At 47.5% G+C, this 143,052-nt stretch overlaps 1 protein-coding gene across 3 annotated transcripts; it reads left to right on the top strand.

The window, feature by feature from the left end:
- The first annotated feature begins 50,328 nt into the window (after positions 1 to 50,328).
- On the top strand, positions 50,329 to 124,218 carry LOC111154600 (zinc finger and BTB domain containing 40). Of its 3 annotated transcripts, none has more exons than XM_022514283.1 (19): positions 50,329 to 50,475; positions 72,345 to 72,433; positions 86,291 to 87,047; positions 87,869 to 88,002; positions 96,153 to 96,345; positions 96,980 to 97,122; positions 101,018 to 101,210; positions 102,972 to 103,108; positions 103,941 to 104,142; positions 104,498 to 104,631; positions 106,239 to 106,407; positions 106,723 to 107,190; positions 107,964 to 108,170; positions 111,907 to 112,071; positions 114,655 to 114,869; positions 116,029 to 116,191; positions 116,895 to 116,981; positions 118,356 to 118,537; positions 120,267 to 124,218. In XM_022514283.1, exons 3-19 carry the CDS (start codon positions 86,351 to 86,353, stop codon positions 120,459 to 120,461), a joined length of 3,684 nt encoding a protein of 1,227 aa, XP_022369991.1. In that variant the 5' UTR covers positions 50,329 to 50,475; positions 72,345 to 72,433; positions 86,291 to 86,350; the 3' UTR covers positions 120,462 to 124,218. The 3 variants fall into 3 exon arrangements, with proteins under 3 accessions (XP_022369991.1, XP_022369990.1, XP_022369992.1); XM_022514282.1 differs by having other exon boundaries at positions 118,356 to 118,582; XM_022514284.1 differs by lacking the exons at positions 114,655 to 114,869; positions 116,029 to 116,191 and having other exon boundaries at positions 118,356 to 118,582.
- Positions 124,219 to 143,052: the final 18,834 nt, after the last annotated feature.

Raw genomic sequence — 143,052 nt, 5'->3', positions numbered from 1 at the left:
TTAAAAGTAAATTATTTTTCAGTGCGGTTGATTAAAAAAAAAAAACTTGAAAAACACCAGCTTTATATTTCAAAAAGGCAACCTCATTTCGTGTCTAAAATTGGCATCCTTTCGTCTGACTCTCCATTCAAACTTTCCGCTGTCCTTGATGTAAAGTTTAAAATCTGCGCCACTCTCTCTCTCCCCCTTTATCCACCAACTCAAATTATTCTCAGACACTCTGCTCAAACCTAACGCTGGCCCTTGCTGATCCCCAAGACTGGGCTAGGTCTCCATGCCCTGTGTCCCCACAGCAGCCTTCCCCTCTCCTTCGCACACTTGTGATCATTTAATTATTGGTTTGTTTTCCATGTTTCTCACTCGAGTGTACATTTGGTGTCCCCGGGTCCCGGGGCAGTGTCCAGCATAGAGTAGGTCCTCAATAAACGTTTGCTGGGGGACTCTGTAGGCTCTTGGTGAATGTCTGCTGAGTGAGTGAACAGAAGAGTAATGAGCAGTGTGGTGGGTCTGGGGTGCTGTGGGCACAGAAGGGAAGCTGTTGGACAAACACTGGGCAGACATCTAGGGCATAGCAATGGGAACCAGGCTGGACCCTGAAGGACGGAGGGAACGTAGGAAAGAGAAGGGGGTGAAGAGCTTCTGTCTTGGGAGGCCCGCACCAGCAAAGACTGGGATGGACACGTCACAGCATGCCAGGGGCTCAAGACAAGACTGGCTGCTCGAACCCAGGCTCAGACACGGCTCATGAGTCTTTCCTGGGGGTGGGTCACACGTCCAGGACGACGGTCTCCGCACCGCATTTCACCACTCCACGCATTAGTCTCTGCCTTGGAAGGATCGATTCTGTATCGACAGTTTCTGTCTGCGCCCAAATAGGCAGAAAAAACAACCCCACCAGAGGGACCTGACGGCAGCTGGATTTATGACCGCGCCTCCGAGAACAGAGGCGGCCAAAGTGCACCAGCTCTGCCTGGCTTCCAGCGCCCCTGCCAGAAGAGCAGGGCTGGGTCCAGAAGGACAGGATCTGTCCAGTAAACCTGCATTTACTGACGTCTATACCCTGCCAGCCTCTGAGGCTACAGAGAATAGTAAAACGTCATCTCTGCCATCTTGCCGACCTTAGACCAGCTGACAAGCATGACTCAATACCTTCCATGTGCATTCAATAATGTTTGTTGAGTTTTCGTTATTTAGCAAACACTTACATAGTGCTTACTGAGTGCCAGGAAATGTTCTAAGTATTTTACAAAGATCAACTCAGCGAATTCTCATCTCTTCTGATTCCCATTCTGGTGATGAGAAGACTGAGGCAGAGCCACACAGCAGCTTCCAGAGGTCCCAGAGCTCTGGAGTTGGGGCTCACACGCCCCACGCCATGCTGCCCAATCTTTGTCGCTCTGGAGCCTCATTCATTCATTCGACAGATACTTAATGAGCTCCTACTGTGCGTCAGACCCCAGGTAAGACGTTAGGGATACAGACAGTAGCGCCTTCTGCTGACATTTAGGGAGCACCTGCTGTATGCCTCAAGGACAGGACCGAGTCTCACTCCCCTCTGCACCAGGCAGAGGGTTTGAGACATAGTCGGGGGCTTGATCATGTTTGTCGAGCGACTCAAAGTGCTGGAAAGAGTGCTGAGCTTGGAGCCTGAGAACTTGGATCCCTCCTGCCGAGAAGGAAAATGTTTTGACAAGCTCATCCATATTCAGGTATGTTATATATCCCCAGGGGCTTATATCGAAAGAATGGAACTGAGATAAGGCAAGAATATCCTCCAAAAGAATGAAGTATTAATGGTGGAATTTCAGGCATCCACAAAGGAGATAATTGGGCGGGTGGGTGGCCCCCATCACACCAGGTCATTGATCGCCTCCTCTAAAGGTCTGGGAATGGGACAAACATCATCCGCTGGAAGGTGCCAAGCGCTCCATGTGGGGCTGTGAGTCACTGGCTGGTCACACTGGAACCTGGCAGGGAGGGGAGAGCACATCCACCCTGCAGACAGCTCTGTCCTCAGGGACAAGGCAGGGTCTGCGGGAGCAGAGCAGGGGCCTGGCCCTCCAAACCATCAGAAGAGGAGGTTGCCAGCAGCCCCAGTCCTGCGCCTGGGCTGGAACTGGCATAGCTTCTCGGAGCCAGGGGAGGGGCTCATGGAGGACCTGTGACAGGGGCTGGAGTCTGCTTTCCCTGAAACACCCCCGGGGGCCACTCCAGCCCCACTGGCAGCCAGCCGGGGTAGGAGCTTCCCACGTTGAGTTGGCTCAGCTCGGGCTGGGCAGAGCCCGCTAGATGGGCCTCTTGTCCTTAAGAAAGCCACACCCACTGATCGAGAGAGGTGCCCAGTTATCCCCGACCCATGGCGTCTCCTCTGACTTAATTCCAGCCCCCATCTCTATGAGGGGGGCTGTTCCTCTCCCCTTTCACAGAGGGAGCAGTGAGACCCAGAGAAGCCAAGGCAGTTGCCCAGGGCAGCTCAGGAGCAGTTAGGCTGCTTCCAAACCTGCTGCTTCTGAGTCTGGAGCCGGGAATAGAACCACAGTGCCACGCTACCACCTGCTGGGGATGGAGGCTGGCCCTCCCCTCCTTGCTGCCCATCGGTGCCCTGGGCACCTGACTCTGGCATTCGCAGCGGCATCCACACTGATCCAGGGTGCAGCCATCATCTCTGACACGAAAATCTGCTAAAAGCCATTCTTGGATCAGAACGTTTAAGTGCAGCCCATAACAGACGTCAGTGAACGGGTACCCCCGATGTGCTCGGGGTCCATCCTGCCTTCTCCCCAGCTTCACCCAGCTTCCGTCTACCCTGACCTGCCTTCTTACTCCCCAGCAAGCCGGCCTCACCTTCCCTGAGCTAGGACAGGTGGTACTTGTGGCGCAGACGTCTGCCGTTGGTGGTTCTGATACTTAGAGTTGAGTGTTGTCCCTTCTTGAAATATCCAGCACATTGTTTTCCCTGCATGCACCTGGTGATAGCATCAGGAGCAACCTCGGGGACAGCTTCTGCTCCCCAAGGTCAAGCGGGTCCTAGACAGTGGCCACGAGGGAGCCCCTGAGAGGCTGTGGAGACCAACTCTCTCATGAACAGATGAGGAGACGAAGCCCAGAGAGGGTCAGAGATTCGCCCTTAGTCACACAGCGACATCTACCTAGAATCCAGCTCTGTCCAACCCGCAGCCTGGTGGCCATATCTTAAAGTCAAGTTCCCAGAAGTACCAAGAGACCTCTGACGACCTTCAGCACGGATGCCCATCCCTAGGATGCCGTTCCCATGCCTGGGGTGAGGGTAGCTCCTGACAGCTGCTCCTCCTGTCCTGTCCTGTCCATGGCTGTTCCTGTTCCTGGAAGCCTGCCCCCTCCCCCACTCCTCTCCTAGCCCTGTAACCAAAGCAAACACTTCCCCATACTTCATTTCATCACCAGACAATAGAAGCAGACCTCTTCCCCCTTAATGGGAGGGTTAATTTATTCTCTATCATGCAGCCCAGCCACATGGGGGTGGTACCGCCGAGCTGAGGAAGCGCGGAAGGCCAGACGGGCAGCGGCGCTCCCGAGAGTCCAAGGTGTCCCGGCCTTCACGGGGCGGGCCGTACTCCGTCTGCCAAGCGGGCAGGAGAGAAGCAGCTCAAACCACTTCCCCTGCTGGGCCAAAGCCAGCCGGGCCCCTGTCCTGACAGCCCTCTGGCTGGGAGGCTCGGCTTCTCTGTGGGGCTGGGGTGGAGGGCCTGTCCCAAGGCACCAAATTAAGACTGATAAAAAGTTCAAGGTCAGGAAAAAAAAAAAAAAACTAACTAAAAACCTAGAGCACGCCTGGCTGGGCCAGCTGATCCGCATCCAGCTGTGCAGGGGTTGGTTGTCCGTCTTGGGGTTCCATCGTACATGGGCATGTCACAGAAGCATGGATCCCAGCAGAGAACGCTCTTGGCTCCGAGAGCCCCCTTTTCAATTTGCCATTTCAATTGTTCTTCGTCTCACCCTGTCCAGCCTGCAATCCAACAGCACCACACCCCGGCCCCGGCTCTACCTTTAAAATACTGACCACTCCTCCCCATTGATACCATCACCTCCTCGGTCTGAGCCACCATCACCTCCCACCTGCATTATGACCACAGCCCCTTCCCAGCCTCTCCACTTTCACTGTTGCTTCCAGTGGTCTACCTTCCATATAACAGCCAGAAGGGTCCCTTAAGACAGACATCAGATTTCTTTCCTACCCTACTTAAACCCTTCAGTGAAGTACAAGTTCAGGTCCTCAGTGTGGCTTACAAGGTCTTACTCAATCTGGCCACTGCCTGTCACTCGAACCTCATCTCCTATGGGTCTCCCCCTTGCTCATGTCACACCAGCCCCTTTGCCACTCTTCACTCCTGCCCAACACACTCCTGCCTCAGGGTCTTTGCACTTGCTAAGCCCTCAGATATTCCCAGGGCTCATTTACTCTCTTAATTTAAAATATTCCCTCCTCTGAAAGCCCATCTCTGATTCTTTTACCTGAGATAACACTCCTCACCCTGTCATTCTCTGTCCCTATACTTTTATTTCAAGCACTAATCACTTTCTAACATTGCATTTTATCATTTATGTGATGGTGCCCCTCACAGAATGTCAGTTCTATGAGCGCAGAGACTCTCTCTGTTCTTTTTATATTTTTATTTTTTAAAGATTTTATTCATTTATTTGACAGAGAAAGATATAACGAGAAAGGGAACACAAGCAGGGGGAGTGGGAGAGGAAGAAGCAGGCTTCCTGCTGAGCAGCCAGCCTGATGCGGGGCTCAGTCCTGGGACGCTGGGATCATGACCTGAGCCGAAGGCAGACACTTAACGACTGAGCCACCCAGGAGCCCCTCTCTCTGTTCTTTTTCATCTCTGCATCCTCAGTGCCTAGAACAGCACCTAGTGCAGAACAGAGGCTCAGTAAATATTTGTCAAATGAGCCAGTGTTCTGTTTTGCATAGGGCTGTATTTGCACACGCAGCAACACCGCCCACCTAGATGATATTCTTAAGGAGGGGAGGCATTCTATACCCCAAAAGCGATTTCCAAAGTGGCATCCAAACTGTCTTGAAGAATAGTTTTTGTTGGCATAACAGGGGAGGCAAGTAACAGTATCCTTGCTTCAATTCTGCCCTCCCACTCCCCTAACAGACATTATTTATGGATCGTGGTTCACCAGGCTTTTCCCAAATGCAGGTTTGGAATCTTGGACAGGTGGTGTTATGGACTGCAAGTCTGCGTCCCACCCAAGTTCATATGTTGAAATCCTAACCCGAGTGGGATGATATTGAGAGGTGGGGCGTATGGAAGGCAATTAAGTTTAGATGAGGTCCTGAGAGTAGAGCCCTGTCGATGGGATTAGTGCCCTTTTAGAGGAGAAAGAGATTAGAACTGTCTCTGTCCAGCAAGTGGGGACCCAGCCAGGAGGCAGCTGTCTGCAAACCAGGAAGAGGGTCCTTACCAGACCCTGGATCTGTTGGCACCTTGATCGTGGACTTCCCAGCCTCCAGAACAGTAAGAAATCAATGTTGTTTAAGGTACCCAGTCTATGGCAATTTGTTAGAGCAGCCCGGGCTGACCAAGACCAGTGAGACACTGCTGGGGTCGCCTCATCACAGAAAGCACCCTGACCTTGAAAGTCTGGATGTTTTCTTTGACGCGACTCACAGCTAGGGGAGACCACAAATGTGGCCGAGGATAGAATGCCCAGAGGGGCCAGACTACCCATTTGAAATTGACATAATGAAAGTCAAGCAAGGTCAATGTTGTCCTTCCGTTAGTTCCCAAACATCAAGCATTGCAATGTCTCCTAAGGGGATCATGTAGAACATAGATATTTATGTGTCGAACTGTTTATCATGACCTTTTTTGTCTTAGTGAAAAATTGGAAGCAACTCCATTTCCAACAAGAGGGGGGATTGGATGAGTCAAATCTCATGGATCTACATGAAGGACTACTAGACAGCAGGGCTCTCAGCCTTGACACCTTCAGCTCTTAGGGCGAGAGAATTCTTTATCGTGGAGGCTGGCCTGTGCATTATCTGCGTGTGTGTTAGCCACCACTAGCAATGCCACCTCTCCCGCCAGCTACGGGAGTCTTGAGACATTGCCAAATGCCTTGTAGGGGGCAAAACTACCCTCAGCTGAGAACCACTGCTGTACAGTCAAGAAAAACAACGCTTCTTGATACCATGGGAAATGCTCATGTTATGAGGCTGGCTTAAGAAGAAAAAGACGTTATTTATGTTTTCAGCTATATTCATACATAAAATAGAAAGCAGTTCGGAAGGAAACCTACCAAGTTGCTAGCAATAATCTCTGAATCATAAAAGCTTTTCTTTAACTCTTTAAACATTCATTCATTCAGTTAATACTTCTCGAGTGCCTACCATACACCATATATTATTTGAGGCTCTGGGAGCAGGCTGTGTATGAGAGAGACACAGGCATGTGTATACAGTGAGCTCTGCCTTCACGAAGGTGAAGTTCTAAGGGGGGTCTGACATCCAACCCAGAACCTATAAAGAATGATAGTCCAAGATAGTGGAGGGAGTGGTGAGATCCGATAAGAACAAGAGAGAACTGGCCTGGTGCTGTTGTGTTCAATGAATAGTTTTTGAATGAATGAAGAACACTTAGAGGATTTTAAGAAGGGGAGATAAATTATCCGATTTCCATTTAAAAATTAAATAAGTTAGTTTCAAAAGGTTAACACCTGTTTGCTCTTAGGAAAATTCAAACAGCCTCAAGGAAAAGCTATACGGAAAAAATAAAGATCCCGTTGAGGGCAGCAGCAGAGAACAGACCCCGCAAACGTGTTCGTGGCCGTCTTTTCAAGCATCCTTTTCGTTCCCTCTCTCTCTATTCCTGTCTATCTCTGCCTCACTTTATAAATATATAAAAGCCTTTTTATGCAAGTGGATTCAAACCATTCATGCTGATTTGTAACCTGCTCTTTTCCTGCCCTTTGTAATTTTATGCTCATTGTAAACTTTCCACAGTGGGCATATATTACTTTTATAATCCGGAACATAAAAAAAGCAAAAGACCACAAAAAATAAAGTAAAGCCACAAACACAGGATGAGGGATTGCTGGCTGAGCAATACAGCTGTGAAGAAAGGCTCTGGGGTTTCACTGACCACAAACTCAGCATGAGTTGACGGCATCATGTGGTTTCTAATTTCAGCTCAGTCCATTTTATCAGACAATCCCCCAGCTCCTAGTATGGGAAAAGCCAAGGGCAGTAGGAACAGGCTTCTTTGGGCTCAGCTCAGGGTAACTCAGTTCCGCTCAATCCCCTGCCTTATGGGTTTTGAAACATCTACTATGTGTGAAATCGGGATGTTAATAACAGCTCCTGTTTACTGAGCACTGACTCTGTGCCAGACGTCGTCCTAAGACCTTTCCACATATTAACGCACTTAATCCTCTCAATAGCCCCATGACATGGGCCTGATTCTTGTTTTCATGTTATAGATGAAGAAACTGAAGCCCAAAGAGGTTACCTAAAACTTGCCTGAAGTCACGCAGCTCAGTAAAGTATCATGAGAAACACCAAGAGGACTATGTCATGGGTCTGCCTTCAAGGAGCTGATGGTCAAAAAGACAACTACAATACCCTCACGTTAATTCATTAGGCAAACATTCAAAGCCCCAGGGGTCCCACAAACCTAGTCTCTCTCTTGAATACCCACCAAGGGTATTCATTATTCAATAATCCAACAGTTTTACTGAGCACCAACTATGTCCCAGGCACAGCGCTAGGCACTAAGGAAAGAGGAGTGAACAAGACAAAACCCCCACAGTTCAGCTTACAACTGAGTGGGAGAGAGAGACAAATGAGTAAGGACCTGGTCTAATTTAATTCTGTAAGGAAGCAAGTCTGATGAACAAAAAGAAGGCTAGGGCAGGGGCTGGAACCGACAGATGTGGGAGTCTGAGCAGAAAGCCAATGTAGGTCATTTAGAGAAGATCGTCAGGGACAGCCTCTTAGATAAGGTAGCTTTGGAAAAGTGATCCGAGCAAAGAGAGGTAGCAGACTTGTGAACCTGTGGTCCAGCGCTTTCGGGGCATGAAGAGTGGCATGTGCAAAGGCCCTGTGGCATGAACAAACTTAGAAAGGCCAAGAACACCAAGGAGGCTGATGTGTCTGGATCAGAGCAAGTGAGACAGAATTATAGGAAACTGAGAGGCAGTCAGGAGTCAACAACACACAAGTGGAGTTTGGCTGCCAGGTAGGACGGTATTACATCCAGGCCAGGAAGCCCCTGAGAGTTTCTAGCAGGGAAGCACCAAGATCTGATGTCCACTTTTGAAAGGTCACTGGACCAGAGGGCAGCGAAGAGGGGAAGCAAGGCTAGTTCAGCAACAGGGACATAAACGGATGGGATAGACTAGGGTACCTATGGGAGTCAAGATTCCTCATTAAATTAGCACTGAGTGCACCAGTGGCTAGATTGAATGCAGGAGGTGAGGGAAATGGAGGAGGCAGGATGACTGTAGGAGTCTGGGCTGAAGCAACCAGGGTTGTCTCTGACCTGGGAGCAGGAGACAGAAGGGAGAGTGGGTAATGGGACCTCCATCTGGTTGTAGATGTGGTGGGCCTCCTCCAAATGGGAAACTGGATAGAAGAGTCTGGAGATCAAGGGAAAGGCCTGGCCTGGAGCTAGAAGTCAGGGTGTAGAGATTCCATCTACACTGTCAGACTGGATGAGCCTACCCAGGGAGGGGACAGAGAGCCCCGGGCTTCTTCAACATGTACACATTTGGAAGAACAGATAATCCCAGAAAGGAGCCTAAGAAAGAGGGTTGAGGGAAGAAGGAGGAAAACCAAGAAAGTGTGGTGTCCTGGGAGCCAAGTGCTTAAGGCAAGAGACAGAGATTAGCATCCAGAAACCCAGACTTCTTGATTCCCAGCTCCAGCCACGCACTCACCCACAGCCCAGTGACTTCTCGGCCCACACAGGTGTCTGGCAGAGGATTCCAGAAAACCCCAGCTAGTATGCTGGCATGGCCCTCCAGACCCCAGCAACACTGAACATCCTCCCCAGAACAGCAGACGCACGCAGGGTGCGATTTCCCAGAGACCAGGAGCTCCCTCCTCCCGGTGGCTGTGAGGGTCACAGAGCCTGGGAGGAACCATCGTCAACTCAAACACAAGGTAATGTGTCTTCCATAACAAGTTCTAATCATGGTCATCAGAAACTAACTCATCCTCCAATGCCATCCCCTTCTTTCCATTCCTCCCGGAGGTGACTCACCATCCCCAGAGTTCCCCTACCCCTCTAAGTTAGCCATCTCTTTCAGGGGTCTCTTTGGGCATGCAACTTGGAAGGATAGTAGCAAAAGTGGAGAAGATGATGTTGCTGATGATGATGAAGCCTGACGCCCCCCACCCCCCGTTTCTCAACGCTGACCCAGTGTGACTTCTCATCTTCTGTCCCTGAAGCCACCGAGGGATGTGCTCTCCAAGTGACAGAGCTGTCCCTGGCACCAGCAGGACACGTGCCTACTGTTCATTAGCTAATTCCCACATGCCAGTGTGGGACAGATACCCTCTGCTCACTCCTTCCTTCTGGTCTAACATCAATGGTAGGGGACAAACATTTAACCTTGGCAGGCTGAGTTTTTAAGTAAAAGAATTAATCTTGGATTCGAATTCAAAACTCATGGGGCAGGGGGCTGAGAGACTCCAGAAAAAACTGTTAAACATTGTATCAGCCTAAGTGCCCAGAGAAATGCAAGTGTGGGGTATATTGTGTGTCGGACAGGGAAGCAGGGAAATGCACAGCCCCGCTTCCCTGGGGGTCCTGCCCAGAGGAAGGGACCCCTGGGTCTGTAGCGAGTGAGAAGCACGGGCACCAGAGATGCCAGTGACTTGAGTGGGTCCCATGGGGGATTGTGGCGGTCTTTGCATTTTTGTGGCATGAGGTGGAAATTTGAAACAATAAAGAAAGGGGAGGGAAGAGACAGAAAGGACAAAGAAAGAAAAAGCAAGGAAACAATAAAATGTTACCATCTTGCAGGCGCCAGCCCGGGCGATGAAACCGCTAATGAGCCCAAGGTTCTGCAGAGCCCAGCGTCTAATTCAAACCAGACAGATAACCGCCCCAGACGCCCCTGTCCAAGTGCTGAGATTGTGCCCTCGAAGCAAGGCTGGGTGGGTGTCCCCGCCCCCAACCATGCTGCCCATCCATCCAGCAGCCCAGCTGTGGCCGGTCAGGGTGGAGGAGAGGGGACGAAATGTAGCTGGAAACAAGGTGAGAATACACCCACCTGTCAGGAGCTGTCCTGTTGTCTCCTTGACAAGAAGCATTCTGGAACATAACCCAAGGCCAGCTCTTCCCGCTCCCCTTTTCAATCAGCATTTCATGTTGGGAATGTACATCTTGCTAAACTTCTAGAGAGACTTTCCCCCTGATTGTCTACCTTTGAGTATTGTAATAATTTTTATGTTACTGCGCTTCTTCTCCTCCTCCTTCTCTTTCTTCTTCTCCTTCTTCCTCTTCCTCTTCTTCCTCTTCTCCTTCTTCTGCTTCAAGAGGGGAAGGACAGCAGAGGAGAAAGAATCTTAAGCAGGCTCCATGCTGGGCTTGGAGCCCAATGCAGGGCTCAGTTTCATGACCCTGAGATCATGACCTGAGCTGAAATCAAGAGTTGGACAATTAACCGGCTGAGCCACCCAGGCGCCCTTACCTCAGTTTTTCTAAAAGCACTTGCTTATTTGAATAAGCAACTATACTGGTATCTTGATGGCTATACTGGGAGTTTACTCTTTTCCAAGACTTGTGACTACCTTTTAGGTGTCTTAGAAGCACAGTAGTGCAGTGATGCTGGAGTAGGGCTACCTGGGTTTGAGTCACAGCATCACCGGTACTAGCCATGTGATCTTGGGCAAAGAATTAACCTCTCTGTGCCTCAGTTTCCCATCTTTAAAATGGAGATAGGGAGAGTCTCTACCTCCCAGAGTGGTTGTCCAAACCTTAAATGAGAGCATTCAATGAAATGGTATACATGTAAAACACTTGTCACCAAGTACATATTGAGTGAACTGAGCTGTTTTGTCTACTCTGACACATTTTATTTGTTTAAGATTCAGTATTGACTGAGCATTTCCTGGAGCCAGATGCTGGTCTGGGAAATAGGGAGACAATAGTGAACATAACAAACAGGCCCCTGCCTTCACTGTGCTCCCTGTGCAGTAGGAAAGATGGACCAGCAAAGAAATGATTACAACACAGTGTATTAGGGGGGACAGGGCAGAGGGCTATGGCAGAACACAACAAAGGCTCCCAGCCAGCCAAGCAATCAGAGAGGGCTTCCTGGAGGAGGTGACATTCCAGTTAAGACTTAAAGGACATGCAGGCATCAGACAGCATAGAGGGGCTGGGCATCCTGGGTGGTGGGAATAGGGTGTGCAAAGGCTCAGAAGCATACCACACTGGGATGCTCTCGGAAAACAGCAAACAGCAATGGAAAGTCCAGTAGGTGGACCAGGGAGCTGACCAGGTCATGGAAGGAGGCAGGAGCCAGACCCCAAGGGGCCTCCTAAGCCTCAAATGCTGGTCTAAGGAGCTTAAACACTTTTCTGAGGTTGGTTTGAACCTTATTTTTGAGCTCCTCCTTCCTCATCTATAAAACTGGGGGGTCTCACAAGCATTTGGGTGACATGACGCAAGCACTGTGCCTTGCACAGGCCTGCCATGTAACCCCAGCATGACCATCCTAGTCTATCAGAATTATCAGGAGGCAAGTGAGATAACGTAGGCAAGATCTCAGCACTGCGTAAGAGAGCATGGTGGGGAGGAGTCCGAGCTCACAGCCAGGCTGCTTGGGCTCCCATCCTGGACCCTCCACCTAAGAGGGGGCGAGTTACCTCACCTCTCCGAGCCTTGCCTGCCTGGTGTGTTACACTGGGGCATTTACCCCCTCGTGATGTGCGGATAAAGAATGCGGCAGGGCCTGAAGTGTTTCTGGCAGATAACAAGGGCTTGATGAAATTAACAAGCTGGCAATTACAAGCCTTAACTCATCACCACCAGTATCTCCGCATCTTCCCCCCGTTACACACCACCTCTTCAACTTCCGATTGCACACAAGACCCTTTGAACCAATAGCTATTAGCCACCAGGTATTTTGTTTTGTTTTGTTTTGTTTTAAGATGGTGGGAATAACTCCAACTCTAATTTCACTGCTTTTCCAATTTGGTGAGCCTCACAAACCCCTTAGGTCTTTGCAAAGTTGGCAGGTAACTGAGTACTAGTAATTGGTAGGTAGCTACAGGTTCCCTACTAAATGCTGAGCCCTAGACCTTCACATAAATGGTCCATGTTATTAACAAGGAGCACCCGCCTGGTGCCATACTTTTAACAAAGGACTTTCATATCCCACACACTTTGAGGTAGGGCAGCGTCCCCACTTTGCTTTAAGGAGACGGAGATTCAGAGAGATCCCTTGGTAACCAGCACTTGGAACCCAAGCCTGTGCCCTGAGTCAGGCTATGATCTCTCCTTGGACAGGAGTGGGTGGGGTCTTAACCTCCTTTACCAGCCTCCCTATCTCCCTGTCCATTATGAAGCTTATCCAAGGCCCAGAATGGAGGAGACCTGTCCAAATCACACCGAAGAAAACAGCTGTCCAGAAGTGTAGCCAGAGCCTTCTGGCTCTGAAGGAGAAGGGCAGAGAACAGATGGGGGAATGGAGGGTAAGGTGAGGTCTCGAAGCTGGGAGGCTAGGGGAAGAGGGAGGCTGGGGAGAGGAAGGAGGCTGGAACTGAAAGGATAGAGGCTGGGGGAAAGGAGGGAGGCTGGAGAGGGGGGAGGGGTGGGAGGAAGAGAGAAGCTAGGAGGAGGAGGAATCTTTCCCCTCTGCCTAAGGCAACGCTCCTATTCACTGATGTGTCTCCAGCACCTAGAAGAAGGCCTGGCACATGGACGGTATTTAATAAATATTTGTTTCAGACCCTGAGGCAAAGGAAAGCCATCTGTTGACCTTTCTGCCCTCGAGCGGAGCAGACCACTGGCTGGCCTTGGGGCTCAGGCACGCTGGGGCTGAGGTTAGAGCTGGGAGCGGATTCAGGCCTGGTTAGGGTTGAGTGTTTGGACGGAGCTGCAATGCATCTGAGGTTAGCCCCAGAGTTGGCTGAACTTGAGCTGAGCTTGAGATAGAGTTGACGTCAGGTTGAACTGTGGACAGGGCTGGGGTGAGGGCAGCCACAGCGGTGCTCAGCGCTGGGTCCCTGATGAGGACAGTGCAGGGTTTTGAAGTGGGTGCTTATGTCCAGTCTGAATTCAGGATGGTCTGGGAATGGCCCTGGGATTTGGGCTAAAGCCAGTTTTGAGGGGCCTAGGAACAGGATCCTTCCCTCCACGGTGTTGGCCCCATGCCTCTCCCCACCAAGCCTGTCCCATGGGTCCTTCCTGGAGTCCTACCTGCAGGCCACTAGGGCCCAAGCAAACACCATGTCTTGACCTATGGCCTCTGATACAGACACAGACATACCCCAGTAGTGTCAGTCTGGGTCCCAGCCCCACGAGGACAGAACATCCTTATAGCGCCGCCGGACTGGCCCGAGGCAATGGGGCCCAGGACATGTGCTGCTTTTTCACAAATGAAATACACCAAGAGAACCTTTTTTAAGGCAACAGGAAATACATACCAGTGTGTGGCTTCCTTGGCCCCTGATTTATGGGGGACCTGGGCTGTGGGGCAGGGTTCCTAGCAGGGGATGGCTCCAACCCTGAAGCTCATGTGTTAATGGCTTGAGTCCAGTTTCTATGCCTTGGGGCTGGGCAGGGCTGTGCTGATGGGTCCGAGAGCAGCTCAGAACTCTGCCAGCTGGGAAGAGGGAGACCCGCCATCCAAGTCTCAGCTCCTACCTCCGCATATTAGCACAGGCTTTGCAGTCAAGCAAACCTCAGTTTCAGTCTCAGCTCTGGGACCTCTAAATCAGCTACCTCATCTCCCTGAGCCTCAGTTTTCATATCTCTAAAATAGGGGTAATGTCTCCCTCATCGAGCTGTTCAGAGGATATGCCCAGCTGTGTCTGGTCTATGACAAAGGTTTGCTGTCCCTTCTTTCTTACAGAGGTTGGGAGGTTAGGCTCGAGACTCGGACAGACCTGGGTTTAAATCTTGGCTTTGCCACTCATTATCTGGGGCCCCCGAGCCCTTTACCTTTCTGAGCCTCAGTTTCCTCCTCTGTAAAATGGGCAAAATAATAGCATCTATCTCATAGGGATATATTGGTCAGAGCAAATGGTTGCATGCAACAGAACCCAGCTCTGTCTCTCATGAGTGCACAGGCGAATTTACTGGAAGCATAGACCTCCAGCCGACAAACACCACACACAGAAAGTGGGTAGGAAGCAAGGAATGGTGAGGGGCAGGGCAATAGAGACCAGAGCAAGTGGGAGCAGCCCAGATGCAGGCCACTGTAGCTACGGGGATGACCAGGACTAGTGGTCCCTGGGCCATCCCCTGACTTGCTCAATGTTCATAGCCTAACCTGCATTATACGTCAATGCCCCATTTCTCTGGTTTCCATAGAGGACCCAGGAATTATCTGGGTGCTCATGAGAGGGGGATTTGGAGGTAACCACAAAGGATCATAATAGGCAGGGGTTTGTGACAATGAAATAAACACACGTGGTACCCCCGTTTCCAGCATCAAGTAATGCTCCTTGAACAGCGGCCATCAGCTGTCACTGCAGCCTTTCCCAGCACAGCCGCTGCCTCCAGAGACTCCTGTATTTAAGTGGCAAGTGTGGACAGAGCGGGGAGTTCGGCTCATGTCGACTCCTCAGGCAACTTGATGTGAAGGAAAGAGCACTTGACCAGGAGTCCCACTCGGTTTCTCGTCATCCCTCTGCCTCTAATCAGCAGTGCAGTCTTGACAGGCCCCTCGCCCTCCCTGAGCTCCCAGTTTCTCGGGAAACTGGGAAACACAGCATAACTGCCCCCTGCCCTAGTGGCTGGGGCACTGGAAGTCAGGGGGAGCATGTGTGATAGCCCATGGGAATTTTGTTTCATGTTTTCAAATAACTTTTACATATTTTTAAGTTAATAAATTAACTCATATACTATTAATTCCCCCCTGTTAGAGCATATGCTGCTTGGCATGTTATTATATTCATAAGATTGTACAGCCATCACTACTAATTCCAGAAAATGTCATCACCCCCAAAGAAACTTTATACTCTAACAGCACCTGGTGACCACTGCTCTACTTTCTGTCTCTATGGATTGGCCTCTTCTGGACAGTTCCTGAAAATGGAATCATGTAATACGTGGTCTGTTGCGTTTGGCTTCTTTCACTCAGCATGGGTTCAAGTTCATCTGTATAGTATCATGTGTCAGTACTTGGTTCCTTTTCATGGCAGAATACTATTCATTGAATGGATATACCACATTCTGTTTACCCATTCATGTAGGGTATTCTTTTTCACACTGGCCCGCCAATGGGGACTTAGGTGTTCCAGGTGGGGTGGGGGTGGGGAGATCAACACAGAATGAGAAGAAGGGGCCACCTCCACATGGGGAGGTGTGTGCAGCCTGAGGAGCTCAGTCTCTGGCCTTATCTGTTCTTAAAGTGCCTCAAGGCATTCCAAAAATTCCCTGGAGTCCAAGCTTGGAGAATTATCGCTACCTAGAATCTGGGCTTGCTATCACACTTGCCTCAAGCTCCAGGTTGTTGTGAACACCAGCAAGGATTTCCTGGGGAAGGGGAGATAGGTGACACAGGGCCAAACCAGGCACATGGAAAGTGCTTAGCAAATACCTGGATGGATAAATGGATTAATAGAGATATATGGATGGGTGGTTGGATAGATGGGTGGTTGGATGGATGGGTGGGTGGATGGATGGGTGGGTGGATGGATGGATGGATAGATGGTTGGGTGGATGGATGGATGAATGGATGGGTGGATGGATGGATGAATGGATGGGTGGATGGATGGATGGATGGATGGATGGATGGATTGGTGGATGGAGCTGGCTCTACATCTTGCTAACACCTATTTTATGCAGAGGAGAGAAACTTTCTACCTAGAAAGAAATCCTAGCCCAAGGCATTCTTGAACCAAAGGACCTATCATTTATGTACTAACTCTTATTCAGGAGTAGGAAGGATTGAATCTCAAGCCTTTGGAATTTCAAATTAAAATTATTTAGGGGAGCCTGCGTGGTTCAGTCAGTTGAACATCTGACTCTTGATCTTAGTTTGGGTCTTGATCTCAGGGTCATGGGTTCAGGCCCCATGCTGGGCTCAATGCTGGACATGAAGCCTATCTAAAAATAATTTAAAAAAAAAGAATTAATTTAATTAAAAAGAATTAAAGACACTACAAAAATAATAATCACTGGGGCGCCTGGGTGGCTCAGTGGGTTAAAACCTCTGCCTTCGGCTCAGGTCATGATCCCAGGGTCCTCGGATCGAACCCCACATCAGGCTCTCTGCCCGGCGGGGAGCCTGCTTCCTCCTCTCTCTCTGCCTGCTTCTCTGTCTACTTGTGATCTCTGTCTGTCAAATAAATAAATAAAATCTTTAAAAAAAAAAGATCTAACTGTGCTCTGCTTGGTACATAGTAGGTTCTTCATATATCGTGAGTGAATGAATGATGTAAACAATGGAACAAACCTATTTCCCAACCATTTTATAAATTAGGAAAGTGACACTCATTTATGAATGAGGAAAGTAGCATCTAAGGTCACCTGGAGACCAGAGGCAGAGTGTTGTATGGAATCTAGGCCAACTGGAAGCCCACCATTCTTTCCCCCCAAACCAGGCAGTTTTGTGGTTCCTGATCTCAGTGGGGACACGTACAAAGAGAGGAGTCATTTCCAGACCTTGAGTTTTGCGTTCTCCTACCTGCAACAAGGAGATCACTGAGCTGACTACATTTCTGTTTGATGTTTGCTTGAGCGTAGAGAGAGAGAGAGTGTGTGCGTGTGTGTGTGTGCGTGTGTGTGTGTGTGTGCACATGCACATGTACACTCAAAAACGGAAAGGAAAATACATCTTGTCGGCAGCTTCCACCTTTCCATGGCCCAGCTGTGGCATGTCAGGTGTATGGGACACTTGAGATAAGCTGGTTTTGACACACTGCAGATGCCTCCCTACCTCCCAGGGAGGTTGTGACAGCCACAAGTGACAGCTACAATGCCATTCAACATCTGGGTAGCCGGTTCTATGAGCTAACGACTGCCTGGCACGTGGTAAGTTCTCAGTGGATGGTGGCAGCTTTCATTAAATAATCACAGTCCCTCTGGCCCACACAGTCTTATCAGGCTTCATGCTTCTCAGTGCCACTGGACGGGGGATCAGGAGGTCTGGTTCTAATTCCAGCTCTGGCACACACTTCTTGCGGGACCATGGATCTCTAACCTTCCTGGACCCCCAGTCTTCTCATCTGCAGAATGGAAATAACCATATCCTTCTCACAGGGCTGCTGGGAAGACAATAAGAGAGGCGGGTTATGAGGTTTCTTTGCAGGCTAGGCAAGGGGCAGCAGACTACCATAGGCCGAATCTGGCCCACTACTTGTTTTTGTAAATAAAGTTTTATTGGAACACGGTCACGATCATTCACATGTAAATTGGCTGGGGCTCCTTTTACACTACAACCACGGAGTTGAATAGTTGCCAAGGAGACTGTAAGACCTGCAAGGTCTCAAATATTTATTATCTATTCATTGGCAGATAAAGTTGGCAGACTCCTGCTATTGGGCAATTATTTCCAGGTCTTAGCAGCACAGACCTCCTCTCCTCCCTGGTTGCTTGTTGAAAGTACCACTCCCAGGCTCACCCCGAGGTTCTAATTCAGTAGATCTGGGGTGAGGCTTGGGAATCTCCTTTTTGACAGGTGTTCCTGGTGGTTCTGATAAAGAGAGGTCTCTAACCCAGATCTTGAAACACACCAAATGATAGACAGCCTGGACCAAAACCCCTCCCCCACTCAACTCTCATCTCTCTGAGTCTTGGCATCTCATCTAAAAAGTGAGGACAACAACGCCTGTCCCTTAGGGCTGCTGGGGACATTAAGTGAGAATCTCTATAAAGTGCTCAGGAAGGCCTGGGGACTCAGTACTCGACAGCTCTCTTAAGGGACATGCATTCCCCGGTAAGCCCTGGGCAGGCCGCATCTCCCAGTTCTCTCCAAACCATCCCAGCTGCCCCTTCAGCCTCACGGCAGCTGGCAGGTCTTGCTGCCCCAGCATGTGGTTGGAGGCAGCATCAGGGGGCTGGTCCGTTAGAACCTGGAGTCCTCAGCCTGTTTCTGACACCAAAACTGCCACCAGCTCTGTGTTGACACATTTACTCTCATAACATTTGCTTTCCGTGGCCATTATTTGTCCAGGGGCTGACGTCAGATGAAGACAATCCACTCCCCACTAGAGCTTTCAAAGAGCAAGTTCAGCATGTCCCCGTCCCTGTCCACTGCCCTATCCCCTTTCCTTGTCTGTGTTTCCTAAACTGACCACATTCTGGACGACAAGTGACTTGGCAAAATGTGTGGGTGTAAGACCAGGAGAATAGGCAGCTTCTGGTTCCAGCCTGTCAATGACCTTGGGACTACCTTGGGCAGGTCTGGACATCTCCCTGGGCCTCAGCTGCCTCATCTCAGCCATCTCAGCCAGCACCACGATTCCATGACTCTAGGACTCCAAGAACTCCCCAGCTTGGAGGATTCCAGAGTTCACCTTGCTGTCACTCCCCATCTTCACCCCTCCACCCTTCTCAAGTACAGGAAAGGTAAGGATACAGAGATCAGAAATTATGCAAAGCTAAGCCAGACTTTCATTTATGTACAACTGTGCAAATAGCACAATCTTTCTCTCCTTAAGCTAGAAAATAAGAGCCAAGAAGAACTATAAGCCCTTTGATGGGACCATCTTCTGGAGGTGTGTCCCTCTGCCACCATAATTACCGTGCAAGCCTGGCCCATTGTGGGGGAAATACTCTGTCTCCCAGGAAGGACCAAGAATCCTGCCCAAGTCCGGGGGAAGACAAGAAGGCTATCTGAATTCAGAGTCTCCTACCCTATTGAAAGGTACTACCATTATCAAGGACATTGGTTTACGGGCAGGACATCGGGAGGGCACCCACACCTCCAAAGGACTAAATAAAGGGCATTCATCTGAAACCTCAGCCTGAGAGACTTTGGTGAGTTGTACCAAATTCCCATCTGCCTTGGCACAAGGTGGTGTGGGGTCGTGTCATGGTTGAAGGGAGGTCTGTGGTGTTAGACCGACTAAGGCCGCCCGGTGGCTGGGTGACCCTGGGCAAGCCAGGTCACCTTTCTGGGCCTTGGTGTTGCCAACTGTGAAATGGGCATGATAGTAATTTGCACCTCATGGGGCCATCGTGAGAATTTAAGGTGATCTAAGGAAAGTTACCAGGTGTTATTCTCCTCCCCAGCAGTGGTTATGGAATGACTCTTTGAGGGTAATACTGCAACAAGAAATACTTAGTTTGGCAGAGACAACATCCAAGTCCTTGCAAGCACTCCCAGGTGATCTGCCCTGGATAGCATTTCTCGCGACAAGCCCATAGACATCACTGTCCCTATTTTACAGCTGCTGAAACAGGCTCAGGAAGGTGAAGCAATTTGCCCACAGCTTACCATGCGTGAGTCAAAGGCCGACTGAAGCCCAGGGCTTCGTCCCCTGGTCAAAGCTCATTGATCTTCCTTCCACAGGGTCACGTCCTACTGGCCCCGCATGGCCTGCGTGCACCCAGCTGTGTCCGGAGGCCCCCCAGGTGCCCGCCCCAAGCCTCCCAAATTCTTTCCTGGCACAAGGGGACAGTCAGGGCCAGGGGAGGGAAGTTCACAGGGAACTGTGGGGACACAGCGCCCTCCAGTGGCTGCTTGCTGCAATGAGGGACACTGGAGTCGGGAAACCTCAATTTCCCAAGGGCGGCAACCTAAAAGAGAGAGGCACAAACCAGATGCACATTCCAGCTCCTACCCTCCAGTCCACTAAGATCCAGGGTCACTGGCTCCTTTACACCCCAAATAGTGCCTCTGTCCAAGGCTCTTAGAATCACACCATTTTAATCTGGAAAGAAACTGCAACACCTCCTAAGCAAACAGTCTCTTTGCTCAAAGATTATGGAACCCAGGGTGGAGACAGCATATCCAAGGTCACATAGGGAGTCAGGCAGAGTAGAGTAAAGTAAAGTAGAGTCTCTATCAGAGCCCGAATTGCTTGCCTTCCCCTCCAGCTCCAGCAGGAAGCTCAGGGAGGCTGGATCCAATACTGCTGCCCCTGTCCCTTCCCCAGCTTTCCCTCTGTCCCCTCCCCCTCACTGACTGCCAGACACGCCAGGTAGAGTGGGACAGGCTAAGGAGTAAGAGTGACACTCAAACTGTTGATGGCTGTGTGACCTTGCAGGTTACATAACCTCTCTGTGCCCCAGTTTCCTCCTCTTCGAAATGAGAAAAATAATAATACCCATGTCACAGGATTGTTGTGAGGACCAAAGAAGCTACAAAGTAAGGAAGGTCGGGAGATAACAACCAGCCCCCAGACATGGTAACCCTTGCTACAGTGATTATTATTTTTTTTTAAAGATTATTTATTTATTTATTTGACAGAGATCACAAGTAGGTAGAGAGGCAGGCAGAGAGAGAGAGAGAGGAGGAAGCAGGCTCCCTGCTGAGCAGAGAGCCCGATGCAGGGCTCGATCCCAGGACCCTGGGATCACGACCTGAGCTGAAGGCAGAGGCTTTAACCCACTGAGCCACCCAGGCGCCCCAGTGATTATTATTTTTGTAGTGTCTTTAATTCACTGGTTCACAAGCCCATTCAAGCACACTCCCCTCCCCTTCTCACACGCCATTTCCTCTCACCAAACCCCAAAGTGGCAAATGAATCCCTAGCCCCTACATGTGTCCCATGTCTATACTGTCAGAGGACAGGGACTGGAGGGTCAACACCATAGGCAGAGCCTCCTTGTGGTTCAGCAGGGCCTCTCTGGCCCAGGGTGCACTTGGCAAAGTTTGAGTCTTAGAGAACAGCCGAAACCCAAGAGGGCTTCTCTGGGATCAAGAGAAGAACAGGACGAAAGATGCCGTTAATACCTTCCTAGGCTTCTGGAATGATCCTGAGGGATGATCCTGAGGGTCCAGCTCTAACAACTGGACATCACTAGGCTCAGGTCTCATGATGGAAACTTTGAAAATCTCTCCATGATTTCTTCTTTCCCACCAGGTTTGGAGCCAGGCAGATGGCCCCGCCACTCCTGAGCTGTGTGACCCCTGGTAAAGATCGGATGTGTCTGAACCTTAGTTTCCTCGTCTGTGAAGTAGGGATGATGATGGGCTTGTTCAGAGCTGTTTCCTGGGTTTGCAATGACGTGCACAAAGCAGTGCCTGGAATGTGGCATTTGGGGCTGATTATTCATCAGCAACTCAAAATAAATTCACCATCCTTCTCCCCAGATTCTGCTCTTTCTCCTGGATTCCCTGTCCCAGTAGATGGCAGCATCTGCCCAGCCATCCATGAAAGAGCGGGCCCTTGTTCTCCCTCCGGTGTCACCTCAGGAAGTGAGGCGGTCCATCCCATCACTCCTGCTCCTCCCCACCCTCCTTCACCCCTGCTCTCGGTCCAGGACTGAGTTACGGCAAATCTATAGCAGTTTCCTCCTTCCGCCGTCCACATGGCTGCTGTGGGGGTCACACCACCCTCTCAACATTCACACACCTCCCTCCAAAACCACCCACTCCGCTGTAGTGTGGAGTCCAAACCGCTCAGCCGAACCAGGACAGCTGAGGCCCTCTGGGCTCTAGGCCCCATCTCCATCCACCTCCCCCGCATCGTCTAGTCCCACCCCTGCATTCTGGCTCTGACCTGTTCCTGTGCTCTGGTCCCCTGACAACACCCTGCTACCTCGTGCCTCCAAGCTTCTGCCCTGTGGCCACAGGCACCCAGAGCATCTCCCTCTGAGACCACATTTGTGAGCCCACTGGCTGCCCTGCCACCACCACCACACCTCCGTCTTCCCTTATGGAGCTGAGCACCCCTTCTCTGGGGCCCCTGGTCTCTCTCAGACCACCGTGGGGGCCCTCCTCGCCTGCAATTAGCACACATACCTGGCCAATGGGTCCCAGAAGACCTGAGACAGCCGCAGGTGAGACCAAGACCTCTGGGATCGTGTCACTGGCTTGGGTTCAAGTCCTGGGTTTTTGCAATGATTTGCTGAGAGGACATGTATAAAGCCCTCTACCACTGTACCTGTGGCCTAACAGGTGCTCAATAAATGGAAATCATTCTTTTTAGTATGATTCCCCCACAAGATGATAAATTCCCGGAGGGCAAGAGTCAGACCTTATTCATTTCTGCATCCCCGGCAGCTAGTATGGGATCTGACCCACAGGAGAAGTTGAATAGATGGAGGAGAGGGTGTGACTCGGAGGAAGAAGAAAAATGTCAGAGCGGCAGTTTGGCGATGAGGCAGGGACAGAAACACGCGGAGCGCTTTACAAAGCGGTGTCGCTTAATCTTCACTCCATCACGGAGATAAAATCTATTTCCATCCCCATTTCAAGGCAGAGAAACTGGTTCAGGGAGGTGAAGGCACCTGCCAGAGCCCCAGAGTGAGGATGTGGGCGGCAGAGCAGATCATCAAAGTCACTTCTCTCTCCGGTTACAAAACACACGCCGATTCTGTTTTTGTGCACTGCTTCCTTAAGGGGGGTAGTTGGCATCCTAGCCAGCATCTGAAGGAAATAATCATTAGCATTTATTGAGAGTTTGCTAAAATTGCCGGATGTTCCCTACTTATGTCATTTAATCCCCACAAGAAACAAGGTTTCGCTCATCCCCATTATACAGATGAGGAAATCAAGGCATAGGGAGTGGGTGACTTGCTGACAGGCGCTCTTTGCTACCATGTAAGCCCTTCTGCCTCCCAGATGCTGGCGGTGCCTAATGCAGCAGAGAAGGCAGAAGCTGTCGGGGTACATCCCGGGTCTGAAAGTCAGAGACAAACAGAGGTGAGGAGGCAGAGGTGTCTGCAGACGTTCAGGGCTTAGTATCAGGGTGTCCAGGAAATGTCACTGTTGTTACCACTACTGATAACATACTCGATGATTATAGATGTTATACAAGACTATACTATTAAATCACTTACATTGTCAGGGCAATTGACAATTTTCAGAGCACTTTTGCATGCACCACTAATTCTTCCTCATCAAAGTCCTTCGAGAGGTGTGAGACAGGGTTTTTTTATCATAAACTTAAAAAGCAAATAGCTTAGAGGAGCTATGTGAGCCCTTCCAAGGCCCTAAAGCTAGCACGTGTTTCTCCCAGCGTCCCAATCTGGGCTTTTCCAACTCCTGATCTGTGCTTTCAGGCACCTGCAGTCTCTCCAAGGACCTGGACAGTAGAGGGCGGGTGGCGGTCAGCAGGTTAGTGTGAGCGTTGATGGAGAGAGACAGCAGAGATAGAGAAGAGAGGAAGCGGGGTCATTAGGAACTAAGAAGGGAGACTCTGCGGGGACAGGGAACAACTCTGATGGGACAGAGACAACCCAGGCCTCTCCAGGCATCTCCCTGGGACCCAGCCTCTGCTCAGAGCCACATGCCAGGCTGGTCACCCAGATGCTGGCACAAGATGGCGCCCTTGGCTGGAGAACCGGCAGGGGAGGCTGAGCCTGTCAGAGCTGCTGGGGAGGTGGTGCTGGTTTCCACCTTCCCTCTGGTGACAAGGGGCATCTCAGCATCTCCCCTTGTCTCAGAAGAACCCTTTCAGGCCTCCTCTACTGAAATCCTACACCTGGACTCAAATCCACAGCCCGCGGAGCCACATGGTTAACCGAGGGTTCACAGTTTTTACCAGGCAGGTGCATCCGAACATGGGTGAATGCAGATTTTAACCATAGTCCAGGCCTCCAAAGTATGTCCCCGGGAAATGCAAAGTTGGGGGTGCTTACGCAGAGATCTTTCTAAAGTTGGCTGAGTCCTTCTGATGGGACAGGCACTCTGCTAATTGCTTCCTCTGCATGTAAGGCTGTCAGATAAAATACAGGACACCCAGTTAACTTTGAATTTCAGACACACAGGGAATAATTTTTTTAGTATAAGTATGTCCCAGATATCACGTGGGACATACTTATACTAAAAAAAATTATTCCTTGCTTATCTGGAATTCAAAGTTAACTGAGCGTGTGGTATTTCTACTTGCTAAATCTGGCAACCTTCCCTGTACTGTATCATCCTTACAGTCACAGAGGATTTTGAAACTCATCTGCATCTTAACAGGCATCATAAGTGAGGTTCCAAGAGGTGAAGGAACTTGCCGATGTTCAGATGTTCACAGCAGGTGGGCAGCGGGGGCTGCCTTACTCCTGAATCCAACACCCTCACCAGCCTCCTCCCTACCCAGCATGAGGGACTTAGAAAAGAGGCTGAATACCTCTGTTTTCTCAGGGAAGAGCCAGTTAAAACTGGACTGAAGCCATCTCATGTAAATACCCTCTATGTGAGAGTCATAGAGGTCCCACCAAAAATTAGGAACGGTCGGGCACCTGGGTAGCTCAGTGGGTTAAGCCGCTGCCTTCCACTCAGGTCATGATCTCAGGGTCCTGGGATCAAGTCCTGCATCGGGCTCTCCGCTCAGCGGGGAGCCTGCTTCCCTCTCTCTCTCTGCCTGCCTCTCTGTCTACTTGTGATCTCTCTCTCTGTCAAATAAATAAATAAATCTTTAAAAAAAAAATAGGAATGGTCTTACCAATCATCCAGCCGGGAGGCAGCTCAGCTTTGGGGTTCAGAGGTGGGCTCTGGAAACAGGTTGTTGGTTAAAAGCCCCAGTTCCATTTGTCACTAGCTGTGAGACTGGGCAGATTTTGTGTAACCTTCTTGTGCCTCAGTTTCCCCATTGAGACTATGAGGAAAATGCAACCCATGTTGCAGGGTTATTGTAAAGATTAAATGAGGTCATACATGCCCGGTACTCAGAACAGCACCTGGCACTTGTAAGGACCCCAAATTATATATATTAGCATCATATATGCAGCCAGACCCCTACTTCACGAAGGCAATACCGAAGCCCAGAGGGGAAACTGCCTGGCTCGAGGCCGCATAGTACATGAGTGACTGAGTAGAGTCTCAATCCCAAGTCTCTGAGGTGAAGTTTGGGATGTCAGCTTGAAAAGAAAAAGAGAAAGGAATCAGTGTCCGTGGCAGGTCCGGTCCCTACTTCTACCACGTCAGTTGGTGCAAAGAAATACTACTGCTTCCGAGGTCATTTATAGAATTGAGATCTTCTGGTTCCTTTTCTGCAGCACGATACTGTAAATTTCTTTCTTCTTTCCCTCCACAAACATCTCCTGGGGACCTGTCTCATGCCAGGCACTGTATTAGGCACATGGGATGAAAAAGCCAGTAGGTATCAAGAGACAACGGTATGATTGGCACGAGGAGTGGAGAGACGGGAGCCCTAGAGGGACACCTGGCAAGGTGGTGGGAGTGACAGAGTAGTGATAGTTGATCTGAGCTCTTTGGGACGAGGGTGGTTGACCAGGTTAAGAAGGGGCAGAAAAGGTCTTCCAGGCTGAAGGAACAGTGTGTGTCAAACCCTAGAGGCCAAACAAGAAAATAGACCATCTAACACAGGGCTCATGACGAAGAAATGAGGGTTATATCTGGGTGAACCAAATGCTCCCCCCGACACCCCCAACCTGTGCAGGGTAGCCAGCTCCCTCCAGTGGGATGGCTGCCCCCTGGTCAAGAAGTAGCCAAACCAAAGAGGTGCTTGTGTCATAAAGAAACCGCGGCTCGCAGAAACTGCTAAGCAGCACCCCCATCAGTGGCATTTATGAAGAGACTGTCTTGGGTTTGGCCTTCGTCCTGCTGTGAATATGAATTCATCCACCACTGGGTAACTGAACCTGGAATGGAGGCCAGGTGTTACTGCACCCCAAGGATCCCCAGTGTAAAGGCTGGGGTGTCCGCTGAAGGCAGACTTCGGCAAATCTCCATCTGTTTAATCTCAGCGCCCTCAAGGCAGAAGATGAATTCTAATTACTACCAGGCCAGCAAGGCGGGCAGCCATGCACTCTGGAGTCAGGGTGGCTCCAGGCCTGGATTGGACAGTGTCCTCCAACTGGCTTTGTGCTCGCTTGGATCTTCCTCTGAAGGTCATTACCACCAAGGTCATTGGCAGCACTGCATCTCTGGGAGGCCAGAGGTATTTGCTAGCTATTGGATGATATTTCTTCCAGGGTCCTAAGGGAGCCTCGGTTGTGTGAACGCCAGGAAGTCTGAAATGCCTGCATTGCTGAAACTGTTGACATCATCTATGCCCAGCTGCTCCCTCCGCGGCAGGTGCTCTCCCCTCTTCTCCTGGGATTTATTCCCCACCCCCACCCCCACTCCCTAGAAGAAGATGGAAGCAGATTTAAAGGGGGCACGAGTTGTTGAGTCAGTGAATTCTGGAATCATGGGAGCCTCCCCAACATCATTCTCATGGGCTTGAGGTCTCACTTCTGGCTGCAGGCAGGTTATAGCCCCAAGCTATAAATGGCACCACAACCAGCCAGCTGGAAAAGCCTAAGCTATGGAGACCATCTTTGCCTCCTGTCCATCCTTCAATGCCCCTGGGCTCAAGTCCTAGAGCTTTTCCCCTCCCAAGCCCCTCTGTCCACTCTCTCCACCCCCCCCACCCTGGTCGAAACCATGTCATCTCAATTTTGGACACTGTGTTAGCGTACCTAACAGCCGGTCCAACAGCCTATAATCTTATCCTATGTGCTCTGTTTGCAGTTCTACAACTAGAGTGATATTTCTAAAGTTAGAATATGATCTTCCTGGGGCACCTGGGTGGCTCAGTGGGTTAAAGCCTCTGCCTTCGGCTCAGGTCATGATCCCAGGGTCCTGGGATCGAGCCCCACATCGGGCTCTCTGCTTAGCAGGGAGCCTGCTTCCTCCTCTCTCCCTCTCTGCCTGCCTCTCTGCCTACTTGTGATCTCTGTCAAATAAATAAATAAAATCTTAAAAAAAAAAAAAGAATATGATCTTCCTGCCCCAAACCCTCCTGTTCATTCATGCATTTAATCAGTGAGTCATTCACTTTATACCATTAGTAAAACAAAGCCCCTGCCCTCATAGTGTTTACCTTCTCATGCATGTGCATCAGGCAATATACAACACAGGGGTACCTGGCTGGCTCAGTTGGTTGAACATCCAGCTCTTGATTTTGGCTCAGGTCATGATCTCAGGATCCTGGGATCGAGCTCCACGTGGGGCTCCAAACTCGGCATGGACTCTACTTGTCCATCTCTCCCTGCTCCCACTCACTCTCTCTCTCTCTCTCCCTCTCAAATAAATAAATGAATAAAATCTTTTTATTTTTTTTTTAAAGATTTTATTTATTTATTTGTCAGAGAGAGAGAGAGAGAGCACAAGCAGATAGAGTGGCAGGCAGAGGCAGAGGGAGAAGCAGGCTCCCTGCTGAGCAAGGAGCCCGATGTGGGACTCGATCCCAGGACGCCGGGATCATGACCTGAGCCGAAGGCAGCAGCTTAACCCACTGAGCCACCCAGGCGTCCCGAATAAAATCTTTTTAAATAAAAACATTGGAAAAAAAAAAAAAGAAACCTACATCTCAACATGTGATAGGAACAACAATAAAGTGGAGGAGATAGAGAATGACGGAGAGGATGGCCATTTTCTAAGTGTGGTAGGGGAAGGGCTCTCAGAGGACCATGTGAGTGGATACCTGAATGTAGTAGAGACCTGGCAGGGCAAAGCTCTGGAATCCTGGAGAACGTGGAAAACACTTGCTCTACAGTACATCAAAACTTGTTATAAAGCTCTAGAAACGGAGAGAGTGAAGTGTGGGCACAAAGACAGACAAAGAGAAATCTAGGATAGACTAGAGAAGCCAGAAACACGCCCTCACGTGTCTGGAGATTAGATTCTTGGGGAAAATTGAATATCTCTATAGAACCTCCCCCCCCAAAAAAATCCAAGTGGGTTGTAGAGCTTAATGTGACAGACAAAATAATAAAACTTCCAGAAGACAGTATAGGAATATTTATTCTCATGACTTAATGGTAGGAAAAAATCAAATTGCGTCCCCTCTGCTTGGGGACATTCTATCACTCTCTGAGGCCGGGTTTCCTCTTTAAGGGGAGGGGGGCAATATTACCACCCCGGTTCTTGTGAAGCTTAAAAAAATAGCAAATACTGTGCTTAAGACAGAACTTGAGGCAGAGCTGGAGAACATTACCTCGCTCGCTTCCTGTTACTCTTACTCCACCTTTCATAGCCGCGCCCTCTCTACAAAGGCTTCCCCTATGGAGGGAAATCAGGTGGTGGAATTTCATTACCAGAGCCTTCCAACCGCCATATACCCTCTTTTGCTAAAAAAAAAAAAAAAAAAAATGCATACATACACCAGAGACCCTGGTTCAGATCAGAGGTGATCTGTAGCTTTCCATGTGATTCCAAGGTGAGGTGTCCAGACCAAATTTTGAAAAACACTGTCCTGGAGCTGGAGGGGGCATCGACACCCAGGCAGAGATCAAACTGGATAGCCCAGGAGGAACGAGGTCTCTGTGAGATGCATTCTAAGCAAAGCCTAGGTAAAAAGCGCAACAATTTGAGTGCAAAATATCATAGTTAGTGAAACACAATATCTTGTAGGAGACAGTATGAAGTTTTCTGAGTATATAAAACTTAGCAAAAGAGCATAGGCTGGTGACTCGTAGAAAAAGCTAGGTATTTAGAAAAACATGTATTAGTTGTACATCCCTGAGCGACCGACTTAACTACTCTGTTCCTCTGTTTTTTCATCTGTGAAATGGACATCCTACTATTAATACCTGTTCATCAGGTCGTTGTAAGGACAAAATGAGTTAAGGTGTATAAAGTGCTTTAGCGTGGCTCCTGGTACGTGTCAGCTATGGCTGGGATCACCAGCAGCACCTTTTAATGGGACTCATGGACCCCTTTCGGATGGATGAAAAACATGTACATGTACACACACAAATCAGCACACAACTTCGGAGGTTCACAGATTCCCTGAAACCCCTCCCTAGTGTGGGGGAGGGGCACATGGGCAGAGCTCAGAAGCCTCCAGCTCCAGATTCAACTAGAGAAGCTCTATGTTCACCTGTGTTATGTACCCACACGTCGTAATTCTATGTGTGACTTCATTTGAAGAAGAGTTCTTTTTCAAATACGAAAAATATGAATATGAAAAATGAAAAATGTTTGTCTTTCCTTTCTCGCTTTGTAGATGAGGACACGGCAGGTCAGAAGGGGGGAAAATACACAGCCCAAGGTCACATAGTAAATTAGAGACAGGCAGGACTAGGGTCTGAATCTCTTGTCTCCCAGGTTCACCACCCCACCCTCAGAGGGAAATATAAAAAGGAAATTGGTAGAGACCTCAATGGGTGCAAATGGTCCCATTGGAGTGGGCAGAGCTCAGTGGATGAGAACATAGCTCTGGCAGACAGGTCTGGGTATAAATCCTGAATTAGCCACTCACTCAAGTTTCTTAACCTCTCCGACCATCAATTTCCTTGTCTCTAAAATGATGTAAAAAAGGCTAAGGTGTATCAAAAGTCCTTTCTTGTGAAAGGGCAGTGTTGAGGGTCGAATGGAAGAGGGGTCTGTGATATAAACAGTTTGGCATCGCTTTCAAATATGCCTTAAAGCCCTCGTGACCCTGCATGTCTGTGTTCCTTCTGGATAAAAGCCTTGAGTGATAAGATAGTTGCTAAACAAATCTGTGAAGTTGAAGGCAAAGGTGTGCTTGATGGGAAAAGAGCATTGGGAGCCCCTGGGGAACAGGTGGGGGGAAGAGCGGGGAGGTTCTGCAGGGGCTCTGCACCTGTTCCACGTAGTTGTGCCCTGGATGCCACTCTCTGCAAGCCTCCATCTGGCTTTGACAAGATAATTCTGTTGTTTTATTTATTCCTCGTAAACCGCATGCTTCCGGGAAAGAAATTTTGAAACACTCTAATAATATCGACTTCGTAGGATCGTGGAGGGTGTAGAGAATTCATTCTGTGCTTAGCATGGAGTAAACTTTTAATATGCGTCTACCAATTTTAGAAAGGTGAGGTCGCTGTCATTGTGAAAGCAGAAAGAAGAATTTGGAGGCTTGGTCTGTTGTCATTTGCTTCAGAACCTCCGGCACTGAGCATAGAACCTGGCGCACAGTGGGAGCTCAATAAACCTCGGTGAATAAAGACAGAGCGGAAAGATGAACAGCGAAAGGGAGACATGCTTTTTGGGTTAATTATAAGAAATGCACTGAGACAAACAGCGTCACGGGGAAGGTTTTGGTTTTTTGTTAATAAAGATTTTATTTATTTATTTGACAGAGAGAGAGAGACATCACAAGTAGGCAGAGAGGCAGGCAGAGAGAGGGGGGGAAGCAGGCTCCCCGCCAAGCAGAGAGCCTGATGTGGGGCTCGATCCCAGGACCCTGGGATCATGACCCGAGGTAAAGGCAGAGGCTTTAACCCACTGAGCCACCCAGACGCCCCAACGGGGAAGTTTTGACAAAAACTTCAGAAAATTCCTCGTTCATGCAGTCCATGCACATTGAGCATGTTCTCTGTTCCAAGCACTTTCCCCAATATGGGGGCAGAGCAATTGAATGACAGAGACAAGGTGTCCTATCTCCTGGGGTTCATGTTCTTGGGGGTGGGGGTGGGGACAGATAATAAATGAATGAACCTTGAATAACCTATGAATAAACAAGATGATAAAATAAGTCATGAAGAAAAATAAAGAAGAATCAAAAACTAAGGCATAAGGGAAATGCTGTTATAAACAGTAAAAGCCTCTTGGAGAAAATGACATTTGACCAGACCTATGCGTGAAGCAGGCGGATATCTGAGGGGAGAGATGGCCACCCTTGGAAACAGTTGAAAAGAGAGCAAATGCATTTCACCCAGTACTTAGGCCTCCTTTTCAATTGACTGAAACAAAATAGACTCTTTGTAGTGCCTCGCCTGAAAGTTGAACAGAAATATACTCAGCATGAAAGGCAAACCTTTAGTTAATCTGTTTTTGTTGTTATTGAAATCTTAAGTACCTCCTTTATCGCAGATGGCTCGAAACCTGCAGGGAAAGAGATACTTTCAAAACACAATTCCAAATGAAAAACAAAAAAGCCCTGCGATGATAATGGCCTCCCAAGAAATAACTTGAAATTGTGAGTGCACGGCTTGATGAGATTAAACAGTCGGAGGTAAATGATGCAAGCCCCAAAGAAGAAACTATTCCTATGAATCATTACACCAATCCCATGTTGTAGCACATCAGACTCAGCGATTTTATGCTTGGGGAAAAGTCATCCATTCATTCAAGAAACATGGCGGGACACCCGATTATTTGTAAAACTGGGTGTTTCGCGGCTTAAAAGATGAATCGAGCCCAGATCTACATGTAAGGAGCTTTGAGCTTATAAATGCATTTACGTTTTAAATGCATATATGTCTATTTATACGATATATGGTATTGTTACATGTGTATATTTCATGTGCATAAATGATATTGTCATATATCTCATACTGCTTCTTTGAGATCAATTCATGCTGATTAATGGAAATCTAGTCTACTTCTTTTGACTGCTGCATTATATTCCGTTATCTACATGTATTATATTTCGTTAGTAATACCTTATTGAATATTTAAGCTATTTCCTATTCTGTTATTATAAACTAATGCTGCAACAAACACCCTTGAACATATCGCTTTGTGTATTTCAGCAAGAATTTCTCTGGGGTTTATACATTAGACAGGATTTGCAGTATAAATTGATGAGCATTTTGTCATTATCACTAAATACCTCCAAATGCAAAATTCTCCAATCTTCCCTCCCCGCAGCAGTGCATGAAAGTTGCATTTCACCCCGCATCTCTGACAGCTTGATATTATCACATGTTTTATCTTCGGATGCAAAGCAATATCTATTTCTCACTTTATTTTGCCTTTCTGTGATTATTAGTAAGCTTAAACATCACTTTATCTGTTTGGTAGCCATTGAGATCTCTGAGTTCCTCTTCTGTGAATTGCTTGCTTTTGTTTCCACATTTGTATATAGAAATCTTGTTTTTCCCCTGCTTTGCTGGTTTCAGATACCTATGACAGTCATATAATTTGGAAATATATTCACCCACTTTGTTAACTGCCAGTTAACTCTATGGTGTTTTTTCCGTTTTCATGTTTTTTGTTTTTTTATTGTATAGCTACTAGCTATCTCCAGTAACTGCTCTCTTTTTCCTTGTTAATTAAAATAGACTAATTTTTAACTGGATACAAGGCTTTCTGGCATTAAGACTGTATTTCCCAGCATACCTTGCAGGGTGTGGCCATGTGACTAAGTTCAGCCAATACGACATAAGAGAAGACATTATGGGAAATTTGCAGGAAATATTCTTTAAAAAAAAAAAAGATTTTATTTATTTATTTGACAGAGAGAGACACAGCGAAAGAGGGAACACAAGCAGGAGGAGTGAGAGAGGAAGAAGCAGGCTTCCTGTGGAGCAGGGAGCCTGATGTGGGGGCTTGATCCCAGGACCCTGGGATCATGACCTGAGCCAAAGGCAGACGCTTAACAACTGAGCCACCCAGGCGCCCCTGCAGGAAATATTCCCAAGGAGAAACAGCTCCCTTGTTTCCCCCTTTTCTCCTCACTGGTTGGTCTATTGGATCATGAGTTGGGAGCCATGTGTTAAGGATAGGGAAACCACCATAGAAAGACTAGGTGCCTGATGCCAGGCATGGACCACTTATTTCCAGACTGCTTGTGTCTCTCAGAGCCCAACCTAAATCTAACTGATGGGAACAAAAGTCTTTCATTTTGAAATAATCTAATCCTTTTGTTTTCCTCTATAAAAAAATTTTTAACCGATTGCAAAGTCACAATGACATTTGCCAACGTTTTTCCTCTAATAATTTTTGTAGTTTTGCTTTAGGTCTTTCATCCATCTGGAGGTATTTTGACCTATTTTGTGTGTGTGTGTGTGTGTGTGTGTTTTAACAGCATATGAAAGAAGGCTATGTTAAGTTTTTCTACATAGTGAGTCAATTCTCCCACCACCACTTATTAAATAATTCATTCTTTCCTCACTGAGTTGTGATGCCATCTCTATCATATGCCAGTTCCCAGTATAGGGACATAGGATAGTAGTGATATTAGGAAGTATACTTGTCTGGTTTCCATAATAACACTTTTTCCCCCCCCATTAAATACAAGGTGTGTTGTAAGTTTTTTTTTTTTTTAACATTTTATTTATTTATTTGACAGAGAGAGATCACAAGTAGGCAGAGAGGCAGGCAGAGAGAGAGGAGGAAGCAGGCTCTCCACAGAGCAGAGAGCCCGATGCGGGGCTCGATCCCAGGACCCTGGGATTATGACCCGAGCTGAAGGCAGAGGCTTTAACCCACTGAGCCACCCAGGCGCCCCCCCCCCCTTTTTTGTAAGTTTTTAATAGAGGGTTGTTATCAGGCTAAGAATGCTACTTTAATCACAAATAGATCTTTTTCTCATATCTATTGAAATATTGTATTTTTTTCTTTAATCTGAAACACCTTGCTAGATTTATCTGATGCTAAATCATCCTTACATTTCTAAACTAAATCCCACGTGGGGTTGTTTGAATTAGGAATCTTGCATCTATAATTACAAATAAACCAGGCCTAAAATTATCTTTCCTCATACTGTCCCTATATCTACTATAATATCAAGGTTTAACGAGATTCATAAATTGCTTGGGTAAACTTTCCCTCCCCTCTTCTCTGGGAAAACTTGAATAATATAAGAAATAGCTGTCCTATAAAAGTTTGGTAGAATTTACCTGCAAAACGATGCTGGTCTGGCGACTTTTTTTAATTGGCAGGGTGAGGGAGGTAGGGAGGGGAGGTATGGGAGAGTCAGGAAGGGTGAGAGAGGGGGAGTGGTGGTGTTTATTAATCATAAGTACTTAATTATTTATGGGATGAACAGATGAATGGATAATTTATACAAATATTTTTCTTCTTGTGCCAATTTAGACGTTTCATATTTTTCTAAGCACTTAATGGATTTTGCTTAGGGTTTTCCGAATGTTGTGGCATCAGGCTTTTCATTGCAACAGCAGACATGCTGACCACAGTCATCTCCCTATACCTCCATTTTTCTCTGCTCGGTCACATACTTCAGGGGACTGTAGCCCCCTGCAGCCTCAGAGAGCCATTTGGACGGTGACCCAGATCTGGCCAATGCCAAACGCAGTGGTTCCCTGTTCCTTGTCAGGGATTAGCTTAGCTGTGAGTAAATGACGCCGTGAGGCAGAAGAGTACCGTTGACCCTTGACCAACACAGGTCTGAACTGCATAGATCCACTGACAGGACTTTTCACAATACGGTACTCTAAATGTATTTTGTCTTCCTTAGAATCTTCCTAATGATATTTTCTTTTCTGTAGCTTATTTTACTGTATAATGCATAGACATACAAAATACGTGTTGATTGATGATTTAGGTTATCAGTAAGGCTTCCTGTCAACAGCGGGGGATTAGTAGTTACATCTTGAGGGGAGTCAAAGTTATACACAGATTTCTGGGAGGCCTGGGGGACTCAGTCGGTTAGGTGGCCAACTCCTGATTTTGGCTCAGGTCATGATCTCAGGGTCATGAGGTGGACTCCTGCATCAGGCTCCGTGCTCAGCAAGGAGTCTGCTTGACATTGTCTCTCTCCCTCTGCTTGTCTCCCCCACCTCGTATGCACTCTTTCTCTCTCTAAAATAAGCAAGTCTTTTTTTTTTTAAGATTTTATTTGTTTATTTGACAGAGAGAGAGATCACAAGTAGGCAGAGAGGCAGGCAGAGAGAAAGGGGGAAGCAGGTTCCCTGTTGAGCAGAGAGCCTGATGAGGGGCTCGATCCCAGGACCCTGGGATCATGACCTGAGCCGTAAGCAGAAGCTTTAACCCACTGAGCCACCCAGGTGCCCCTAAAATAAACAAATCTTAAAAAAAAAAAAAAAAGTATACACAGATTTCTGACTGCACGGGGCTGGTGTCCTTAATGTCCTCATTGTTGAAGGGATAGGCTTTAACCCACTGAAACACCCAGGTGCCCCTAAAATAAACAAATCTTTGAAAAAAAAGCAGGGGGCGCCTGGGTGGTTCAGTGCGTTAAGCCTCTGCCTTCGGCTCAGGTCATGGTCTCAGGGTCCTGGGATCAAGCCCCACATCGGGCCCTCTGCTCAGCGGGGAGGCTGCTTCCCCTCTCTCTCTGTCTGCCTCTCTGCCTACTTGTGATCTCTCTCTCTGGCAAATAAATAAATAAAATCTTTTAAAAAATAAATTTAAAAAAATTTTTAAAAAGTATACACAGATTTCTGACTGCACGGGGCTGGTGTCCTTAATGTCCCTATTGTTGAAGGGTCAACTGTATATGGTAGAGGATGAGGGGCTTGGGGGAATGATTTTTTTTCTCTGACAAAATGGGAAGCCTGGAACCACTAAGCTATCTTGTGTCTAGGAGGGGAGCTGCTCTGTGGCTGAGTCGGCTGCCAGGATGGGAAAGTAGAAGGATGAAAAGAAACTTGACTTTGATGTTTCGATGAAGGTACAGTTAACCAGTCCCTGAATTATCCTACCTGTGCACTTCCTGTTCTATAAGATAATAAACCTCTTATTCTGAAAATCAGGTTAGATTGATTTCTTTTTCATTATTTGCAGCCCAAAGCATCCTGATACAGCAAAACTCTGTTTTTGTGTATTTTTTTAGTTTTATTTTATTTTATATATTTTTTTAGTTTTATTTTGATAGCATTAAATTTAAATGAAAATTTCCATTTCTGCTATAGCTACACTCATTTGTTCACTTTTATTATGCATTTTGTTTATTTGTTCTGTCTTTGCCAAGGGTTTGTGTATCTTAGTTTTAGGGATTTTTTTTTTCCCCCTTCAAAAAGCAACTTTTGGTTTTGTTCATTGTCTCCCCCCACCACCATTTCATTGGTACTTGCCCTTTATTATCTACTATTCCTTTTCTTCTTTGGGGAGATTTATTCTGTTATTTATTTTTTATTTTTTAGCTTCTTTAAGATTAACTTCATTTTAGTTGTACTTTCTTTTTTTTTCTAAGAAATGTATTCAAAGCTATAATTTTCCCTACAAGAAATGCTTTAGCAACATCTTGCTGATTTTTTAGATACCTTTCACTTTAATGATAAGGATTTCTTAATCTCCCTTATTATCTTTACCTCATGCATTATGTAGAAGTATGACTTGAAATTTTCAGACATATGGAGTTTTTTCAGCTCTCCTGTTTGTTACTGATTTCTACTTCTATTGAATTGGATTTAAGCAACTGACCAGAATGGTGCCGATTCTTAGGAATTTATTAATAATTATGTTGTAGCTTAGCATATGATTCATATTCACCTGTTTCATGTGATTTCGAGAATAGTTTATATTTGGGGTTTGAGGATGTATTCATCTATATTAGCTTATATTCATTCATTGTTCAAATGTTCTATATCCTTGGGGCACCTGGGTGGCTCAGTGGGTTAAAGCCTCTGCCTTCAGCTCGGGTCATGGTCCCAGGGTCCTGGGATCGAGTTCCGCATCGCGCTTTCTGCTCAGCGGGAAGCCTGCTTCCTCCTCTCTCTGCCTGCTTATGATATCTGTCAAATAAATAAATAAAATCTTTAAAAAAAAGTTCTATTTCTATATCCTTGCTTTTTTTCCCTGCTTTATTTATTTCTGAGATGGGTGTGCTAATATTTCCAGCCACTCTGTAAATTCAGCTACTTGGCCTCATAATTCTATCCATAGTTTAATGTATTTTTAAATTGTATTATTAGATGTTTATATGTTTATAATTTTCATGTCTCCTTGGTATAACATTCTTTTTTTTAAGAATTTATTTATTTATTTGACAGAGAGAGATCACAAGTAGGTAGAGAGGTAGGCAGAGAGAGAGAGAGAGGAGGAAGCAGGCTCCCCGCTGAGCAGAGAGCCTGATGCGGGGCTCAATCCCAGGACCCTGAGATCATGACCTGAGCCGAAGGCAGAGGCTTAACCACTGAGCCACCCAGGCACCCGGTATAACATTCTTTTTACTGATATATGTGGTCTTTTTGGTCTGTATGGTGCTTTGGTATCCTAGTTTTCTTCTGATTTGTATCTGCTTTGTATATATTTTTCAACTTCTTGTTTTTTTTTTTTAAAGATTTTATTTATCTGAGAGAGAGAAAGAGACCACAAGCGGGGAGGGAGGGGAGCAGAGAGGGAGGGTTGGTGACCAGCAGACACTGTGTTGAGCACAGAGCTGGATTCAGGGCTCAATCCTGGGCCCCAAGATCATGACTTGGTTAAAACCAAGAGTCGGACGGTTAACCCACTGAGCCACCCAAGCACCCCTTAGCTTCTTGTCTTGAATTTGTTGAGTAAATCACATGTTTTCATGATCCAAACTCAGAATAATATTTAAAGGTACACAGCGAAAAGTTCTGCTCTTACCCAGTTTCCATCCACCCTGTGCCAGCTCTCATTTCTTCGCCTCTACACGTTAGACTGACTCTACTTCATGTTGCTTTGTGATACTGGAACCAGAGCCTGTAAACATTTGTCCTTTGGCAGATGGCATAATGCTGCCTTATCAGCAGAGGGTGCAGAGGGAAACTGCAAGAGGGAGAGAGGCTTGTCTTCCAGTTCTGGAGCTTTGCTTTCTGGCTTCTAGAGTGTGGCAGTTTCCGTATTAGCAGGTGCTTCTCTGTCAAGGGTGTGCAGGGAACTGAGCGGTACGCACACACCAGCATCCCATGGGCTACAGTTGCACCGTCTCCAGTGCCGTGCAGCTCTCAGTCTGGGTGGGGTGGGGGGAGGGGCTCTTCCAAGTTTGTTCCTGCTTGGGTATGCTCCCTCCACCTACGAGCTGGCAGCTTAGGACCCACACCTCTGCCCCTGCGGTAGCCACTAGACAAGTGTGGCTGCTTGAATTTAAATATAAATTAAAGTAAGATCAAATAGAAAAATCCAGTTCCTCAGTCACAGTAGCTACATTTCAAGTGTTTAATATACAATGTGGGGCACCCGCGTGGCTTAGTCGGTTAGGTCATGACCTGCCTTCGGCTCAGGTCATGATCCCAAAGTCCTGGGGTCGAGCCCCACATCGGGCTCCCTGCTCAGCAGGGAATCTGCTTCTCCTTCTCCCACTCCTGCTGCTCATGCTGTCTCTTTTTCTCTTACTCTCTCTCCCTTAAATTAATACATAAAATCTTAAAAAAAAAAAAAAAAAAAGCCAGTGTGGCTCATGACTACTACACTGGGCAGTGAAGGCACAGGACATATCCAATGTTGCAGAACATTCTGTTGGACTCACTGCTTCAGAGGTCTCTCTATTGCTCTTAGGAGTTAATCTCTAATCAGCTAATGGGACGCCTGGGTGGCTCAGTTGGTTAAGCAGCTGCCTTCGGCTCAGGTCATGATCCCAGCGTCCTGGGATCGAGTCCCACATTGGGCTCCTTGCTCATCAGGGAGCCTGCTTCTTCCTCTGCCTGTGCCTGCCATTCTGTCTGCCTGTGCTTGCTCTCTCTCTCCCTCTCTCTCTCTGACAAATAAATAAATAAAATCTTTAAAAAAAAAATCTCTAATCAGCTAATAATTCTTTACATTCTAGCAGTTAATATTATACTAGTTATATTACTAGCTAATAATTCTTTTTTTTAAATTTATTTAAAAGTAGGTTCCATGCCCAGCACGGAGCCCAATGAGGGGCTTGAGCTCAATGCCCCGAGATCAAGACCTGAGCTGAGACCAAGAATCGGACACTTAACCGACTGAGCCACCCAGGCACTCCACTAGCTAATCATTCTTTATATTAAAGTTTCTCTGTTCAGATTTCTCTGGTTTCCTGTCTCCTCATTGGCCATTAACAGATACACACCCCATTTGTCATATGTATCTTTTCAATGTTTTTTAAGCAAATATAAGTAAATACAAATATATATTCTTATCTACACACACACACACACACACACACACTCACTGACACAAAAGTAACAAACTATACATACAGTGCAGTGGTCTGACGAACTGCCAGCAGGCCAAATCCAGCCCAATCCAGATTGCTTTCCAGCAACAATGACAAGTCAGCAAGTAGAGCAGATCCAACAGAGATGACTTGGCCTGCAAAGCTGAAAATATTTAGTGTCTGGCCCTTCACCAAAAAAAAGCCTTGTTGATCCCTGTTCTAGCTCTTGCTTTTTCAGTTTAGCAGTATATACTGGAATTCTTTCCCTATCAGGATTTTAGAGCTTCCTCACCCGTTTTTTTTAAGCATAATACTCCATCGGATGAATGCATCACAATATACTGAAGCAAGTTTTTTTGGTTTAAATTCCATTTTGTTATTTCATGAATTATTTCAGTAAATAAGTTTGTATATGCATCATTTTGTACACACACAGGCACATATATAAAATAAATATTTAGAAGCAAAATTATTGGGTCAAAGGGAAAATGCATTTTTAAATGGTGATAAATATTGTTAATCCATTTTTTATTTTTTTATTTTTTTAAAAGATTTTATTTATTTGACAGAGAGAGAGAGAGAGATAACAAGTAGGCAGAGAAGCAAGCAGAGAGAGAGGGGGAGGCAGACTCCCCACTGAGCAGAGAGCCCAGTGGCTCAATCCCAGGACCCTGAGATCATGACCTGAGACAAAGACAGAGGCTTAACCCACTGAGCCACCCAGGTGCCCCAAATATTGTTAATCTACATAGGAACTGTACTAATTTCTATTCCAGCCTGCGGTGTATGAGAGTGTCGTCTGTTTACCATCACACTATCAAATGCCAGAATTTTTCCCAATTTTATGTGTTAAAAAAAGATATTTCAGGGCGGTTTTAATTTGCACTGCTCATAGTATGAATGGGTTGAGCATCTTTTTGTATATTTATGGCCCGTGTGTGTGATAGGTCTTTTCACGTCTTTGCCCATTTTTCTAAGATTTTCAAGGGAGTTTTGTTCTTGTTCTTATGAAGTTCTAGAAGTTCTTCATGTATTAAGGAAATTAATCCTCTTAATACGAGTTGCAAATATATTTTCCCAGGATGTCATTTTTTTTTTTTTTTTTTTTAAGATTCCAGACATTCTCTTTATGACGTGTTTGATCCAGAGGAGAAACTAAGTGCGGGTGGGGGGGGGCACCTTGCCTGGGAGCCCCTCCATGGGCCACCATCCACTCTGGGAGCCAAGCCATCCCCTCCCAACCCCTCAGAGCACCCGGGCTGTTCCACTGGGCAAGAGGGGTGGGGAGGGAGGAGGAGAGAAAGGGAGGGAGGGACCAAAGGAGGGGGAACCGCTGGTCGGAGCCTGAGCCCAGAGCCTGCAGCCCGCAGCCCGCAGCTGGGGCGGGCAGCAGGACTGAGGTTGGCTATGCCCCTTCCTGGGGCATTTAGGCTTTGTTCATTTATTTATTTATTTATTTATTTATTTATTTATTTTAAAGATTTTATTTCTTTGACAGAGAGAGATCACAAGTAGGTAGAGAGGCAGGCAGAGAGAGAGGGAGGGAAGCAGGCTCCCTGCTGAGCAGAGAGCCCAATGCGGGACTCGATCCTAGGACCCTGAGATCATGACCTGAGCCGAAGGCAGCGGCTTAACCCACTGAGCCACCCAGGCGCCCCGGCTTTGTTCATTTAGACTTTGTTCATGATTTTTTTAGACTTTGTTCATGATTTTTCTTTTTTTTTTAAATTTAATTTATTTATTTGTTTGATAGAGTGCGCGCGAGAGAGCCATAGAGCACAAGCAGGCAAGGCATGCATAGGCATGCCTCAGCCGAGCCGCAGGAGAAGTAGGCTTCCCACTGAGCCAGGAGCCTAATGCAGGGCTGGATTCCAGGACCCTGGGATTATGACCCAAGCCCGAGGCAGACGCTTAACTGACTGAGCCACCCAGTCACTTCTGTTCATGAGTTTTTTTAAAAATGTTAAATTGATCAGTCTTTTCTTATTTGGGTTTTGGATTTTGAGTCAATTACAAAGAACTTCACCACCTCAAAATTATAAAGAAATCTGCCCACCATTCCATAGTACTTTAGTGTGTACAGTTCTTTAGCTTTAAATCTTTGATCTATTTTTAGTTACTCTAACATAAGATGTGGGATATAGATAAAACATCTTTTTCAAATGATTACCCAGTTATCCCTAAACCACTAATTATAAAATTTACTTTTTCTCTCTTATACTTTTAGCATATACTAAATTTCTATGTGTAATTTTGGTCTATGCTTGGACTTTGTATTTTGTTCCATTGATTTGTCTTTTCTTGTGCTAGTTGCCCACTATTTTAATTGCTGAGGCTTTAGAATATAGTTCAATATCTGGTAGGGCTGGTTCTCCACATTCTTTGTTGTCTATTTTTCCATTTAAAATTTATAATCAGCTTCTTTGCAGAAGAAAAAAAAAACCCTGTTGGTGTGTTTGCTGAGAATTAACATTTTTATGATGTTTAGTTTAGTCTTCTTGCTATTTAAGAAATGGTATGTCTCCCCCCCCCCGCCTTTTTTTTAAGAGAGCAGAGAGAGAGAGAGAGAGAGAGAGATGCAGAATCTCAAGCAGGCTCCATGCCCAGCAGGGAGTCTGGCACGGGGCTCAGTCTCACCACCCTGAGATGATGGCCAGAGCCAAAATCAAGAGCCAGACCCTTAACCAATTGCACCACCCACGTGCCCTGGTATATCTTTCTGTTCAGATTTTCTGTTGTATCCTTCACTGACATTTTAAGTCAATACATTGGTATTTTTTTCTTTTGTTGCTATTGTAAATACAGTCTTTTCTTCCATTAACTCCTCTAACTGGGCTCTGTGTAAAGTTTACACATTGTTGCATTAGTGGTGGTTCTCCAGAGAAAAGGAGCCAATAGCATAGAGATCGAGATTGAGATAGAAATATATAAAAGGAGATGTACTTTGGGAATTGGCTCTCACAATTACAGAGGCTGAGATATGTACTGATAAGCCATCTGTAAGCTGAAGAACCGGGAAAGCTGGTGGTGTAATTCAGTCCAAGGCCAAAGGTCTGAGAACTAGAGGAGCTGATGGTGAGATTCCAAGTTCAAGGCAAGGGCCTTTGTCTTCTAGTTGGTTTCCTTATGTTTGTCTGATAAATTACCACCTTACTTTCCCATCTTCTCCTTCCTCTCTCTTCCCACATCTCCTCCAGCTTTATCTCCCTTCTCTCTCATTCTTTTTTTTTTAAGATTTATTTATTTATTTGAGAGAGTGTATGTGTGTGTGCAAGGAAGGGGAGGGACAAAGGGAGAGAAAGAATCTCCAGCCGACTGCACTGAACGTGGAGCCGGACATGTAGGGCTGGATCTCCCAATACTGAGATCATGACCTGAGCCAAAGTCAGGAGTCAGGGGCTCAACCCACTGAGCCCCCAAGCACCCCTCTCCTTCTTTTTCTTATCATTGGTTATTCAGGAGATCCTTTAGGGTTTTCCAGGTATATAATCCTATTATCTCTCTTTTCTCTTATCTGATCGTGTTAAGTAATACAACCTACATAATGTTAAAAAAAATAAGGGTGATGGTGACCCTACTTGTGTTGTTCCTAACTTTTAGAGAGGAATGTACCAGGATTTCTCCATTAAGCAGATGCACTGTGCTAATAGTTTTCCTCTTTTTTTTTTTTAAAGATTTTATTTTATTTTTTTTGACAGACAGAGAGATCACAAGTAGGCAGAGAGGCAGACAAAGAGAGAGGGGGAAGGAGGCTCCTCACTGAGCAGAGAGCCCAATGTGGGGCTCAATCCCAGGACTTTGAGATCATGAACAGAGTCCAAGGCAGAAGCTTAACCCACTGAGCCACCCAGGTGCCCCTAGTTTTCCTCTTAAAAGGAAAAATTGAATTTCATGAAAATTCAAAGCTTCTGCTCTTCAAATGATGCCATCAAAAAAAAAAAAAAAAAAAAGAAAAGAAAAAAAGAAAAGGCAAGGCAAGACCGAAATATTCATAAAGCATAGCTCTGATAAAGACTTGTATCCCTGTATCCAAAATATGCAAGGAATTTCTATAACTCAATAATGAGAAAAACAACATGCAAAAGGAAATGAAAATGAAAACCAAAAGCAGATACCCACCTCACACCCATTACAACAACTACATTTAAAATAATTGACAATACCAAACGTTGACAAGGAGGTGGATGAACTGGAACTCTCAGCATTGATGTTGGGAATATAAACGTCACCAGCGCTTTGGAGAACTCTTTGGTTGTTTCTCATAAAGGTAAATGAACAGCTACTATATAACCTAGCCATTCCATTCCTAGGTGCATTACCCAGAAGAAATGAAAAACACACATCTGCACAAAGACTTGCACACAAATATTCATAGCAGCATTTTTCATAACACCCTAAAGCTGGAAACACCAAAGTTAACAGGCAAATGAACAGACGCATGGTAATCTATCAATACCAAAGGACCCAGAAATTAGAAAGAATAAAGTACTGATAAACTCAGCAATGTGGGGGCGCCTGGGTAGCTCAGTGGGTTAAAGCTTCTGCCTTCGGCTCAGGTCATGACCCCAGGGTCCTGGGATCAAGCCCCGCATCGGGCTCTCTACTCGGCGGGGAGCCTGCTTCCTCCTCTCTCTCGGCCTGCCTCTGCCTACTTGTGATCTCTCTCTGTCAAATAAATAGATAAAATCTTTAAAAAACTAAAAAAAAAACCAACTTAGCAATGTGGATGAAGCTCAGTAAATCTATGCTGAGTGAAAGAAGCCAGGCACAACATACTCCATGCTACATAATTTTAATATATGCAATTCTAGGATAGACCAGAGTCACTATACTGACAGCAAGTAGATCAGTTGTTGCTCTGGGCGGGAGCTGCAGAAGGGCAGTCGAACAGGAAAGGGGCGCAGGGGAACCGCGCACGTTTTCAGGTGATGGACGTGTCTTAGGACTCTGGTTTCTAGTCTAGCATGAAAGAAACTTGGAAATAGCCATTCTGCTCCCAACAAGTAAAAATCTGAATAAACTGAAAATCAGGGGTGCCTGGGTGGCTCAGTGGGGTAAGCCTCTGCCTTTGGCACAGGTCATGATCACAGGGTCCTGGGATCAAGCCCTGCATCGGGCTTTCTGCTCAGTGGGGAGCCTGCTTCCCCCACTTTCTCTGCCCGCTGCTCTGCCTACTTGTGATCTCTCTCTGTCAAATAAATACATAAAATCTTAAAAAAAAAAAAAAAAAAAGAACCAGTGTAGGGACAGGGAAACTTAAACTGTGGTTGACAAGATGTTGGAGGCTCAGTGTGGACAAGTCTGAGAGTTAAAAACTGCAGAGGGGAGGCTAGTCTTGTTAGTTCTCGTTAGTTGTACCTCCTGGAGCTCCATTAATGAGTATCAAGAAAAATCCCTTGCTTTTGTCAGGGGTCGAGGAAAGGAACAATTTTGAAATACACCAGAGCCTTTTATTCTTTTTAAGAATAAGGTCTGCCCTTCTTAGGAAACCATTTAACCAGATTCTAATCTGTTGAGGTTTTATCTGAGCCTAACTGATCTGGGGGAAGGGAAATACCCAATTGTAACCCACTCTAGATATCCTATACCACTTAAGGGGTCAAAGTGATTCCAGAGTTTATATGGAAAGGCGAAAGACCCAGATTAGCCAACTAAATATTGAAGGAGGAAATCAAAGTTGGAGGACTGACAGGACTCGACTTCAGGACTTACTATAAAGCTACAGTAATCAAGTATGTGGTATTGGCAAAAGAATAGATCAATAGAACAGAATAGCCCAGAAAATAAAACCTATATGAAGTTAACTCATGTTTGAAAAAAGCAGAGGCGATACAATAGAACAAAGATAGCTTCAACAAATGGTGCTGGGAAAACAGAACATCCTCATGCAAAAAAAAAAAAAAAAAAAGAATGTAGACACAGACCTTATTCTTTATAAAACTAGCTTAAAGTGGATCACAGATCTAAATGTAAAATGCAGAACTATAAAATTCCTAGAAAATAACAGTGGAGAAAAATCTAGATGACCTTGAGTATGGTAATAATTTTTTAAATACAACACCAAAGGCATGATCTGTGAAAGAAAGAATCGACAAGCTGGGCTCATGAAAATTAAACTTTCTGTTCTGCAAAGACACTTTCAAGAGAATGAGAAGATAAGATACATACTGCGAGAAACTATTTGCAAAAGACATACCTGCAAAAGGATTTTTATCTGACATACACAAAGAACTCTTAATCTCAACAATAAGAAAACAAACAACTTGTTTAAGAAATGGGTCAAAGGCCTTAACAGACACCTCACTGAAGGAGACAGACAGAGAGCAAGTCAGTGTTTCAAGAGATGCTCCCCATCATATGTCATCAGAGAAACACAAATTAAAACAACAATGAGATATCACTATACTCCTATTAAAATGGCCCAAATCCAGAGCAATGGCAGCACCAAATGCTAATGAGGTTATGGAGCAGCAAGAAATCTCATTCATTGCCGGTGGGAATACAAAATGGTACAGCCACTTCAGAAGACAATTTGGTGATTTCTTACAAAACGACACATCCTCTTACTGAATACGCCAGTAACTGTGCTCCTTGGTATTTACGCAAATACAGAACTTAGGTCCGCACAAAGGTCTGCACACAGTTGTTTATTACAGTTCTGTTCATAGTTGCCCAAACTTGGAAGCAACCATGATATCCTTCGATAAGTGAATGGGTAAATATACTAAGGTCCATACTGATGATAGAATATTATTCGGTGCTAAAAAGAAATGAGCTGTCAAGCCATGGAAAGGCATGGTGGAAACTCCGATGCATATTACTAAGTGAAAGAAGCCAGTCTGGAAAAAAACCACATACTGTATGATTTCCATTATATGACATCTTGGAAAAGACAAAACTATAGAGAGAGTCAAAAAGTCAATGGTTACCAGGGGTTGGAGGGAGGGAGAACGAGTAGGTGGAGCCCAGAAGATCTCGAAAGCAGGGACACTCTTCTGTGTGATATTACAATGGTGGATCTATGCCATTCTACATTCGGCCAAACCCATAGGATGCACAGTTGAGAAGAGCAAATCCTTACATGAACCGTGGACCTTGAGGGATAATGATGTGTCCACACAGACACATCAACTGCAGGAAATGTATCAGGAAATGGGGATATTGATGGTAGGGGAGGCTATGCATGTGTGTATAGGCAGGGGGAATATTGGAAACCTATGTATCTGCTTCTCAATTTTGCTGTGAATCTAAAGCTGCTCTAAAAAATAAAAATGTTCTGTATCTTGGTATAGTGGTGGTTACACAGGTGTATGTATTTGCTAAAACTCCACTTTAAATGAGTACAGTTTCTTGTACTTAAATTATGCTTGTTAAAGTTGATTCAAAGTGACGTGAAAAGCTATGCCGGCTTGCATCTGCAGAACAAAGTAAAGGATAGTAAAAGAGGTTGAAGAATGAGGACAGTATAGTCGGTGAGAGATAAAAGTCAATTGGACTTACATACTCTGAGGAAATGCAGAGTGTATATTTAGAGGTAAAATCAGTCAGATTAGGGGACTGACTGAGGGTGAGCCACAGAAATGTCAAGGGCAACTTCCAGGTGTCCAACCTGAGCAACTGGGCAGAGAAGGGCGGGGTGGGTTGTCCTTTCTGGGCTAAGTTGCTGAGGAGGAGAAGCAGGTTTGGCTGGAAAACCTGAGCTTCTGTGGATCTCCATCTCCATGGAGATGTCAATTTCATTTCATCATTCTAAATGCAAAGCGTCTTTGTTCCCCTTGTTCAGGGGAAACCAAGGCAAGGGATTCATTCACAGTTTATGATACTGGTAGGACCAGACCCACAGAAGGGCTCCAGATTCCACTGGCTGGGCAGCCCCTTTTGCGGGGCAGCAGTCTCCCTCCTCCGAGTCTTTTGTCATGCCGGATGGATGTGCAGGCGGCTGACCTTTCTGAGTCATTCGGCAAATTCCAACAGCTTTCTCATCTGAGACTCGCTGGTCTCCACTGGGCAAGATCTGAAGACCAAGCTTCATTTGGATTTGAGAAAAGGGTAGTGAAATTTGAACACTTAAAAAGCCAGGAAAAAAGAATGCCAAGGCCCAGATACCTACGCTAACAAATAAAAAGCATTATATGGAGCATCCAGCAAACTTCCCGTCTACAAATACCGCCACCGCCTGAGGGAACAGCAGAGACATTTGACCGGGCAGCAGCTGCGGAGAGGGTGCTATTTAAAGACTCAGCTTTTGCAGCCCAAGGACTCCGGGCTTGGGATTTGATTAGAAGGCAGAGAGGAGACAGCAAAGACTGAGAAAAGAACCAGATTTGGGGAGGGGGCTCCTGGGTGGCTCAGTGGGTTAAGCCTCTGCCTTCAGCTCAGGTCATGAGCCCAGGGTTCTGGGATCGAGCCCCGCATCAGGCTCTCTGCTCAGCAGGGAGCCTGCTCCATTTCCTCTCTCTGCCTACCTGTGATCTCTGTCAAATAAATAAATAAAATCTTAAAAAAAAAAAAAGAACCAGATTTGGGGAAAAACATCACCGGGTGGTTGGCACCTGATGTGAACCCCAAATATGTGAAATGAGTTCATTTTAATAAAATTATGTCTCTCCGTCTCTCTCTGAGTAAATTAAATGTGTTAATTCATGGAAAGCGCTTGGAGCAATGTCCGGCACATAGTGCAATACTGGAGGGAAACTCATTATCATTATTATCCCTCCATCTACCCACCTACATACATATGCCCAGGGATGGAGAAATGCTCAGCTATAATGATATGTTACTGCTAAGTGCTAGGATTTATAGTGATTCTGTTTTAAGATCTCTAGGTTTTTTTTTTTTTTTCTGTAATCCTTGAACTCTTTTTATAATGGACACATATTTTTTATAAAACCCTCAAGTCATTATTCTGAGAGGAAAAAGTGAAGACTCTGGAGTCAAATTTCGCAGGTTTAAACCCCACTCCACTTCTTGGGAGCTGTGTCACCCTCTCTGAACCAGTTTTCTCTTTCATAAAAGAGGGTAATAATGTCATCTACCTCTTCAGAGGGTGATGAGAATCCAATGAGATAATCTACGTAGAGCTTGTCAGAGAATAAGGGCGAGGTAAATGATGCCTGGCTGTTACTAGCACTAGAAGTGGGGGCGGGCTGTGCGATTACTTATGGCAGGAACCATGCTCTACTCACCTCAATGTCCTTGGCATGTAATAGTCACTCTAGAAACAACTGGTAGTTTAGCGGGAGCCCCTTAGGCATCAGCCTGGGAACATTCTCTGTCAAGGTACAAGAAAGGGTGAAAAGTTCTCATGTACCTTCCTCCTTTAGGTGAGGGATTGTGTCCTTCTGGCGATTGGGAAGCACAAGTTATTTCTAGAACAATCCTTGAGGCTCTCTAGAGAGAAGTCCTCAGAGGTCCCCATCCCTGTTTTCTTATTCTCCCATGTGATGGCCAGATGGAAGCTGGAGCCACTGTTTCCATGACCCCATGCTGTTCTTCATGAACTATAGGCGAGGCAGTCCTGTGGGAATTTCTAATAATGCAAAACCTCAAGTAAACAGTCATGGAGAATTTGCAGCCATTGACCCATGACTGTGTATGAGTGTGTGTTGAGGGATGGCATTCTTTGTTACAGCGAAAACAGTCCTTCAGAAAGGAAGAGTCCTTCCTATATTTTATAAACATACATTCCTTTTAAAATAAGAAATACAAAATTCAGAAATCTTATTCTTGTAACTGTGGTCCCAGGAATTCATGTATGTGGTAGCCACATTTCTTGTCTTTTCTCCTAATCCGTGTAGGATGCAGAACCTTGTTAAACGGAACAGGGAGGACAGATCATGGCTGCAGACTTATTCCTATTGTTTGAGATGTTTGAACCACAAGCCATTCACATTTACATATAGTACTTCGGCAATAATACTGTTTTGCAAAAAAAAAAAAAAATCCACTAATTTGAGAAATAGTTTTTGAGCACCTACTATGTGCCATGTACCATTCTAGGTATTTGTGGCTTGCTTGTCAAATCTGGCAACCCTGTATGTTGGGGCTCCTATTAAAGGAGACTGCAGAGATGGTGGAAATGAATTAGGGGGGACAACAGCTGTGGTGTGGCTCTAGTGACTACAAAAGTGACTGGATGTCAGCTGTAGTAAATCTGACCCCGAATGTGACAGTGGCATGAGAGTATAATAGTGAAAGTGACTAATTGGGCAGTAACGAGGACAGCTGTGTACCCAGTAGGGGCCTGCTAAATATTGGCTTCACTATGGGGCAGGGAAAGTAGCTGAATGACAATGACGCTGAAAACAACCGAAAGGGTGACAGCTGGGCACAGAGTCCAATTGCTACTACACTGTACAGAACTGCTTGAAGTTTGTGGTCATTGACAGTGGTCGCCTACTGGACAGAGACAGTAAACAATAATGAACCCAATGACAGCAACAACGCAAGTGACAGTTCTGCCCAGCAGATTGAATTTGTGATTAAAAACGGTGATGGAGTGGGAGTCAGTCTGACAATGAAAGCTCTCAGAACGACCGAATATTGACATTGTGGATATAACAGCTGTAACCACAGAGGGAACTCGGCATTGTACTGAGAGCGCTGGATTTGGGCGGCATGACTGGCAGTGACAGAAAAATTGGCTGTACGTCAGTGACAGAGTGACAGTGTGAGGTTCAGTGGGCCAGCAATGATGTGACTTAATTTGTCTGATACTGTCTGGATCTGACTTAATCTGTTTGGCTGTATGAGGGTGGCAAGAGCATCTCCAACGAGGACAGCTCACTGTGCAACAAAGCGTAGTAAAGAGAAACTGAGCAAAAAAGCTATGATCACCGCCCCCCGCAAACAACACCCTCTACATTCCTGAGGGGATGAGGGACAGGCGGGATCAAGATGTCTTCAAGACACCACGATTGGCTGACATGAACCTGTTAGCCTATCACCGCCGAGCAGTGCCAAGCCTGCCCACCAATGAGGATACGTCTGGGGACGCGGCTCAGGTCACGTCTCCGCCTTGCACGTGAACATGTTTTGGAAAGATGTAGAGAAATCTTCCGTGTCTACTTCTGTGCCATTCTTGAAATAAGATCCTAAGCCTAGAAGTGCCCCAGCAAGAGTCCGTGGAACCCCAGTCAAACTTTCAAAAGAGAGAGTGGGGAGGGGAGAGAGTGGCTAAGGGTCATGGGTCAGGGAACGAGCCTGCAACCCGCCAGCCCCAGCGTCCTAGCATTGGTGGAGGTCGCGGCGCGACGCAGGCCCCGCCCCTTGAGGCCCGCCCCTGGCACGTGACTGTGTCGCGCGGGGCAGGCCGGGCGGCCCCCTCACGGCTCGTACTCCTTATGCGCCGGCCTCAAAATGGCCGCCTTCTGGCGTCTCTGGCGCTGTTGAATGAAGAAAGCTTTATTGTTCCCTTCGGGCAGGAGTGTTCGTGTCCTCTATGGCGCTGTCAATAAAGAACGGCAGTTTGAATCGGTGCTGAACAGGTAACCATAGAAACGGGGCTGGGACTCAGCGTGGAGACCCCTTTAGCTGCTGAGGCCCGAGAGGCGCCCCAAATTAGGGGCGCGCTGAGACCCTTCGGCGTGCGAACTCCGCGGGGCTCTCTGCCAAGTCCCAAACACCTCCTCTCGCTCGGGACGCGGACCCCCGGGGGTGGCTCCCACCCCGAGCGCAGGCTCGGCTGTAAGTCTGCGGTGGGGGAGAGGCCGCGGGGCCCCGTCGGGGCGCACTGGGCTTGGCCCCAGCTTGGGGCCTGCCCTCGCCCCTTTCCGTTTGCCACTTGGCGCGATCTGAGGCCTCCTCGCCGCTGCTTCTCGAGTCTCCCCCACTCTCTTCTGCCAGGTGCACCAGGCGTCGGGAAACCCCGGCCTTGGGCCAGTCCCTACCCCACCCCGTTTTTGTCTGTCGGGAACAAATAGTGGTTTTTCATTTTTAAATGGCGGGGGTGGGGGGGGGACGGGGAGAAGACTTTCGGGTAATTTGTGAACCGTATATGAAATCAAATACCAGGGTCCACAAGTGAAGTGTTATTGGAGCACAGCCGTGTTCATTGTTCTGTATCATGTGTGGCTCCTTTCTTGCTGCAAGGGCTGAGCGGAGTCGTTGCGACAGATACGGGCATAGCCCACAAAGCCGAAAATGCTTAGGCCTTGCCCTTCGCAGAAGTGTGCCAGCCCCAGCCCTAGAGACAAACAGACTGGTCAGTGTTGTCCAGCGGTTCTTCTGATCACTTCTCACGGAATGGGAAACTCCAGTTAAAACTACCCCGTACACCTAAAGCTCTAGCCTTACTGATCTGTTTGCTATTCAACATGGGGATTGTTTCCCCTATTTTTGTTAACAAAAATACGCCTACAGTAAGTCAGGTGTTTTATTTGTGTTCATGTCCAGAGGGTTTTTTTTGTTTGTTTGTTAACAACACTTCGTAAGTAAGTGCCCATGTTTCCACCTAAGACAGATTTCTGAGATTAAGCTTCCTTAGGGTGCAGTATAGGTCTGGCAAATGGAGCTCACCCCAGCGAGCCCTCTGCTTGGTAACCCACCTCCTATGGCTTCAACTTCTTTCAAGTCTCAACCTGGGGCTCCTTGGTTCTGGCTTGAAATTGGAGCCGAGTCTGTGTTTGGCTTGTGAAGATATAATTACAACCTCAAAATGAAGTTTTTCTTTACTTAGCGAAATCGTCAAACTTCTGCCTTACCCTGCTTTCTAATTTAGATGCCTTTCTTCTCTGGCAGTAGTTCCCAAACCTAGCTATTCATCACTAGTTTAACTAACAAATGATTTCAGAACACCCCATGCCTGCATGCATACTTTCATGAATCATTCAGTATTTATTGAGCACCTGCTATGTACTAGAAATGATTCAAATCCCTGGAAATACAGTGGTGAACAAGATCAACGTGATCTTTAGCCTCACAGAATTTAAATTCAGTAGGGTCTTGGACAGATGGTATATAGGTAAGCAAAGGTAATTTCAAGTACAGCTGTCATAGCATCATAGTAAAATTAGTAGTTAATATTTATTAGATGTTTTCTGCATGCTAGTGCACTATGTGCTTTATTTACTTGGATTATCATTCAGTCTTCTCGCCAACACTGTGACAAAGGTAGTATTAATATTTCCATTTTAAAGATGAGGACACTGAGACTCAGGAGAGATGTCTAGGGTTACATAGCTAATATTCAAGGGAACCTTAGCTGGTCACAGCACCCAGTATTGTCCCATGTGTTTATTATCTTTTCTACTGTCTTGAGATGCTCTCAAGGGCAGGACCACCCCTTCCCTGTTTTTCTATCAGCTGCTAGCCAGTGCCCACAGCCTGTAGTCTCCTAAGTATTAAATAAACAAATTCAGGCCATTGGTTGAGCAAATATTTGAGTTCCTGCTATGTACCAGATACCACTGTGCTAGGCCTTGTGATTACCAGGAGCGAGATGGACCTAACACCTCATATCTAAGACAAATAGTGGCATCTGTGATGAAGGTAGTCAAACAACGCTAACCTGGGATAACCTGGGAAACCCCTCTTACCAGGATGGCCCAGCAAGCCGCTAGAGAAAGGTAGTTTAAGCTGAATCTGAATCTCTCTGAGCGACAAGGGTCCAGTCCAGCAAGAAGGGAGAGGGGAGACAACTGGGAAGGAAGAACTTTTTAATAGGATCAGAGATGGTGAGGTGGCAAGAATTTGGGGTGTTGGAGGATTGGAAGAAGTGAGTAGTGGTGCTGTGATTCAGTCCCATGCTCTGAGTCTCTGGCTCTGAAGCCAGCTTTACTGCTGGGTGGCCTGCCCATGGGCCAGTTACAGATTAATGCTGAAAGGCAGATGATGGTACCTCCTCAAAGGGTTGTTGTATGGATTAAATAAGAGAAAATGTAATAACAGGTTGGGTGTTTTCTTTTTGTTGTTGTTACACATGTTGCTCAATTCCAGTTAGAGAAAACAAACCACAATTTGGCCCCAAATGGAAATTTATTTGAAGTGCTAAATAATAACAAAAATCCAGGATTATGTTACCAACAGAACCAAATTGTACAACAGTCAGTTCAGAGCACTTTTCATTATTTTAGTGTGTTCCTCCACTGAAGGCATGTGCATTTTCTTAAGGCAGTCTAAGAAAATGATAGGTTTCTTCTAGTTGGTGGTCATTTCAAAGTTTGCTCGTAAATGATTTTGGGTTCCCCGCTAAAGTTTTCAAAATAGTGTTGCATACTTTATGCAAGGCATCAGATGCTTTAAAGCAAGTAGCAGACTTTTTGAATTGGTAAAAATCAGAAGGTGTTTGGGTTCATGAATGTGCAAATTGCAGAGGCAGTGAGAAATCCAGCGAACTGTATAAGAAGATCAGCAATGTCAAGTTTTGCTTTAAACTGTAATGTAATCCGGTCCAGCAAATGGAGCAAAGAACTGGACAGGAGAGTGGCATGTTAATGCGATGTTAACAATAAGCCCTGCATGAAATTGCTATTTTAGGTTTGGGCGGGACCTTCACATTTCAAGTATTCCACTTTTACTCTGTGATTTGGGTCTGGTGGGTTCCAGTAAAGAGAACGTGCTAACACTAGTTTTGCAGGATAATATAAAGCTGCAGGAGGAGCGAGGGCATCCGAATTGGTTTTTCAGTCTATTTTATTTCAGTTCAAAGCATCATTGCAGACAGGCACTGCAGGAAAACGAGCCACACTTTGGCAACACTCAGCTGCTTTTGGAGATTGAAGGAGACTGAGTAGAACCAAAGTGTGGCTTGTTTTCTTGGGCTCTCTGTCTGCAAAGAAGCTTTGAACTGAAATAAAATAGATTGAAAAACAAATTGGTATGCCCTGTTGCCTTATACTGGGTGCTTACGATCCCCTTCTGGAGTACTGTGTGTACCAGCACCTGGAGGAAGGCAGTGACCCCTCAGCCGCTTTCAACTCTTCAGGAGAGTGAGTTCTTTGATTTTCACACGGAAATTGAATTGGAATTTATGGTTTTCCGGATCTCCAATGGGCTGCCTTCTAAAGCCATCATCCCGATAATGCGAAGAAAGCAAGCTGTGACCATGTAGAGGAAAAGAATTAAATATTAAGGGCACTTAAATTCAGAGATGAGATTGTCACTGTCTTCAAGCCATGGAGGGGGTGCGGTGTGTCATTTGCCAAGACCGTTGCAGTTTTGAGGCTTCTGCAGGCCTCAGCGGAAAGAAGGGTAAGGAAAGAGCGCTGTCTTTTCTTATACTTCCCCAGTGGTGGTGTTTAACCCCAAATCCTCAAACTCATGACACCCAAGTATTTCATTACCTTCAATGAAGTAAATACATCATAGTTGATCCTGGCTTGTTAATCTGGGGTAAGTGGTTGAGTATCAGGGGACCCACAAATCCTTTAAATTTGTCTGGGTGTCATTTTTTCTGGGGAGTGAGCCCATTTCTCTAATCAGGTCTCAGAGGGATCCTTGACCTTCAAGGTGCAGAGCTGACAATGAAATGTCACATGTGATACCACTGGCCCAAAATAGTGTTGATCAACCCCCTGAAACCAGTTACTTCTTAACCGCTGCATGGTCTTGACTGTAATTTTGAAAGTATCTTTTTGGGCCTTGTTTCCTGTCAAAAGTGGCCCAGTATATGAGTGAGCATGTCTGGTAGAGGTGATTTGGAAATGCCTCAGAGGTCATTGTCATGATTTTACAGGAGACAGCCACACTGGCGATGTGTTGCCTTGGCAACCTTGGTGGCAGTTGCCGTATTAGTCTCTTCTGACAGGCGGAAGGAAGAGTGGTTAGCAGCCCAAGACGTTGGCTCTAGGCATCGGCTTCTTGCCGAGGAGGAGGAGAGGGATGGATTGAGGGAGGCAGAGACAGAGGAGTGATGGAGGGGAGATGCTCTCCTTCCTTTGTCCTGGCATCCCTATGTTGTCTGAGAAGGGAAACGGCTCTTTCTGAAACCAAACTTACCTCACTTACCTTAGAAAAAAAAAAAAAAGTCGAAGATACAGTTTCTGGTTTATTAGTACTCAAATGGAAAGAAAAGAACTATCTTCAGGTGTTTATCTTGGAATGTTTGCAAACATGGGACCTCAGTAGAAAACTGCTGTGGGCCACGGTTGTTTGGCCCATACAGTGTTTATCAGTGAGTGCTTACCTTTACAGAGAGAGATTTTTACATCTATCTGACCCCTGGGTGTATTGGCATGAGTTGACTTCTGCTTTTAAAAGAGTCTCATTTCGGGGCTCTCAATGTTTGATGAAGTAAATTCTTAAGAAGGAAAGGGCCCAAGAAGGATGAGGACGATTAGAAACAAAGGATTACTAGCTTTTGAGGCTCTCAATATTGGTTACTTGAAATTTATTAAAATATAAAAACAAAGTGAACGGTATGTGGTTCTATTTCTGATTTTGAGAAAATATTGCAAGAGGTCATCTAACCTGCTACTTTCATCTCTTTCTCAGCTTTCAAAGACTGCAGTTTGACTGGTGGATTTTTGTCCTTGACTCCTTGTCCCCACTCGCTCTGAAGGATGGTGTCAGGGGCTCCGGCAGCAGTGAACTTGCCCGTTTTCTTCCATCTGCTACTTATCTTTGATTCCTAGTCTCAGTGGATGGCACCAGAGAGTTGCAAAAGGCAGAAAGTCCCCCCATGTTCTTCCCCTTCTGTCAACTCCCCACCCGCCTTCCACTCCCCACCCACAAATAGCGCACATTTATTTAGGCTACAAGCCTATTGATGTCCCCTTTCTCTTTTGGTTAAAGCTACTATAATCTCTCGTCCTGAATTACTACAATAGCCTCCGAGCTGGCCAGCTGGCTTCTTCCTTTGTTCCTTTCTAATCTATTTTGTACACTGTTGCCAGTGATCTTTGTAAAGCACAGATCACATGTGATTGTTCCCCCCTTGCTTCAGACTCTCAGAGGGCTTGCCAGCCCTCAGGATAATGCACTTCCTTGGCTTGGCCTGTGCTGCCCTCAGGCTCTGTCTCAAGTCTCATCTTACCTCTTTTCCCTCCCTCCTCTCTCACCCTTCTACTTGAGCACCAGTCCGTCATGCTCAGTGGGCCCAGAACTTCATCCTTCCCGGGACAAGTAGGCTGCGCTCTGGGGCTTTGGAGTTTCCTGGCCATGTTACTTACCAGGCTGGTGGCAGTGCCACTCTCTGCACTGACCATTAGATCACTGAATGTTGTTTGAGCTTTTTATGTGGTTCCTTTGTCCCGGGACCATGTGCCGCTTCAAATATGTAGTCAAATACTGTCCCGAGGTCAGTATTTCCCGAGTATTTTCTCTGGTGCTCGTGCCACCAACTTGATAAGCTTTATCAACAGGCTCATTTGTTTTAAACTTTAAGATTTGCTTTTAAAAAATCTCATTTTGTTTTTTTAACTATGTAAACCATTTATGTGTTTCCAAAATCAAAACTGTGTAACAAGGTACATTCACAGAAGATTTTATTGCATACCTGATCCTCCTCCTCTGTCTCTCTTGAGTCTTCTGTCAAAATTTTGGGGGTTTTGCCCATTTGTTAGGTAAGAAATAATTTCAGTATAGTTTAAATTTGTTTTCTCCCTTAATGAGATATGGGATATCTGCCCAATGTCTGTGATATAAGTTGCAAAAATATTTTTTCCGATTTGTCATATGCCTAAATTTGCATATGTTGTTTTATTGCTGTACAAAAGTTTTTCATCTTTACATATTATATTTATGGCTTGTACAGTGTATTGCTCTAGATTTTGAGTCACAGTTAGGAATTTGCCCTGCTCTTAATTTATGGGGAATTCATTAGTGTTTTCTCTCAGTATATCTATGGTTTCACTCTTTATGTTTTAAACATCTAAGGTTCTTATCCTTTTGGAATTTATTTGGTTTGAGGAAGGATCCAATTTTATCTTTTCCACAATAGCCAGCCAGGTATTCCAGCATCTCTTATGAAAAATTCTTATCAGGGTACCTCCATGGCTCAGACAGTTAAGCACTGGCTCCTGATTTCAACTCAGGTCATGATCTTGGGATCATGAGGTTGGGCTCCACCTAGGCATGAAGCCCACTTAAGACTCTCTTTCTCCCCCTCCCTCCCACCTGCCCTGTTTTCTCTCTCTGAAAAGAAAGGAAGAAAGAAAGAAAAGTTCTTATTTTTTGCCTATTGATTTGAGATGCTGTTTTAATTGGATACTAAACTGTTGTATACATTTGGGTTTCTTACTGGATTTTCTATTTTGTTCCACTGGTTTGATTGTCAATTCATATGCTATTATCTTAACCATCTTAATTTTAGAGGCTTTATAATTTTTTTTAACATCTGGAAGGGCCAGTTTTCCCATATTGCTCTTTTTTAGTGTTTTTCTGGCTGCTTTTGCTTGTTTATTCTGCCATATAAACTTTATAACCAATTTGTTTAGTTTTAGGCAGCAACAAACGGATGGTATTTCTATTGAGATTATGTTAAATTTATTATTTAGCTTAGAACTGACATCTTTATGATGTTGAGTCTTCTTATCCAAGATCTTGGCCCATCTTTCCATTTGCTCTGGGCTACTTTTGTGACCTTTCAAGAGTGTTTTATGTTTTTTCCTATAAATTTTGTATGCTTCTTGTTAAGTTTGTTACATTTTCAGTCTTAATTTTTTTTTTTTTTTAATAATTCCTTTTGGAATCCCTCCAGAACTTCTCGAGGGGTGTTACACACCCATGTACTCAAAACTTTTTGTGTATCATTTCAGATGGTTCATAGATGTACCCCCAGCCCATCCTGTTATATTGTCCCCTCAAAAACCCTTCTCTTGTCTGACCTCCTCCCTTCTCCGTACGTAGCTCTGTGTCCTACATACAGTAGGCAGTCTGTGCATATTTGTTGAATGGATGAATAAAGCAGGAAGGGAAAGATGAAAGTAGATAAAAGAGCGAGCCTATAAGACCCATATATGGAAAGATTGTCCTTGTACAGACATCCAGATACTCCTTAGTGTACAGTCTGCGGCTGTTAATTCACTGGTTTCTAGTATGTTGTTCTCCTTGACCTCATCCCGGAACTTTAAAAAATAGCATGTTGATAATGATAGTTACCATTTATTGAATACTACAAAGTGCCAGGCTCTGGCTAGGTATTTTCCATAATTATTTCTGGTAATCCTTACAGCCACTAAGCAATAAATATTAATATCTCCATGAAAATATGGACGTTTCAAACACACAAAAGTGTGACTAGCATTGAACTCCCATATACATGTTACCTCCCTTTTACAGTAGAGGAAGCAGGTTTTGAAAAATTAAGTAGCTCAAGGTTATAAAGTTAAAGTCAGGTTTGGAACCCAACTCTTTTTAGCTCTTTATTAAGGCTATTTTTCAAATTTTAAACTCCCAACTGGCCAGGGAAAAATGGAAACAAGGGAGACAGTCATGAGCCACTACATTCTAAACTCCAACTCACAGTATCACTTTAGTCGTCCTTTCTAATTCGTACCACAAAGATTCCCCTTGCTTCCCTTTGCAAACACTAAGCCCTCCCATCACCCCTCCCTCTTGCTTCCCTTATGCTCTGCTCTCACTTGCCTGCTCTTGGCCTAGTTTTATCAGTGGAGTCCAGTATTAGTTGACTTGTAAAGGCCTGCCAGTGTTTTGAGACCCTGCTCTCAGCATGATATTGGGAACATAGTAGGAACTTACGAATTTAAATAACAGTGAAATTTGCTGCTCTTATTCATTTAGCCCATAGGTTTAGTGTGGTACTGTAACTTGTGAATGATGCTCTGACGGCCTGGCAGTCATTACATCTGACCCCCCTAGATACTGGCTGCTCATATAGCCGGTGCTCTGCTGTCAGGGCCCTCAGTTCCAGGCAGGTTCGAACCTTTCTAAGGTCAAAGTCCGAGACAGCAGAATAATTGGCCCCTGGGGTTCTGGGATTTTTTTCTCAGGCAGTGAAGTGTTGAGGATGAAATTTTCCACGTCTTCCTTTGAACATTTTTGAGCAAATGCTATGGAATCCCATAGTTCTTTCCCAAAGCTAGAAGCAATAGAGAAGTTATCCTCTTTTGCATTTTGTTGTTGTTGTTGTTAGCTCCCCAAGTTAACCCCTTGTTAGCCTCAAGCTAACTCCCTCGTTATAGACAAGAGAAAGCTAGAGATGAAAATTATTCCTGCTTCTTCAAAGACAGAAAACTTTCAGAACTCGAAGGAGAGGAGGCTGGAGCTCTTCTGCCCAGTGTGTTCAGAGGTCTAGCGAAGGTTGGGTGAACTGCATGGTGCCACAGTGCTCCAGTGCTGCTGATACTCAGCTGCAGAGGTGTCAGAAGAGTAGGATTCCAAGCTGAAGGTGATCTGTTCTTGCCTGCGTCATGTGTTCTCTGAGAGCAGGGTTATGCTGAATTTCTTCTCTCTATAAGGCAGCTTTAGTTAAGGGTGTTTGGCCGGGCTCAGTAAAGATTTGCTGGTTGGACAGGGACAGACTGTCCCCTGACTAAGGAAATGGGGTCTTAGAGCCCTAGCCCTGCTCATGCTGCATGGGCTCTACCTTCCCCAGCAGCACCATCATGTGCCTCCTGGCCTTGACAAGTGTGGGTGGCACCTTATATAGCACAGAATAAGTAGCCTCTAAATTAATGGCATCTCTTCTTACTTTAAAAACACTTTATTTATGTACACTCTCAATGATGAGCACTGGGTAATGTACAGAATTGTTGAATCTCTGTATTGTACACCTGAAACTGACATAATGTTGTATGTTATTATACTGGAATTAGAAACAAACAAACAGCAGCAACAACACCCCCCCACCCCCCGCTTTCTTTACTATGTATCTCTGCACTGCCTCTGAACAGAGACGTGACCAAAACAGTAGGAGAAAGAATGAGGGATCAAGAGCTTCACTGCTTTTTCAGTTCCCACGCTTGGGCAGTATCCAGCGGGGAAGGTTCCGGCTCTGGAGTAAGACAGCGTGGGCTCATTTACCAACCCTAGTGCTCACCAGCTTTGTGATTTGGGGCAAGCCATTTTCTTTTGATAGGACTCTACTTTCTCGTTTGAAAGTGGAATTAATAATAGTAACTGCCTCACAGGTTTTGCAAAAATTATGTAAGGCTACCATGCAAAGTGCTTGGCATGGTGCCTGGGTTATAATAAACGTTTGCAAATGTGAGCTCCTATTGTTAGATCCCTACCTTAACCCTTCCGAACTGTGTCTTTTTCCCTTTACAAAATGTGTTTTTCATTGCTGTCCACTTGCAGTGGGTACCAAAAACATAGGTGACAGGAAGGGTCTCATTTCTGACCTGGAAGATCTTAAGACACTCGTCAGCATCTCCATTTCCTCATCTACACAATGTGGGAATCGGGCCAGGTGATTTCAGAAGTTCCTGTTATCTCCTGCTAATTTTCAATGAATTTAAGGCTTTCAGTTCTTTCAGATTATAGCCCAGTACTAGGCCTCTATGAGAGACCTAACCCACCCCGTTTCCTTACTGACTGCCATCTCAGACCAGCTGTTTGAAACTAGCAGTTGTGGTTGTCTATAAAGTCTGTTCTTTAAAAAAAAAAAATGCAGTATTTGACATTTGACATATAAGATACATACATAACTTATATAAGTGATACAGCAGAGTGATTTTAAAAAAGTACATCTGTGAACTAGTTATCCAGCCTACGAACTATAAAATCAAAGTTTGGCAGGTGGATTTTTATGTTTCCTTTTGACATTTAATGAATGTTTACAGTGTTACAGGAGATGTCCTTTAAGTATATGGACTCATATACATGCAGGCTTATTAGTGCTTATAAGCCACCCCACCAAAAAGTGCTAATATCCCCATTTTACCCACGAGGAAAGTGAGGCCTAGAGAGTTAGGTCTCTTGCCTAAGTCACACAGCTGTTGAGAGGGACAGAGCCATGATTCGCCCCCTCAGTTCTCGGGTGGGCTCTAGAGCCTCTGACCCTTAGAGCTGGGCACCAGTCTCTCCAGTCACCAGGGCTGGTTTGGTATTATGTAGTTGCCTGAGCTCACTAATTTCTACATTAAATGGGTATCTTTGAATTTGAACTTTGGTATGGTGTTACTGTGTGTCTGGATTGATTATTCCCAGCTGAGCAAAAGCCTGTTCTCATAATTGAGTTGGTGAAACCTCAGAACTTACCCCCATCTTCAGATCACTGCAAGGTGCTTGTAAGTACCAGTGACAAAGCCAAGAGCCTTTTCTTTTTTTTTTAAGCACCTAAAAGGTTGGATATAAAAGCATCGGAGTGATGATTGCTTGTTGAGACTCTTGACTGCGGGATGGAGGAGTCGCAGTAGGTGGGACACAGTCGCAGCCCCCAGTCCCTCGCTGGACGACGGTGTTGCTCTAGAGATTTTGCAGTTTGGCCTTTGAAGAGGCATCTGAATCGGAGTAGCACGGCCCTCCCCTCCCGGAAAGGCAGGCAAAAGACAGATAAGCCTCTCAAAGCCTCCTTCCATTAGAATAGCCTTGAAAAATCACTTGTTTCTAGGAGTTCGAAGATAAGAGGCCACAAGCAGTTTGTTGTGCTGACCGTTTTGATGTTTTGTCTCACTGGGTTTTATAGAATGTCTCCAAAGAAGAGTTTCATTAGAAATTGAGAGAATCTGGAAAAAGAAATGAGTTTAATATAATGGTTATTATGGGCTTATCAAGAATCAGATGCTGTCAGTTTTGAGGTGTGGAAAACCACCTTTCTAGTGGACTTTAGTCCGTTCTCTCTCCACCTCCTTGAGAATATAGTGGTGGGGTGGCAGCAGTGGTAGTGAGGCTAGTGGCTAGCAGCTGATGCATTTATTGAGCACTTACTGTGTCCTCAGTGCATACTGCGGTGCTTTAGGTGTATTAACTCATTTAATCTTCTAACCACCCAGTGAGAGAAGTACCAGTATTTCCCCTATTTTGTAGATGAGGCACCTGTGCCCCTCAAGCACACACTTTGTGATTGGATGTTCAAGCTCTACACCAGGTAGCCTGGCTCCAGCTCCATCCTTTACCACTAAGCTACACTGCCGCTCAGGACAGCCGTGGACCCTCTGCCCCGGGTAGTGTGCAGTTGGACAGCATTGTGTTTAATTTGGAGAACCCGTGGACTCTTCTTTCCTTTCCCAGTCCATGGACTCAGGTTTAAACCCCATGCTAGACACGTGTAAATTCCCTGCAGGCAGAGATTCTATCTTACTTAATTTTGCTTGGTACATAGTAGGAACTAAATAAATGTTTAATGAATGACTAGGTTGTTGGAAATGACACTGGCTTTGAAGCCAGCCAGACCTATCTGGGTTTCTATTTTTAAATTTCCTTGTTATAAAAATAATACATGTTTACTCTAAAAAAATTCTGTAATGTATGAAGAAGAAAATAAATCCTCCATCATGACACTACTTAGGAACCCACTGGTAGCATTTTGATATATTTTCTGTCTTTAAATGCAAATGTGTACATGCATGTACATACATTTTCTCTCTCTTTTTAAAAAAGATTTTATTTATTTATTTATTCGATAGAGATCACAAGTAGGCAGAGAGGCAGGCAGAGGGAGAGGGGGGAAGCAGGCTCCCTGCTGAGCAGAGAGCCCAGATGCAGGACTCCATCCCAGGACCCTAAGACCCTGACCTGAGCCTAAGGCTGAGGCTTAACCCACTGAACCACCCAGGCGTCCCATCAGTTTTAAACCAGATGGGAATTATATATACAATTGCATGCTAGTTTTTTTTTCCTTTTAGTATATTGAGAGCATTCCTCATGTTATTAAAAATCTTTAAGAGCCTTATTAAAAAATTTATTTAGATATAATTTGCATACCATACAGTTCATTGTTTTAACATACACAACTTAAAAGTCTGTGTAACCATCACCACTTTATAATTCTAGAACATTTCCATCACTCCAGAAGAAAACCCCATACCCATTAGCATTCACTCCCCAACTCCCCCCTCCTGCCAGCCCCTGGCAACCACTAGTCCACTTCCTATCTCTGTGGATTTGCCTGTTCTGGACAGTTCATATAAATGAACCCTCCAGTACGTAGCCTTTCGTGACTGACTTCTTTCACAGAGCATAGTGTTTCTAAATTTCACCCCTGTTGTACGTTTTCTATGTTCTATTCCTTTATATGGCTGAAGAATATTCCATTGTATGGATATACAACATTTTGTTGGTTCATTACTCAGTTGGTGGATGTTTGGGTTGTTTCCAGGTTTTGGCTGTTGTGTGTAATGCTCCATGTGTGGATATACGTTTTCATTTCATTTGGGTTGGACCTAGAATTGGAATTGCTGGCTCATATAGTATCTGTTTCTTCCACAGTGGCTGTACATTTTCCATTCCCACAAACTGTGTGTGAGGCTTCGAATTTCTCCACATCCTCGTGACACCTGTACTTTCTGCCTGTGTGTGTGTGTTTTGTTAAGCGTCCTACTGGGTGTGGGGTGGTAGCTCTCGGCAGTTTCGATGTCCATTTCCCAAACGACAACTGATACCGAACATCTTTTCATGTGCTTAGTGGCCATTTTGTATATCCTCTTTGGAGAGAGATTTATTCCAATCCTTTGCCTGATTTTAACGGGCTTGTCATTTTGCTGGTGAGTTGTAAGAGTTCTGGATACTGTATTCTGATATGCTATATTTATATATTCTGGATACTAGACATTTATCAGGTAAATGAGTTGAGAGTATTTGTTCCCATTCTGGGCTTCTCTTTTTGCTTTCATAACAGTATCCTTTAATACACAAAAGTTTTTGAAGATGATAAAGTCCAATTTGTTTATATATTTATTTATTTTTGGTTGCTTGTGCTATAGGTATCCTATAGAGTACCTAATTTTTACTGACTGCATATTTCATAATATGTCTGTATACCATATTTACTTAAAATCTTCATATTGTACAACTCAGTTTCCAGTTTTTTACCAGTGGTGCTATTCTTCTGAATTCAGTATACATAAATAATTCATTATATCTCTAATTAATTATTTCCATGTAGATGGGAGTCCTAGAAGTGGGTCTAAAGGTATAAATATTTAAAAAAATTTTCTTCTATTATGGGCTTATCATTTTTTTTTCATTTATCTATAATTATACAACTGATATGTAAACATTCTGGTAAAACATTCAGACAGTGCATATAGAGTATATCCTTCCCAACCCCCCCAAATTCTCATGTCTCCCTCCAACGACACTTTTTATACCTCTAGATGAGCAGATTACTTACTGTATTACTTCTTGAAGGATTTTTACCAGTTTATACTTTCATTGGCATTGTGTAGGCACCTGTCTCAGTGCTCCCTCCCTTGTGTTATTAATACAAGTATTATTTTTATAATAATAGCAGCTAACACTGAGCGTTTACTGTTGACAGGAACTTTGCTAAAACAATTCAGATGCATTATCCCATTTCTTCTTCTCTCTCACACACACACACACATACACACACACACACACACTGTAAAGATGTTAAGGTCACAGTGATTAAGGTGACTTGCTCAAGGTCACTAAGCGTTTGAGTTAGGCTTTAAACTGAAGTCTGCCAAATCAGAGTGCGTGGTCTAAAACTACTGCTTATCAATTAAATATTATTGTTGCAAAATTTTTCCAATTTGATCACTTCAGAATAGCATCAGTGTTTTAATTTGCATTTCTTTAATTATTCATAAGGGTGAACTTTTTGAATCAGTTGGACTTTTTTATTTCGTTTGTGAGTTTTCTTTGTCCATTTAAAAAAATTTAAACGTTAATTTGTTTTCTTTATTGATTTGTATGAGCTTTCTATTCTGATACTAGCCACTCATTTTTCACTTCTTATGACACACTTATCATTTATCTTTTAGTTTTGTGGATACTGTTTTTTTGGAGGTTTATGTTTTTATGTTATCATATCTTTTGGTTATTTGTGATTTATGTGTAAAAAAGCCTTTTCCATCATGACCTCAGTTACATATTCATTAAATATGTTATCTTTTAAATATCTTAATCACTTTAAAAATGTGGTTTTTCTATTATTTTTGTTAAATCACAAATCTACCTTATAGTTCTACGAATAACAATGGATTGGGGAATTTGGAATCATGTATTCTTTGAGACACTTTTGGGCAGTTTTCTGACTTGGGGATAATTATTTTCTCATTGAAAGAGCTATCAGTGATTGATATTGAATCAACATTCAAAGAAAAGAATAGTAAATGTGCTGTCTCCCATACCAAGTGCTAATGGCCACCAGTCTGTGAGAGATGTGGGAAGCCCTCCCTGCTTAGCCCCTCCCCTGTTTTGTATATTTAGGAGTTTGGTATTTTGGCTCAAGTGCTGTCTTGAAAACCCAGAAATCTGGGTCCTGGGTTTGGCCATTATCTAGGTACATGACTTGGCAGGTCCCTTAATTTCTATATCTTTTTATCTGTAAAAGGCCTGAATTACATAGTCTCTAAGGATAATTTTAGTTGCAAAATTCCCTGACTTTTATTATCCTTCTGATGAAGAGTCATTTCCCCTGTTTGGTATTGATAAATACTTTTTAAAAAGTTGTCATTAGTGATGTGTGGCAGAGTGGCTGAAGAGAGGCAGAGCGACAGGTGACAGAAGTGCATGGGGGGGGGGTGAAGGGGTGAGGAGCAGGGGGAAAGGGAGTGAGGACTGCATCTGGTAATAGCCAGGGAGAAGTTAGAGGGTTGCTGAGTTTGAAGTGAGCTGAGAGCTTCAGTGGGTGAAGCTGCTTGCCGGGAAAGTGGTTCTGATCCCGTAGATGCTCAGAGCGCACTGAGTGGAAGCCCTGGGGCCGTGGCAACAGGAGCCCACTGCCTGCATCTGGAGAGGGAGCAAAAACTCAGCACGTGGTCTGAGCTACTAAATACATGCACAGGGTTACCTCAGAGACAAAGCTGAGTCCTGCTTTTTCAAAAGAGAGATGGGAACCACCGAAGAGTTCAGGCAACAGAAGGGACACGGCAGAGCACTTGGTGGGGCGGGGGTAGTGTACGCTGACGCTCAGGCTGTACCTACCCGGGCCAAGGCAGATGCCGCCAGTTCTCACTGAATGTTGGTAGCACACAGTCTCTTCTGACGACACTTGACTTCGCTGCTGGAATTTTGTCGCATGTAACTGTAAAGAGTAGGCCTATTTCACTAATACGTGAACTAATAAATTCACTTTCTAATTTATACTTCTTTTAGGAGTGAGACTGTGTTATCGAACCTCCAAAGTCCAATTAACTGTGAGACTTATATGGGACAGTGTTTTGTATCTGGAAGGTTGACAATCAGACTAGACCTTTTGGTAAATTAAGTTCAGGCCATCAAGGGAAGTCTCTCGGCAGGGAGAAGCCAACAGCCTGGCTGCTGCAAGGACACTCTTTCCAGATATACCTCTCCGTCCATCTTTCAGCAGAGACCGGCAGAAGGAAATAAGGCATCTCAAATGCAAGTGCTCCTGTCAGGCCAGCCAGCAGCACATCTCTGCCTGTGGAGAGGGGTTGAGGAATGCTAACACCCAGCCCAGAAATTCTGTCAAGACTAAGGTAGTAATTAAGAACAGGGAGCCAGCAGATCTGCATTTGAATGGTGCTCAGACTTTTTAGCTGTATGGTCTTGGGCATAACCTGTTAGACATTAGTTTCCTCATCTGTACATTAAGGGTAATAAGGGTATCTACCTCATAGGGATGTTAGGAAAATGAATGGAAATGTATTTGGACAGCGCTTAGCACAAGGCTGGACGTTATTACCATCATGGAGCAGTTGGTGACCTTGCCAAAGGCCTTCAAGAGATTGAAGCATATGGAAAAGAGCAGAGACGGGGGATTGGGCAGAAAGGGTGTTTTAATCACTTCTTACTCACCCTGTTGCTGAGGGAGGAATTCCTACCCTAGGGTTATGGGGGTGGCTAACACATGACAGCAGACACGGGCAGATGAGACTGGCCGCAGCTTTTAGTAGTCACATAGACTCACAGCCCCAGAGGAGGACACAGTCTGCTGCTCAGGGCCACACAGGCTTGCCCTCAGGAGCAGAGTGAACCATCAGTGGCTGTGGGAGGCGGGCTTTGCAGGATCTAAAAGGTGGGGTGCCTCCTGGTTTCTGCCAGGGTATGTGATTGGCTTGCTTGAATAATCTTGGGGGCTGATAAGGAACTGAAACCCAAACTACTCGGGGTAGACAGGAGCTGGACCTTAGTCCCTTTGATAAGGAGGATTGTTTGGCTCAGGGACCTTGTCTACCAGAGCAGAATGGGTAGGAGAATTTGTAGTTAGGTCACTTGAGGCCTTCCTGATTTTACCAATTGACAGGCGAGCACGTAATATTGAGCCTTGATTTTAGACTTTGTGCCACAAGAGAGAATGCAGGTCTTGAAACGCTGCTCCATACAGCTGTCGGGGAAACCCGGTAGAAGGCTATGGAAGATCAGTAGAGTTGCCTGATTCTGGGGAAGACAAATGGCGTAATGGCTGGAAAGGGAATACACAGGGGTTCGTACATAGTGTCGTAAGCAGAGATCTCTTCATTGTTTGCAGTTAAGCGTACATTCATGGATTGGCTCTACCATCCTAGGCCCTTCCAAGGCCTAACCAGGTTCGGCTGACCACGTTAGATCAGGAGCAGTTTGACTTTTGGTTACTTTGGCAGCAGCCAGGGAAGGAAGCCAGACTAACCGTGGAAGGCCAGACTGCTGAAATGTATTCTGCAGGAGCTAGGGTTGGGGCCAGGCCATAGAGCTATTCGCCTCAGCCGTGGTTATTGGAGTCCTCCATATCTTGTAGGTTTTATTCCCAGAGCTGTTAGGGAGTTTGCTTTTCTGACTGGAGCCAAAGACAAGTGCAAAAGGGAAGGATTTGAAGATGACTTGAGATTTTTTAAGAGGTACTTAAGACATAATAATTTGATATGAAAAAAGTGATTGGAGAACAGGGCTTTACGGTGTTTTGTTCCTCAGAGAGGGTTCTTGGACCGACAGTATCCGTATCACCTGGAGCTTATTAGAAAGGCAGAATTCAGGCCCTACCCCAGAACTTCTGGGTCAGATTCTTCTTTTCTTTGACAGGATCCCAAGTAAGAAGCCCTTTTAGTGGATAGAAGGGCAAGATATTTAGGTCGGGCCGCCTGGATTAAGATCTCAGTTCCTCTTCCGATTTGCTGTATGATCGTGGGCCTGTTCCTGAACCTATTAGGATTTATTGTGAGTTGGGTTTACCTATCTTGCTGGATTGTTAGTATTAAAGGAGGGAACATAAGAAGTGCTTAGAAACACAGTAAGGTACTTAATTATTAGTAGCTCTTACTAGTAGTTATTTGGTAAGGTCTATAATTTGGCAGAATATGAAAAGAAAGAGCAAGGATATCATTCGGGCTAACTCTGTCATGAGACATGAGTTGATAATTGTGAAAAATACGGTCTCCTGGGCTAATGGGGCAGTGGATGTGGTTGGCTCGCTAACCAGTTCCCTAAGGCTAAGACCGTAAGTGTACTTGTTTAGTAACCAAGTCTCGACAGCTGTGCTTCCTGATGGCTGCTGAGCTCTAGGAAGGGAACATTATCTGCAGAAGTGGTAGCTAAGTCTTGGCATCCAGCAAGGCCTTCGCATTATAGAGGACAGAACCGTGGCGTGAGAACAGAGACCCGGGCTCACTTCTGCCCCTTGGTAACTCATGACCCTTAGTGCATTTAATATCTCTGAGCCTTAGTCTTCATCTGTAAAATGAAGATTAATGGGATGAGGTGTAAATCCCAGCACACAAGCAGGTATCATCCCGGTGTCATCCTTGCCTGGTTTCTACCATTACTGCTCACTAGACAGCATCCAAAGCCCCAGAGGAGAAGTTTATCCTTGATGCCGCCAACCACTTGAGAATCTTCACTCCTAGGCTTTTTCGGAGCTGTTCAGGTTACTTGGATTTCCCAGTGACCAGAACATACCATAGGAAAGCACATAGGCCATTCAGGTATTGCTGTAAGTCTCAAGGACTGGAACCGTAGGAGACCAGACTTTGGAATGGAATGATGAGGATGATCATGATAATACCGTTTGTTAGAAACAACAATGGCAATACACAGGACAAGATACTACCATGAGCCCAGGGATGCCAAATACAGAGACCTTACCCCTTACTACATGTTGGTGCCTTTCAGGCCCTCCGTGTAAGACAGGACCAAATGACAGCTGTTTTTGAACTTGAGAAATCTGGGCCCACTAAAAGCTGCAGTCACCCTTTTCTGACCTCACCCACCCACCTTGTGTTCTCAGAAATAATTGCTAGTGGTTCTCTTTTAACTTAGCTGATTCCTTAGATACCTTACATTTTAAATCATCTTTTTGTGTGTAGCAAATGCCCCATTTCTTGTCTCTGAATGTGTGATCTTTGCTCTAATTATGTGGAGCGTGCCTGTTACTTCACCTGACTCTGGTTGTTTGTGAGATACTAAATAGCCATGGGGTTAAAGCCGACTCGGATCAAAGAGCAACTCAGCCTCCCAGGACCTCAGTTTCCTCCCTTAAAAAGGGAAGAGATTGGACTAAGGTCTTTTGGTCATGAGACAAGAGTACGTGATAGATAAAGTAATGAACTTCTGTTTGCTGAAAGCAATGAATAGGGCTCTCCAAGGTCTCTTCCAGCTCTCTGGTTCCAGCAGAGCCCAGGCATCAAGGTAGAAGTAAAGATTTTATTCAGGAGAAAGGGATTATCAACAGCAACGGAACAAAACAAAACAAAAAAGAAACAAACAAACAAAAACTTTAAGCAGATAAGGTTGCATTGAGCCAGACTGTAAGAGATGTCTTGGACTGTGAGATAGATAGGCCCAAAGGAGAGGGCAGAATTGTTAGGGCAACCAGAATCGAAGACCCTTGATTAAGTAATAGAATGGCTTTTCTCTCGTGTATGTTGGAACACACAAATCCAGGCAGAAGTGGGCCCAGCTTCTCCATGGAACTCCATAATACAGGATGTCTGAGGCTATAGCCTGTATAGACAACGTAATAGAAGAGGCCTGTTTTTCCTTTCCATTGCCAGGCACTTTCCTTATTAGTCCAGCCCTCCTGTCACTGGGAAAGCTCTGCTTTCATTGTGCTATTCCTGTGTCAGAAGCTCCTCTCTCAAAGCAGGTGGAGGTTCCTCTGCTCATTTTCTGCCCCCCCCTCCGCCCACAACCTCTGTAGCCTTGTGCTCCCCCCATCCTCTTCCACCAGTGGTTTTGGAGACCCACCCTGGCCAGCCCAGTGTCCATAATAATGATGGCAGCTAGTTACTGCATGTCCTTCCAGAGCCGGGTGCAGTGCCCGTGTCCTGGACACATACACGATTTCCAGCACACGGGCCAGATGTGCCTCTTCTGGAACGGAGTTCCTCTTCGTGGCTCTTCTTCTGCCTGCAGCTCTCTACCTTTCACCCTGGCCTGTTGGAGTTGTACCTCACTTGCCTTTACCAGCTGCAGCTCTTGCCTTTTCGTTGCCACTCACTGGGATCGGTCTCTTTGTGGTCTCTTCTTCCTGTCCTCCTTGTCTTGTATGGATTGAGTCCTTTTAAGAGATCTGTTTTCAATCATTCTAGCATCGGATCAGCTTTATTACCAACTCCCTGTGGACAAAAATCTTGTTTTATATTTCCTTTGAATCCTTCACAGCACTTAGCAATGTGCTAAATAAATAACGGGCAAATGACCCATAATGGGGAATTGGATGACCTGTGTGTGTGTACAGTATAATAATGAGTGAATGGTAGGTCCAGTTCCTGAGATACAGAAAAGAGCCTCCTATGCTCTCCAGTAGTGTCAGCAAAGGCCTTTGAGTGCTTTGCTGAGGACATCACCAGCACTTGTGGATTTCAGAACATCTATTGTATTTAAGTAAGCGGTGCACATCAAGAGTAAGGCTTCAGTGTTGTATCCCCCCTTGTTCATTAAAGGGGTTCCATGTTTCCGACCAACTATGACTTAGTTCTCACTTTTGCCTTTTCTGGTTTTTCTCTTGTTTCTTTTTAACTTAAACAATCCTTAAACTTTCAGATCCTTTTTGGAAGTAGACAGAATAAGAATGTAAATGAATAAATAAATAAATATTCTTTGTGCTCCTTTTAGAAAGCTGGCCTAGTTTCCACTTTGTGTTGAATCCCCATTTGTGTTTTGGGTCATTATGCAGCACTTGGTTCAGCCAATTAAGTTTTTTCTTTCTAAGTATCTTTAGTCTATATCAGTATAGTCTTTTCTTGAGGCTTTAATATTGTTCCTTTGAGGAACATCCATCTTTCTGGTGCTCTTTTGTTGCTTAAATGTTCTTCCCTTGGGACCTTTGACAATTTTCCCAAGCCTAGAAATTTCAGTAAGTGCTTAATAACATAATTTAGGTTGCCTCTATACAAGCATCTACAGGACTTCACTTAGAGATTCCAACACTCAGTGCTCTAGCCCTGAAAGCTACACTTTCACAACGTTATATCCAGTGCTAAGTTCTCTCTCCTCAGTTTAACTTCCCTACAGAGGGCATTGGGGGAAACAGTAAAGTATGTTAGAAGCTCTAACATTTCAGTTGTGAGATCGGCAAAGTGTAGTTTAGTCTCTATAGTACATTTCAGTAGCCCCCAAATCACCAGTGTATCCCTTATGATTATATATTCGATTTATTTAATAACAGTGTTCTGTACCTGAAAGTGGTCTACAAAGATTATATAGTTTAATTGTTTATTTACAGATAGATACTTCAGCTGTCAAGTCAGATGGCTGGTTGCAAAACTAATGAGGATGATTCATAGTGTCTAGTAATAACTATGACATGTAGTAGTTTCTGTGAGCTGGGTACCGCTTTAAGTATAAACTCGCCCACTCACTAATTCTCTTGTAAGTAACAGATAGCTGGCTTTTTAAAAACCCAGAGAACCTCTCTGCGTTTTAAAGATTTATTTATTTATTTGAGAGAGGGAGAGAGCGTGTGTGTGCGCGTGTGTGTGCATGTGTATGCGAGCAGAACACAAAGCCTGACACAGGGCTTGATCATAATCATGACTCTGAGATCCTGCGACCTGAGCTGAAACTAAGAGTCAGACACTTAACTGACTGTGCCACCCAGGGGTCCCATCTCTCCTTGCCTTTTAGCAAGAAGCTCCAATCTGTTTATTATGACTATAAATACATTTGGACTTATTTCTGCCTTCTTCAGTTGCTTTCTATTTAATGCAATTTTCTTTTGCCTTTCTTTTTTCCTTTTTTCACTTGCTTTTGTATTAATCACATTTTCTTTCTTTTCTTTTGTACCTGCGTTTGCAATACTTGCTTCTATTCCCTTACAAGTGTGTTAACGTACACACTTCATTTAGGCTAAAGACTAAAGTCAGTCATTGTTTTTGTCATCCTCTCAACTCTTGGGACACCCTGACTCTGGTCTCCTCTCATCTTCCATGTTGTTGATTGTTCATTTCAGAGAGGCATTGGATTTCTACAAATACAGACTTTAGAGCCTGGCTGCCGGAGTTTGGACCCCAGCTCTGCCACACATTCGTGTTACCCTAGGTAAGTTATGTTACCTTGCTGTGTGACAGTTTTTTAATCTGTAAAATGTGGGTAATAAGAGAACCTACTCCATGGAGTTGTTGAAAGGAGTAAGTGAGTTAATATATGCAGAGCATTTAGAACAGTGCTTGGCACATAGTAAGCTTTCAGTAAGTGCTAGCTACTATAGTTATCATTATTCTGTATTGTTTTTAACCTCTCCTTCCAGTACCCATTTTTAAACAGCCAGTGCATTTTGAGTATACCAACACATTTCTTAATTTCTTTTTTATTGAGGTATAATTAACAACGGAGCTTACATATTATACTTGAAGAGTTTTGACAGATATCTACTCTTCAGGGGCACGTGGGTGGCTCAGTGGGTTAAGTCTTTGCCTTTGGCTCAGATCATGATCTTAGGGTCCTGGGATCAAGCCCCGCATGGGTCTCTCTGCTCAGCAGGGAGCCTCCTTCTCCCTCTCTCTCTGCCTGCCTCTCTGTCTACTTGTGATCTCTATCTCTCAAATAAATAAAATCTTAAAAAAAAAAAAAATCTACTCTTTAAACACCACCCCCCACCACCAGAAAAATGTAGAACATGTCCATTCCCCAGGGAGTTCTTTTGTGTCTCTTTCCATTCATTTCCCTTCCCTACAGCATCCCAACAACCTCCACACTACTATCTGATTTTTTCAGATTAGTTTTACCTGTATTTCCTTTTCCGGTAAGTTGAGTCCTATGTGTGTACTTTTTCTGCCTGGTTTCTTTGACTTAACATAATAGTTTTTAGGTTTTCCATGTTGTTGCATTTATTAGCAGTTTATTCCATGTTAAAAGAAACCTCCATCCAGCTCTCCTGTGTAGTTGTACTGTTTTACACATCTGCCAGCAGTGTATGAGAGTTCAAGTCATTCCACATCCTCACCAGCATTGATGTTATCAATCTTTCTGATTTTAACTTTTCCAGTGGATTTTTTTAGCGGTTTCTTTGCTTTCCACTTGCTATTAGAATCTTCTTATGTTCTTTTTTTTTCTCCCCCTGGTTCAGTTTCCTTCTTAAAGTAATTCTTCCTGTGACAGTCTGTCTGTTTGTTTGAAGATAATTTTGTTTCAGCCTGGATAGTGATTCTTGATTGTTATTTTCCTTAATATTCAACAGCTGTTACTGCATTTTCCTCTGGCATCATTGTTATTAAATAGAAAGTCTGTATCGGTCTAGTTGTCATCCTTTTGTAAGTAAAGTCTTTTCCCTTGGTTTCCTTACAACTTCTTTTTCTCCATGTTGTTGATATTTTGAAGTTTTCTTCTGAAGACTCGTGTTTGCCTTTAATTTTAGAACATTCTCAGTAATTATATCTTCAAATTGCTTCTCATACACGTTTTCCATTATTCCATCTGGAACACCTTCTCATTCTGTCTTCTGTGTCCTTTAACTTCCCTTTCATATTTCTGTTTTTATAAACTCTGCTACTTTCTGAGTAATTTCCTCAGACTTCTCTTCTTAATCACAAATTTTTCTTTAGCTGTTTCTCATCTATTTAATTTATCAATGGGCGAATGTCAGTGACTTAATTTTTTATAGCCGGAAGTTCTTTTTCACATCTGACTATCCTTTTTCCATATTATCTTGTTCTTTGATTCTAACTTCCTTCATTTTGCCTGTTTATTAAAATGAAATACAATTAATTTACAGCATTTTAAATTATATTCTATTGCTTTTATGGTTTTCAAATCTTGGGGCTGCTGTTTGTGCTCCTGCGTTTAATGACTTTCCTTCTTGTGGTTCTTATCTCCTCATGTGACTTTTCAAGTTGTACTTTTTGCCTTCTGGGGGTGGTGCGGGGAGCCCCCTCATCTGTGACACTAGCAGTTCTCTGTCTGAGCAAGTCTCCCCTTGTCTGATTCTGTTTTTCTTTCTCACCTCCAACACCTATTCTCATTCCCCTCCCACACTGTAGGCACCCACTCTAATATATTTGATGAAATATCTTTGGCTACACATGTGGATTTATCAAGTAGATGGTATTGTTTTGATGGTATGTTTTTAACTTGTAGAAATGCTGTTACGCTCTAGAGCTGACTGTGGTTGTTACTTTTTCCCTCAATACTGGGCATCTATCCGTGTTTCTGTCCTGGTAGCTAGTTAGTTATTCCTTCTTTCTAATGCACTATTTTCCATAGTATACCTCCTGAACCTTTACTTACACTCTTTTAGTGAGGGACATCTAAATTGCCTCTGATCTTCGTGCTACCAAAAACAGTGCCCCAGTGATCTTCTGTCCATACTTCCTTATGGACCCGTGTAAGAATTTTTCTAGGATAGGTGTGGAGGAATATGATCACTGGGTTATAAGACAGATATATATACAGAAATTTTCACTAAATGTTAGCAGAATGTTTTTCAGAACAGCTGTACAATTTATATACCCACCAATGGTGCCCTAGATTCAAACTCAAGTTCTACTGTGTTACTGTGAGATCTTGGAGAAATTACTCAACCTCCTGGGCCTTAGTCTCTTCATCAGTAAAAGGGAATAATTACAACATCTGCCCCGTCAGGTTGTTGAGAGGACAAAATGAATTAGTACATGTAAAGCATATTCCTGAATATAATAAACATTTCCCGAATACAATAATCATCAGATAATTGCTAGTGGCTATTAATTTTTTTTAAGATTTTATTTATTTATTTGAGAGAGAGAGAACATGAGCTAGGCAGAGGGAGAGAAGGAGAAGCAGATTCCCCACTGAACAGGGAGCTCGATACGGGCTTGATCATAGGACCCAGGGATCATGACCTGAGCCAAAGGCAGATGCTTAACCCACTGAGTCACCCAGGTGCCCGGATTACTGCTGTTATAACAACTACTATTACTACTTGTTGATTAATTAAAAATAAGCTTTTCCATCTCTGAATTGCCTGGTTATATCATTTGCTCCTTTTCCCTCTTGGATTTTAATTTTTTTCTCTAGATTTGCAGAAATTTCTTAAATCTTCTAGGTATTAATTTCGCATTGTCTTTAAACTTTACATAATTATCTCCTGAAAATTACATGTTATCTCCGGAATTTACCGTTTGTCCATTGTCTGTTATTCATGTCTTTGATAGAAACCTTTATTATCACTGCAGTCAGATTCATCATTCCCCCCCTTTTTTTGGCATTTGGGGCATTGTTTAAGAAGTTTCCCTTCCTTGCTTCAAAGACACCTTCTGACATTTTCTACTACTGTTAGCCAGTATACGTTTACTTTTCATGTTTGTGTCTTCCTCATATGGTTTGTAATAGAGAGCTCTGTTCTATGTTTTTCTTCTTCACTATGTGAGTCCCTGTGCCTTGGGTTGTGGAAGTACTCTGGTTTTTTTCTGCTGCATGTCAGAGACCAGTTTTTATATTAATTTCTCAGCTCAGGATTCCTGTATGATACGAATTTGCATACTTACACATGCCTCTCTATATCATAGGCCTGCATTTTAGATTTCCTGTGGGTGCTTTCCTGAGCCAGTGAGCAGGGTTTTTTAGACTGCATATCAAGGAAGGATAGGTATTTGAGGCTCTGGGCTTTGTGCAAGGGTCTCAGTTTCAACTTGCCCACCTTCTACCTGCCTGAAGCTGTATTTCTAGTATCCATGTGAGGATTAATGCTTTTCCTCCAAACCTAGGGTCTGTATTGGAGTTTGAAACCCCTGTGGGCCACCATGGTCTCAACACCCACTTAATGTTCCAGTTTTGATTTTTATGTCTCTTTCATTTTAGGTGCCTGAGGATTTCCTTTTTTTTTTTTTTAAAGCTTGACTGTATATTTTAAAAGCATTTTTTAAATGTTTTATCCAGCATTTCTATATGAAGTGGGAGAAAAGGTCCATTTACATCAGCTTGACATGCCATTTTGCCAAAAGTTTGCTTTTCAATTAGTATTCCTATTAATCTTAGTAAAATTTCAACTTTCAGCATTGCCAACTTACATTCATAAGTAGCCCTTGATTACCCTTGAACATCTTCTTCCTTACCTGTATCTCTTTTCTCCCTTTATTGCAAGTTTATAACCATGTTTTTAATATCTGTGTTTTGGTAAGCCACATAATTTAGTTCAGTTTTTTTGGACCTTGCTCAGTTGCTTATTCTGCTATAGTTATTCAATTATTTTCCCATCTAATTTATTTTTCTTAAAGATTGTATTTATTTATTTCAGAGAGAGAGAGAGAGAAAGAGCGCGCCCACAAGCGTGATCCAGGGGAGGGGCCAAGGGAGTAGCAGACTCCCTGCTGAGCAGGGGGTTCAGCTCAATGCCGGGCTTGATGCGGGGCTCCATCCCAGGACCTGGGATCATGACCTGAGCGGAAGGCAGCCTCTTAACTGACTGAGCCACCCAGGTGCCCCCCGCCCCATCTAATTTATTTGTTAACAAAAATATGAAATAGTTCTGACCACAAGTTTCTGTAGTTAATGCTCAAAATACCTCTGGATCATTGCTAGATCTTTTTTTTTTTTTTTTTTAATCTGATGAAAGACATAGATAACTTCCCCAGAAAAATGACCAAAAAACATCTTAAGCCCGTCCTGAGAATAAAATCCCAATCATTTGTTTCATTTCGTATTATAAAAATATTTAAAAAGATCTAATGTATGTCCAGAGAAGTATTTTGTTTTATTGAATTCATAAGGCCTATGGCTTCTCTTTGGGGAAAAAAAAATCACATTCTGCTGATACAATTCATTCTTTAGAAAAACCTCAGCGCCTGTTGAGAAGTTTATAGTTTGTGGTATTTGCACATTGAATTCTTGTTCTTCTGGGTTTTTTCCTCAGTTATTAAAATAAGTTAATTTACAAATTTTAAGAATTATCTTTTAAAAAAAAAGATAGTCCCTACTTTTGCCTGTTTTAAATCTTACAGAATCTGTTTTGTTTTGTTTTCCACCAGTACCAGGAGATGGGCATTCCGGTCCTGCCCCTGCCCCTTCTACTAGTAGAGCTAGTTGGCTAGCTCCTGGGCTGCAGTTTATTTGTTTTTAAAAAGTACGCGTTGTTATAATGCAGGTATTAAGACAAATTGTATTCAAACAGTAGGGCTAGATGTTCTTAAAGATATTCTGAGTAAACTAAAAATATTACATGAATTCATGAATGTTCCATAATAATAAATATCATGGTACAGATAGGGCTTTGGGTGATTAGAACTGAAAATTTTACATTCATTTTATGAAGTTTTATAAATAACTATTTTTTAGAGCAGTTTTAGGTTTATAAAAAATTGGGAGTACAGAGTACAGTAGAGGGTTTTTCACACCCACCCCACTGTCCCACACCGCAGTGATACGTTTGTTACAGTCAGTGAACCTATGTTAACATACCATTATCACTCGAAGTCCATTGTTTTCATTAGGGTCACTTTTGGTATTGTACATTCTGTGGATTTTGACAAACGTATAACACGTGAATCTACCATTGTGGTGTCATAAAGAATAATTTCGCTGCCCTAAAAATCCTCTGTTCTCACCTGTTTATCCCTGCCTTCCTTTAGCCACTGACAACCACTGATCTTTTGGCTGTCTCCATAGTTTTGCCTTTTCTAGAATGTCATATAGTTGGATTCATTTTATAGCCTTTTCAGATTGGCTTCTTTCACTGAACAATATGCTTTTATGTTTCCTCCATGTCATTCTATGGCTTGTTAGCTCATTTCTTTCTAGTATAGAATAATATTCTATTATCTGAACGGACCACAGTTTATTTATCCATTTACCTACTGAAAGAGATTTTGATTGCTTCCCAGTTTGGGCAGTTATTAATAGAGCTGCTCTAAATATCTGCGTGTTGTTGTGTAGACAGTTCATTTAGGCAGATATCAAGAGCACAATTGTTGGAGCATATGGTAAGGATATGTTTAGTTTTATAAGAAACTGCTAATCTGTCTTCCAAAGCAGCTGTACCGTTTTGCATTCTCATTAGCAATATATAGGAGATCCTGTTACTATAAATCCTCACCGCATTTGGTATTGTCAGTGTTGTGGATTTTGGCCATTGTAATATGTTGCTTTAATTTGCAATTCTCTTATGACATGTGTTGCACATTTTTTATACTTGCTTTTTATACTTGCTATCTGTATCTCCTCTTTGGTGAGATGTCTGGTAAGGTTTGGCACATTTTTTATCAGATTGTTTTCTTATTGTTGAGTTTTCAGAATTCTCTGTATATTTTGGATAGTAGTCTTTTAATAGCTGTGTCTTTTGCAAATATTTTATCCCAGACTGTGGCTTGTTTTCTCATTTTGTTGACATGACCTTTCACAGAACAAAAGTTTTTTAAAATTTTAATGGAATCTAACTTAGCGGTTATTTCATTTAAGGATCATGCCTTTGGTGTTAGACTGAAAAAATGTCATCACTGTACTCAAGTTCATCTGGGTTTTCTCCTATGTTACTTTCTAGTTTTATAATCTAACGTTTCACATTTAGGTCTGTGACCCATTTTGAGTGAAATTTGTGAAAGTTTTGAGGTCTGTGTCTAGATGCATACTTTTACATGTGGATGTCCAGATGTTCCAGCACCATTTCTTGAAATACTATCTTTGCTGCTTTGTATTGTCTTTGCTTCTTTGTCAAAGATTAGTTGACTGTTTTTCTGAGCTAATTTTTATCTGTTTTTTCACCAATACCACGTTGTCTTGGTTACTCTAGCTTTGTAGTAAATCTTGAAGTTGAATAGTGTTAGTCCTCCAGCTTTGTTACTCTTCTTCCATACTGAGTTGGCTAACCTGCCTCTCCATAAACACTTTAGAAAGAGTTTCTCCGTATCCACACAATAACTTGCTGGGATTTTGATTAGGATTGTGTCAAATCTATAGATCAAGTTGGGAAAAGTTGAAATTTTGACAGTACTGAATCTTCCTATCCATGAATAGGATAGGAACGTCTCACCATTTACTTGGTTTTTCTTTGATATTGTTCATCAGAGTTTGGTAGTTTTCCTCATATAACTCTGGTACATATATTGTTAGACTTATACATACATATTTTTTATATTTCAATTTTAGGCGCTAATTAAATGCTAATTTTTAGAAGATTATTTATTAGAGAGCGAGAGAGAGAGCATGCAAGTGTGAGGTGTGATGGGGAGGAGTAGAGGGAGAGGGAGAGAAAAATCTTTTTTTTTTTTTTTAAGATTTTATTTATTTGATAGAGATTACAAGTATGCAGAGAGGCAGGCAGAGAGAGAGAGGGGAAAGCAGGCTCCCTGCTGAGCAGAGAGCCTGATGCAGGGCTCGATCCCAGGACCCTGAGACCATGACCTGAGCCAAAGGCAGAGGCTTAACCCACTGAGCCACCCAGGTGCCCTGAGGGAGAGAAAAATCTTAAGCAAACTTCACGCTCAGCACAGAGCCCAGTGTGGGGCTCAGTCTCATGACCCTGAGATCATGACCTGAGCTGAAACCAAGAGTTGGATGTTTAATGATACCACCCAGACTCCCCTTAAATGGTAATGTTTTAATTTCAAGTTCTAGTTTATTGCCGATATGTAGGAAAGTGATTAATGTTTGTATATTTATCTCGTATCCTGTATTCTTGCTGTAATTGCATATTACGGTTTTTTTGTTGTTGATTCTTTTGGATTTTCTACATAGACAAACATATCATCTGTGAACAAGACCGTCTTATTCTTTTCTTCACAACTTATATACCTTTAATTTCCTTTTCTTGTTTCAATAATTAGCTAGAAGTTCCAGTATAATATTGCAAAGCTGTGGTAAGAAGGGACATCCTTACATTAGTCCTGATTTTAGCAAGAAAGCTTCAAGCTTTTCTCTACTAACTGTAACATTAACTGTTCAAGTTTTTTTTTGTAGCTGTTCTTTATCAAATTGAAGAAGTTTCTCTCTATTCCTAGTTTGCTGAGAGTTTTTTTTTAATCATAAATGCCTTTTGAATTTTGTCTAGTGTTTTTTTCTGCATCTGTTAATAAGATAATGTGATTTTTCTTTAGCCTGTTGATTACATTTGTTGATTTTCAAATGTTGAGCCAGCCTTGGATAACTGGGATAGATCCCACTTGGTCATGGTATGTCATTCTTTGTATACATAGTTGGATTTGATTTGCTAATATTTTGTTGAAGATCTCTTTATCTTGGTTGATGAGAGATGTTGGTCTGTAGTTTTTTTTGTTTTTTTCTTATGTCTGTTTGGTTTTGGTGGTGGTAAAATTTGGTTTCATAGAATGAGTTAGAAGTATCCTCTCTGCTTCTGTCTAATGGAAGAGAGTGTAGATACTTGGTGTAATTTCTTCCTTAAATGTTTGGAAGAATTCACCAGAGAACCCATCCAGCCCTGGTGCTTCCACTATTGGAAAGTTATTAATTGTTGAAATCTCTTTGATAGATTTAGGTCTTTTCAGATTGGTCTGAAATAATAAATTTTTTTTTTAAGATTTTTATTTATTTATTTGACAGAGATCACAATAGGCAGAGAGGCAGGCAGAGAGAGAGGAGGAAGCAGGCTCCCCGCTGACCAGGACCCTGAGATCATGACCTGAGCCGAAGGCAGAGGCTTCAACCCACTGAGCCACCCAGGCGCCCCTGAAATAATAAATTTTTAAAAATTTATTTGACAGGCAGGAATCACAAGTAGGCAGAGAGGCGGGTGGGTGGGGGGAGCAGGCTCCCCGCTGAGCAGAAAGCCAGATGCAGGGCTTGATCTCAGGACCTTGGGATCGTGACCTGAGCCGAAGACAGAGGCTTTAACCCGCTGAGCCACCCAGGCGCCCCCATCCCACAAATTTTGATAAGTTGTATTTACATTTTTATTTAGTTTAGAACATATATATTTTTAAATTTCTACACCCAACATGGGGCTCAAACTCATAACCCTGAAATCAAGAGTCTCATACTCCACTGACTGAACCAGTCGGACATACCTTAGTTTTGAATATTTTTAAATTCCTCTTGAGATTTCTTCCTTGACCTATGTATTATTTAGAAAAATGTGTGTTTAACCTCCACATATTTTCCAGCTATCTTCTTGTCATTTTTTTTTTTTTTTAAGATTTTATTTACTTAGAAATAGAGAGCACGAGCAGGGGTGTAGGAGCAGAGGGAGAGGGATAAGCAGATTCCTTGCTGAGTGGGGAGCTTGACATGGAGCTCAATGCCAGGACCTCGAGGTTATGACCTGAGCCGAAGTCAGATGCTTAACCGACTCAGCCACCCAGGCACCCTGTCATTGATTTTGAGTTTAAGTCCATTCTTGTCTGAGAGCAAAGATTGTATGATTCCTGTGTTGTTGTTGTTTTTTAATTTGTTAAGGGTATTTTTGGTTAATTTTGCGAGGTACAGAATTCTAGGTAGGCTGGGCTTCTTCTTCTTTTTTTTTTTTTTCCTTCTCAACACTTCAGTTATTTTATTCTACCCTCTTCCTACTTGCATGGTTTCTGATGTGATTCTTTACTTTGCTCTTTTATAGGTAAAGTGTTTTTTTTTTTCCTCTGACTTCTGAGATTTTTTTTAAACTTTCATTTTTTTATAGTTTGAATATGATATGCCTAAGTGTAATGCTTTGGAATTTGTTGTGCTTGGTGTTCTCTGAGCATCCAAGACCTGCGGTTTGGTGTCTGACATTAATTTGGGGAAATGCTCGTCATTATTATTTCAAATACTGCTTCTGTTCCTTTCTCTTCCGTCTCCCAGATATCCCATTTGCATGGATATTTTACCTTTTGTAGTTGTCCCACAGTTCTTTGATATTCTCTTCTGATTATATCCTCAAACTCAGAGATTCTTTCCTCAGCTTTTCCCAGTCTACTAATGAGCACATCAAAGGCATTCATAATTTCTGTTATGTTTTTGACTTAGAGCATTTTTTTCACTTTTTAAATTTCCATCTCTCTTCCATTGTTCATCTGTTCTTGCATGTTGTCTACCTTTTCCATTAATGTCCTTAGCATATTAATCACAGTTTGTAAAAATTCCTGATCTGATAATTCCTGATGTATCTGACTATGGTTCTGATACTCATTCAGTGTCTTCAGACCGTGTTTTTTGCCTTTTAGTATGTCTCATAATTTTTTCTTCAAAGGTAGACATTACGTACTAGATAAAAGGAATTGTGGTACATAAGTGTATAGTGATGGGAAAGTAAGGTGTGGGGAGGAAGTGTTTTATAGAACAATGATTAGGTCTCAGTCTCTTGGTGAGCCTGTACCACAGAAGTATGAACTTCACCAATGTTTTTCTGTTCATCCCCTCCCACCCCCACCACTTAAGTGGTGCAGGATGGCTAGAAGTGGACTGAAAGGTACTTCTAACCTAACCCTTCCAACATAACCCTAGTTAGGTTGGAATCTGGTAAAATAGTTTCTCCTAAAGCTAGGCCTTGTTAAGAACAGAGTGCTCTGGCATATTTCAAAATGATTGGTTTTCCCCTCCCCCTTCCAGAAGCAGGAGGGAATTTTTCTCCTATATTCACCCCTTAGAGATCCTAGAGGTAAAACTTAACAAAATTATGACTTGGTCCCTCTGGAGTTTTTAACTTAACTCTTGCACCCTGAGCCTCCAGCGTTTTACCAATTTCAGTTTAGTTTTCCTTTTCTGGTACCAGTTCCCATGCATGTATCTGTGGGTGGGTTTCTGCTCTGAGAAGTTAGGATTCTCTGTATCTACCTTTTTCTCCAGTTTGGGGGACAGCAGTTTGCCCTGCAACCTCAGTTCTCTGACAGATCTAAGAAGAGTTGTTGATCTTTCCATTGTTTAGCTTTTTACTGTTGTCTGGATGGAATGGTGACTTCCTGAGCTGCTTATGCGCCAGACCAGAAACCAGAACTTGGAAATATTTTTATTTTTTTAAAAGATTTTGTTTGTTTATGGGAGAGAGAAGGAGAGAATGTGAGCATGAGCAGGGGAAGGAGCAGAGTGGGAGGGACAAGCAGATTCATTGCTGAACATGGAGCCAGACACGGGGCTCCATCCCATGACGCTGAGATCATGACTCAAGCCAAAATCAAGAGCTGGACGCTGAACCGACTGAGCTGCCCAGGCACCCCTATTTTTATTTTTATCTGGCAGCTTCAAATATGGGAAAATGAATAAATAGTGGTGGAAGGAAAAGGGGATCATCTACAATCTTGCTAATAGAGGCAACCGGTGTTATTTTGACATTTGGCTTTTTGTCAGTGTATTTTCTTTTCTTTACACAAGTAAGATGATAGAATTTGGCTATCATCATAAGATCCTCAAATCCAAAACTGAACTACATGTCTTCTTCCCAAGACAGTTCTCTTGTGTTATCTGGATCATCTCAGCATCCACTCCCACTCACCAGAACAGCGCCCAGGAGCTGTCTTTCTCTTCCTTCACATCCACTCAGACTTTAAATCATGACAGTTACATTTTCTAAATATTTTTGGATGTCTCTTTCTCTTTCTTCTCTTGCCACTTCTCTGGGTCAAAGTCCTCATTGATTTATCTCTGAACTCCTGCAGTAACAGAGCCTGTCTCCAGCATTATCCCCCTCAATTCTGTGCGGATGTCACTTAGATGATCCATTTAAGATGCATCTCTGGCCATGTGACTTCCCTGCTTAAAGCCTTTTATTTTTTTTTATTTTATTTTATTTTATTTATTTTTTTTAAATATTTTATTTATTTATTTGACAGAGAGAGAGAGATCACAAGTATGCAGAGAGGCAGGCAGAGAGAGAGGGGGAAGCAGGCTCCCCGCTGAGCAGAGAGCCCGATGCGGGACTCAATCCCAGGAACCTGAGATCGTGATCCGAGCGGAAGGCAGAGGCCTAACCCACTGAGCCACCCAAGCGCCCCTGCTTAAAGCCTTTAAAACCCTTCAGTGGCTCCTCGTTGCCTTTCAGATAAATCCAAGCTCCGAAGCGTGGCCCATGTATCTCTCTGTGGCCACAACCTCTGCCTGCCAGATTTAGCTCCTGATACTGCCTGTCCCCTGCTTATGTTCGAGGATCACTGAATTCCTTGCAGTTCCACCCGCACCCCTTCCTCCCCACCACTGGGGATAGTTGTCTTTCTGCCGTGCAGGCTCCTGCTCCAAGCGCCTGTTGTCTCACTCCCCTCACCTTGTCGGGGCTTCTGCATTTATTCAGGCAGCTCAGCTCCTCCTCCAGACCTTACTCTAACTGCTCCACACCCCTTTTCCCTAAGCTGGGTTTCTGGGCGCAGATCTCTACCATTGCATCTCCTCCCATTCATTTATTCATTCCACCAGCTAATCAGCAACACTTGTGTGAGGGCAGATGATTTTTAAAAGGTCCTTCCCTAATGGAGCTTACATTCCAAGGAAGGGAGATACATGATAATAAGTAAAAATAGATGTCAGTAGGTGATAACGCTGTGAGGATAAATACAGTAAGAGGGATGGAATGTTCTGAGGTTGGAGAAGAGGCTGCTATTTAAAGGACATGGTCAGGGGAAGCCCTCAATAATGCTGTGGCCTTAGAGCAGAGACCTGCTAGAAGGGAGAGTGAGCCATGCACACGTGCGGAGACACCATAGTAAGCATGTCCAGACTGTTCCGTGATCGGTAAGGAAGGCAGTGTGTGTAGGGCAGAGTGGGTGAGGGGAGAAGGCGGCCTAGAGACTTAGTGCCAGCCAGGTCATGAGGGGAGTGTAAGGCCATTAGAAGAACTTCGGCTTTCGCATTTACTCTGAGACCAAGGCCAAGGAGGCGTCTGTGCAAAGAAGGGACAGGCTCTGGCTATGTGCTAAAAAGATCCCTCTGACTACCAGGCTAAGGTAGGGTGGCGTAGGGGTGGTGCTAGAACGGGGCAGGGGTGTGGAGACCAGTTAGAGGAGCTTGCTGCAGTAGGCCACATACATGGTGACGGAGGCTTAGATGGACCAGAGCAGAGCCAGTGGAAGCAGCAGGAAGTGATTGGGCTTTTGGATATATTTTGAAGGTAGAGCCCCCAGGATTTATAAAGCATTGGATAAGGAGTATAAGAAAAAAACAGGACTCAAGGATGACTTCCGGGTTTTGGTCTGAACAAAATTGCTGTGGAGTAGGAAGATGGAAGGAGAGTTTGGGATAGAGGTTTAAGCCACCCATCAGTCTTCCGATCGGAGATGCTGAGCAGGGAGCTGGAGGTGTGCATCTGGACTGCAGAGTAGAGGTCCAAGCTCGAGGTGTCAGCCTGCAAACTGTCAGCATTCGTTGATATTTCAAGGGTGTGGAATCAGATGAGATGGAAGACGAAAGGGGAGATGACTGAGTCCTGGAGCATTCCAAACTGTGGAGGCCACCGTGATGCAGAGGGCCCAGCCAAGGATGCTGGGAAGGCATGGCTAGGGAGGTCACGGGAGAACCAGAGAGAGCAGGAGCTAGGAAACGTGTTTGACGCGGGAGGGAGTGAGACCGGTGTGCAGGGTTGCAGATAGATCACGTGGAGATGAGGACATTGTGCTGTAGATCTGTTTATATAGTTGCCTCCTTCCGCTGGCCGAGAATTCTCTGGAAGCAGGAACGCCTCCAGCAGTGTGTTACCTACTGCTCGGAGGTGGGTGATACACACAAGTCATTTAACTCATTTAATGGCTGCTTTGCCTCAGGCCGGTTGTCTCAGTATCTCTAAGCTCCAGTCGCATTTGTGAAACGGGGGAGGGATGGTATCTCTTCCACGGAGTCACCCTGAGGCTCCAGTGAGAATGTCCAGGTGAAGCACGAAGCATGAGCCCCTTGATGGCATTAAGCCCGTGACCGCTGTCATCAGCGTCACTGACATAGTGTGCCTAGCGTGGCGCCCCTCCTGGGGAGCAGCAGGGGGGAGTGCGTGAGTGCATTGCCTGTTTGTTTGTGCGACTGTTTCATTCAGGGTCTCTCCCTGTGTGCTTGTGACGTACTAACATGGCACTTCGGGGGTTTCTCTAGGAGACCACACTGATCCTCACGGAGTGGGTCCGGAAGAAGTCCTGGGGCAGAGCGCAGGCCATGGAGCTCCCCAGCTACGGCCAGCAGCTGCTGCAGCAGCTCTACACTCTGTGCAAGGAGCAGCAGTTCTGTGACTGCACCATTTCCATCGGCACCATTTACTTCCGGGCCCACAAGCTGGTCCTGGCCGCTGCCAGCCTCCTGTTCAAGACGCTGCTGGACAACACAGACACCATCTCCATCGATGCGTCTGTGGTGAGCCCCGAGGAGTTTGCCCTCTTGTTAGAAATGATGTACACTGGCAGACTACCCGTGGGCAAGCACAACTTCTCCAAAATCATCTCTCTGGCCGACAGCCTCCAGATGTTCGATGTGGCCGTTAGCTGTAAAAATCTTCTGACCAGCCTTGTGAACTGCTCTGTTCAGGGTCAGGTGGTGAGGGACGGCTCCGTACCATCCTCAGAGGTATTCAGGAAGGAACCGGAGAAGCCTGACATAGAAGTCCTTGCCTCTGAGGGCACTGCAGACCCTCGCCCTTCCCTGGAGGCTTCTGCCCCTCTAGGGGGTCGTGTGAAAGCCGAGGCCGAGGACGCAGTGGATATGGTTGCCGGAGAGATGAGTGCGGGGCCTTCCACTGCCCAGGGGATGCAGGGGAACACAGACACCCCGGGGCAGACTCCTCGTCTATCTGAAGTTTGTTCCCCCTCCCCTGCTGTACAAGCCTTTAGAGAGGCAAAGGAGGCCAGCACAGAGCCAGGTAACCTTCATTTAATAGTTCTTTTGTAATCTGTCCTCCCATTGTCAGTTACTACATCCAGTGTTCTTTATGAATTTTTTTGTTTCAGTGATAAATTTTACCAAAAACCACTGCTAGATAGGAAACCAGAATCCAGTCCAATCCCACATAGAATCTGAAACAAAACTGCTACTGGGGGATGGTTCTTATTTTATTTTATTTTTTATGATTTTATTTTTTTAAAGTCATCTCTGTACCCAACATGGAGCTTGAACCCATAACCCTGAGATCAAGCATTGTATGCTCTCCCAGCTGAGCCCGCCAAGCATCCCGAGGGGGCATTCTTCTTCTTTTAAAATGTCTGTGTTTTTGAGTGTTGGAAGTCAGAGGATAAGCTGCAGAGCAGAAGGCAATACTGAAATAACAATGTGCCAAGGGTGTTTTTGTTTTGAGAGCGAGAGAAAGAAAAAGAGGAATTGCGAGGGGGCAGAGGGAGAGAGAGAATCCCAAGAAGTCTCCATACCCAGTGCAGAGCCCGACTCAGAGATCACAGCCTGCTCCAAAATCAAGTCGGACGCTTAACCAACGGAGTCACTTGAGCGCCCCTGATGGACCAGTTTTGATGCTGACCCATTATTCTAACCAGGAGGACGGCACAGAGGAGGCAGCTGGTTAGGGCCATTGTTTTCTGTTATCCACAACTGATGTGCTAGGTGTCAGTTATAAATGCTGCATATAACCCAAAGGTTGTCAGCTTAAACTTTAAAAAAAAATCATCTCAAGTAATGACTCACTGATTTGTGTGTGTGTGTGTGTGTGTGTATGTTTTGTTTTGTACTCAGAGTATGAGAGGAAACAGCATCAGCTGAATTTTCTTCTAGAGAATGAAAGTGTCTTCTCTGATGCACTCTTGGTTACCCAGGATGTTTTAAAAAGACTAGAAGAATGTTCAGAAATTAAAGGTGCACAAGAGGAGGTAAGTACCATGAGTTTTATTTGTTTGCTGATATAGTGTTCTCTGGATACCAGATCAGTTTCCCATGTGGGGCAGAACTGTGAAAATACAAAACACTTCAGGGTCTCAGTTTTTTCAAACTTTAATTTTTTTAAAAAGAATTAGTTGTCAGAGAGAGAGAGAAAGAGAGCAAGGGGAGTGTCAGGCAGAGGGAGAAGCAGGCTCCCCTCTGAGCAAGCAGCCTGATAGGGGGACTCAATCCCAGGACCCTGGGATCATGACGTGAGCTGAAGGCAGATGCTTGACCAACTGAGCCACCGAGGTGTCCCTCAGACTTTAATTTTTTTTTTTTTTTTTAACATTTGTTCTCTAAAGGGCCGTCTTAGAAAAGTACTAGGCAAGATGGTTTCAAAACTAAGTTATATTCTGATCACCAGACTTACAACCATTTTGATCCAGGATACTTAACTAATCAAACCATTTCCACCTGAGTAATCGGGGATAAAATGAGGCAGAAAGTAGTCATGGACAACCCCAAATCCAGACTAAATGATAACAACCAAAGTAGAACATTAAGAAATACTTAAGGGGCGCCTGGGTGGCTCAGTGGGTTAAGCCTCTGCCTTCGGCTCAGGTCATGATCTCAGGGTCTTGGGATCGAGCCCCGCATCAGGCTCTCTGCTCAGCAGGGAGCCTGCTTCCCCCTCTCTCTCTGCCTGCCTCTCTGCCTACTTGTGATCTCTCTCTCTCTCTCTCTCTCTCTCTGTCAAATAAATAAATAAATCTTTAAAAAAAAATACTTAAAACCTGGTATGAAAAGGATCTAATGTGTATACCTTATGTAGTAAATTGCGTCCAATGTTTAGGAATACAGTGGCCATTTTCCACCGTGAAACCACTAATAGTGAAATTTATTGAATACTTACCATGCTGTGCTTGGCACACATGTTATCACATTTAATTCTCACAAAAATCCCCCGGGATGGATACTGTTTTATTGATTTTTAGCCCCCATTTTACAGATGAGAAGAGCGGTCTCATGTATATAACCTGGCCAAGGGCACAGAGCTCGTAGGACTGAGCAAGAATTTAAACGCAAGCATTCTAGCTTTAGAGCGGTGCCCTTGCACACTGGGTTTTACTGCCAGTAGGGGAAAATGCTACACATATGTCACGTATGTTTAAGTGTTTAGGAATGGCCTGACAGAAGACTGCCCAGTGGTTATCATGCTCTTAACTGACCTTTTCCTTCTTTCAATATCTCATCAAGACGCATCCCCACTGGGGGCTTCCTCACTACCTGACTTCTCATCCCTTGAATGTACAGGATTGCCTCCGCAGCCACTTTAGAACTCCTCTAGCTTCGCCTTTCCCGCAGCCATGCCTCCCATGCTGAGCGGTGCTGGCAGAGCCAGTGGGCACCGTCCCCGCAGGCTTGCTCATCTGCGTGGTGGGGAGTGTGTGGGGGAGGCCTCCCGTGTCACTGTAGGCAATTGAGTGTCTGTTAGTTACCTTCATCCAAGCAGTAACTGCTTTCTACTGTACAAGTATTTCCCAGATTCATAGCAAGTTACTTAAAAAAAAAAAAAACAAAACCAACAATTCAAGGTCAAGTATTTCTTTTAACCTTGGTTAATTGACAGTTGACTGTAAATTACTTTCTTAAGAGAACAGCTTTTTATGACACTGGGTTAACCCCAATGACTCTGTTAGGGAGGTGACAGGTTGTAAAACCTTGATATTCTTTGTACTGATTATGCTGAAGGACATTATGGTTTTATATTTTTGCACGTGGATGTTCTCTTAACTGTTCAATCTATCATTTTTGTCACAAGTCTGTTGGCGTGATAGCTTAGAGACACACCTCTTCATTTTCCCTTGCAGGACTTCCTCTCCACTTAATTTTGGTGACAGGGGAGTAGTAGCATTCCTAGATCAGCAATACTCAAATTATTAGGGTTGCCTGCGTACTTACTTGAGCTGTGTTTTAAGCATTTTTTCCTAACACTGGTACCTAAAAGTGTCTGGCACATAACGGGTGCTTGAGAAATTTTTGCTGTACATGGTTTCATCCAACATTTTTTTTCCCTCCCAATTCTTGTCCTAATCTTCTGGTGACAGTAACAGTAGTAGTACTTAGAACACTGATTCACTGTTGGGGATCATTATAGGCTTATGTTATTTCTTCCACGGTTTTAGAGGTCAGAGTAAGAGCCCTACAAATCACTTAGTGGCTGTATTTAAAACTGATTCTGTTACATTCCATAGTACCTTTCAGCTGCAGAAAGAAAAAGAGAAAAAAATACTTGAAGAGCATACGATTCCATTAAATAAAATACAGACTTTGTACTTGGGCCCAGTACTTCTCTTTCTCCTTTAACTTTCTTATAGACAGGGTTATTAAAGTATGGTTGACACACAGCAAGCTGTATGTATTTAAATCGTACAGTTCGGTAAGTTTTAAAACCCGAAGCCATCAACACAAGCAAGATACTGAACATACCCATCACCCCTAAGTTTCCTTATGCCCTTACTAATCCCTCCCGCCTGCCCCTTTCAACCCACCCATCTCTAGGTGACCCTGACCTGCTCGCTCTCTATAGATGAATGTGCATTTTCCAGAGTATTATGTATAAAGAGAGTCATGTAGTCTATATTCCTTCTCATCTGGCTTCTTGCCATCAGCATAATTCTCCTGAGGCTTATCCATCCTTATTTACTCCTTTTTAGGCCTGAGCAGAGTTCCATTGTGTGGATATACAGTTAGCTGTTCAGCTCTACCATTTGCTAGTGTTGTGACCTCCAACAACTTAATCTGTGTAAGCCTTAATTTCCAAATTTGTAAACTGGGAATGTTGTCACCTACATCACAGGATCATTGTGAAACTAATACAGATTACTGATGGAAAACTCACACTAAAATACCAGACATAGAGAAAAAGAGCTCAGTTGGTGGCGCCTGCTGTTTGTTTGTTTATGCGTTAACTTAGTATTTTTAGACTTAGTTGACTTTGAAACCCCTTTTTACTTAACGTCTTATAATATCTTAGTGCCACGGTCATTTGCTCTGACACATGAGATGGATTGCTGTTACTTTAAGCCTAATTTGCAAGTCATGCTTTCAAATAGGGACCATTATCCACTTGGAAGTACCTTACTGAACTGCAGGTGTAGTGTCTGGTTCACAGCCATCAGTCTCTAGAACAGTGGTTCAGTGTATATGAAAATCATCCAGTGCACTCGTGAACGTGTACACCTCCAGACCTCATTTCCAGAGAGTCTGATAGTCATAGAGCTTGGGCATCTACATCTTTAACAAGCTGCCGTGTTGCTGTTTTGATATCAGTAAGACACGTTTCTGAGAAGCGCTGCTAGAGAAGTTAATGGCTTGCATAGTTCTTAGTGTATGATGGCAGATGTCACAGTGTCTATGCTGGCACCTCGCTGTTTTGAGGGGCCACCGTGGACACATTTTTCCCAAGTGTTATTCTTTACTTACGCCTTGATTCAGCAAATATTTACTGAGCAGCTGGTGTGTGCCAGGCATTGAGCTGGTTGCTAGGAAGTCACATATAAATAAAACTGGATCCCTATCCCTATAGAGTGTCTTGACAGCAGAGAAATCCTGCCACATATGTAATTATTTTTTTGGAGTCACCAAACTATGGAAATCCCCAAAAGGCCTCAGTACTGAAAGCATTTGCAAACTGCTCACTTGAAACACCAGTCTGCATTTCAGCTCCAATTGTAAAGGCTGGGGGTTTGTTGTTTTTCTGTTTAAAGAGTTTTAGCTCCTAAGGAGCTTTGAAACACTTTTTGTTGTTGTTATTTGGTTAATCGGCATAACATTAAAAAGACAGCTTAACATTAAAAATAATCTTTGCTTAGATGTGAAATCTGGAGGCTTGTGAAGGCCTGTGCGTGTTCTAGTTGACACGGACTAGCCTGTTTCTTTTCTGAAACACAGACACAAGGTGTGCACCTGGCCTGGACTGAGTTTCAGGAGGACACCATGAACTAGTGTCCTGCTTATTTTGTTTCCTGAGATAAATGATGAAAGGTGGCAAAGCCATTCCCTAAGCAGTGATTGCAACAACGCAGGATGAGGCTGGGCCTCTTGGATTGTGTGAAACCAAAGCCAAAACTGATTAAGGAGAAATCTCTTGGGTGCTGGGATGGGAAAGCGGCTTCTGCCCGTCTTTATCTTGGTGTAATATCCCTGCCCATTAGAGAAAGCAGATACTGACCTAACAGGCTTTCTGGCTGAGCTGAGCAAAACCTATGTTTAAAGGCAAGCTTATAATTTTTTTTAGCTTTTATGCAGGAACTTTTAATTGTCTTCTTTATTCCTAGCCATGTCCCTGCTTTTAATTAAGTGTGTATATAGCAAAGCGAATCTTTGACTAGAATTAGGAGATAACTTCTACTATTGATTTCCTTGCTGTTTGATCCAGTTTTCACTTGAAGTTCCAGAAAGTCTCCCAAAGCTTAAGACCTAGGAGCTTTTTTTTTCTCTTTCAACTTTGTTTCAAAGGCAAACAAGCCTCCTCTCCTGTATGAATCTGATGTTTCCGACCACGTCACTGCTTTGGAGAGTTGTCACAAAGTGCAGGTCTGTGTTTTGTGGACTGTGTTCACTGACAGGCTAGGGTAACCCTGTTGAGAAGTGAGCTAATAGGGTTCATTTTGTAGGTCTATGAGAAATGGAAGTAAGTTGTTTTTCCATATCTTCTCTCTGCTAATTATGTCATCTAACATATGCAGCCATCGATAGAAAGGCTATTGGTTTTATGGCAAGAGAATTTCGTTCAGTTAAATATTTATGGAGCACCTACCAGTGTACCTGTCTATGTACAAATCCCCAGGACCAGGAGGAATGGTGTTGGTTGTCCAGATAGGAGCCAGTGTTCGACGTGACGTTGACCATAGCAGGTCCAGGAGAGTGCAGTGTAAGTGGATTCGGTTACACTCAAAATCTGAGGTGGCAGCTAGTGAAAGGGGTGCTAAGTCAGTGGAGTAAGCTCGGGGTTTCCTCCCAGGTACGCTGCTTACTGGCCATGAGAGCTCAGGCGAGTTCTCTCACCTCTCTGACTCTCATTTAAGTAGTCATTGTAATGGGCGCCTGGGTGGCTCAGTTGGTTGGGCATCTGCCTTCAGCTCAGGTCATGATCCAGGCTCCCAGCATGGCGTCCCGCATTGGGCGCCCTGCTCGATGGTGAGTCTGCTTCTCCCTCTGATCATGCCCCTTCTCATGCTCCCTCTCATATTCTCTCATATTCTCTCTCTCTCAAATGCATAAATAAAATCTTAAAAAAAAAAAAAAGAATAAAAGTAGTCCTGGTAATAATGCCTCCTAGAACCAACGGGAGGAGTTACGTAGATGGCACGTACACACAGTGTCTGGGATGGCATTTGGCTCTTCCGGTCTGTGTCATGAGTGCCATTGTCTGGCCCTTGGCATTCAGGGAAGGTGTGAGCGAATAAGAACACAGCATAACTCAAACAAATCCAAAGGCAGTAGGCAGACAGTTGGGAAAATAAGTAAATTCAAAAACCTTAGAATAAGGCAAAGATTAAATTTTTAAAGGAAAGGAAATTGTCCCATCTTTAAGTATATTGACCTATAGTTCATTCATAAATCAAAGTATGTTGATCACACGTGTGACCATAATTTGGTATGAATTTATTGAAGTACCTTTAACTCTAAGAATCAAAGGAATTCCAAATGTTTGCTTAAAGAGCCGAACTCTGTTTTGGGCTGACGTCTTATGTAGCAGTCAGTGACCCTCAGCCTGCCACAATAAGGGACGCCCTCTGTTTAGGCAGATGGGCTATTTCAGAAAAGGGCTCACTGCACGGAGGAGCCCCAGGCAGCTTAGGGGGCTGATGGAATAACAGTTAAAACACTGGCTCTGGTGCCAGGTCCCCAGTAGGTTCTGGAAGAAAGAGCAAAGAGCAGGGCTGTCCGGGCAGCTGACTGCTCCCTCCTGGCCCTTTCATCAGCCCACCCCTGCTCCTCTTCCCAGATGGTCACACCCTGGCGTCACTGCTGAGCAATGAAGTTAACAGTTTAATTTCACTGCTGAGCAGTTCAGCAGAGGAGGAGACAGCAGAGAGGATAATGAGAAGCGTATCAGACGGCTCTGTTGATGAAAGCGTCCCTTCCCCACCGGCTCAAATGATACTGCCAGACAGATTGGGTCCTGAGAGACGTGGATTCGCGGTACTCAGAGCTTCAGGAGAAAGCACACTGGCGTAGGGCAGATGAAGATGGCGAAGACGGCTAAATGCTCTTATCAGTTAAGATGCATCGAAGAAAGGAAGGAAGGAGAGGAGAAAGAGAGAAAAACCTGTTTACTGACGGCACTCGCATTGAGGGGGTCTATATTAGGTATCTCTTGCCGCATAACAATTACTCTTAACATTTAGCAGTTTAAAAGCACACACAGTTTTTACCATCTCTGTGGGTCAGGAACCTAGGCATCCTTCGCTGAGTCCCTGGCTCAGGGTCCCTGGCAGGTCTGTAGTCATGGTATATTGGCCAAGGCCACAGACAGCTCAGGACGCGGTGGGGCAGGGCGGGGGATGGCCCCTTCCCAGTGCACTCGTGTGGCTGTTGGCAGGGTTCTGGAGATGCACTTCCAAGCTCGCTCACTGAGTGTTGGCTGAAGACCTCCGTTCCCTGCCACGTGGGCCTCTGTGTAGGGCAGCTCACAACATGGCAGCCTGCTTCCAGAGTGAAGGCAGAGAATGCCCCCGCAGACAAGAGGGAAGTCACGGTGACGGAGCCTCCCAAGTGCCCCCCATGACTCTTGCCATGTTCTTTCCCTGGGAAGCACGACATCAGGTGCAGCCCAAGGGCGTGAATGCCTGGTGGCAGGGTTGTTACGGAGCATTTAGAGGCTGCCTACCACAGGTCCCTGCCGCTGTCCGGGCAAAGGCGCTCCTTAACGAGATTTAAGGCCGACTAACAGCGTGGAAGGTTCAATAAAGGCGACTGAAAGCCATTCAACTGAGCATTCAGCAGAGTTGGTATTTCATTGGCTCATTATTTTCCAAACTGGAGACAAGATGAGTTACTCAGGTTCGTGGAAGTTACTTAATATAGATTCCTAAACTGGCCTTTATCTGAATTTATTTTTGTACATGACTAAAAATCATAGGAAGCTTTTTTTTTTTTTTAAGTTTACCTTGGCTTTATATGTCATGTCCATTCTGCGATCAGGAAGCACGCTCAAGCAAAGCCAAGAAACACAGTCTAACTCGTTCCTAATTCCTGTTGATTTGGGAGGAGGAGAGAAAGATAAAAATCTCTCTGAACAAAAATTTTAAACCTGTGATTACTACCAGAATTGATAAGAACTGCCTAGCTGAACTTTGCAAGTATAGATATTCATGAGATACTTTCATGTTTTGTGTGTGTGTGTGTGTGTGTGTGTGTGTGTGCAGAAAAGCGTAACTTTTTGCTTTCTTGTGAGGAAACTCTTCTTTTACAGTATTGACACTAAAAAACATCAAAGGTAGGTTGTAGTTTTGCCAAGTAGAAATATAAAGGCTGTGCACATGAAATTAACTTTTGGTTCTAGATTTTTTCTAAAAATAAATTCATTATTACTAAAACAGAAATTTTGACCCTTCCTTCCAGTAGGCCTTCTTCCCACTAATTTTATTTATTTCACCACTGGAGTGGCTGGTATTTTAGTACTTCCAGGTTGAAGGAGTCCAGATGGCAGCATGTGGTGCCAAGACCTCTGGAGGATAAGGCATTTCTAGTAGAAACTGTGTGGCTCTAGATTTAAATAGAAAGCTGAAGATTAGGGAGCTAGTTTTCAGGGTTATTGGCCTAGAGGTGATATGAAAGCTGCATATGTAAGGGCTTTTCCAAAGGGAGAGCATACAGGAGAACAAAGTTGGGACCAGTTTTTGGGACTGCTTATGGGTAGGGATTTGGAAGGAGAATCCATGAGAAAGGCCGAGCAGGGGGGATCAGAAAGGCGGGTGCTTATCCATCTTGAATGCTTCAGTGTTCTGAAGTCAGAGGAGCCATGATACAGAAGCCGTCAGGATGCCAAATACCAGGAAAGGCCAAAGAGGGCCTCACTCGCCAGATCCAAGGAGCACGGGGTTCTTGAAGCTGGCTGATCTCTCTTTCCGGTTACTTGTGTCCCCAGACTATAATGGGATGTCTTGAGGGTGAAGAAGGACACTCAGCATTCCAGAGAATCCTGGATAAAGTCAGAGATGAGAGCCTGGACGTTCAGACTGTTGTGTCACTATTGAGGCTGTACCAAGATTCCAATCCCGCAGTAAAGAGAGCGTTGTTAGACGGAAAGGCGAAAGGTGTGGATGCAGTGCGGCCAGAAGGTAGGAGAAAACCCCGTCCACCTGAGTGGCTTGAGTTTTATTCTGGAAAGATGCTGTCAGGTTTGCTCCAGTGATACATTTCCTCAGCGGCTTAGTTATTGTTCAGTGATTTTCACATCAGTTCTACACATAATTCCAGAAGCTGGTGGTGACAAGTACACAGCCTGAATTTGAGTCTCCATTTCAGTCCCCTAGTTAACTAGTCTAACACCTTGAAGTTGGAGAAGACTATCAGTGGTTCTCCTGCCCTTCACAAGCCACACATCCCAGTCAGTGTTTTGAGTGCCCAGGGTAGACTGGTTTGCCGGCAGCACCGACGGCTGCAATTTCTCTCGTGTGGGTTAGGTACAAAGCAGTGGCCTTGCCAAGCAGAAGTTAACCTCTGGCTGGCTCTGCGGCTTTGTGTTTCGACAGATAAATGAAACATTTTTTCCTTTCATAGAGTTTAAACAGAATAATAAAGTATTTTCCTCTCCAAAAAGAGATTCTGCATTCGGGTGCTCAAAATAGGCTGAGAATCACTTTACTATTCTGTTAGATCTCTCTTGACAGACCATGCTGTCATTTTCTTCAAATTGACTAGCTTCGCCTATGCCTCTCTCTCTCTCCCCCCCCCCCCCCCCCCCCGCCCCAGGGAGCACAGAGGAGGGAACGACCTTGTCTGCTCTGTTACTAGAACACAAAGAGGACCTGATCCAGGGTGTCACACAGCTGAGACCTATCCTGGAGTTCCTGGAAACAGCCACGGAGGAATTCCTGCCTGACACTGAGAAAAGGGTAACTGGGATCGAGCACCTCTTCCTCCCTCCTGAGTTTATGTAGCCCTTTTTTTAACCTCTTTTGTGGCACATAGCACTTTTTCCCTTGCAGTGTTTTTGCACCTACTGCATGGCAAGCACCCAGAAATTCACATTCTTGAACATGTCTCTTTGTGTCCTGGGTAGCAGCTGGCCGAGGGACTCACACACTGCCCTGCGATGAAATGTTTGGATACGTGGATGGGTATCCAATCCACGTATCCACGTATTTGGGTACATGGATAGTCCTGCTCCCACCTGGTGGGCTGCTAATAGGAGACTGTTGCCCCAAGAGTGAAAACGTTTAGACACAGTTGTAATTATAATTTTGACTCTTTTATTCTTTATAGAAATGATACACTGTTCACCTGTAGGAAAAATTGGGGAAGTGAGCAAAAAGAAAAACAATTAAAATCCCTCACCATCTCACCACTCAGAGATGATCACAGCTAACAGTTTGGAGCACATGCTCCCACTTTTTCTCAGTTGAGTCATCCTAGGATAGGCTTATACAGAGTACCTTTGGGTTTGTTATTTAATGCATTGTCGATACATTTCCATACTATGATATGGATTTTGGTAGCTGCGTTGTATTTTATGTAGCGAACACACCAGAATTCGTTGATTGTTGCACACGTGTTTCCAGTTTTTTGCCGTGGTAAATGGTGTAGAGCACATCCTTGCACACAGATCTTTGCATACTTCTCAAACTCTTTCCTTCGAGTAATTTTCTAAGAAGTAGAATTTTGAAATAGAGAGTATGAAATTTTTCAAGTGTTTGCTATATATTGCCAAATTGCCCTTCAGAAAGGTTGTACCAATTTACTCTCCCACCAGCCAGCTACTGAAATCCTCATAAAACTGCTGGCATGACTTCTCAAGTCAACTAGATAACGGTATTTGTTGGTGTTATTGATTTCAACTTTGTGCTAAAAATATTTTTATATCTGGAAGGAAGGAATAGGGACAGAGAACTTCTGTGGCATCAATTCTTAAAACTCTGGGAAGTGGCTTACATGTCTGGGAAGAGAAAATGTTTAGAAAGCAGTGGTAGGATGGCTAAGCATGGATCAGTAGTGAAGACTGGATTCTGAATTCCTTTTTTTCTCAGTGGTCATAAACTGTAGTTTTTTCATATAAAATGGGAACAATCCTTAATCTTAAAATTATACTTTATAAATTACGTGTTCCCAAAATTATAACTCCTTTGAATTTCCTTAGGGAAAGATAATATACAAAATAAGATTAAGATTCCTTCATCTTAAGACTGAATTTAATTTTAGGCACTCAGTTTAAGTAAGTTGCTTATAGCTCTAGAAGTACCTGATTCCCTGTTTAGGGATTTCATTCGATTACTCATTCAAACCTTTTCCTTATTAGCTAGATTGAATGTGTCCTTTGAACTATTTCATTATCTTGGTAAAACAGCATTTATAGGAAGAGCCCAGACTCAGCCTCATTCTCTGCACCAAGACAGACCACACACTGTCATTTTCCTCTGTCACTTTCAGTTTACTTGACAGAAAGGACTAAAGCAGAAGAACGTAAATTAGTTATAAATCACAGAAACACCTCTTGGAATTGGGGTTCTACCAGAGCTTCATTAGCTACTTCTTGTGAAAATTGAAGCCAAACAATAAAGCAGGAACGTAGAGGTGAATGTTGATCAAATGGCCACAGTGTGTGGGCATCATGTGGAACGTACACTTGGGCCTTTTATTTATTTTATTTTCATTTTTATTTTTTAAGAGTTTATTTATTTGACAGAGAGAGAGATATAACAAGAGAGGGAACACAAGCAGGGGGAGTGGGAGAGGTAGAAGCAGGCTCCCCCCACAGCGGGGAGCCCACTGTGGGACTCAATCCCAGGACCCCAGGATTATGACCTGAGCTAAAGACAGACGCTGAACGACTGAGCCCAGGCACCCCGCACTTGGGCCTTTTAGAACTCTCTCCTATTACAGGATGATGCTAATCGAGGCACCACAGCCCCTGTGTTTACATACCTGGGTTCTATAAGAAATGGTAAATAGATGTGTCTTCACTTCAGGATTGGAAACTTACAGCAATAGCAATTGCGACAGTCGTTAATTTACTGCTTACCGTGTGCTGAGCAGTGTGCTGAGGACCTTTTAAACATTATTAATTTCTGCCCTCACATCAGCTTGATGAAGGCACAGATAGTACCCTCGTTTTAAAGATGAGGATACAGACCCTTAGGAAGGTGAAGCAGCTTACCCAAAGACTCAGCTGCTGGGCGCCCGTGCTAGAGCTCAGACGTGGACACACGGCACGTTCTCTTACCGCTGTGCATACAGCTGCCTAAGGATATCAGTACCCACTGTCATTTAAAGATCACGATGTCCTAGACATTATGTCAGGCTCTACAAATAGCAGCTTCACTTTAGAGACTCCTAATAACAAGTGTGCAAGCGTTGATATTGTTCTCTGCTTTCGCAGATGAGGAAGATACAGTTCAAAGAACAGAAGAACTCACCCAAGGTCACGCCGGCTATACATTTCAGGACTGGGTTTCCTACTAGGCCTGTCTGGCTTTAAGGCCCCTACCCACTGTTGACAGTACATGGCTGCCTCATTGTGTATCAGGTCATTGCTTAGGAACAAAGAGATAGCACTGAAATCAGAGTGGTTTTCAGATACAGGCACTTGAATTTTAAATTATGATTCATTTAATAGGAATCTAGTTATATTAGACATTAAACAGAGAATGACTGTGTTCTGTACTGATGAATATAATAGTTTAATATATAATGTATATGTTCCTTTCATATATGTAATATAGATATTCCTTTCATAGACATAAAACTAATTTGGTTTTATAGCTAAATTTATTTTTAAATGGGAGTTAATTTGATAATGGCATCCTCTGGCATGCTTCTGGGACTGATCTGCTTGACTGCTCCTGAAAGCGGGTATTTTTCTGAAGGAAAGCTCAAAATTTGGTTACTAGGAGTCTGTAGATTATGTGTGTTGAAATAATCTCGCATGTTATCGGCGCCATAAGAGCCAGGTTACACATAGTGAGTTGTAGTCCATTAGGAAATAGTTCTGTTGTAACAGGAAAATCTCTTTAAAATAACAGTCATGGGTGTTATCCTTCACCCTCTTGCTGGAGCCCTGTGCCCTTCTGACTCCAGCACACCAAGGAAGAACGAGGGGGGGGTGGGAGTGGGGGATGGTGACTGGAGCCGTGTATGTGGCACTGATGAGAGAGATCGAAGATACAGAATCTACAAGAAAAATTAATCCAGACATGCACTTTAAATCTGTTATTTTGGTGGCCATGGACTAATGTGTAAATTACCTGGGCATTCAAATTGCTATGAAAAGGTTTGAATGAGTAGAAGGAAGTAAAATAACGGGATTGCCCTGCAGTGGCAACCTCTTAACCACTATCACGTAGTTATCGAACAGGCTAAAACCACTGTAGCTGTACTCGTTAGTTGCCTGCCTCTTTCTCAGTCTCCGTGTCTAAACAAACCCAGTCTGAAGACCCCGGTGAGAGGTGGGCTCCCCGCGCTGCCATGCGGGCTTCGGGCTTCGTGTAGGAATCTTCTCACTAAATGCAAACGGTGGGGGTGGGGGGCGGGGGGACAAGGAGTCTACAAGGAGTCTACGACCTCCAGTTGAGGAGGAGGGATTTTCACAGAGCTGTTCAGTTTGGAGAAAACTTGGGCCTTTTACCGACGACACAGCACAAGGTAGTGACTCTGGGAACAGCAGTGCTGGAGACCGCAGAGGAGGACCCGGGGACAGGCGCCTCGTGCTGCCGTCTCGCTGGGTTCGCCGGCGGCGTGTCAGATGCACTTGGAAGTGCCAGTAACTGCTGTCTGCCTGATTGCTCGCCGCTGCAGGTGATCCTGAATTGCTGCGAGGGCGGAACACCTAAGGAGACAATGGAAAAGCTGCTGCACAGAATGTCTGAAGACAGGACTGTGACTGCAGAGAGTTTGGTAAAGCTCCTTCAGGCTGTGAAACCGACGTCCCCGAACTTGGGCCTCCTGCTGGAGAATTTGCAGAGATTAGCCACCTCGCAGGGCACCGCAGGTATCCCTTAATTGTCGGCGCTCTGGATTGGAACCTCTCCCACAGAAAATGAGAGCTTAAACACCCTTTGGGCACCATGCTGGGGAGATGAGGTGATGCTTAGAGACGCCCTAGTGCCGCAGAAACCAGCGATTGTCCGTAGCTCTGGAGTTGAGATCGGAGATCTGAGCACGGCTCTTGCTGGTCAGGCGTCCTCATGATGTTCCTGTGGTTCAGGGTTTGTGAAGGTGTGGCTGTCCCACGGCTGGCCCCCGGTCCCCCAGGAATGCTGAGGGAGCAGGCCGGCTCACAGAGCGCGTGGCTTGGACACATTGTTAAATCCAAGCAGCAAAGACGCCAATCTTTATTTTCCCACTCCGTGTGAGGAATGGCTGGTCCTGGCAGGCCCCAGAATTACACCTCTCGTGTGCATTCAGTCCGGGGCCGTGAGTCCCTGTCCCAGTCCTTAGAGAAATGTGCCAAGTCTAGCCAGTTCTCCCTTATCCCAGAGCCCTTGAGACCAATGTGGTTTTCAAAAAAGGGGTAGTTGGGAAAGGAAACAACTTTCTTCTAGCTTGTAGAAACAATGAATATCTATACAAACTTGAACAGTTTACAAAATAAAGAAGAAAACAACCTCCAACTTTCCCACTTGATTATGTCCGTACTGGGGCATTAACATATTTGTCACATTATTTTTACAATGTTGAGATATTCTACTGTATTTTATAATTTTATAATTTCCTCCATTTAACAGTATAACATAAACATTCTGCCCCACATTTCAGAAAACGCTCTATAATCCTATATTTTGAAGGCTCTGTAGTTTTCCATCACAAGGGCACATACTGTGTATGACTCCTGCCCTGTTTAGGGGTACATGGGGTGTAACGCTTAGGCTATCAAGACTACCTGGGTTTGTATCCTGATTATTTTGTAGATGTGTGACCCTGAGCCAAGGGACCCTAACCCTTCCGAACTTCATTTTTTCCTGCGATGGGAGTGAGAATGGCACCCATCACATTCATTCTTGTGGCTCCTGGGAGACAATACATGTACAACAGTTAGCAAATTATAGGTCCTCAGTAAACATTAGGTGTTCTCTCCGTCCTTATCATCACAGGTAACTCAGTGGCAAATATCTTCACACACAGATTTTTTTGCCTCCGGAGCATTTCGTAAGGCCTGATTCCCAGAAGCAGGGTAAACTGGGCCAAAGAGGAGAATACATTTTTAAATATTTGTAAAACTAAAGGAAATGCATGATAGTTTCTGTTTTTCATCCTTTGAAATTAAATATGACTTTTTAAAAGAGAGTCCCTAACAGATCAGCTCAAAGGGCATGAAGAACGACAGGTCAGTCTCACTACTGGAGTCTCAACTGAACGTCTGCTAGTATTTTGGATTGCCACATGGGTTCCTAACCTCAGGCTCGAGGAGTAACACCCCTTGAATCTGTGTGTCTGAGTCTCTTACAAGCACGCCTTCTAATTACCTCCCTGTTGAGCTATCGCTGGCTTCTACCGCTGGGCACTGGCTTGCAAAGTGTTAGAGGTTTTGCGACTCTGAAGCACCAAGTGATTAAGGGTAGACCAGAGGAGATCTGAACACACATGTATGAGGCCCCAAGCCGGGAGCCGAACCTGCCTTCCAGAGGAGACAGAGCTCTTGTGTGATAATCCTCTTCCTCTGTCATTTGTAACTCCCCTACTCCTCTGTAGCAGAACCCCGTAAGGACATTTTGTTATAGCAAACATTATTGTTTTGCTAATATCCTTGCAGTCCAAGCAAGCCCTGATGATTATGGGACTGAGCTGTTGAGACGGTATCATGAAAACCTCTCGGAGATTTTCACAGACAACCAGATATTACTAAAAATGATCTCACACGTGAAGGGTTTAGCCTGTGGAGAAAGAGAGGTAAGAGAAAAAGGGGGTGGGGACGGGAGTTGGGTAAAATGGGAAAAGGAAAAAAGATGGACATATATACATACTTTAAAACTATACCTAGGGGGGTTGCCTGGGTGGCTTAGTGGGTTAAAGCCTCTGCCTTCAGCTCGGGTCATGATCCCAGGGTCCTGGGATCGAGCCCTGCATCGGGCTCTCTGCTCAGCGGGGAGCTTGCCTCCCCCTTCTCTCTCTGCCTGCCTCTCTGCCTACTTGTGATCTCCGTCTATCAAATAAATAAATAAAATCTTTAAAAACAAAACAAAAAAACCATACCTAGGGGCGCCTGGGTGGCTCAGTGGGTTAAAGCCTCTGCCTTCAGCTCAGGTCGTGATCCCAGGGTCCTGGGATCGAGCCCTGTATCGGGCTCTCTGCTCAGCAGGGATCCTGCTTTTCTTTCTCTCTGCCTGCCTCTCTGTCTACCTGTGATCCCTGTCTGTCAAATAAATAAATAAAACCTTAAAAAAAAAAAAAAAAACTATACCTGTATTTTACATAAATATACACACGCAGCCATGTTGAAAAATGCTAAGAGGTCCATAGAGAAGGAAAAACAAGGTGATTTGCTTTCTAGGGCAGAGTCGTGAGTTGGAGGTTGTAATTTCTGCAGTAATAAGAAAGGCATTCAAAGGACAGTGTGAAGAGCTTTGGCGGGTACAAAAGTCTCCGGTTGAGAGGTGAAGGGTACTGAGAAACCCCTCCCCAGAAGTATGTCCACTGTGGCCCAGAACTCAGGCTCACAGCTCTGCAGCTGGGCTGGCAGCTAGAAGGTCCCTTATGTGTGTTTTTGTGCCACATCTTGAAGGTCATGGAGAAGCTCGTGAAACGTGACTCTGGCTCGGGTGGTTTCAGTTCTCTGATGTCAGCAGTTCTAGAAAAGCAGACTCTCTCTGCAACGGCCATTTGGCAAGTGCTGCTGGTGGCTCAGGAGACCAAGACCTGCCCACTGAACCTGCTCATGGAGGAAATACGGAGGGAGCCTGGCGCCGATGCCTTCTTCCGGGCAGGTAGGCCACCCGGTCTCTTGTCAGAGCCTTGTCCCTGCTGGAGAGTAGCACCAGTCTTGCCAGAAAATAGCAGGAGCTCTCTTGGTCATTTTCCACATCCCTACCACTGCAAGTAAGGGCTGGCAGTTTTGTTTGAGGACATGGGAGTTTGTGAACCTCGTAAAATAAAATACGCAGTAACTATTCTAAGATGATATTAATTACATTCTAAGTACAGCACTGTTTGCCGTTTTCCCTATTCCCAGCCCCGGGAAGGATCGGTGAAGTGTATTCTCACTCTTCACAGTCAGAAAAGGTGAAGGAAAAATGGTGCTCATGGTTTCACTCATGAGTTTTCAATCCCCCTTTCTTTCAGTGGCCAACCCAGAAAGTGCAGCTTTGGAAGCCATCCTGAGGCATCGCAGACTGATCCTAGAGGCCATCCAGCAAGGGACGGGACTCAAGGGCTTTACCGTGGAGGAGGAGCTGCTGGCAGAGGCTGTGAAGGAGGTGCGGTGGGGGAAAAGCCTGTTGTTCTGGAGAGTTCTACCAGGCTCATGCCTGGGATGGTCTCATTCCTGAGGGAGGCACTGAATTCTGCAGAGTGCCTCTTGCACGCTGAACCCTGTGCTGAGCCAACATTTCTTTGTTGTTTAATTCTCTCAGCCCTGCGTGGCAGGGGATGTCATCCACAGTTTACAGAATAGGTACTCAGGCTCTAAGGGGTCTGGTAACAGGTCTGGGATGCTCCAGCTGGTCAGAGCGGAAGCCAGGGTTTGAACCCAGGCTCATGTGGCTCAAACCTAGATGTATTTCATTTACCTGAACCTAGGTAAACTCAAAGAGAACCATGATAACTGTTCCCTAACATGTTTTATGGAGCAACTGCTTTCAGAGGAAGAAAAGTAAAATTGGTCCGGCATCTAGGAAGAGCCAAGACAAACATAACTAGAACAAAGCTTTTGCCCATATGGGGTATCACGTAGTGCCAGCTCATTTTCTGTAAGGCTTCTCAGTGTGGCCAGCATCCCAGAAAAACCAGGTGGGGACTTGGGGGGATTCATGTATGTCCAGCCCAGGATCATGGGCATCTCGAGTGAGGAAGAATTATAAGGGGATTAGATTAAACTACAGGTTCCCCCGTAGTGCCTTTTAATCCAGGTAGGCGTGGAAGGTGTGCCAAAGGGCGGGTTTCTAGCACTGTCCACACAAGTGACAGCCCCACCGTGGTCTGACTCTCGGATGGGAAGACGGTGGCACAGATTTCTGCGGGCCTTCCGAGCCGGACACATCTGCGAGACTCCGGCACGCCTCACGCTTCAGAGACGGAGCTCTTGCAGTTGATGAGTTTGAGCCTCACTAATGAGCCTCGGGCCTACCTCCAGGGACATCAGGTTTATTTAGATAGACTTGAAAAGAGCAGAAATAAAATGTCTTCCCAAACGAAACTTCCATTTGGCCATCTGTGGATGGTTTCGCTTTATTTTCTCAGTGTACGGACTCTTTCTGCTGATCGCTCTAACATTCGGAAAGAGGATGGCTTTGAAATAAAATTCTTGGCCTCTTTAAAGCCCCTATTTGAACCTTCTTTAAAAAGCCGAGTTTTTTTTTTTTTTCATGAAAGAAAATGTTTAAAAGGGTACATCTAAGTGTCTAAAAATGTGAAGCCACTGATCATACAGAATTACTTCCAGACACTGTGACGATTACATATTATGAGAAATTATCTTGATCTTCAGGACAGAGCCACCGACTACCAAATCCTATAGCTTTCCAAGCTTTTAATACCGAGATCTAGAAAAGTTCTTTTGGAGACTCCTGGCTTCTGAGAAGATGCTTCTTGTAGAAAATGCCCAGCGTTTCCTTGCTCTGGTACCTTTGTTTTTGCACGTTTGTCTTGACACGGGTCTCCCTTTTGTCCTTTTCCTTTCTTAATTTGCCAGTTTCGCTGTTCTCTGGAAATGAGGGTTCTCCCTTACATTCATCACAAGAAGTGTAAACCTGTTATAAACGGAGCAGTGCCTTCCTCAAATTATCTTTCTTTACCCCCTAGTTGAGAACCATGGAGAAAACTGCTGATATTAACCACAAACCTTTGTCTCCTGGTGTTCATTTAGATTCTGAGCATTTCCTCGGAGATGGCGAGCCCTGAAGCTTCCCTGAAAGTAGTGCTGACCAGAGCCATGGAAAAATCCATCTCGGCCATTGAAATATGTCACCTCCTGTGCACCGTGCACAGATCTTTCCCAGACCTGCAGCCTATCATGCACGAGTTAGCACACACTGGTAAGGAACAGAGCGGGGGCTGGGGGTCCTGTCAGGCCCACAGGTTGTGTCCGTCCTGCACAGAAGAGGAAGTAGTTCGTAGACGGCTTCGTCCATCGCTGCCTCACTACTTTGAAATACTCTCAGTACCTGCACAGGTCACAGGCCTCGATCTAAGCCGATGCTGTGGGTGTGTATTGGAAAGTGAAGGTGACGGTGGTATCATTCCAGAGTTTTAGAGGGTCCCGCCCTAGTCTGCAGCCTTCTCTAGGAAAGATTAGGAAGCAAAGCAGAAACGCAGAATTTCCAGAGCCGTGTGATTTCTCTCGTCTGCAGGCTTCCTTACTCAGGAAAGTGGAGGGAAGGAGAGGTGGAAGGTGAGCGGTAAGTTTCGCCGTGAAGCCGACAGCAGAACAGACGAGAAGGTGGCCAAGCCAGCGGAGGAAGGCTGCCAGTCTGGGAAACAGAGCAGTCCAGGAGAGACTGGTTCCTTGCCAGAGAGACAAGAGAAAGACACGTCTGCCTCCTCCGACGCTGCCAAGAAGAGCTTCGTGTGTAAGGCCTGTGACAAAAGCTTCCACTTCTACTGCCGCCTGAAGGTGCACGTGAAGCGTTGCCGGGCGGCCAAGAGCCAGCAGGTGCAGTGCAAGGAGTGCAGCGAGACCAAGAGTTCCAAGAAGGAGCTGGAGAAGCATCAGCTGGAGGCCCATGGTGCAGGAGGAGATCCCGATGTCCCGAAGAAGAAGAAGAAGAGGCTGCCGGTGACATGTGACCTCTGTGGGAGAGAGTTTGCCCACGCCTCAGGTACTTCCAGGAAGGCAGAGTGATTTCAGAGGGCGGGCCTTCTGGGTATGGTGGTGTGGACTCCAGGCCTTGCCTCCGGTTGTGTGCAGTGAGGGCTACGGGTGGGCCTGGGAAACAGAGGGCTCCCTCAGAGGTGGGTGATGTTTTGAGGAAAGCAGGAGCTGTGCACTCAGCTCCCCGAGCTTTCCTTTCCCCATCTGTTAAGCAGGCACCCTGACAGCACCCACTTTCTGGAATTGTTGTGAAGAGTTCACATAGTTAAACCCCTACCTACAGCGCCTGCAGTAGAGTTCGTAAGTGGCGGTGGCTGTTACTGATAGCAATAACCAGCTAGTCCACAGCCGACTCAGGCTTCCACGTACCACTTGCTTCTTGTTAATAAATAGGTCACAAACTCTGGGACGGATAGTCACAATTGCTTACCCTCGTCCCAGATGTTGGCTAAACCTAATGAAACATAAAAGCGAGTTTTGTTTCACTGTCTCTTGGTGGTGGGTCCTATTTAAGAGAGAGAGGGGAGGGGAGGTGAAGGATACACCTGGAACACTCCATGCCTGATGCAGACAGGAGAGGGACCGAGGTGACTTTCGGAGTGCAGGCCAGTGGGTGGATGAGCAGCAGGGCCGAGTCTGGGCCGAGTGCGGGCCGAGTACGGGTGGCCTACTGTGCCACCTCGTGGGGCCTGGCCCCCGTCAGTGCTGTTACGTGTCCTCACGCTGGCGTCGTCACATTGATGACGGGTATCCCTCTGGCCCCTGGCGTGGCTTCCCTAGGCATGCAGTACCACAAACTGACAGAGCACTTTGACGAGAAGCCTTTCTCCTGTGAAGAGTGTGGGGCCAAGTTCGCGGCCAATTCTACCCTGAAGAACCACCTTCGCCTTCACACGGGGGACCGCCCGTTCATGTGCAAGCACTGCCTCATGACCTTCACCCAGGCTTCCGCCCTGGCCTACCACACCAAGAAGAAGCACTCGGAAGGTAGGGGGCCGAGAGTGTCTTCATTCTTTCTGCCAACTCTCAATGGGTCGCCTGCCCAAAAACCCATTTGGAACGAGGCATGACGTGTCTCTCAAGTAGATTAGAAACAAAAAACGGTGCACACTCTGCCTAGAGTGATGACTAGGAGCACACAGGTACACGGGCACATAAAACGCTTATGGTAAGAGTTGGTGAAGAGAGGCTAACTAACGTAGGATTGTGACCTTATAGTTACAGAATTGGCAGAAAGCCAGGAGTTCCTCGGGCTTCGAGGTAGAGTTCACGCATGAGACAAACCCTGGCTGAGCACGTGCCGTGGGTCAGACCATGGCCAAGTGACGATGTGGGAGCTGCTGGGCCCCCAGAGCTCACGGGCCAGGGGCTTCTCTGCCGTAGAGACCGAGGCAGTGCAGAGCTGCGGACGCTGGGATAGGGGATAACCCCAGCAAGGTGGAAGGACGGGGAAGGGGTTTCTAGTCTGCTCAGAGCCAGGGAGATGCGTGCTCAGAGAGGGCCTCTCAGAGGACTCCCTGCCTTGTTTAGCACGTTGATGTGTAAGAAAGAATCCCATCATCGGGCGCCTGGGGGAGCTCAGTTGGTGGTGAAACATCTGCCTTCAGCTCAGGTCAGGATCCCACAATCCTGGGATCCTGCTCAGCACGGAGCCTGCTTCTCCCTCTCCCTTTATGTGCGCGCGTGTGCTCTCTCTCTCTCTCTCTCAAGTAAATAAATAAAATCTTAAAAAAAAAAAAAAAAAAAAAGTCCCGCCATCATCTCACCTGGATCGTGGTAGGAGCCACCTATCCCTTGCTCTCATCCTCTCCCTAGATGGTGCTCTCGGGACACAGGCCCCAGTGGTCCTTTTGGTGCTAACCCATATCCTGTCACTTCTCTGCTCAAAACCTTTTTGCAAAAGCTCTTCACCTCACTCCGTGTAAAATCTGAAGGCCTAACACTAGCCTGCCAGGCTCCCTGTGACCGGGTCTCCTAAGACCTCCCCTCTTACTCCCCTCCCTCGCCCTCACCCTGTTCTCTCCGACTGCAGCCTCCTTGCAAGGCTCTGGCCCGGGAGGACACCTGCCGGCCCTGCGTTCTTGCCCTTCCCTCCACTCGAAGGCTTTCTTGTCATCCCTCCTCACCTCCTTCAGGTCTTTGTTCCAGCTCTTCCCCGCGAGTCCTTTCCTGGCCACCCCGTGTAAAATCTCAGCCCCAGCTCCAGTTCCCCTGCATCGTTCTCCTCCGTAGGGCTTGTTGCAGGAAATGTTACCTACTTAATTTCTCGTGTTTCTAGTCAGTCTCCCCCGTTAGAATGCAGGCTCCACGAGGTAGAGCTGTTAGTTCCCCACGCCCCCCCCCCCAAACTGCTGCATCACTGGAATAGTACTTAGCAAGACTCGACCCTCAGTAAACGTTCAGCGAGTAAATGAATTTCTACAGCACTATTCCAGGCACTGGGAGTGTGTATACGCACCGAGGTGCCATGGAGTTCACTTCCAGTGATAAGAGAGACCATAAACAAATGCATAGTGTAAGTTCAGATAGTAGTCATTGCTAAGAAGAAAAATAAAGCAGGGTCATCAGCAGGGGAATGGCAGGGTTTGCCATCATCAGAGAAGGCCTCAGAGACGTGAGGCTTGTGTAGGCGAGTGACGTGAGAGCTGGAACCAGTGGAAGATCTTGAAGAGCATCCCAAGTGCAGAGACCCTACCCCCTGCAACTGGAATGAGCCGGACCTATTTGAGACACCACAAGAGAACTAGAAGAAGCTGAAACAGATTAGACACGGAAAGAGCGGTGGGAGAGGAGGCCAGAGAGCTCACCAGAGGCCAGGTGTAGGGCCATAGAGGCCAGGGTCAGGACTTTTTGTTGTTGTTTTAGTTTGTTCTGTTTTTAGGACTTGGGCTTTTATGCAGAGTGGGCTAGTTTCTGTTGCTGCCGTAATGAATTACCAGACACAGTAGCTAAAATCAAGGCAAATGTATTACCTTGCTACTTTGGAGGTTAAAGAGCCAAAAGAGGTTTTAACAAAGGAAGAGTCAAAGTTTTGGTGAGTGTGTTCCTTCTGGAAGGTCTGGGGGAGAACTTGTTCCTCGTTTTCCCAGCTTCTAGAGGTTGTGTGGCTTCCGCAGCTCATGCCATGTCCTTGTTTCCCCCATTGGGCCTCCTCCTCTGACCCTCCTTGCTCTCTCTTCCAAAGAAGCTGTGATGACATTGGGCCTGCTGGTATAATCCAGGATAGTCTTCCCATCTCAAGACCCTTAACTTAATCATATCTGCAGAGCCCCTTTTGCCACATGAAGGAACATGTTCCCAAGTTTTGGGGTGTTAGGACATGGGCACCCTTAGGGGCCATGATTCTACAGCAGGAAGCTATGGGCCAGCTATGAGCAGAGGAGCAGCAGGAGGTGACTTCTTTGGAGTTAATTTGGAGTTAATTCTGGCCACTCTCAGTAGTCTGCTTTAATAAGAGAAGAGTCATGTTCACAGGGAGGCAGGGCCAGCCATTTGTCCGGTGTGGATGTGTCGGGGCTCTCAGCTAGGGTGTGCTGGGGGCAGTCATCAAACATAACATTCAAGTTGAGGGTGGTGTTGAAGCAGAAGTGATAGGACCCATGGTGGGCTGCCTGGTTAAGGATGGCTGGGAGTTTCTGGATGAGCAGCCAGGTATGTGGCCCTGCCCTTCCCCGCAGTGGACGGAACTGGAGTGCTTGGGGGCTGGTGGCGGGTCATGGGGGTGCCGGGGACGGAGCCCCAGGAGCTCTGTCTGAGGGATAGGCATGAGCTCCATGCAGAGAAGGACAGAAGAGGTTGGATGTGTAAGTTGCAGTTACAGGGGAGGCTGGGAGCCAGAGCTAGGACTGTGGGCGTTCTCAGGGTACAGATGGTATCTGAGCTCTGAGCTAAGGTCATCTACGAAGAGAGGATAAAGCAGGCGGCCAAGGCCTAAGTCCTGGGCTTCTCAATAATTTCAACTCTTGATCGAAGAAACCCTTTTTTTCCTAACAAAATCTTATTTCAAAGCCCAACATGTGAAAAATGCAAACGATGTTGATTGCTCTAGCTGAAGTAGACCTCAGATTTGAGGGATTTGGACTCTCACCTCACTGATTTCTCCACTTCTCTGCTGGCCCAGAAGGGACCCTGGAGGCACAGCTGGTCTGGTGGTTTCTTACAAATGCCAGTTTCCCAGCCTTGTTCTTTACCTCTGTTTCCCAACAGTCTTTGGCAATCTGTTCATTGTATTCCCATTATGTGTGTGAGGGAACAGAGAAGCCAGATGATTTATAAGAACTTCATAGCAAGTCAGCAGGGGAAGGCTTCCCTTCTCTCAATCCCCGTCTGTCACCTCCGTGTGCAGTCGCAGTTCCACACGGTGCGTGTGGCCAGTGATCCAGACCCGGGAGTTTCTGGGCAGGAGGATACATCTGTTTTCTGGGAGCGGAATGAGCTCTTCCATAACTTAGAGGGGCCTGGTTAACAGATGGGTGGTCTTGTGTGGTGAGAACTCTGTTCTTATCCCGCAGGGGAGGGAGGCCACACTGTCATCGGCTCCGTGCGAGGTGCCATCTGATAGAAGGGCCCAGACCTCTCACCGAGGGTGTTACAAATTGCGTGTGGTTTTGACGCCATCTCCCAGATTGTATTCCCCGACACGTGCCTTACCGTGTGATCTTGTGTTTAGGGATGCCTTCCGCGTTTGGTGCTATTTCTAATAAGCACTTGTGCATGTTTCCAGGGAAAATGTACGCTTGCCAGTACTGTGATGCTGTGTTCGCCCAGTCCATTGAGCTGTCCCGTCACGTGAGGACCCACACTGGGGACAAGCCGTATGTCTGCAGGGACTGTGGCAAGGGCTTCCGGCAAGCCAACGGCCTGTCCATCCACCTGCACACCTTTCACAGTACGTACTGGGATGGCGGCTGTCAGGCATTCGGCGCCCGGCCTGGCTCTAAGAAGGCGTGTAACGATCATGACAGAGGTTGTCACTCCACCAGAGCCAGGCCCCACTTGGTGTCTTCCCCTCCCCTGTTCTCCTGCAAAACCAAGTCCCTCGTTCCTATTTCAAGAAAAATCCCATTTTAACATGTCATTGTGTAGTGTCCGAGCTGTTTCCTTGTCTCCTTTTTAGCCCACCTGGCACTGCTTGCCTGACAAAGGCAAATTATGCTTGAAGGAGAGCCTCAGTAACAGGCTGCAGAGCTCCAGTATATTCCCATTAGTCCACTGAGCTGCTCTTTGCTTGCCCCCTCCCTCCCCAACTCATCTTGGAGTCCTACCCGCCTTTCCCCGAGGAGTAGCCGGACGCTGTCTGAGTTAATATCTACCGTTGTGAGTGGTCCCTGCTCTCGCCCCCCTCCCAACCTGGGAAGCCTACTGCCCGACATTCCCTCCCCTGTGCCCCTGGAGCCACTCAGGTAGTGGGGTCTGCCCCCACCTTTCTCCACTTCTACCGGAACTGATACAGACAAAACATACTTCTCTATTCAACACACGCACAGGAAGGCAAAGAAAACTCTGTGCATCCTCATCCCAGCCTCGGGAAGTGGCCAGTGTGGCGTCTGCAGCCATGTCCCATCTCCCCCAGCAGACTCGTTGCAGTGGGAGTGAGCAGCACAGCGTAGCAGGGGGGGTTAGGAGCTTGGGCTCTGACTCCACAAGGGCCTGGAACTGGACCTTGACCCTGCCATTTACTTCCTTGAGACCTTAAACAGATTTCTTTACCTTTCCAATCCCCCATGCCCCTTTTGTCCATGAGGAAAAGTAATAATGCCACCGCCTTGGATTGCTGTGAGAATTAATAAGGTGTCTGTCCCGTGTGAAGCGTGAACCCCTCTGCCTGACACACAGAAGATGCTCAGTAAACACCAGATAGTAGTATTGGTGGTAAAAGCAACTGTCTCAGGTGCCATTTGTCGCCATCAAAGCCTGTCTTTCTGGCATGCCATGTACCCTGCATATCCTCCTCCCCTTCTTCCTTCCCTACCCCTGTTTTCCACACACCAGTTTCTAGCTATCTGCAAAAACAGTGCCTCACAAACATGGCCTTTATGTCAACACATTCAGATATATTATCAGCTAGCCAACAAAGGATGTTGTCAGGACTCCTGTGTCCCTGACGTGGGGCTGGACCCTGGGCGATGCTGGACATACGTACCGTGCAGCCCCTTCCCCTGGGGAGTTCACAAGTCCCCGAATCCAGCTGCAGTAGACGCCCAGATGAGAGGTCTATCTTGGATCTAGTGCCATAATTACGATGTCCTTTCGACCTTCTCAAAGGACGTTCTGCTCTGGATGCTCTGCTCTGGTCTCCTCTTCCTGGTAGCATTACCTAGGAGCCAGGAGATGGTGGGGCTGATCAGTTGTCAGGACGAAGAGGAGCCCAAAGACCTCCGTGTCCTGGGAAAGGTCATTGGCAGCAGGCCAGCGGCCAGGGCCCTCTCCTAGGCCGCTGCTTGCCTGTTTCCCAGGCCCGCGTCGTAGCATATGGAGAACTGCTTCACCCCGTGTCTTTGGAGACAGTGTAGACTGAGATTTCGGAGCTCATGTCCACAGGGACACCAGTTAATGATACCGAGTGCTGCCGTGTGTCCAAATTCTGGAATTAATTGGAGCCCGTCCATGCGTAAGATTGGCTAGTAGGCAAAGGATTTTATTATTAAAAGGCGCTGCTTTCTGTTGCTTTCAGAAAAACTGAAATCTCTTGCCACAGGGATGGCAGATGTATCCTTCCTCAGTGCTAGTTCTTACTTCTGAGGCCTCCCTGAAGAGTTGGCGTGTCTAGTTAAGCAGGTGGCTCAGAGCACAGCCTTGGGAGTGAGAGCAGAGACTGTCACCCGGTTGAGTCATTTCCCACTTGTGTCACTGGGTGCTCTCGAAGCCTTGCTTTTCCTAATCTCTAAAACAGGATGATGATAGATCCCACGTGTAGGGTTATTGGAAGGTTAGAGCGAGTTCGTATTTGTAAGGCACTTGGAATATGGCTGTCATGCAGTACTCATTAAACATTGAGAATGTTTTTATTGTTGAATCCAAGGTGAGGAGCAAGGAAGCATCCTTCCCGTCAGTCAGACGCTGACAACAGAGCAAACAGTGAGGCTCTGGGGAGTGTGTTGGAAATCTCTGCAGAACATGAGAACACTCAGAAAGGCCCAGCGCAGGCAGGGGAAGAGCAAGGGCAGTCCTCCCTGCAAAGTAGTTAAATAGAATTGAACTTGTAGGTTGTAACGTGAGGAATGGGGATGAACTACTTGGTGCCGCAGAGGGGGTTCGTACAGAAGCCTCAGAGGCACCCCCCACAACCCCGGACGAAGGTAGGGGGGTGGTCAGGCGATCGCCGCACTCACTGCTGGTCCTCGGAGCGTGCGGCCATGCCTGACCTCCGAACAGCCTCGCACCCGGAACCGCACCCAGCTGCCGCGCCTCCCTGACGGCTGCCCGTGGTGTTTTTCCCTCCCTCTCTCCCCGCGGACGTCCGTGAAACCAGACATCGAGGATCCGTACGACTGCAAGAAATGCAGGATGAGCTTCCCCACGCTGCAGGACCACCGCAGGCACATCCACGAGGTGCACTCCAAGGAGTACCACCCCTGCCCCACGTGCGGGAAGATCTTCAGCGCCCCCTCCATGCTGGAGCGGCACATGGTGACCCACGTCGGCGGGAAGCCCTTCAGCTGCGGGATCTGCAACAAGGCCTACCAGGTGACCGCGCGCTCGGCCCGGAGCGCCTCCCCCGTCCCCGGCCTGCCCTCCCTTGCATCTGCCTGGAGTCCCAGAGCGGACGAGGTGGCTGCCGCTCAGGAAGGATGCAGCTTGTAACCGCTGAGATTCGCTAAGGTGATCTGGTCAGAGTGATGCAGCTGGGAGCTTTAATTGGAGCCGAGAATTCCTACAGCTCTTCTCTTGGATTTCAGCCCTGTCACGAGCTGAATGCTGCTTTTCCCCTTGGACACTCACACTCTGTGCAGCCCGTTGAGCCCGTGTGTCAGGGGATGCGAGAGTGACAATGGGCCGTGTAACACTGCCTGCAGTTACCTTGTTTAGCACGATGACTGGGTTGTTGTCGCTGTTTTTAAACTCCTAGGGAAGGGGTCTGCTTTTTCACCGTAGAATTTGGTATGTAATTAAAGGGAAACCCCATATGGAACTAAAAAGAAACCACATAAGAGAAACTCAACTCTAAAACTGCAGAGAAAAAATGGTTCTTGTGACGTCTGTAAGATTTGGATGTAGGGAGAGAAACACCGCGGCTAATGCAGCTCCGCAGACATGGAGAGCTCACTTTGGACCACACCTGGTGCTATGACCTCAGGGTTACAGAGCTGAGTAAGGCATCAGCTTGGTCATTGGGAAAACCGGGAACTGTGGGGTGAGAGTGTCTCCGGGTTGCTCTGGAACCTGGGAAGGAGCAGGGACCGCGCATGCTTCTGCTCCAGCAGGCTTCTCTGCTGCCTCCCTGGGCCTCTGGGAGGCGGTGAGATACAGCTCACATGCTCCGGTGGGAAGGCCGGGGTTTGAATTCTGGCCCTGCTGTTTACTGATAGGACCTTGGGCAAGTCATTTAACCGCTGTGTGCCTCAGCTCACCTCACTAGAAAGATTCTGATGCCTCTCTCATAGGCTTATTGTGAAGGGTGAGAGTTTCTGAAGGACCAGGCTGTACCCTGCCCCGTAGTGGTCTCTCAGTAAATACACAGGAGCCTGGTTCCCCAGCCACCAGCTTTTCCTCTCACGTGAGCACTCAGTGTGTTGGGTGAGAGTGTGATTCTAGATCCATAAGCTCATTTGTCTCACGAGGGCCTTGGGACCTCTCCAGCTTGCTGGAACCTTCTAAGACTTAACATTCGCCATGTTCCTTGCAGCAATTGTCTGGGTTGTGGTACCACAATCGGACCCACCACCCTGATGTGTTTGCCGCTCAGAACCATCGATCTTCCAAATTCTCATCACTGCAATGCAGCTCCTGTGACAAAACCTTTTCCAACACCATTGAACACAAGAAGCACATCAAGGCAGAGCACGCAGGTGAAGTTGGGGTGCCTGAGACCGCCATTGTGAGCTGATGAGTGGGAGTGGCTCGATGACAGCATCCTGGGCTCCAGCCAAAAATCCCAACTTCTGGTTCTGTACTGTGGTGTGTGTGGCAGTGGCCTTTGTTCTGTCCCAGCACACCTGAAGGAGGCCACGCTGGCCCATCAGGAGCAGTGAAGAGTAGCTTGAGTGGCAGTGGTTCTCAAACCTGGGGGCCTCGAGCACTGTGAGCTCCTCCCAGCACTGAGGGACGCTGGTACACGGTGGGACCTGGGACGGGTAGTTGTAGTGGCAGACAGGCTCGGGCAGAAAGCCTGACTCCCACATGGAGCAGCTGTATGACCTTGGCAAGTGACCTCTCTTGCCTGAGCCGGTTTCCTTCTCTTCAGAAAGTTAATACTCCCCTTGCCGGTCAGCCTGGGCTAATCACCACAGTCATGAAGCATGTCCTGTGTGCAAGGCGCGTGCTGAGCTTTGGTGGCGCTCCTACTCCATTCGTATAGCAGCCCTCCTTCCATCCGGGCGGCCTGGCTCCGATCTGGCGTCCATTACACCAGATTGTTCTGCAAGCTCATAGCTGTGAGGTTCCTGGCACTTGGTAGATGCTTGCTAAGTATTGGCCATCACCGCCCTCTGCAGCCCGAGAGAGCCGTCCTTTGGTTGGTTCCCACCATTTCTTTCCTTGTGTGCTTCACAGATATGAAGTTCCACGAATGTGAGCAGTGTAAGGAGCTCTTCCCCACACCAGCCTTGCTACAAGTTCACATCAAGTGCCAGCATTCAGGTCAGTGCCCCTTATGAGATGCTCCTGGCCTGGACTACCCTGGTGTGTCTTGTCTCCACCAGCCATAGCCATGCGGGCCAGACCAAGTAACCGAACGGGCTTGTGCCTCCGTTTCCTTATCTGTAAAACGGGGACAGTTAGGGTGCTTCCTTCCTTGCAGGGTAACTGCAGCTTGAAATACGTTAGTACCCAGAAAGCGTGTAAGGCCTGGCACCCGTGAGCATCCCTCCAGTGTGACCTGGGGTTATCCTTGTTGCTGCCATGTCTCCTCAAATCTAAAATGCTAGTCTTGTATGAACCATTAAGAAAGATAAACTGGTTCAGTGGGTTAAGCCCCTGCCTTCGGGTCAGGTCATGATCTCAGGGTCCTGGGATCGAGCCCCGCATCGGGCTCTTTGCTCGGCGAGGAGCTTGCTCCCCCCCCCCCCTCTGCCTGCCTCTCTGGCTGCTTGTGCTCTCTCTATGAAATAAATAAATAAAATCTTAAAAAAAAATAAAGGAAAATCTGCCAATTAAACTACATCATCACTTAGAATTTGCAGGTGATTCTGCATGCTGTTCTGGGCTTAATTTGGCAGATTTTACACACTCTTGGTACATCAGAAGGAAAATATGAGAAATAAATCATGGTGAGCATCCCGCCTCTCAGAGCAGCTTTCACTTCTGTCGGTCGAGGCGCATGTGCTTGCACGTGGCGTGTGCTCTGCCACCAGCAGCACCACCGGTGGGGCACAGCAGGCCGTTAGTTTCGGTCCCCCGAGCATGACGTAAAACTGGTCTACTCTTGCTGCTTTAGGGATGTAGCTGAACATCTGCCCCTTACTCATCCCTCCTAAACCATTTGGTTCTTGGGAGTTAAAAACGTGCACCACTCCTGTCTCAGGGATGTTCTTGGAAGCCACGGACACACACTCCGCAGGTCTTGGTGCTGCCACCATAGACGTCTGTGTGCGCATGGTCGTTGGTGATTTTACATCCCACTGCTGCATGGCCTGTAGCCGTCATAAGATGCCCTTGAACCCGGGTCAGAGATGTCAGGGCATGCCTCATGGACTTGATGAGGTATGGTGTCCTCGGCGTCCTGGCCCACAGTTGAGTGAAGACTGGCCTTGAGCTGAGGCAGAGACATTCTGGAGCTAATGCTGGCGAAGTGTGGCTGCGGAGCCCCTCGCTTGCGTGGGACCTAGTCCTGTATTTATCATGTTGCCTTATCTTTCCTGAAGAGGATCCCCCAGATCGTAGAAGCTTCGGGTCCCACCGAACCCGAATCTGCCTCTGCACCTCGGTCCTGGTTGCTCCTTCCTCTCCCCTCGCCTGCTCTTGCTTCTCTCAGGCATTCCACCCGCAGCCCATCCTTTCTGTCCCCTCTTCCAGGGTCCCAGCCATTCCGGTGCTTGTACTGTGCAGCCACCTTCCGTTTCCCGGGAGCACTGCAGCACCACGTCACCACGGAGCACTTCAAGCAGTCCGAGAGCACCTTCCCCTGCGAGCTCTGCGGGGAGCTCTTCACCTCCCAGGCCCAGCTGGATGGTCACTTGGAATCCGAACACCCCAAGGTGATGGGCTCTGAACCCCAAGCGTCAGCTTCCCAGGTGGTACAGGTGATTCTGGGGCCACCCGCCACGAGGGTGCTGACATGGGGGTCCCAAGGCTTCTCTGAAGGCAGCTCTGTCACACCACCCAGCCGTTCTCTCGGGGGCTCCCGGAGGATCCCATACGTAATAACATGACTAAGAGGGCCTGATGGAAGCATCTCTCTGGGCCCCTTACCAAACAGAACAGAACACTCTAGTCTCCTGGCGAGCCCCTGGGTAGAGGGAGAATTTCCAAAAGCAGAACACCCTTGCTTTGTCCTAATTCACACACTTCCCCACCTTCTGCAAAACACCGTGGGGTGTGGCAGGAGCGGCAGGAAATCTCAGAGAAAGAGGGGTGAGCTGTTGGGACCCCCCTGCTGCTGAAACACTTCAATAGCTCCTCTAGGCTGGGCCCAGGACACCGGCTATGTTAGAGTTCCTCGCCTTTACCTGGGGGAGAAGCTCGTCTCTTCCTGTCTTCTCTGGAGAGGGTGGGCAGACAAAAGAAACGCAGTTCTGTGGATCGTCTGTGGACAGACAGGAGCAGCGCTGTTAACTGATTGGACCTTCCCACTGTCCAGCCCCACAGAGGGGTTCTCGATGAACCGTGTCCTCACGGGCCTCTCCCCGAGCAGAGGGCAGGTCAGGTGGGCGGGCTGCAACAGAATTCCTGCCGCCATGTCACCCAGAATGTCTCTGCTTTGATCTTTTTTTATATATTAGGATTCTTGGTAAGATGTCCTTTGAGGAAAAAGAGGGAAAAAAAAAAAAAAAGGCTCCCATTCCTAAAGAAAAGAAAACCCATTTGAAAACTACTGTCCTAGATGATTTTTGATTAAACACCATAATCCATCTTCTCACCCCCCATGACACAGACATGGGGCTGAGCTTGGCTTCCCCCTTCTGCCCACTCAGGCCTAGCACTCTGCTCCCCACTCGTGACTAGTTCTTGAGGGCCAGGGTGGCTATGCCCACAGAGGCTCTCTGGTTTGAAAATATCAGGGGACACCAAGCTGCCCCAAGTCCCCACAGGTCACAAGCATCAGTTTGGAAGTTGGGATGGGAACGGGGTGTGCTTCACCACAGACTGGGTCTCCCTGACCCCCCTTGAACAGGTGATAGCTGTGGAAGAGGCCTGCGTGGGGCTCCCAGTCGGGGGGCTGGGGGGTGGCAAATGAGGGAGTTGATAAAAGCCACATTTCCTCCACTCGTTCCTGCTCCTGAGTTCTGGAATGGTGTAGCCGCCAAGGAAGTTTCTTCACCTGAGGGCCAGACACTACCTTTGGCCAGCCAAGGCTTCTGATAATTCCTTCCATTTCCGGGGTCAAGCCTGAGACTAAGCACTTTAAGTAGCATTCCTTTCACTTGGCCCTTACCTCTGCAGTGTGATCCTCGAGACAGGAAAACCCAGTGTAGGAAACTGAACCGGTATTCACCGGTGTGTAATCATAAAGTCTGGGCACCCTGAGATGGCGTACTGAGCTAAATTATAGCAATTTAGCACACAGAGTTATTTAAATTGTTTGCCTGCCTTCTCTTTTGCATCGCTGGTGTGTTAGACTTGCCTCTTCCCATTAGGCGCATGTAATTGCTCTCCTCAGGTGAAAACATAAATATCATCATTACAGCGTGAGACAAAAACCATGTAAATTCTGGGGAGCTCCCTGTAGACACTGCCCAGAGCAGCCTCACGGTCTTTCCCTTTCAGGTGATCCAGGCCCCGGAGCCGGCGGCCCCGACGGAGCAGGTGATCACTTTGGAGGAGACCCAGCTTGCTGGGTCACAGGTGTTTGTGACGTTGCCAGATTCGCAGACCTCTCAGACCAGCTCTGAGCTTGTGGCAGTGACCGTGGAGGATTTGCTCGATGGCACTGTGACCCTGATCTGTGGCGAGGCCAAGTGAGTGGCCGCTCATCCCATGGAGGGTCCTGCATTTGCAGCAGAGAGAACGTTCTGCGGCCTGCCGTTTGCCCTCCGTCCCTGGTTGTCCCGAGTAGTGAGCATTGTAGCCTGCACCAATTGGAGCGCCCTCACTCTGTTCTCAGAGAACCAGCGGTGTTGGTGTCCTTGGCTCGGACACTGCCGCCCTCCCCAGGGAACAGGCCTACTTCCCACAGGCCTACCGCTGTGGCCTCTGTGGTGAGCAGTGGGGTGGGAGTGGTGACCAGGCCATCAGAGAGGTGCCGCGCGCCGGCCACCTTCGCTGTGCAGAATGGCAGGCAGCCGTGGTGGGCCTACGGTCCACACACTGGGGCTGTCAATGCTGCCGGGGTCTCCTGGCCGTTTAGAAATGAGAGAAAAGCACCAACACACCATACAGAGACCGCCGCCGCCCCCCCCCCCGGCCGGAGCACACCGGGCTCCTTCCTCACTTCGTCATCCTCTCATCCGCTTGGGTGGCCGGGCCTCTCCTGGTGGCAGGAGAACAGGAAGCAGCGCATTAACACAGGCCGAGTCCCACCTCGTCAGTACAGTTAGCCCTTCCCCAAACCAAGCCCTGCAGGGTTTCTGCCATACGCTCCGTGTGGGGCCGTCCAGCTGCAGAGACAAGCCCTGCCCTTCCGGGATCTTCTCCGCGGTGTTCTGTACCCGAGGGCTGTCCCTGCGGCCTTCCATGTTCTCCTCAAAGCCAAGACTGTCGGCCGCTTGCTCTGGAGCCTGGGGCATGGCCCACGAACCGGTGCCGGGTGCCGGGTGCCGGGTGCCGGGGCGCTCTGGCTCCTCCTCCCGCCACGTTCTCGATGCCTTGGGAGTGGCCTGCTGGCTGCCTCTTACAGGCGGCCACTGTTACTGCAGGCTGGTGATCCTTCGGAGTCTGAATTTCACAAAGTTTTTTTATCTTCAGTTCCTAAAATATAATCTGATAATTAATGGTTTGTGGAATCCATTATGAAGTGCAATTAGATGGATGTAGGTTCCTGCCGTTCGGAGGGAATGACTAGCATTTATCTTCCTTTCCCCGGTGCCAGAAGGTCGCAGTCTGCTCGTGAGTGGCGTGTTTACACACCAAGCAGGGCTGCCTGCCCCCTCGCGTGGCTTCTCCCTCGGCAGGGGTGGTGCACATTTCATCACTCACCCTCCGACTGGAGGCCGGCAGAGGACAGGCCCACGCCGTCTTTCCGAGCACATTTCACGTCCCCAGGTACAAGCAGGGACCAGGGGTCAGTTTGGGACACGGTCAGGACTTTGCCGGTCTCCGTACGCCGCTGGTAGGACTAAAGGCAGAGCCCCGCCACCACCCCGCGTGGCCGCTGCGGCCGTCTGTCCACCTGTGCGCCGGGGCCGAGTTCCAGCTCGGGCCCGCACACCGGGCAGCTCCCTCCTCCCTCCTCCACTTGTGTCCTCATCTTGATCTGCACGTCAACTTGAGCTTGTCAAGCTCAGGGATCGTCCCATTCTGGAGCAAATGAAGTTTTCAAAGGCAAGTCCTCAGAAGCCGGAACCTGACCAGAAGATGGTGCTCAAACCTTGAAGACGTGGCCTCCACGCGCAGCCCTTGCTGCTCCTGCCACCACTGGCTTCTCTTCAGGTGGTGCGGTCCGGGAGAGCTCATGACCGGCAAGGGGCAGAGAGGCGCCGGGTCTCCCCCTGGCACCAGAGGAAACCCTCTGGAAGGGACCAGTGTGGCCCGGCCCCGCGGACTAGGTGAGGCTCCGCGGCGGTGGGCAGGGACTGCGTCCTCAGAATTGCTTGCAGCGGAAAAGCAAATAAAAACTTAATTGCTAAGGGCCCGTAGGGGAAAGTGATTTTTCTTTTTAAAAAGTCTCGTGATGAAAGAAAGCTGTAAATTTTTAAACCAAGTTTCACATCCTTTCAAGTCCCGAGAACTCCTTGCTCGGGTGTCCGACGGAGCCCCCGATGGTGGCAGGGCACGCGTTTGCTGCGGAATCGAGGGACTAGCAGCTCCCGAGCTGGGGGCACACAGAGAGGTGGCAGCTGCCGCCTGACACGCCTCACCGACCCCGCAGCCCGCCCGGCAGGAGGCACAGACCCTGTGCTGCTTCCAGGGAGGAAGGAGGAAAGGTGCGTCCTGAATTTAGCCTTTACTCCCAAGTGGACCTCTGCGGGGCACTGCACTGGTGGCGATTTTATAGTGTCACTCCCAAGAGGTGCCCAAGCACGGGTTGTATTGTAGGAAGACTTGTTCTAGCTTCACTTGGCCATTTGTTCTTTTCCTCCCACTGCTGCCCGAGAGACCTCCGGAATGTCTGCACAGAGGACATTGTCCTCGTGCTCCCCTTGGTCCCCCTCACTTGCTTTCTCATGGCAGAGGGGTCTCTGCCTTGTTGCCATGGGTGCATCCTGGTGGCCTCCAGGCTGAATCCTGGGGGTATTTGTGGTTGTGTGGAGGAGGCTGTGGACCTCTTGGAACCCCTGCCCGAATATGTCCATTGGGGCCCTGGACTATCTCTGCTTCCAGAGCTTCTGAGGCAGCCGGCAAGGAGGGACAGGCAGGCAGATGCCCAGCTGGAGTCTGATTCTGTGGGAGTAATGGGGATCACTTAGGGAACAGGATTTGCCATCCCAGGTAAGTGAGGCGACAGGAGATGGAAGAGCAGGGGTGCCAGAGGAGGATGGCGCTGTCCCAAGGACGTGAGCAGCATTTGGCCACCGGGGCAGCAGAGAGGCAGAGGCAAAGGCAAAGCTCTTTATTCGTTTAGGTAAGAAAGCCTGTCTCTTCTGTCTCAAAAGCTTTATGTTTAGAAACTTGGAGCCCAGTAAGTAGCAAGGACTGTGCTGTGAAAGCTGGGTTCCCCCCGGTGATCCAGATCTTCTCTGTGGAAGTGCTCTGACTCCCCTCCCACTGACCACCAGCATCAGCCTCATCCCTCGGGGAGGAGCTCTGCTGGTCGGGTGCGGAGGGACAAAATAGGGTCGAGTCTGATAGGTGAATGGGGGGAAGGTCCCCTTCTCTGTTCATGGTTTAAATAAGTCAGGGATACTCTCAGAATCAAGAAGAAAGATGAGGTGGCCCCTAAGAGTTTCTCACCCCAGGTGATGTCAGTAACCAAGCAGGGCTGTGCCTTTAAGTCTCATGGGTCTGAGATCTGGGAATTGCCTAAGGGATGGAAGAAACTGCTGACCTCACATAGAAAGGTTCTAGGGGATAAGGAGTGTTTGTATTAAATTGGGGCTAGAAAGAGGGACGGTGATGGAGAAGTGGCTAGGACGCTTTAATTATTACCCCCAAAGAAAGAATAGCAGCCTCAGCGCTCCCCACTTGGTGCACTGTTTCCCAGGGACCCTTGGGAGGTAGGGAAAAAACAGGAGTAACAGTAAGATTTGGGGTTGGAGAGGGTATCAGAGGCAAGCTGATGATTGTTTTGTTGCCATGGAAAACCTTGGGGCTGGTAGGACCTGGGCCAGAAGCTCAAAGCACAGCCAGAGCTCAGAAACTTCCTCCGTGTATAGCTGTGCCTATAAGGACGAGAGAAGCTGCCTGTGCTCTGGGATCACGCTGTTGAGAAAAATTATCCCCTGGGCTCATTCACATTGTGTCCAAATCATGGAAATGTTCATCGGTCGTTTCTTTATCCAAGGCCAGCCACACCTCCCACCACAGTCAGGACAGCCAGCCAGGACTTGATGCTGTGTAACTTAGATATAAACCATTATTTTCATTTAACTTGCACTATTCTATATAAATAAAATATGTACTTTGAAAAACTTGCGCTGCGTGAGTTTCAAAGGGACTATAATGAGACCTGTTTCCTCTCCGGTTCTGGCCAGCTGTCGCGTGGGCCCAGGCTTGACAGGGAGTTCTAGGGGCTCTTGTACCTTCGGGCCTTGCCCGCATGGTGGGGGGAAGGGAGACTGTCCCATCAGGTGGAGGCTGTTCCCCAGAGCCCTCTTTGCCGGAGATCGAGCGTGGTGTGGGGTCTCAGAGGCGGATGTGCACGTGCAGCCAGGGTACATCCGCACTGTGCCCCTTGCTCACTGCCTGACCTCGGGGGCGACACCCTCTCAGCCCTCTCCTCGCAGCTCCCATCTGTAAGGGGGGCAGTGCCGCACAGAACCAGGGAATTCCAAGGCTGGCTTTAAAGAACTTAGTGTTGAGACTAATTGTTAGCTAAGTCTTGCCTGTGGCGCTCAGCCCAGCCGTTCGCCTGGGTTGCCGGCGCTGAGTGGTGTCCATTCCCGCACCTTCAAGTTTTTCTTCTCCCTTCCTCCCCCCTCGCTCCCCCTCCCTCACTGCCCCTCCCCCCCCAATCCTCGGGAGACCTTATAACACCCACCACTTTTCATTTATCTCTTGAATCTCAACTGCCCCAAAGCACAAAGTGCTGAGCAGATGGGTATAAAATAAGCAGAAACCTTTTGTGGAAAATAGCTGGAAATGTCACGTTGCTGGCGGCCCACGAGGACACAGGCAGCGCGCGGACAGGATGTGCAGCATTTCTGCAGGAAGAAGCCGCATGAAAGGCAAGGGGAGGCACGCCCCATCTTTTGCATCTGTCCTGTCCTGCCTGCTAGTCCTCGAAGGTCAGGTCAGCCCAGAAGCCGGGGAAAGCAGGGGTGAGGTAGCACGAGCGGATCCTTGTCCAGAGCCCACAGGGCCTTTTTGAAGGAGTACCCCTGCCTACCCAGTGCCTGCAGATAGGCTGGAGCTCTCTGTAGTATCGGGAGCAATAATTCTTATAGCGTCCTAGGCAGCCCTGGATAATTGTAACACACTGCAGGGCTCCAGCCATGAAGGTGAAAGTGTGAAGAGGTAGGAAATGGGCCGAGTGATCCCTTGGCAGTCCCATTATCTTAGCGCTGGGCCTGGGAGGCTGCTGTAGGAGGCTAGATGGCACGGCGGGAAGGGCATGGACTAACTGGATGGATGACCTTGGGCAAAGCCTTCCCGAACTCCTAACGGCATGTAGACGCTTTGGAAATGATGTCTGTTACAATGTCTAGTACTTCTAAAGAGCCTGGGGGAGGAGGGCAGAGAAGGGCAAGACGGAGTAGGCCCAGCACATCCCTAAGATGGAGGGCATGGAACAGAGTGCCGGGTGCCCGAGACCAAGGTAAGCCTCACCTCTCTGAGCCGTACTGTATAATCCCAGGGCCTCTGTCCCAGACCCAAGTGAACAGGGACAAGAGGGGGACCGGACGTCCTGGCTTGGACCAGCACAGCCAAGGGGTCTTGTATGAGTACAGGGCCGGCCTCTGAATGTCAGGTCGGGGCACAGGCAGTGAGACCCAAGGAGTGGAATCGCGGTGTGCAGAATGGTGTCTGGCCTTCCCACCCTGCCTCTGGAGCACTGTCTTCAGTGTCCGTCTTATGTTCCCTATATGCTCAGGGATGTGTCTGGGTGAAAAGAGAGACGTAGCTTCTGGCTGCCTTCACAGGAACTCATCCTAGATCAAGGGGCCGCACGCTTCATTGGTAAATAGCCCAGTACTCAGGGCTTCACTAGAAGGGGGGGTCTAGGTTCATTGCTTCTTGGGAACGTCCTTGAGGCTTTATTCTTGTGCAACTGTTCCGTCTTCTGCCCTGTCACCCAGTGCTACCAGAGCATAGGTCCGATGATCGCCAAGACCCTCATACCTGCTCCGCGAGCTCAGCGCACTGGGCAGCGCGCTCGGTGCTTAGTAGACGCTGACGCTGCTCGTCTCACTTGTCTTCTCGTCCCCCAGGGAGAAACCAACGTCCCCATCTCACCCCGCTAGCGAGGCTATTCCCCAGGCTACCTGGGGGCTGGTCTAGCAGTCTAGCAGAATATCCCCCTTCCTGTGTCCTCCGAGGAGAGATTAGCAGAAGGCGAAGAGCAGCTAGCCCGGCCCAGAGCTCCCCAGCTGCCCTGATCAAACACCACCCTGCCGGCTCTTCTTGCACCGGTTCCCCCAGCGCAGGCCAGTAACAGCTGATCAAACACATCAGGACAAGGTCAGTCCAGGGACCCACCGTTCCCTCCAGGAGAGATCTCCTAGACCTGCCATCAGGAGGGTCCAATAAAAATGGGCAGGGGGTGGGGAAGGGGGCCCACGGGGCTGGCACAGGACCAAATGGCTTTTCATTCGTTTTAAGGTTGAAACCTCTGTGGTCCGCACGGGGTCCAGAGCAAAACCAGCACGCACAGGGGGGCCAGGCCTAGCACGCCTGTAAGCCCGGGGACCTGGGGTAAAGTGAGGAACGGAGTAGCCTGCACACACGCAGGACAGGGTGAGGGATGTCAGGCAGGAGCCATTGTCGTTTCGGGAGCATGGGATTACTAGATTGTCACAGGGTGACTTAAGATCCTCCCTCACGAAACCGTCACCCCTTCAAGGGCAAGGGCTGTTTTGTGTCCTCCTTTCCATTAACACACAGTGAGCCAGGCACCTCAGGTTCTGATTGCCCAGGTCTGTTCTCCCTGAAAGTTCTGGAGTCTCGGCGCTCCTGCTGTGGGCCTAGTCCTGTGCCAGGTGCTGTAGACGTTGGGTTGTGCGGGGCTGAAACAGCGTGTGGTTCCTGCTCCCGGGGACTGATCACCTTGTTGGCCAGACAGAGATTATTTATGAGAAGTAAGAACCGAAAACATCCATGCAGGTCCAGACCAAGACCTAAATGCTATTTCTCTCTCTCTCTCATTGTCTTTTTCACCAGGATAGCTAATATTTTTTAGAGATAGTTTCATAGTAAGTAATGCCTGTCAGGTGCTTGGTGTTTTTTGCACATGGGACGGAGATCTTTGTGTACTTTTGCCTTCACCGGCACCGTGACGACGTAGCTGCTGTTGTCCTGGGTTACAGACGAGGGGACCGACAGCAGGGAAGCCCCGTGACGAGTGACTGCCCGTGAGCTGGGATTCAAACACGGGCAGTCTGACTCCACAGTGTGCTCTTAGTACCCAGTCAGCTAGAAGAGATCTAGTCCATCGTAGTTCCCAGTCCTTAGCAGCCTGGTCTGTCACATCTGGACGGTCGTCACAGGACCCAGCAAGGCTCCCTGCCTGCGCTGTCCTTTCCCTTCCCCTGCATCCGTCCTGCTTGAGACAGTCAGGCCTAAACCTCTGCTGCTTTCTGCTAGAGATGAGGTGTCCTGGAGCAACAAGTCATGTCCTCTTGCCTTGGCTTCGGGACTAGATCGTTTGTTCACCAGTCCTCAGTCCAGACTCTTCCCTCAGAGAGCAGAAGGACAGCTACCGGAGCCGCTCCAGCCCCCGCAGGGCTGGCGGAGGTCCGCCGCACAGCCTGATGCGAGTGTGCGAATGTGCGAGCGTGCGAGCGTGGTTCCTCCACGCACATGGCTCTGGAAAGCAACCGGAGCTGGGTGGCAGCCCTGGGTGGCAGCTGGATGGGCCTCTCGGACTTGCCCACCTCTCCCATCATTGGCCTCCTAAAAGGAAAATGTTTTCCAGACAGCAGCCGTGTTACCGGAGAGGATCTGATTAGAAGCCAAGATAAGAGGCGGCAGATCAGAGCCGCCCTTTCGAGTTCTTCAGATCCGAATTCAAATCCCTGCCCTGTCCCTTGTTAGATGTGTGACTTTGGGCACATTAAGCTTCTCTTTACCTTGATCCTTCGTCTGTAAACGGAGGTAATAAAAGCTCTCACAGTAATTGTGGAGATTAAAGGTGATGCATGTAAGACCTTGGTATAGGTCATGGCAGGTAGCAAGTGGTTGATGGAAAATACCAGTCATGCCCAAAGGGGGCCCAGAGCTCTGGGGTGGTCCATGCCCCAGTGCAGAGACCCCATGGGTCCCTCTGAAGCTCAAGTAAGATGGGCTTCTGGGTGGGGCAGGCCGATGAAAAACAGGCCAAGCTGGACAGAGTCCCAGGAAAGCAGGATCTCCTCCGCAGCCGCCTCTCTGTGTCCCATATTTCTGGTGTCCGGTGCGTGGCTGGTGCTCAGGAAACACCTGTTGTATGATTCTGAGCCGCAAAACCAGAGTTAGCGCTGGGGTCCGAGGATGGCCTGGAGCGTCGCTCCTTAGGCTGCGTCCTACTGCTCGCAGCGCCACCTAGAGGAAGGTCCTGGCCGTGCGGCCCCAGTGGATCTTGTGGCATCCACAGAGCAGGCTGTCTTGGTCCGTTTGATGCCTCCATTTCTGCCCCAAGCTGGTGTGCTGGCTCAGAGCAGGAGGGCTCTCAGGCAGGTGGAGCACGGACGAGACAAGGTGACAAATGGTTGGCCCAGCTTGGCCTCCCTCTTGTTTGTATGGGCAACAGGGTAATCCCATAATGCCTTACTTACTCTTGAAAAGCGCTCGGCTATTTTCAGGTCATTACTGAGCCTCACGGCAACATGAAAGTTTAGGTGTCTTCATTATTATCCCTTTTACTGCAAAGGAACTGAGACGTGGCCACCTCTGTGGGCGGAAGGGTCCTCAGCTAGTGAGAGGCTGAAATGCAGTCTGGTTGTCTGACACCCGAGGTAGGCTTTTCCCACTCCGCCGTGCTCTCCGTTTGTCACTAGGGTCCTCATATTTCCGAGCATTTTGAATCATTTACTTGCAGCAATGCTCTGAGGCTAAAAGAGCTTGAATTATTATTTTGCCAATGAAGAAATTGAGGTTCCAGGAGACGACATCACTTGGTCACCCAGTTAAGTCAGTAGCAGACCCGCAATCAGAGCATTGGACCCAGCATTACATCCACTTTGCAAGAAAATGCACTACTCGAGCCCAGCGAGGAAGGGGACCTGGGGCTCCGCCACAATCCTTGTGGCAGGGGCGGGCCTAGCCCTCCCCCTAGCCCTCCCATTTGTTGGCCTTGGCCTCAGGCCAGGCCATGTGCACCATCCCTGGCACGGGCATCACACGTCCGTCCAGGTGAGCAGACGAGCGCTGCCCAGTGGGATTCTCAGCGGTGCAGGGAATGGCCTGTTCTGCACTGCCCGACGTAGGAACCACTAGTCAGATGTGGCTTCGAGCACTTGAAATGTGGCTAGTGTGATCGAGAAACTGAATTTCAGCTTATAATTTAAATAGTCACCCGTGGCTAATGACGATCGTGCTGGGTGAGAGTCCTACAGGGAGTGCTGCTCCCAGATTCAGGCCCAACCCTGTCAGTCCCTGAAGCCTGTGACATTCCATGGGTGCCCAATGAAGGGGGGGGGGGGTGGGGACAGGGACTCAAGTGATACACGGCCCCGGCAAGGTGGAGGGCGCCTGCTCTCACTCACTACAGCTAGCCCACGCCCTATGTTCTGCCGTGAGCGCCAGCCCTGCCCCGCGCCGCCTCCGCTTTTGCCCCCATCGTCGTCCACACCAGTGGCTTTTGAAACTCTACAGTGACAGCCCTTCTAGTCCATTTTATAGGTGATTACATCAGAGCTCAGCAGGGCTAAGGAGCTTGTCCACGATGACCCAGCGAGAAAGGTCTCATTGCCTGAACACAAGATGCCTAGTTCTAGTTCGTGTCTGTCACCAGCTCCAGACCAGCGCTGACCTGAAACAGAAGGGGCCGCAGGGCAGCCAGGAAAGCCTCTCCTTTCCGCATCTTTGAGAGGACACCATGACACGGAGCGTGCTGCCCCGGGCGCCAGCCTTGTCCTCATAGAGCGAGTGTCCGGAGCTGGGCATGTGCCCGGGCTGGGCTCACCTTGCTGTGTTTGTGGCATTCCGATGACTAGTGGAGTAGGAGGTGCTCGCCTCAATGAAGCATTTTTTTTCCTAAGCACGTCATAAATTTACATGCGACTTTTGTTTATCTTGGAACTAACAAGATTGGTGGTGATGCATCAGCACATTTATAACGGAAGCCGTAGGAAAACTAAATGCGTTGTCACCCGTGAGCCGCGTGACGTTGGACAAGTCTCTCCAGCACCCTGCCCCGTGACTGGATTAGACACCCTCTGAGTGCCCCTCTCCAGTAGTCTGACTCCCTCCCTAGCACTGGCCGTAGAGAGCCCCCTGTGGCAGCTTCTGTCCAGGACAGCCCGCCTTCTGTCCCCTCAATGAGGCTGAGGGGACTGTTCCCACCCCTGGCACAGCTGGGAGGAGCTGGCAGGGACCAAGGACAAAAGCATCCAGGCCTGGAAGAAGGAAGCTTTCCAGAGCTGGGGGGAGGGTCTGCCCTAGGAGGAGAGTGGGACACAGGGACAGTGGCTCTGCCGTTCTTTCGAGCCCCGGTCTGAAGCAAGCCTAGAGCTCATGGTAGCCCCCGGCCCGGGTGTCAGAGGGTCAAATGCCAGCCCGAGTGTTCTGGCTTTGGGCAGGCTGCCTGGCCCCCCGAGCCTTCTTTTCCTTCCCTGTGAAATGGGGAGGGTAATAGTACTTGCCTTTCCCTGGGGATTGTAAAATAATATTCCTGAGCCTTATGTGGTGCCAGGCCCAGAGGGCACTCAGTGAGTGGTTAGTCCTCGCCTCCTGGGCCTGACCCTAGAAAGCGCAGCTGTGGTGGGGCGGTGGGGGGAGGGTCTGCTCTGTAGCCTGGACTATGACACCGGCAGGGCAACAGCGAGGAGGGAGTCCAGGCGTCGTGCTCTACCCTGACTTTCCTGACCCTGTCGCCTCACTACTAACAGGAAGAGTCAAGTCCTGAGGCCTGGTGTTTCTGTGCCCTAAGTCTTCCAGGTCAGGCCTACCTGGCAGGGTGAAAAATACCAGAAACCTGGCTTCGTGGGGGCGTCCTCAACCCTCCACTCGGCAGGCCTGAGGAGATAGGATTCCCTGGATACCATGAGCTGCCCCCTATTTCCTCATCAGAAGCTTCCCCTCAGCCTTCCTGGAGGCTCAGATCCACGCTGGCACGGGGAGGTGACAGGACTTCTAGGTTCCCAATGTGGGGCCGCCGTACCCCAGCCAGGCACACATACACGGGGCCAAACTAGGCTCCTGGCCTTCCTCTACTCACCCCCTCACCACGTCCGCTGCCAGACTTTTCCCACCCACCTTCTCCCCGTCCTTCAAGGCCCATCCCAAATATCTCCCACTCCAGAAAGTTGCCCCCAGGCACGCCAGCCAAAATGTCTTTTGGACTTCTCAGTGTTGTGTAATCCACAATACTGAGCATGTGGTAATCTCAGTTCTTTTTTTTTTCTTTTTTTGCCCTTTTTTGTAGTAAAGTATCCATAAGAAAAAAGTGTTCCATTTTAGTTACTTTTAAGTGTAAATTTCCATGGCATTGAGTACATTCACACTATTGTGCCACCATTGCCACCACCCATCTCCAGAACTTTCTCTTCATTTCATACTAAAACTCTACCCACCAAACAGGATCATCATCCCTAAAGGAAGCCGCAAATCTGTTAGCATCGCTCCCATCCCCCCCCTCCTCCCAGGTCCTGGAAACCACTCTACTCCCCCTCACTATGAATCCGTCTGGGTTCCTCCCAGAAGTGGGTGTCCCAGAGCGCTGGGCCTCTGCTGAGTGACTGAGGAAAAAGAGCTCACGAAGAGGCCAAAGAACAAAGATCATGCCATGCCTAAGGCTTCCCGGGCCAGGCGTGGCCCCTGCCACACTGCTCCCACATCCCCAGACCAGAAGTCATTCATTCGTTCACTCGACAGGTATCATTAGAGCGTTTATTAAGGGCTAGACAGCGTGCTGGGATGGATGAGAGACACCTCAGTGAACAGTACAGAGAGACATCCCTGCTCTCATATTTTAATATGGAAGACAGACTATAAGTAAGCTATGTGGAATGCTAGATAACATCGAGTGTCAAGGAGAATATTGGCAATGTTGCAATGTTGGAGTCTCAGGTGGGGTGGCCAGGAAAGGCCTGGCTCAGCAAATGACTTCAGCAAAGACCTGATGGCTTGAGGGATTGACCGCATGAGTGTCCAGGGGAGAGACACCCCTCCCGCAACCAGCAGAGAGAACAACCAGTGCAAAGGCCCTGAGGCAGGAGTACACATGGCCTGTTTAAGGAAGAGGCCCTGTAGCCAGAGCAGAGTGGGCAAGGGAGAGAGCAGTGGGACAGGAAGCTAGGGGGACAAATCAGGGTCCAGAGGATGTAAGACCCTTGAGGTCACATTAAGGATCCAGCCACTGGCAGGTTTCAGGTGCGGTGCTGTAACTGTGGGTAGAGAATAAATATGGGGAGAAGGGTGAATGGTGGGGGATTGCTTAAAGGCCATTGTCATATCTCATCACAGCAAAATTACTTGAAATTCTAAAATGAAGATGAGACTGTGACCCAAGTCAGTTTCTGAGTGGCTCATTTGTTAGCCAAGTAAGGAAAGGGATGACGGCTTGTACTGGGGTCATGGGGAGGCGTGGTCAGATGCCAGTAGAGCCAATAGAATCTGCTGGTGGACTGGATGTGGGATCCAAGGGGAAGACAGAGAAGCCAAAGGTGACACCCAAGATTTCTGGTCTGAAAGTTGCCATGTGCTTTGGTGGGGAGAGCCACAGGAGGGTGAGTCTTGGAGGGAAGACGAGGGGTTGACTTTGGGGCTTGCTAGGTTTGAGAGGTCTATTAAATGCCGAAGTAGAGAGATGTAGGGTGGGCGGTTGAAGCGTGAGTCTGCAGTTGGGGCATTAGAGATCACTCCGCCAGCGTTCCTATTCTGTTTCTGAGGCCCACCTGGCATCACCAGAGCTTTCTAGAGACCTGGGCTGCAGTTTGGACCCTCGGTGTGCGGAAAAGACTGGGCATCAGTCTGCTCTTCCTTTGTCCATCCGTCCGTCCATCCATTCTTCTATCCATCATGTGTTCATCCATCCATCCGCCCATCTATCCACCACGCCCAGCACATCGAATCCCAGCCAGACACAGTGTCAGGCACAATGTCAGGCACCAGGGGGAAAAGGGGGGGAATACGGAAGGAGTAGCATAGCCTCCCCTCAACAGACTCACAGTCTGGTTACAGAGTCTCTAACGCTGGCGCCCCCACATGCCTTCTTCGGCCTCAATCTCTCCATCAGTAAAATCAGTCTGGACCAGACAGTCTTTAAAAGCCTCACCAACGGAGACCTCCCGGAACCCCAGTGAGGCCAGCCTGCCCTTGCCCTCCTCGGATCTGGGCCCCCACCACTCGGGCGGAGCTTCCTGCCCCCAGAACACCCATCCAGACAGCACATGGGCCCTGACATCCGTATTGCCCTCTGCATGTCCCACCAAGAAGTGATCAACTGTGGTGAAGCCATGAAGGCCACCTAGCAGCCGCCCACAGGCCGCACAGGTGACTTGGGTTAAGGCTTGCCTTCTCGAGGGGGATGATGATCGCCTGCTGGAGGGTGGAAAAAATCACACTCCTTACGTGTACAGTACATACACCATCAGTATGTCTGCACAAGATTTTCATAGGGGTGGAGATGAGGGGATGAAACGTCTCCCAAGACTCCACAGGGAGCAACACCGAAATAAAAGGATACAAAACCATAGGTTAAGGGAAGGAGAGGAGGGTCGGGGCTTAGAGCACACACTCATTTGACTACACAATAATAGAGGGCTCAGTTCTGGTGCTGGGGACAGAGGGCACCATGCTAAGGGACAGTGCCCTTGAGCCCAGAATCTAGTGCAGGGCAGATGAGAAAATAGGCCATCATTATAACCAATGACAAGAGCCATGCTGGGGCAGGGTGTGGAGGTGGGGCCCTAGCATCAGGAACTTTCCAGAGGCTAAGCCAAGCAGGACTCCAGCAGGCTGCATAGACAGTTCTGGGCAAGGCCAGTGAGGATCCCAGCTCCCTGTGTAGGGACAGAGAAAGCAGACGTCCACATAGAATGATTCCTTTGGGTAGGCGGGGTCCTGAATGGGTTTGGGGGGAGACAATATCCTTCCCTCGTGTCCTCAGCTCAGAATGGCCTTGGGCTACTGGAAGTTGCTTGGAAGCCCCGCATTAGAGCTTCAGCCCTCAACCTGAGATACTGCTTTTGAAGCAATCTGATAGAGCGGAAAGAGTTCTAGACCAGGTACCAAGATAGGACCCGAGTCCTGGTCCCAGCTGTGCCCCTGATGGTGCTGCGTGAGTGTCTTTGGACAGACCACCTCCCTTCAGTCTCAGCCCCCCTGACTCTCAGATGGGAGATAAGCACAATCTCTTCCCCTCCCTGCTTCACATGGTGCTGGACGGAGACACACAGAAGCCTTCGGTCATGGCTTCCAGATACCGCAGCTTACACACTCACACACAAACACACACACACACACACAATGAGAAGATTCCTCCCCATTTTATAGGAGGGGGACTGAGGGTCCCCCAAAGCCACACAGGGAGTAAGTGGGGGAGCTGGGGTTTGAACCCACCGGCTGAAAGCAGCATGGGTGGGATGAGAAGACACAGGTAGGGGTGGGTTTAGGGAGGCAGAGGCACAGGCCCTAACAGGTGCTCTGTGCTTGGCTTTGGCCCTGGCCATCCACCTGAGAGCCAGTCTCTGATTTCCAAGTACAGGGCGTGCTGAGGGGATGGGAGGGGGTAGCCAGAGGCCCTGGAGACCTAGAGCCAGAGAAGGGAAGGCCCAAAAGAGCGGTCTTCACAGACCTTTCAACCGTCAGGGGGGTCTGACTTGGTTGTGCCCTGGTTCCACCCCCCACGGTGCCCAACATGAAGTCCTAGCGGCCTTGTCAGTCAGGCGGGGCCCTCCATGATCTGATCCCCGCCGGCCTCTCCTTGCCGGCCTTCCCAGCCTCCTCATCGCTCACCACTCCCTCGTACTTCACTCTCCAGGTTCTCAAACTGCCCATAGCCCCTGCCACACACTGCGTGTCCAGCCCCACTGCGGGGGCAAGAAGGAGGAGCGACTCCCTGTCCCCCCAGACCCGGGCCAGGATGCCCGCCTGTCCTCTTCCGTGCTCTGCTCCACCTTCTCCTTTCCCCGATCCCGGGACTGGCAGCTGTCACCATGGCTGCCCGGCTTGCCTGGCCAGAGGGGCGTCAGGGAGTGAACTGAGCAAGGGGCCCTCACCAGGAGCCCGCGCAGCCTCGTTGGTGCTCCTTTCCCCACCATACTGGTGAAGAAATGGGGTCTTGGGAAAGTAAAGAACTTGCCCAAAGTCACACAGCCGCCGGCAGGTGGACCTGGGATGGAACCCTGGAAGCCCCATGTCTGAGCCTCTCAGCTGTTCAGGGAGAGCCTGCCTGGAGTTGGGGGGGGGGGGGGGGGGGGGGGGGTCCCTGTCCACACTGCAAAGAGCCGTCACGAGCCACCGTCTACCCCCCGCCTTCCTTCGGTTTTCTGATAGCGCTTATTGCGATCTAAACTTTCGTAAATTACCCGTTGGTCTCTCTCCTCACCTACAGCAGTCGCCCTGCAGGGTGGGGACCTGGCCTGCCTTGTTCACTGCAGGATCCCCAGCGCAGGTGCCCTGCCATTGTTCGCTGAGCGAACGGGTACTCGCGGTGCCGGCGGGGGCTGAGCGCTGCCCGGCCGTCGTCTGCCCATCCTCCCAGCAATCCTTTGAGGTAGGAGTTAGGCATACTTTTCAGATGAAGAATGGGGGCCCTAGAGAGGCGAAGTGACCAGCTTGGGGTCATCGGTACGTGGCAGAGCCGGTGGCTGCATCCAATCCGGTTCTAAAGCCTAAGCTCTTAGACCCAGGCTGCAAAGGAGGAAGCTGGCGCCCAGAGAGGCTCATGGCCTGGCCCGGGGTCACCCAGCCAGCTTCTGCTGAGGACGACGGCTTTGTTCTTCACACAGCCCTCTGCCGGGTTCCCCGAGGGTCTTCGTCCAGGAACAGGTCATGTTCTCAGGGATCCCGTCTGCCTTTTAGGAAAACTGTAAGGACTGCAGCCTTCATAATCACCCACCATTCAGCTACGCCTTGCCCCCCTTCGTAAATGAGCACCCTCCTCCGTGGTGACGTCAGTGATTCTCCGGCCTGGGTCCTTCGGGAGGACCCCGAGTGGGGATCCTGTGCCAGCCCCAGTAGGAGCCTATCCAAGCTCCTCACCCTCGTGCACCTGTTGGAACTGTCGAGAGCTGTGGCTTCTCACTCCCTGCTGGCGAGCTGGTGGCCGGCGAACATCAGAGACCCGTGTTTGTCTCCGCAGCTCTGCTCCCGATGGCTAAGTATGACTCTCCCAGATGCCCCGCCCCAGCAAGTCCCCTTCCTTCTGCGCCTCAGCAACACCGCCCCCCCACCAGTAAAATAGAACCTTGGAGTCTCAGATGCCTAGACGTTCCAGAACAGTGCAGTCCTATAGAAAGATAATATGAACTATATGGAATTTTGAATTTTCTTATACCCACATTAAAAGAGTAAAGAGTGTGCTCACTTAGGCAGCACATACACTAAAAGAGTAAAGAGGGACAGGTGAGATTAAGGTGATGTATTTTATTTAACCAATGCATCCAAATTATTTTCATTTTAACATGTAATTAATGTAAAAATACTCAGGAGCTATTTTATATTTTTCTCAGACAGAAGCATTTCAATTCAGGCTTCCTACATTTCCAGGGCTCGAACCACGTGTGGCCAGTGGCTGTCAGGGCAGTGGTACTGGGCACTGCTGCACAGGAACGCTCATCTTGTCTTGCCCGCCACCCCGACTCCCCCGCGCCCTGGAGCCCTGTTGTGGGGCTAAAGGCTGCCTCTCCCTCCTAGTCCCTCCCCACCCGGCAGAATGCCCGCCTCGAGGGCAGTCACAGGGACTGTGAGGCTGGAGACCTGTGTGGCCTTGAAGGTATGAGCTGCCAGTAAGGCTCCCCTTCCCTCCTCCCTGCCTCCTCCCCTCCCCTCCTCCCTGCTAACCTTAGAAGGAGAAGATGGAGGGGAGGTGGGCACTGCCTTCCTCTTCCCCAGGAAGAGCACACTTTGGGAACGTGGACCTCAGAACCCAGGGTCCGTGTGTTGGTGGGATGTCCCTTTAGTTGAGATGATTCACCTGAACCAGCTTCCCATGAGTGACCACATGTCACCCTCCCCAGGACCCCAAGGGATGTGAGCTCTTCTCTCCTGAGTTTCTGCAGAGGAGGAAACTGCACGCAGCTCAGAGAGACGGAGCGACCTTTCCTTTGCTCCTGGATCCCTCTTTCCTTCTGTGTCTCCCTTTCCTCTCTCTTTCCCAGTGCTGTGTGTGTGGGGTTTGGGGGTTCAAGTGTGTGTGCCCGCATGCGTATGTGCCCGTGTGTGTGTGCACACGCGTGGGGCCGACTCCGTGGCAAGGAGCCCCATCCTACACCCAGCCCTGGGATTGGGCCCCAGAGGTCCCCGTTGCAGGGCCTAGGCTAGGGTGGAAGGTGGTTCTGAGCAGCCCTGGTGGGAGACACAGGGCTAACCCTAACCCCGGGCACAGCAGCACCAGCTGAGGTGGGAGGGGAGGGGCTGGGAGACAGGACTCCTCTTCTGCCTCCTGGCCTGGTGCCCCCAACACTGTCTGTTCCCCTGGGACACTGGCCCTGCCCGTGGGCCTGGCACTGAGCTTGCCCAGCAAATGCGAGTTGGGCACAGCATCCTCACCCCTCTGCCATCCTCCATTCGCTCCTCTGCCTCCTCCCCTCCTTCCTTCCCTGCCCTCTGGGTCTGCTTCCCTGGGTCTGCTTCCCTGGGTCTCCATCTCCACTTCTGTGCTTGGGCTCCCCTCTCGGTCAGGTCTCTCTTGCTGACTCCTTCAGTCTGGATTTTGGCCATCAGTCTGTCTGTCTCTCGTTCTCCCCCTTCTCTGGCCTTTTCTTTTTTCTTTTTTTTTTAAAAGATTTTATTTATTTATTTGACGGGCAGAGATCACAAGCAGGCAGAGAGGCAGGCAGAGAGAGAGAGAGGAAGAAGCAGGCTCCCCGCTGAGCAGAGAGCCTGATGCAGGACTCAATCCCAGGACCCTGGGATCATGACCTGAGCCGAAGGCAGAGGCTTTAACCCGCTGAGCCACCCAGGTGCCCCTCCTCTGGGTTCTGTCTCCCCGCCTCTTCCCTCTGTTGTTCTCTGTGGCTCTCCTCCCCCCAGCCCCCAGCCTCACCCCTGTTCAGACCCCCTTTCCCTCCTCTCCAGCCTCCCTCTTCACTCAGCTCCTGTCTCTGCTCCACGGTCCCCTCCCTCGCCCGCCCTCTCCCTGTCACTGGCGTGTGCCTCTCCTCCCCGAGCTTCTGTGGGGCCCCAGCTCCGCTCAGCCTGCCGTCTCTCTTCCTCGGGAAGGCAGGCGGCGGCAGCAGCCAGCAGAGGCCCCGCTGGATGACAGCCGAGCTGAGCGTCCCTCGGAGCTGTCACCGAGGAAATCACACACCAGCGCCTGAAATTCAAATTAGAGTTTTGCTGAAGCTGCTAAAACTCATCAAATACTATCTTTGAAGTCCCCTAGCAGGCTGGTCATCGCTCTTTAAAGAGTCCCTGTTGGAAATAAGAGGGTGGCCAGAGGGTGTGTGGGCGGGGCCACCATTCCAGGCCCTGGGAAAGGGGTCCCCACACGCCCAGCCTCCAGGGATCACCCTCTGCGGGCCTCCTCAGAACATGCCGCTGGATCAGCCACCAGCCTCACCAGGCCCCTCACCACTCCCCGGGGCACCACTGAACCGTGGGCTTCTGGAAACCAGGGGCTAAGCACCAGGAAGGAGCCCGGTGCGGAGAGCCCGAGGCCCTGGGGAGAAGGTTGAGTGTGGGCTCTCCACACGCTCTGCTTCATGACTCTTGCTCTGTGCTACCCCCTAGCTGCGTGACCTGGGGCAAGGGACCACTGCCCTGGGTCCCCTCTGCAAGCTGGGATGAGAGTTTTTGCCCACAGAGAGTGATGGGAGGGAAGCGAGCTGTTACATGAGTCTCGCCTGCACACCACTGCTGCTCAGTGAATGCCCGCCATTCCTCTAACAGCAACAGCAGTCCGGAGGGTCATCACGGACCCACAGATGCTTACGCACCATTCCCTCTGCCTGCCTGGAGTCATCGGGCCTTCCAGAAGGGCCTCCCTGAGGACAGGCAGTTTTCTGTTCAGGAACTTTCTAATAAAAGTCCCTGACACCCTACTTCCCATATCTATGACCGGTGACCCCTGGGAAGGTGGAAAGTAACAGAGTCAGACAGAAGATTGGGCCCTGAGGCCCTCGTGGGTGACAGAGAGGGGCCCGCCCAGGAAGGAAACGGTGCCCGGGAGAGGGCAGCAGGCTTTTTTGCCCGGGCCCCCTGCCTGACACTTAAGAAGGAAGGGGTCCCCAGCTAAGCCTGCCTGCAGCCCTAGGCTTTCCAGGACAGGCAGCTCACGGAAGGCGTCTTGGCAGAACTGGCCACATGTGGCAAGCCTGCAGGTGCTGGTAGAGCCACTGGATGCCACTGTCTTGAGTGGGAACCTGCGGGAGCCATAGGAGTACACTCCAGGGTCTGCAACCCAGTGGAGAAACAGGGCCTGGTGAGGACGGGTCCCTGTGATAGGTTTTGCGATGGCAGAAGTTCTGAAGACTGAGCAACAGGAAGACACGTCTCACCCAGATCTGGGAACCAGAGAGGGCTTTCTGGAGACCAGCAATTTGAGTCGGCTGAGGCTGAGTTCCCCGGACAGAGGGACAGGGCAAGGGAAGAGGAGCACACCAGCCTAGGGAGCACAGTGGATGACAGGGGCGGGGGGACTGGAAGTTCAGAGTAACTGTTGCTCTGAGTGGGGACGTGGGGGTGGTGAGACTCTTGCCTGGAGAGGAAAGCAAGAGCCAGGGCACAGAACTCTTGATGGGGAATTGACCCAGAAGAGATTCCCCAGAGCTTCCTGAAAATTCACTCTTACAGGATTTGGGGGCTACATTCAGCCTAAACCCCTACAGCATAGCCTCTGCTACACTCCACGTGCCTTTGCAAGTGCTGTGTGAATTAGGGCCGCCCATGGAGGAAGCGGCCCTCTCGGAGCCTCCTAGCAGGCTCCGAGCTCCCCCTGCGACCAGGCCGCCATCGCTGGCCAGGCTGCCCGAGCCACCAGCTCCAAGGCCCCCATGACCAGGGCAGGCCAGGGACTCGTCAGAGAAGGACACTCCTGCTCAACAGGGGGAGGCCTTGGTCACACAGGAGGGAGAGCCCAGACTCCCAGGCTTTCGACTTAGCCGTGTGGGCCTCAGACGACGCACAAGGTCCTCGGGATCCTCCTCGGTGGTTGAGGCCACTGACTGTCCCCTGTCGGTGCCTCTGTCCCGTGCCTGCTGCGGGCCGTGCCCCGTGCTGTGTGTTCGGGAGGAGGCATGGCTATTCAACAGCGTCTGACCCACATCAAGGTCCCTGGGCGGGCCGGGATTCAGGGGATGGGCGGGCGCTGTGCAATCCAACCGAAAGAGGAGGCGGCCACACAGGCAGCAGGCTTGGGCCTCTGCCCCGGGCTCCTGTCTCCCCAACGGCCCAAGGGGACTATTGGAACCATTGCCCAGGGTCCCCTATCCCACCCTCTGGGGTGCTTCCTGAGCCTGTGTGTGTGTGCGCACATTCGTGCGCGCCCGAGTGTGCCCGCGTGTGCACAGCCTGCGCGTGTGATGAGCAGGAGCGGCTGACAAGCGCCCCAGGTGTATTTCAGGGGCCGTGAAAGCTCCGTGTTTAATGGCTGGAGCCACAGTGGTCACGGCTGTCATCGGGGATTTCACGGGCTCGTTTACATCTTTAGCTTCTTCCTTCTGAGACGACTTCATCATCCCAGGCCACGCCCCTCCCAGCCCCTCAGCAGCCGTGGGGAGAGGAGGTGGGGCCCGGAGTGCTAAGCTCCACATTAGGGTTCAAAGCTCTGGTGGTGGGGACAGGCTGACAGAACAAGCCCCAGGCCAGACCGAGGGCCTGGGTCAGAAACGCTTCAGTCAGACTACGGAGCCCCACCACCACCCCGAGAGCCAGAGGGGGGGCTAGTCTGAAATGTGGAGATGGGACTGCATGTGGGAGGCGAGATCCAGATGCAAGCCCAGAGGTCAGGCCTGAGTGAGGTCAGGAACTCCGGGATCTGCTGAGGGGACACAGAACCGCCACCAGGAGAGCCTGAGGGGAGGCGCTATGGATTCCCAGCTGCCCTGGGGGCCTTGGCTCCTCCCTGCCCCTGCCCACCACCCCCCTCTAGCCCCACCCTCCATGGGAAGCTGCTCAGAGGCCCAGGGCTGTTGCAGGGAGGGGGTGGGCCAGAGTTGCTGGCCCTCCCAGCTGAAGGGAGCTGACCTCTAGCCAGAACCAGGGAACAGCCCCCAGAGGCTAAGACACCAGGGGTGGGATGTGGCATTGATCGTGGACAGTCGGGATCCTGGAATTCTTGGCTCACATCAGACACTAACGGGCTGGTGCCTTTGAGCAATCACTGCCCACCCCCCACCCCCGCCTTTATACAGTGGGCCAACATAAGATGCCCCAGTTTGCTGCGGGAGATGGCCACACAGGGATTCACCTCGCTCTGGCTGGAGCCAGGAAGGAGTGAAGCAGTGTGGGCGCCCAGCACATGCCCCGCACGCGTGAGAGTCCACCGCAGCCAGCTGTCAGGACAAGGAGGAGGACAAAGGGGGTGAGTGCCGGGGACCTGGGGGGCCCTCACCCAGACTTCAGGGCTTCCGTTCAAGGAAGGCTTCAAGGAGGAGGTGAGCCCGAGCTGAGACTTGTGGGAGAAGTAGAGGCTAGGGCAGGATGCCAGGAGGAAGGAGGAGCGCGTGCAAAGTTCTGGAGGAGAGAGAGAAGAGTATGAGATGTAGCCCCAGAGAAAAGCAGAAGCCAGACCACAAAGGGCTTGGCTTTGCAGGCCGAGGAGCGGAGCCTTCTCCTGGGGCAGTGGGTTCGCTGCACATGGTGTTTCAGAAAGGTTCCCCTGGCCGTGGGTGGGAGCCAGGCTGGAGGTAGGGAGGCAGAGGCCAGGAGAGGGGGAGGGGATGGAGTTGAAGAGGGAACAGATGCAGTGGACTATCCAGAGGGGGACTGGGCCTGGTGGCTGGGTGACTCCGGGGGGCTTCTCAGGAGGAGGCATCAGAGAGTCTGAGGCCCAGCCCGGAGGCCAGAGCTGGATCGCTGTCTCCAGCCAACCCCTCATCAACACTCCCTCCACAGCCCGGGCCTGTCACTGGGAGCCCCAGGAAACATCCCCTCAGAGAGGCGCCTGATGGGCCTGTCACCACAGTGCCATCCCGCCCAGCCGGCCCCTCACACTGGCGGGGTAATCTGCTTTTACCAGAACATTGTCCTTCAGCCTCCCCCAGCTCCCGGCTCAGAGCAGGGAGGGAGGGGCACGGAGGGCTGAGAAGCTGCTTTCTTCCCTGAACAAATGACCTTGGGCCAGGTGCTGGAACAGCCTCGCTAGAATTCAAACAGCCTGGGCCCCTAGCAGCCCGGGCCTCTCGGTCCCCCTTCCACTTGCATCCCGGGGAGTAAATGTGCTTTGGGGACAATTCCAAATCAAACTAGGCCCTTGGGAGCTCCTTCTAGGTGACCCTAATCCACTGAGGCTCTCCAAGCTTCCAAATTACACCCTGTCTCCTTCCTAAGAAACTGCTTCCCGGGGGTTGTCTGGCTCGAGGGGGACAAACCCAGATTTGAGGGTCTGATACCCTTGGGTTTACCTCTGTTTGCCTGCTTCCTGGCTGGCTGAACTTGGACAGCTTGCTCGCCCCCTCTGGGCCTTCTGGGAGCCTCGCGTAAGAGGCATCATAACCCTGAAGACTTGGAATGGGGTTACTGGAAGAGAGGGGAACTGCAAAGCATCCAACCCACCACGGGTACCCCACAAAGGATGACCCCTTCCAGCTATTTCCTCCTGCCCTGCTGGGGAGCA

Source organism: Enhydra lutris, unplaced genomic scaffold, assembly GCF_002288905.1.
Source record: "Enhydra lutris kenyoni isolate GAN:26980312 unplaced genomic scaffold, ASM228890v2 scaffoldscaffold38, whole genome shotgun sequence".
In the NCBI taxonomy this organism is placed as follows: domain Eukaryota; kingdom Metazoa; phylum Chordata; class Mammalia; order Carnivora; family Mustelidae; genus Enhydra; species Enhydra lutris.
This window is presented reverse-complemented; position numbering and strand designations above follow the sequence as displayed.

What these genes read in the sequence shown, in the direction of transcription:
- LOC111154600 (XM_022514282.1), top strand. Translation starts at nt 86,351, where the DNA reads ATGGAGCTCCCCAGCTACGGCCAGCAGCTGCTGCAGCAGCTCTACACT. An exon ending in CATCAAGTGCCAGCATTCAG is followed by an intron (nt 116,982 to 118,355) that starts GTCAGTGCCCCT and finishes CCCCTCTTCCAG; the next exon opens with GGTCCCAGCCATTCCGGTGC. An exon ending in CAGCTTCCCAGGTGGTACAG is followed by an intron (nt 118,583 to 120,266) that starts GTGATTCTGGGG and finishes TTTCCCTTTCAG; the next exon opens with GTGATCCAGGCCCCGGAGCC.